At 40.6% G+C, this 139,545-nt stretch overlaps 4 protein-coding genes across 15 annotated transcripts; 2 read left to right on the forward strand and 2 right to left on the reverse strand.

Annotated features, from left to right (window-relative positions):
• Positions 1-852: 852 nt before the first annotated feature.
• On the forward strand, positions 853-72,042 carry LOC101157531 (voltage-dependent L-type calcium channel subunit alpha-1D). 7 transcript variants are annotated; one of them, XM_023954780.1, is made up of 49 exons: positions 853-972; positions 4,405-4,846; positions 5,803-5,908; positions 25,209-25,348; positions 28,729-28,904; positions 29,282-29,434; positions 30,691-30,887; positions 31,978-32,081; positions 33,320-33,486; positions 35,203-35,277; positions 36,653-36,740; positions 36,897-36,923; positions 38,447-38,607; positions 38,842-39,067; positions 40,696-40,903; positions 41,407-41,527; positions 42,474-42,561; positions 42,654-42,684; positions 42,763-42,917; positions 43,017-43,146; positions 46,199-46,258; positions 46,337-46,396; positions 47,659-47,765; positions 49,407-49,494; positions 49,583-49,690; positions 49,779-49,831; positions 49,911-50,057; positions 50,383-50,584; positions 50,929-51,087; positions 52,342-52,452; positions 53,926-54,009; positions 58,641-58,673; positions 59,544-59,672; positions 59,766-59,831; positions 59,913-60,004; positions 60,090-60,249; positions 61,647-61,774; positions 61,873-61,969; positions 62,056-62,158; positions 62,313-62,414; positions 63,620-63,753; positions 65,834-65,950; positions 66,298-66,686; positions 67,555-67,581; positions 69,322-69,450; positions 69,604-69,743; positions 70,181-70,287; positions 70,367-70,684; positions 70,777-72,042. In XM_023954780.1, exons 2-49 carry the CDS (start codon positions 4,551-4,553, stop codon positions 71,080-71,082), a joined length of 6,405 nt encoding a protein of 2,134 aa, XP_023810548.1. In that variant the 5' UTR covers positions 853-972; positions 4,405-4,550; the 3' UTR covers positions 71,083-72,042. The 7 variants fall into 7 exon arrangements, with proteins under 7 accessions (XP_023810548.1, XP_023810549.1, XP_023810553.1 ...); XM_023954781.1 differs by lacking the exon at positions 46,199-46,258; XM_023954785.1 differs by lacking the exon at positions 35,203-35,277.
• Positions 72,043-73,963: 1,921 nt separating this feature from the next.
• On the reverse strand, positions 73,964-79,776 carry LOC101157770 (parapinopsin-like). 2 transcript variants are annotated; one of them, XM_020703079.2, is made up of 5 exons: positions 79,333-79,776; positions 75,945-76,232; positions 75,396-75,724; positions 74,224-74,466; positions 73,964-74,123 (listed from the first exon to the last, which is right to left on the reverse strand). In XM_020703079.2, exons 2-5 carry the CDS (start codon positions 76,174-76,176, stop codon positions 74,010-74,012), a joined length of 918 nt encoding a protein of 305 aa, XP_020558738.1. In that variant the 5' UTR covers positions 76,177-76,232; positions 79,333-79,776; the 3' UTR covers positions 73,964-74,009. The 2 variants fall into 2 exon arrangements, with proteins under 2 accessions (XP_020558738.1, XP_004068632.3); XM_004068584.4 differs by lacking the exon at positions 79,333-79,776 and having other exon boundaries at positions 75,945-76,360.
• Positions 79,777-80,078: 302 nt separating this feature from the next.
• On the forward strand, positions 80,079-120,593 carry LOC101158014 (voltage-dependent calcium channel subunit alpha-2/delta-3). The gene is made up of 39 exons (XM_023954788.1): positions 80,079-80,323; positions 81,227-81,308; positions 83,608-83,835; positions 85,151-85,267; positions 87,816-87,875; positions 93,097-93,259; positions 93,693-93,824; positions 95,129-95,189; positions 95,289-95,439; positions 95,521-95,595; positions 95,674-95,763; positions 100,794-100,907; positions 101,720-101,798; positions 108,206-108,339; positions 108,684-108,701; positions 110,926-110,997; positions 111,794-111,874; positions 111,958-112,032; positions 112,744-112,827; positions 113,112-113,183; positions 113,279-113,340; positions 113,421-113,488; positions 113,744-113,789; positions 113,906-114,003; positions 114,100-114,193; positions 115,645-115,740; positions 115,855-115,976; positions 116,464-116,541; positions 116,624-116,685; positions 116,769-116,813; positions 116,899-116,961; positions 117,476-117,546; positions 117,637-117,712; positions 117,868-117,908; positions 118,006-118,061; positions 118,149-118,266; positions 118,352-118,464; positions 118,600-118,682; positions 119,901-120,593. The coding sequence occupies exons 1-39, from the start codon at positions 80,223-80,225 to the stop codon at positions 119,991-119,993; spliced, it is 3,474 nt and encodes a 1,157-aa protein (XP_023810556.1). The 5' UTR covers positions 80,079-80,222; the 3' UTR covers positions 119,994-120,593.
• Positions 120,594-121,450: 857 nt separating this feature from the next.
• Positions 121,451-128,484, reverse strand: LOC101158268. 5 transcript variants are annotated; one of them, XM_023954789.1, is made up of 14 exons: positions 128,287-128,481; positions 128,161-128,187; positions 127,742-128,029; positions 127,343-127,618; positions 126,901-127,188; positions 126,658-126,828; positions 126,355-126,429; positions 124,998-125,126; positions 124,860-124,878; positions 124,260-124,279; positions 124,102-124,154; positions 123,971-124,007; positions 122,495-122,535; positions 121,451-122,405 (listed from the first exon to the last, which is right to left on the reverse strand). In XM_023954789.1, the coding sequence occupies exons 1-14, from the start codon at positions 128,318-128,320 to the stop codon at positions 122,313-122,315; spliced, it is 1,551 nt and encodes a 516-aa protein (XP_023810557.1). In that variant the 5' UTR covers positions 128,321-128,481; the 3' UTR covers positions 121,451-122,312. The 5 variants fall into 5 exon arrangements, 4 of the variants coding, with proteins under 4 accessions (XP_023810557.1, XP_020558740.2, XP_023810558.1 ...); XM_020703081.2 differs by having other exon boundaries at positions 123,932-124,007; positions 126,658-126,819; positions 128,287-128,478; XM_023954790.1 differs by having other exon boundaries at positions 123,932-124,007; positions 126,703-126,828; positions 128,287-128,477.
• Between the last annotated feature and the right edge of the window lie 11,061 nt (positions 128,485-139,545).

The raw sequence follows: 139,545 nt of genomic DNA on the forward strand, positions 1-139,545 counted from the left end.
AATGAGATTTCAGTCTGACTTATACAAAAACAAAAAACATAAGTACATTATGTATTTTTAAATCAAAACAAAATCCTCAGCATATGTTTTCTGGTTTGATTATTCCCCATCTCTGCACAATACCACCTTTGGTTAAGTGGGTGAAGAGCAGACTAATCCCTCAAGTACCCCCCTCAGAACATGCTTTCTGATGCACCCCATGGATTGGTGTAAGCCTGCGGTGTCTCCTGATTGTTTCACATAAAGCTCAACATTGTGAGAAAAAAAATCTGCAGATTTCCTCTTCACCATTTTTCTGATTAGTGATCTTCTTCTGAAGCCATTCGTCCCGTTTGGCACATAGAGCCCGGGTCCTCCAACTGGGGACCTCCTTCACCTTCCATATTTTTCCAGAGTCGCTGTCAGTCCGTAGTTGTCTATTTCCCATGCTCTAATATTGCAATCAATTCTAAAACCTCATTTGTTTGCCCATCACCTCACTGTCCACCATCACCATCTTAGCCTGAAAGTCCAGCAGCATCCTGGATTTTTGCTTCTCCTCAGTTTGACCTTGGGACTTCTGGCGGACCTCGTTTCTAGATAAGGAGGTCAGATGGACTTTGGCCAACGCACCTATGTTTTGACCTTCGCTAGTAGTGGAGTGAGGACCAGGAGGAGGAGGAGGAGGAGGAGGAGGAGGAGGAGGGGAGCTTTCTGTCATTCTCCTCATCGTTCAGTGGCGCCGTGACGATAAGCAGGCGGCGGACGGGGATGCTCTGTTGTCTGGTGCGCACTCCTCTGTCTCTAGCTCTCCCCGGTCATCATGGAGGAGCGTAATTAACGCGCAGGCTTGTTCGCGTCTCTCCTGCTCCGGGAGCTGATGCCTTTTCAAGCCGCCGTTAGCGACCCCGGACCCGCGTTAGTGGCTCGCCGAAGCTCTGGACTCGTGATCGGAGAGGGGACCGCGGCTGATCTGTGAAGTCTTCAGACAAGGTACCGGTTCCGAACGTAGCCTCTTTTTAGCATGGCTGCGTTTCCCGTCGCGCAGACAACAGCGGCGCGTGTTCGGTCCCGTGACAGGACGGCAGGCAGGTACCAGCGGCCACTCTGTGTCCACGTTTGGACCTCTGAGGACCGGTCCCTGCATGCAGATCGGGACATGAGCAGACCGAACATGTCATGTGGACCGATCCCACCACCCCTGAGTGAGAGCATCACCGCTGAGCTGATGTTTCCAGCGGTGACTGCACAGCGAGCAGCATCTGGCAGCAGCGATGCTCAGTTTTCTTTAGGAGCGCCTGGAGTCAGGCGGTCATTTCACTGATTTCTTTGATTTGTATTCCCATTGTCGGGTTTTGGGGTGGGGTGGGGTTGTAATGTCCTACCTTGGTGTTGTCCAAAAAAAACACCCCTCTATCTTCATCATTGGACGTCAATGTCGATCCACCGATGGAAGAATTGCCTCAGAAAAGGCATCTGAGCGCGCGACTCACGCGCCGAGTCCTTGGGAGAAAACGAGGCACAAAAGAGATCCGAACGCTGCCACGGCGCGTCCAAAGCTCGGCACGCGGGCATATTAGATTGAGTTTGCAATAAGAAGATTATTTCTGTGCTGCAATGTGACCTTTTCTGCTTCTTCCTCTGCGGGGCCTGCTAGCAGTTCAAGGACTTACACCACTGATGTGGCCAAGTGATGCCTGACAGAGGCAGCTCTCAGCTTCACGGGCTTTGTTTGTTTGGATTGTTGCAGACTGCACAGAGAAGCAGCTTCAGACCTTCTCCTGCAGACCCTCAGCACTGTCGCCTTTCAGACAAATGAATCAGTGGAGCAGAGCAGCCTCACATTTCTGGGGTTTTTAAAGCTTCTTTTTATGTATTTAGATATGAAATGGAGGAATAGAATCCTCTTCTATTCTGAAGACTTTAGGCAGCCATTAACTCCTGTGTCGTTTCAGCACTTTAATTTACCTTGACTTTGCATCCAATTCAACCTAATTTGATTACGATTGGAAAAGTAGGACATTTTTCCAGCTACAAAATACCCAACCACCCTATTCTTCTATAGCCAAGAGCAGCTTTCATTAGACTTATATAGTTACAGATGTTTGTTGTTTAGGAATATCTATACATGTTGATGCTGATGTAAAGCATGATTGAAAGATGCACTCCAATGAAAATTGTGTTTTTAACATGTTCTTACATTAAGAAAATTAAGCTTAATTTTGCATTTCTAAAGAATTTTTTATTGTGAATCAGGAGCAGATGAAAAAAGGGCAGTTTGAAAAAAAGTGTAGTTGTACAAAAACCAACTGCTCTGCTCCATTCTGATGCATCCACTTACAGACAAATGGATCCAGGAACGTCTTTGTTTTCCTCGTCTGAGCTGGAATCTGCTCAGCAATTTTGTTGCAATGTTAGGCTGGGGGTGTGAGAGGCTTTAAACTAGCAGGGGAGCATGTAAACAGATGGATGATGGGAAGCGGTAGTGGACTTACTCTGTGTAAATTTTGACAATATCACATTTAAAGACCACTGAAAACGCTTTTAAAATGCTTTAAAATATTAAAAAAAATTGGACAGATAAACAGTTTTTGCTGCAGCTCTGTGCTTTAATATAGATTACTAAGAGGCAATATGGTATGAAAATTTGAACAAAGCATCTGACTTGACAATTTTGGCCGTTTTTCATGATGTGTGAAATATATTGTGTTGATAATTGAAGTTGAAGGGTCATGTCCAGATCCCTGCAATTTGCTTGATGACTGCTAGAATGTTCCCCAGCTGACCATCAAGACTCATTTTTAAACAAAAAAACGGTGCAAAAAATGGATTAATAACTGTTATTTTCTATATTAAAGCCAATAAAGGTTTAGCATACATATGTGAGGGGGTTGCAGTGGGTTGAGTTGTGGAAAATAATCGTAATGTTTGGATAAAATGCAACGTTGAAGTGAAAGGGCAAAGAAGAGACGACATCATAGCAAATGGAAATACCTCATGACATCTGAACAGACCCAGACATCAACGTCACATTCTCTGCAGGCAGGACAGGTTCCTTCAAGGTTCCTCTCACCCACATAATCCAATAAAGCATTTCAGTGGACTGGTTTCATTAGTTCTGATGTCGTCGTCTGAATTCTGTTACATGTAAAGCTGCTGTGTTGGTGGTGCTTTTGTATTTGAACACTGAAGTCGAGCTGATGTGAGAAAATCCAGTCGGTTTTCCTTTTGTGCACTTCTATAAATAATAGGTGATGATATAAAGAAAACGTACTTCTTAGGCTCTTCTGTTATCAGACACGGTTGTGTGTTTGTTGACATACCTGACATGTTTCGACGTCTGTCAAAACACACAACCGTGTCTGATAACAGAAGAACCTAAGAAGTCAGTTAACAATACAGACACCATGAACTTTATTGAACTAATAAAGACACTTTTTTTTTCCATTGGCTTTGAAGCCTGTACTTGCTTTGTAACTTGCTGTTTTCAACACAGCGAGCGAGGAATGAGTCCTTGGCTTTAGCACAATCAAAGTTAGATAACAGGAACATATGTGCATCTGTAACAGCGGTACACAATCACATGCCGCACATTCATTTTGAGGAGTTAACCAGGAAGGCTGAAAAACAAAAACAAAAAAAAACAGTCAATGCTAAAGCTGAGATCATTTATAAATTTATAAATTCATTCATCGTGTGCTGCCATTTAAAGCCCCTCGTGTGCCTTTGACACCCAGAACTGGTCTGTTTTCTGCACGTCCTCTGACTCCGCTGTGTTTTTATGCCGACACAAATTCGACTAGATCCTATGCAACACAAAGCATGATGGGAAAAGGATCTGCATAACTCTGGACTGAGTCAATGCCTAGGAGCTAGACTTCTAACTATATTTAGGTGGGTGGTGCAGGTCAGGATGACAGGAGTGTGCACCAGGAGCCAAGGCTCCTGTAAGGCGTCATAAAATAAAGACACTCTCTATGCCATCTCTTCAGCTGTCAGTGGTCCTGATGCTGCAAGGCTGTCGGAGTGACGCTGTCAGGACATTCCTTATTTCGAGACAAGGGTCTTAAAGTGGTTTTGCTGCCTAGATTTTTCCTCTTTTCGGCTTGGCTTTTTATTCAGTGACATGCAAGTTGTGTCTGTGTAGACCTGTGTAGGAGTTGGGGGTGATAAGGCTCCTGTTGTTTGTATTTGAGGCTCTCACCCCCTACCAAACCTGAGTTTAAGTAAGGATAGACAGATTGATTGTTTGATTGGCTGATGCACATTTCCAGTGAAATGTATGGCAGTTGTGTGAAGGCTCACACACTCATGCAAAGACACACATTACAGCTGATCCACCTACGCCTGCACATCTTTCTTTTCAAGTGTTTTGTTGGAAAATAGTGTGTAATGCACCCGATCCCCTCTCTTTTCACCTTTCAGAGGCAAACTATGCCAGCTGCATCAGAGTCCCTCACCCTGGTGACGTGCCAGCTCGTCGGTCAGACCACTCTGCCCTCCTCTAACCTCCTAGTCTACCCTGGCAGATCCATGCTGCTGGATGCTTCTCAAAGAGCTACGCCCACACCATGAGCTCAAACGGGCCTGCCCCAGACCCAGCCCCTGCAGCCCAAGAAGCCCCTCCATCCTCAACCCCTGCCCCAGCTCCAGCCCCAGCACCCAAGGCACCACCAGCTCCTCCGGTTCCCCATGCCCCAGCAACCTCTACCATCCCAGTAGGTGCGTTAGCACAAAAGAAGCGGCAGCAGTATGCCAAGAGCAAGAAACAGGGAAGCAATGCAAACAGCCGACCACAGAGGGCTCTGTTCTGCCTCAACCTCAACAACCCCATACGCAGGGCCTGCATCAGCCTCGTCGAGTGGAAGTATCCTTTTCTGAGTGGAAATATTTAAGAAATGCACAGCGCAGTATTATCCCTTGTGCTATCTTGTGGGGTCATCTAGACCCCACAAAACAGCGCGCTTAACCTTTTTTCTTTAATGGTTTGTGATCTTCACTGGTGTCCATGGATTACATGAATTATTTCAACCTTTATCCACCTTTGTCATGGTCGGGAGAACACGTCAATGTAAGGGTGGGGTCATCTGGACCCCACACGACACCACAAGGGCTAACAGCGTGTTTACACTCACTTTTACAATGAATCTTTTGTAGGTTTGGCACCAATTCTGAACACTTTTTTGTCTGGTTGTGCCCTGAAAAAAACTCGTAGATTTCTTACTGAGATATATACATGCTAAATTTATAGTTCCATTCACCAGCTATATTAAATGCAGAGTAGATGATTTGAAAAAAAAAGACATGACTTAGCTGCGTTAGGCTTGTAGCTTTAAGCCAGGCTATGTGTTTTCTGTAAAGTTAGTGAAGATGAAAGGCAAAGAAACACATGCCTCCCATAAGGACAGCGTGAAAGTCACCTCATTCAGCCAACACACACCTCCTTAAACAGATGGTGCCATAACAAAAACACAAGGAGATTGCATTATGTGAGAAGCATGAGTACATTTCTGTTCAAGCTAGATCTTTTTTTGTTAAAACAACAACAACAACAACAACAAAACACTATCTAGCACACAAACACAAAGACGTCCCTAGAAAATAAAGCCAGACCATGAAACTGGAGCTGCATTATGTTCCAGAAACATTCAGTGCAGACTTAGAAACACACTCTGCAGCACAGTCTGACTCTTATCCAATGAGGACTTAGGAAAAAAAGGGCATAACATACAGAAGCTGCTGTAGGTCTATCCATGTAAAAGGTGTATCCATAAATTTGTACATTTGATGTGATTTCTTATCTTCCTTAACTCCTTTTCTCAGGCCATTTGATATCTTTATATTAATAGCTATTTTTGCCAACTGTATGGCCTTAGCTGTGTATATCCCTTTTCCTGAAGATGATTCCAACTCTATAAACCACGACCTGGTGAGTGATCTGAATTTCTCCTAAAGTCTTTCTCATTTTGCCTGGGATGATTGTTATTACAAATTTACTACACAGATTTAACTCCTAATGCCTTTGATGCAAATATACATCAAAGCATTTCTGCTCCCTTTATATAGCATCTATAGAGTAAAAGCAAAAACAGAAATGATTTTTTTTTTATAGCTGGAAATAAATTCAGATGTCTGGGGTTAATGAGTCAATTATTTAATTTCTTTTTATCCCTTAATCTGTTGTCAAATGTTCCTCACAAAACATGATGTGAAAATCCTTGACCTGTGACAAGGTGGCACATTAAACAAATGCATCTAGTTTTTTTTTGTTGTTAGTTTATGGAATTTATGGAATTGATGTGAACAAATAATCCCAGGCTTCCTCGTGCAAACAGGTTGAACTGTGCAGATGTGGAGTTTGTGTCTCTGAGACGGTGTAATCGCTGCTTTATCATGTCACCATTTTCCTGTACAAAAGTGTTGTTCAGCTTTCTATTTTTAGAGTTTGTCGTCATTGCACCCTCCAGTGTACCTTCTTGAATTTGTGTCTGAATGATGAATTATGGGTGATGTAGTGCAGTAAGCATTGTTCTGGTAGAAATAATTTTACTCTCCAAAGACGGAAGCAGCCTGTGGTGCAGCGGTGAGCTGTAGAGTTCAACGATTAATAAGTAGTCCACGCAGCATTTCTGTAGACATTTTGACTTTTTTGGGCTTCATGAAACAGAAAATCCTTTGAGAATACCGCCTGCTGTAAATGACAGACAGGAACATCCTACAGTCTTTTTCATGAGGCCACAGCTTTGGTTAAAACCGTCTGAGGTTTTAACCTACGGTCTTCAACCGTAGGTTAAAGACCTACCCATCAAATCACACCAACAAATCTTTCAATGCAAAAACATATTAAAAACAACCACAATTAAAAAGGTTTTTCCGCTTTCAGCATTTCCTTTCAGAGGTCGCCAGAGAGAACCACCTTTCACTGATTCGCACAGGTGGTTTGGGAGAAAGTTTTCCACCGGATGCCCTTCCTGACACAACCCTGTATTTTATCTGGACTGGGGACCAGCACAGGGGGACCCAGACTTGGTCCCCCTTGTGGCTACATAGTCAGGCAGTGGCACAATGAATCTTGCCGAAAGACCCACTCTGGCACAACCACAATTAAAAATGGCAAACAAATAAAATAAAAAAGCAACATTACATTTTAGAAATGTAAACAAAATTCTAGAAACCAAACAAGAAAAATCAGTAAACAAAAGTAATTTCCAGAAATCATAATGAAACGTTAAAAAGCAAAACCCATTAAGAAAATTGAAAAAGTTTGACGTTCAAATGAGTCTTTAATTTCTGCATATTTATAAAAGCTTTATGATTAGTATCGAGCAAATCCAGTATTGCTTCATGCTAAATATTTTTCAGCTTAACTGATGGACAAAGGTTTTCATCCAATCAGCAATGATCCATTAACCTCCTTTATTGGTTTCCATAAAACTGAAAAATAAAAACATTTTGGAAAACAAAAGTAATTTCCAGAAATCAAAAGAAAATGTTAAAAATGAAACTCAATGAGAAACGGGCAAAGGTTGGTTCTGTGGGACAGCGTTGGTTGGATGACAAGATGGTCCATCATTTCAGCTGAAAGTTGTTAGGCATGACGTGATACTAGATACGTTCTGTATTAAGCATACAACTCTTAATAGTATGCAGACACTGAAGATACATTTGAACAATCCTGAATGTCAAAACTTAAATGTCATCATCCAATTAGCAATGTCCTTTAGTAGCTTCCTTTTGTATTATCTTATTGTGTTTCTTTTTTAACATTTCATTTTGATATCCGGAAGGTATTTTTGTTTTCTGAAACATTACTTTTATTCTTTTTTTTGTTTTTGAAACTGTGTTTTAGTTTCTGGAATTGTCTTGATTTATAAAATTTAATGTTTTATTTATTTATTATTAATTTTGCTTTTTGTAATCGTTATTGTGATCTTAAATAGGTTTTTCCAGTGAGTCATTTGCAGGTGTGATTTGCACTTCAGGGTCACCGTACCTGAGGAGCTGTCATCTGCACTCACATTCCCAACTGAGATCCATTTGGTGTTTTAACCCCATAATCCAACCAGCACCAATTTAACAATTAGCTTTGGATTTAAACCCATAAATCCCCATGTTTGAGTGGAGACACTCTTCCACCTGCCCATTTGTTCTGATACTGACTGGAATAACTGATCCAAGCTTTTTAGTTCAAATATTTTGATTCATGTTGCTTTTGTGACATTTTTATATTCAGCCATTATAGCAAGGATTTGTTGTTCTTGCTACTCAGTTTTAATATGGCAGGTATAACTTTATCATGGCTGTGAGTGCCAGGTTGGACTGATGGAAGCTCCTGTTACTGTCTGGTTGGGAAAGAACAGACTTGGCTTGCATTTAAACTAATGAGTCAAAATGCAAGATTGTTATTTGATTTGGTTTTGCTGTTTGTTTGTTTTTTCATACATTTTGATGCTTCAATGTGGTAGTGTTCATTTTATTAATATCCTTTTTTTCTCTCACTCAGACTTATTATTTTTAATTGCACCCTGTACAACGTTATATTGCGTGCGCAGGACTTTGCTTTAATTCAGCTGAGTCAAGGGTATATGAAATACCAAATGGTCCGCCTTTCAGCAGAGGCTGAACAATAGCCTTTTTTATGGGGCATGTGTGCCAGCCCGGCCCTGTTGTTAAAAGAGCTCATGCTGTAGTCACAAAAAGGAGCTGCAGAAAGAGAAGTGCTGAACTGGTTCTGTAATAGCAGCCAGCAAGATTACAGCTTCAGCCGCTCTGCTCTGCAGCTGCACAGGTGACTGATATGAAACTTGAGCTGGGGTGTCGAGTGACCTAATGTGTAAAACAAGGATCAGGTGATATCACAGACGAGTGCAGCTTTTAACGCAGACACTTTCAAACGAAACCTAGCTCTGCGTCATCTAGGTTAGGAGATTTGCGCTCTCTTTTTTGTACAGTGTAGGTTTATGTAGATGATCCCTAAATTGAGGAGTAAAATATTTTCTTTGTGCACAGTGTTGAGTGACTGCAGAGCTGCTGCAAAGTCACAGAGGCTTTAATAGCCCGAGTCTGTTCATCTTGTTAGTGAGGCTTGGTTAAATGCAGAAGCTCATTATAAATAGAAAGCTATTTCCTCCTCAGGCAGAACAGAGGGCAAAAGATTGGGTTCTTGCTACCACCAGGAGGCACAAGTGAGTAAGAGGATGTACCCAGCACAGAAACGCACAGATCCGTGTGCAAGGAGACGGCGAACCCTGTCAGAACATCCGTCATAAGGCCATCGTTTGCTTAGTTCACTCTGCTCCTTAGTTCTCTCCCTGTCAAAGTGAAAACGGTCAGTCCTGCACGTGACCTTGTCTCCTCTGCACCCACCTTGTCTAGGCAATAGATAAATAGTCTGCAACACTCATGCCTTTGTTTTAAGGTCATTTCTGACTTATCCATCTGATATTCAGCACCCTGGGCAGCTCCTGCTGAAAGTGGCTGAACAAAATAATGACCTTTTCATGGCGAATGTGATTCATACTTATCATCCTTTGTGAGGTGACATGCTGTATATCATGTCTGGTATTAAGTAAAGGGCACCGAAGCAGAAGTTAACAGTCCAAAGCGATGTTATTATATAACCCCTGAGACAATGAACTTTTTGGGGATACAGAAGGACCACGCAAAGAGACTGATGTCCAAAGAAGAACAGATGCTGGGCTTAAGAATAAACCATTTTCGCAAAATGTGTTTGAATAGTAAAAGCTGTAAAATCGTAAACTTTTCTAAAAAAAAAAGAAATGCATGAAGCCAAGCAGACCGATATTGTTCACAATGATTAGTGCTGATTATATCAGGTTGCAGAAAGAAAGAAACAGCTTATAAAGCTGATATTTCAATTTAGAGAATATCTTGAAAGCACTTTAAACAGAGATGGTAAATGATTACTCTGAACGATGTCTTCTTCCATTAAATTTAACAAGTACAACTGATTCTCAGTAATGATAGTTTCATGCTTGTCTTTTAGTTTCATTCCCCCTTTGTTTCTCTTTTGACACAAGGCAGCACACTCTGTTGTTAAATATAAGATAGGAATCTCATTTGTGTTAAATATTCTGTCAAAATAGTCATGATAAAAATACATTTGATCTTTAAGATGGGATTTTCACCAACAGCTTGTTAAAAATACTCACCTGTGTCATTTCTTATGAAGGGCTGAGGGGTTCAGCCGTGCAGAAGAAGCCTTTGAAAAGAATTGTAGTTAGCTAATTCAGATTATCTAAAGTCAGTTTTTACCAAAACGATGTGCTCTGTTTCAGCGCATTTCAGATGTTTTTCACACTCCTTTGCAATGTTTTAGTGCGACACTAAAACCGGAAAAAATTCTTATGTTATCATTCACTTACTATATATAAATATGATGAACAGTAAAATGCCTGAATGGAAATAAAAAGTGGAAGACAAAAGACCCATTGATAAAAATAGTGTTTTTGGTGTTTTTCACATGTTTTTGTAGCATTTTTCTGATGTTGGGGGACATATGTATATAAAATGAAGCTAATATATGTATTTCTTAGGTTTTCTTTATTCAAACTGTTGTGAATCAGTGGCAGAGAAAAAAACGTGGTTTGAAAAAAATCGGATTTGTGATGCAGGAGAAATGCTCGGTGGGCCACAGGCTGCCTGCTTCTCCCCATTCTGATCCACTTGTAGACAGTTCATTGCTCTGCACCAACAGTCCCGCCCACAGATCGGAGACAAATTTCTAAAGAAATACTCTTGATTTGCAGAAACTATGTCCTAGAAAACGACAGGTTTGGGGGATTTTGACTAAAAAGCAGCACAATCATTATTGAAAAAACTGGGAATTAAAAGACAACTTTACTGCTAATGCACTCTGGTTAGATCCAAACTGTACAATGTAATGACAATAAATTTAAATCTAATCTAATCTAATTCATCAGTCATCCTCACTGCAATATATATGTCCATTTAGATTAAAGGTCAGGAAGGTCAATGTCCAAAATACCTAATGGAAAAATTAAAGAAATCAAAGTGCTTGCAAACAAGTAAAAATTATGAGAAATGTATTAATTGTTTTTAAAACACACATAAGACTAATTTTGTTATTTTTGTCCAAGAAAACCCCTCAGGAGAAAATCAACTCAGATGGTTGGATGTGTGATGTGGAACTCATATGTTTACATTCTGTATGGATGTGCTTCATGCTGTATTTTAAGAGTGCAAAACTGGAAATGGAAGCAGTTGGCTCTGAACATGTGAGTGTAGTGGTTGGCGCACGAAGCAGTGTGTGGACTGGGGATTCCCGTGGAGATGATTGTAGAAGAATGTGTTTAGTCACTTAACGTAACTGCTCATTTGCGGCTCACACTTGCACTGTCCCTGCTTGTTATCTTGAATGTGTATTTCTGCACGTGCTTGCAAGTGTGAGTGTTAGCATGGAAATGTGTAATGGGGGAAGAGGCAGTGATAGTGACAGCAGAGTCAGAGCTGTTGTAGCTGTGCACGGATACCTTCTGAGTGTGCTGCTCAGCAGATGAGGGCGGGGAAAGAGGAGGGGGGAAAAATAACGTTTTTTGAATGGAAAAATGATATTAAAAAGAAAACATGGACACAAAATATATAAAGAAAAAATGCCCAGAAAATGCCCAACAAAAATTTTGTTGGGATCCCTGCCTGTGTTCCTGTGTGTTTCTCTTGCTCCACCCTCTTCCCAGCTGGAGCCACTTCACCCATCAGGACAACAGTGTAAAGCCCGGTTCCTCCAGCCATTCTGTGCCAGATTGTCCTTTTACTAACTCAAGCTCAGCCATCTGGATGTTTTGGCTCCACAAACCTCTGTTTGATTCTGCCTGCCAGTCTGTCTGTCTCCCCGGCTCCGAGATCTCAGCCCACCTCCGAGCTCTCAGAGCGCCTCCGAGATCTCAGCCTGGCTGAGATCAGGGCGTCCAGAACAAATTGTCCAAACATGGATCAAGCAGACTCTGGACCGACAACTCTGCATTGTCACATGCGGGCTCCTTTCAAAGAACTTTGGTTGAAAACCATGATCAGAGCATTCAGGCTCTGATCAACTGAACCCAAACCCTCTCTCAAGAAGCCTCACAGTTGACCAGCTAGGTCTCTGCCCTGCTCACCGTTCAGGCCTCTGCTTCTGCCCCTACCCAGTTGAACATGGCATCTCCCTCTCCAGCTCCACCACGCGAGTCTCTTTTGACTGATCCTAAACTATTTTCTGGTCAGCCCAATTTTTGCAGAGAATTTCTGTTCCCGTGCTCCTCTGTGTTCCAGCAACATCCTGCATGTTTTTCAACTGATTCTACAAAGATTCGCCTATATGTGTGGATCAATGATGGGGAGAGCACTGCAGTGGGCAGAAGCCAGATTCTCTTCCCTACCTGTCGACCACAAAGCTTATGATGAATTTGTGGATGAACGTAAAATGGTTTTTGACCATCTGGATTACGACACTAACTCATCCCACCGCTTGGAAAATCTTAAAACAGGGGGGGCGATCTGTATCAGATTATTCAGTTGAATTTTGAACCTTGGTAGCTGATGTTAAGTTGACTGAAGAAACACTAAAATCCATATTTTTCAAAGGATTAGATAAACATTTGAAGGATGAACTAAAATCTCAGGATGAACCTCCTGATCTGAGATCTTTAGTTCCTTGGCTAATTTAATAGGCAACCCCTTTCGATCCCACCACCTGGAGAGACACACCATTTCCTTGCCAGCTGTGTACCCCTTTTATCAGCGGCCTCAAGGGAGGTTGTCCCCTCTGCCTGTCCTTCCATCCTCACCAACTGAGGAACCTATGCAGGTAGGACGAGCACGGCTGACCCCAGAAGAGAACCAAAGACGTCGGCTGGCAGGCTAGCGTCTCTATTGTGGCCAAAAAATTAATTTCCTGGCTGATTGTTCTATTTGACCAAAAGGCAGGGCTCAGCAGTGAGACTGGCTGCACTGGTGAGCCAGAACGTATTCCCAGAGCAAACCAATAGATTGCAAATTCCTCCCACACTCTGTTTCTTTTATAAGTTTCATATTTAAGAAGTATTTGTGTGTGGGGTCATGGGATGCATGTATTAATAGAAGGATGGGTAGGGTAAAGGGTTGGCTGGGTTTTTCTTTTAGTTTCTGTTTTTGTTCTGTGTAATTGTAAAACGCTTTGAGATGAGACAAAGCATGAAATGTGCTGTATATAGATACATTTTGATTGATTGATTGATTGAAAACATAGTCTTTAAGGTCAAAGGTTACCCTGCAGGCCCTTCAACATCTATCAGACTAGACCTGTTGCCAGTTACTATGGCTCAGTCATTTTTGACTATTTAAATATTGTAGATAAATACTAACTGTAAAAATTAGTACAACAAGGACGGATTGGTTAGTGTTACACAACCTTGTTACAAAAGGCACAAGATGAAGACAGTCTGCATGCTGCAAACATACTGCACACTTGAACAACCATTCTAATGTTGACTGCAGTCAGGCACACTTATTTCCTGCACAAATGTGCAGAAGAAGACAGTGGGAAAACACAGGCTGCTTTTTCCTCTCCTGGTTAGTCCTGACCGATCTGTGAAGACAGGGGAAGGAAATCTCATTAACTGCATGTGGTTAAAAAAACAAAATCAGAGAGTTTGTAAGGTGTATTTCATTGATATAGTTCAGTTTCTACAAACTGTAAAGTATTGGGTTTGCATAAAATTATTACAGTTTAACGTTTTGTTCTGTAATTATTCAAACAAAGGTATCAAACATGAACAATGCTGCCGTGACTCATGGAAATGTAGACATGTGGAGACACACTCTGAGGTCCAGACATGCAAGCTCACAGTTACAGTTAGGTGGTCGGGAAATGAGTGTAACATCAAGTCCAGTTAAAAGCACGCATGCATAATTTGTTATACAATTCACGTAGCGTGCATATGGTTTGTGTCAGGGGATTAGTCGGACAGTTGTGTCTAACTGTAAACATTTTACTTCCAACGAGAGGACAAAGCTTTTCTTTTTACTGAGTGAATGTAAATGTAACCATTGAACCATAAGGCTACTAATTTGTTTACAGTTTTGTTTTTGTTGGATTTTTAAGATGCTGTTTGGGTCGACTAATCAGCTGGAAACCAACGGATAGTTTCTACATGGGGTTAGAAGGTCTCTGAAACTTGCATCAAAACAACTTTCAACACATATGTGCATCTTCATGTGAGAACAGCATATTCCTTTAGAAAAATCAGACAGCAATTTTTTGAGAATATTACAAATCAAAACCCAACTTGGGACATTTTAAACAAAAAAATCCGGTAGGTAGGTATAAATAAATGTGGTCACAGGGATTGGGAATTCATGCAACCAGAATCTAGTGAATCTAATTACATATTAGTTAACGATACACACTCAGAGGGACAGACGTTTTTTTCTTTAGTCAATCACTCAAGTAAACCACGAGAGTTTCAGCAATACTTTTGTTTGGATATTTAATAGGTAATGATAAAATTTGTCTCACAGCCACACTGCATTGTACTGTTAAACATTTCTACCCCTTTTGTACTTGATGTTTCTTGATCAACAGGACATTGGCAGATTTCAAAGCCTGCGATGCACCTTGGGGGTCTGAGCTGCTTGGCATAGGTGTACTTGGGCCCCTCTCCTTTTGATTTTAATTGCAACTTAGACATGTAGGATACTTGGTGGGGGGATGCTTGGACATCAGTGCCAGTAAGCAAGCAGGAGATGTCCTCTCAGTTCCCTACTATCCACCAATTTTAACTGCCCCCTTTATTACACACACCCCAAAACAATAAACTCCAACCCCCCCCCCCCCCCCCCCCCCCCCCCTCTGTCAGGTTGGGGGGCTGTGGTAGCGTGAAGGACCCAAAATGCAGAGACGGGAGCACACAGTTCCTGGCCAAGGGATTTATTAACTTAACATAAAGTGCTGCTAAGCAGGGAAACAAAAACAAAAACTCACTGTGGGCATAGCATGATAAACAGGGCAGAAGACGTACATGGAAGAGACATTAATGACGTTACGGACATTACATTACGACGTTAATGGACCAGCACAAGAGGAAGGCAGAGACAAGACTTATATACAGACAGGGCAGACAAGACACAGGTGAACATGATCAGGACAGATTGGGACAAAGGAAGTAAAACTCAAAAACATGACAAAACAGTAAACCTCTCAAAATAAAACAGGAAACAGAACTCAAACATGACAGTGACCAAAACGGAAAGCAAAAACCAATACAAAGAAACCCAAACCATGACAGTACCCCCCCCTCAAGGAACCGCACCGAGGTTCCAAAAGTCCACCAAGGAGGAGGGGGCCCGGAGGACGAACTTATAAGGGCAACAGAGTCCTAGGAGGCTGGGTTGGGTACACCAGCAAGGTTGAGACAATGAGTCTAGAGGACTCATTGACCGGCGAGGAAGGTCCGGAGGACGGCCGGGGGGCCGCGCTGTCGGGCGAGGCAGGTCCGGAGGACGGCCGGGAAGCCGCGCAGTCCGGCGTGGCAGACGAGGCGGGTCTGGCATAAAGTCTGGGGCGAGCGTGGCTAAGACTGAGTTCTGCCAGCAATTGGCTGGCGGGTCAGGCATGGAGTCGGCCGGCGGGTCAGGCATGGAGTCAGGGTCAGGCATGGAGTCGGAGTCAGGGTCAGGCATGGAGTCAGGGTCAGGCATGAAGTCGACTGAGGGGTCAGGCACGGAGTCGACTGAGGGGTCAGGCATGGAGTCGACTGAGGGGTCAGGCATGAAGTCGACTGAGGGGTCAGGCATGGCGTCGACTGAGGGGTCGGGACAGGCGTCGACTGAGGGGTCGGGACAGTCGTCGACTGAGGGGTCGGGACAGTCGTCGACTGAGGGGTCGGGACAGTCGTCGACTGAGGGGTCGGGACAGTCGTCGACTGAGGGGTCGGGACAGTCTTCGACTGAGGGGTCGGGACAGTCGTCGAGCTCGGGTGGGTCGGGCCAGTCGTCGAGCTCCGGCGGCTCGGGCCAGTCATCCGGCACCCCCTTGGAAGCAGGGACGAGTTGGGGTGCAGCCGGCACCCCCCTGGGAGCAGGGACGGGTCGGGGTGCAGCCGCCACCCTCCTGGGAGCAGGGACGGGTCGGGGTGCAGCCGCAACCCCCCTGGGAGCAGGAACGGGTCGGGGTGCAGCCGGCAGGTCAGGCATGAAGTCAGCCTGTGGGTCAGGCATGGAGTCCTCTGAGGGGTCAGGCCAGTCGTCGGAGTCGTCTGTGAAGAGGACAGGAGGGTCGGATCCCGGTGCGTTGGGGACCACCACCGGAAAAGGAAGGGGCTGGGGTGCATCCGGGACCACCACTGGAACAGGTTGTGGTGCGTCCGGGACCACCACCGGAACAGGAAGGGGCTGGAGTGCATCCGGGACCACCACTGGAAGAGGTTTTGGTGCATCCGGGACCACCACCGGAACAGGAAGGGGCTGGAGTGCATCCGGGACCACCACTGGAAGAGGTTTTGGTGCATCCGGGACCACCACCGGAACAGGAAGGGGCTGGAGTGCATCCGGGACCACCACTGGAAGAGGTTTTGGTGCATCCGGGACCACCACCGGAACAGGTCGGGGCTGGGGTGCATCCGGGACCACCACTGGAAGGGGTTGTGGTGCATCCGGGACCACCACCGGAACAGGACGGGGCTGGGGTGCATCCGGGACCACCACTGGAAGAGGTTGTGGTGTATCCAGGACCACCGCCGGAACAAAAACGGGACGTTGACGGGGACGGGGACGGCGGCGGCGACGACGACGACCCCCCCTCATGGCAAGACGACTCCCCACCATGGCAGGAGCGAAGAACTTGGCCTGGTCAAAGTCCCAGTAAGACCTGGTCCTCTGTGCTTCCAGGCAGTAGGCCTCTGGCAAACGCATGTCCCGCTCCGCTGGGTTCAGGAAAAAATATGGCTGGTCCATTCTGTCAGGTTGGGGGGCTGTGGTAGCGTGAAGGACCCAAAATGCAGAGACGGGAGCACACAGTTCCTGGCCAAGGGATTTATTAACTTAACAAAAAGCGCTGCTAAGCAGGGAAACAGAAACAAAAACTCACTGTGGGCATAGCATGATAAACAGGGCAGAAGACGTACATGGAAGAGACATTAATGACGTTACGGACATTACATGAGAGACATACGACGTTAATGGACCAGCACAAGAGGAAGGCAGAGACAAGACTTATATATAGACAGGGCAGACAAGACACAGGCGAACATGATCAGGACAGATTGGGACAAAGGAAGTAAAACTCAAAAACATGACAAAACAGTAAACCTCTCAAAATAAAACAGGAAACAGAACTCAAACATGACAGTGACCAAAACGGAAAGCAAAAACCAATACAAAGAAACCCAAACCATGACACCCCCCCCCCCCCCCACTCACAAACACATACATACATTACACAAGGAAGGTGGGATCTCTGATCTTCTGTCCCCTTCCCCATCCCTTGTGGGGAGAACAGGGCCCTCAGCAGTGTTGACAGTATACCTTGGGTGCTGGCTTCCTGGGCCTGGCGGCCTTCTCTCCACACGGGGAGAAAGATCCCTGAGTTCTCTGGGAAGACCATGAACCAAGGATCACATCTCATTTGAGTCTGGGGGTGTCTGTGTCCCTGTAGTGGTGGTTCTGGTCTTTGCCCTTGGGAACTGGGCCTCTCTACAATACTAAAAGTGGGAGCGTGGTCGGCCAACATCTCTTGGGCAGGGGTGAGTGTCCCCTGCCTTGTTCTTTCCTGGACCTCCTGCAGAGTCGTGGGTGGTTGCCTGGAGTGTGGAGCGGGTCTCCCTTTGGGGACCCTGGTTCGTGGCCGGGGTTGTTACAAGCCAGGGTGGTGGTGAGGTGATTGTATGTGTCTGGGGGGGCTCTCCGTGGTTGGGACCTAGGATGGGTGCGGTGGGAGGGCTATTCTTCTGCCTGGGCTGGAGCTTGCACTCTCCATGCTCCTGTTCTCCCCTGCTCTCTAGTATTGGGGGGTCCTGTGGTGGTCCGGCTGGTCCTGGTCTGGGTGGCTAACGTGATTGCCCAAAGGGCAGATCTCCTCTATCTGCAGAACCATGCAGTTGCCGGGGTCTTGGTGTGGGGGGTGACCGGACAATTTCCCTTTTTTTACATTCCATCATCCACCACAGTAGAACATAAACACTCACCTAAGCACAGGTGTCAGCTTACCTTTGGACAAGTAGTGTGCGTGACAGAATGAAATGCTTTACGTGTGTTTGTGTGCATAAGTGTGTGCGTGTGAGCTGTATTTGTATTGTGTACATGTTGACATGTTCAATCTTCAATCATGTTCAAACTTCAGATACAAATGTGAAGTTTTTTGGACTATAAGGACGACTCACAGACATGTTGTCACTATGTTTACTGGTTAATGGATACTCAACGAGAACAAGCACATTACAAGCCACTTTCAAATCCTTCCACATCATTAAATAGTGCCTGTTTTTATGACATCACAACTACAGTTCAGCTGTTGGAAATGATTTATTAATTAGTTTGAGACTTTAAAATAATTCTCTGTAAATCATGAAATCAATCAATACATTGTCTTGTTATAGGCACAATTTGAAATTATTTTAATATAAGAAGAAAAAATTTGTGTAACATACACTGCAGCCATATGTGACAATATACTAAAAAGTTTTTAGTTAAAGTGATACTGTAAGCGGGTTGATTTTCCTGTATTTAGCTAAACCTAATAATTTAGTTTAAATATTATCTTCTTTTTTACCTTTAAAAGAAAGTAAAACAGGAACTTAAGAGTAAAAGTAGGACTGCAATGTGATTAAGGTAAAGGATTTGACTTAACCTTTAAAATGTACTGAAATAAAAGAATGTGTGAGTTTAGTTTTTAGGCTTGAAGTACTTTAAAAATAGAAACAAGTTTAGTTTCTTTTTTAGCTGCAGTCTCTATGTTAAGAAAAGCCATTGTTCACCATCATTTATCATGCAGACAAGAGAGTGGGGCGGATTTTTTTTCTCACCTAACTCAGCAAAAAAGTTGTTCTTATCTTCAAAAATGCTGAATTATTCTTTTAAACTTTGTATTTTGTAACTGCGATGACTATTTTTGTGTAAGGCTCCTAGTTTTGTTTAGCATGTTCTGTTTTTGCAGGCTCATCGTTCTGACTTTAGAACTTTTTGGATCATTTTAAAACACAGTACTGCCGGTTCAAAAATAAGATTGTGTTTTGCATAGTGATGTGACATCTGCGAATGAATCGAATCTTTTGAATGGCTCAGTAACATGAATGATGGGAATCTACTCCCGGTCGGCTGGGAACCGTTCTTTATTTTGTCCTTTTTTTCTCCTTCTTCTGAGTTTTATACGTTTACATAAATGCCCAAACAAGCCTATCCTTCTAATGTTAGATACAAATATCACATGAGTTGTGAATACCTGATTCATCTAAACTTTTGCTGTTCTCATATGCAGTCAATGTTTCAGATGCAACGCACACAATCATTATTCTTTGTTCAGTTTTTTGTGACACTTAAGCACTAAAACAGAAAAATGTGTCCTTTAGTTCCCATTGATTTACATTCATGAAGCCAACACGGGGCAGGGGGCGAGGGACAGGTGGTTTGTTGCTTTATGATACTCACACCTCGTGTGTTTTATAAATCCTCCAAAATGCTCACATCAGATGACCAAATTAGGAACAAATCTATTGTCAGAACTGTTTATTATCAGATTCAGTTTGAAGCACATGTTCTTATCTTCTGCTGCACGGCAGAACTTATAGTTTATGTTCAGGAGCAAAAATTTTAAATGACAGAATTGCATTATGAGTGCAAGTAAATGTACTGCTTTAAGAGGATCTTTTTTGACGCTGAATTTTATTTTGAAAGGAACCTGAATTTCCTGATGTCAGAGCAAAAGAGATCTAAATTGGTATAAAGCCTATTTAAAAAAAATAACACTGTTATAGTTTAAATAACATTAAACTATAACATTTTAAAGCTACATGTTCTAAATAAATGCTGTGAAAAAGTGTATTTCTATAAAAAGAGTAGTGGGAATTTGCTGCTCTCACTTGGATTTTAAGTAAGAAACTGGACCAAATGGTTCTTTTAGAAGTTGCAGACCCCTGGTTGAGCTGTTACATTAATAACATAATTAAAAGTACACAGACTTTATACACATACACTGTAAATGCTGGCAGATGTATATTTACAATGAATCAAATCAGACTTTAACATCTTGTCCACACATGTCTAACGAAGCTAAAATAGATATTTCCAAAATAATTTGAACTCAGTTATTGGTGAAAATTTGAATTTCAATCATTCTGATCCAGATCAATCCTCCCTCCAGGCTGTCTTCTTAAAAATGAGTACTTATAAGAATAGCCAAATGAGCCGGTCTTTTGAACGGCTCTTGGTAATGAACTGAGCCATAAATCCAACACCAGCTTAAAATTTATTTCTATTTTTCAGTGTAATGCGGTGAGGGAAGCAGCTTTCTGCATGAGGTGAACTGCAGGCGGCCACTCTGGACTCTTGATGCGTTCACATCACTGCTGTCCGCCTGACTCCGTCATATGGATGGAGCAAAGAGTGTATGGTTCAGCGGGTCAGCAGCATCATGTGTCATACAATGAACTGATCAGCTGCGAGATGAACTGAGTTGTGCCCGTAGATGTGGTTTTGGATTTGGTGGCAGAAGAGGGCAGTTGGGGCCACGGGTGTGGGGGTTGGGAGGTTCACTGTTTTACTCTCTGGGATGCATTCTGGCCATGGACAATGTTGGAACACATTCTGGTGGAGGGCGCAGCGAGTGATGTGAACATATTTCCAGCTGACATAAAAAATCTGAGGGAAGCAAACATGCCACGTTGCACTGGATTTTCATAACGGCACACATAAAACTGACATGACATGAGTTACATGAGGCTACTTACAGTAATCCCAAAACTTTATTGATTCCAATCCTTTTTTCTTTTTTTGTCCTTCCTTATTTCTTATTGATGTCCACCAATGTAAAGGCTGTGTTATTTTTGGTGGGTTAGAATTACGCAGTCTATGCGTATTTTACCTAGTTTATATGCAATCCTCACATAAAATGTACGCAATTGTGCGTGATTTTTGTGAGATGCATACGCTAATATGTGGGTTTTCATGTATCTCCATATATTTCTAATGGACTTTCCATGCATGTTCCACCAATGTATACCTTTTAGATCACGTACACAACGCGCATATCACGTTAAAATTACGCAATTGACGCAAGAATTCCTAGTGAACTGCACATAAACAGATCAATAATCACGCATCGTTTATGTTCTACATTGACATACGTGTTCCTTGCGTGTTTTAATCGTATTTCTTCTGTGGTTTTAACATGGTTCATTTGTGGAAAATTTCATGTAAACACCACAACTTTTCTCACTTCTCTCATATATGCTCACGTATGACCAATTTTTATCTGTGCAATATGCGCAAAACGTACATAGTTTCTGTGTGACATTGCCTTAACATTGGTGGACATCAATAAGAAATAAGGAAGGACAAGAAAAGAAAAAAGATTAGTATCAATAAAGTTTATAGGATTACTATAAGCAGCCTCAATATCATGTCATCCCTTAGTAACTAACACGTGCGCACCCGTTAGTAACAGAAACTAATTTAAAAAAAAAAAAAAAAATCAATTGGCACCGGGCCGCAGAAGAAATAATGAATTTTGCCTGGTTCTTTTTTTTTTTTCTTTTAAGTTTTGACAAACTTTATTTTAAAAAATCTTTTCTTTTGAAAAATAACCGGATTCTGGGCGGAGGCCCCGGGGAAGACCCAGAACATGTCTGGGGGTCTGGGTTAGTCTAGAAGTCTGGACATCTTTTTTTAGAGAGCTGCCCCTAGATATGTGATCTAAGGAAGAAGATGGATGGATGGATGGATGGATGGATGGATGGATGGATGGATGGACGGATGGATGGATGGACGGACGGACGGACGGACGGACGGACGGACGGATGAATTCTCTCAGCTACACCTTTGATCACTTGAGCTGTAAAGTTTGGTCACAGGAGGAAAAACGACTACATTTAAACTATCTTTTATTCTGAAAAAAGTTGGTTTTAAAATCAAGAGGAATTTGAGAGCTAAAAATAGTTCATCGACGTGCTACACGAGTAAAGTAGTATGTGGAATGTTTTCCTTGCAAATGGATAAGGGATCAATGCAGAGACAGAAGAACAAATGGAAGAACGGGCTACGACTTCAAGACAATAAAACAACAAAGAGATATATGTTCCTCTGCTGTTATCTGTCGTTATTATTATTATTAAAAGATTTGTTTTTTGTGATGTTCAGAGTTTATTTTTATTTTTAAAATGAGACAAAAATTAAGCATCCCCGATAGCTCCCACCCCTGTCCACCCAGTGGTTGACCAGTCAGCAGCCACATAACGGTGGGGAACACCAGCAGTTTAGCGCCATTGTCATAGTAAAAAAAAAGGGAAAGAAATAGAGACTAGGTCAATATTTCTTTCTTGATTTTATATATTTGTTTTTTTTATTTACTGGAACACTTTGCCAAATGAACATATAATGGCATTTCTGAAGCTGCCAGATAACTATTTTTGTTTGTATCACTTGTTAACCACCATGCAGCAGTTAACCACCCACGCTTTGTTTGTTAATGCCTCAAAAACTCTTGGCTTGTCTCTCTGTCACTTTCCTTCCACTGTTTGCTTGACTCGCTCTGTTCTTTGTGCTGCCTGCAGCTCCAGGATGCTCTGTCACAACAGCAGCAGCCGTGAGCCTAACTCAACCTTTTACATCTGTAACAAAGAGGCACATGTGTCTTATTCAGAGCTAAGTGCCTCTCACAATCTGCAGCTAACTGATAGAAAAATGCATCAAAACCCAAAGCTGCCTGCAGGGCTGCAGCATTTATAGTGTCTGCAGAGATCACAGAGCAGAGCTCCCTCAGTGACAACAGTTTATCTGCTTAATGGTACGTGCTTTTTATGCTTCTTAACTAGCATAGTTTTATAATGTAGGTTTCAAATGTCAAATCCAAACTCAAGCTTGACTACATTATTAGTAATGACTTATTTTTAATTCTTAATTGTTAACCTTGAAGACCCCCTCGGATTTGTGTGCTTCTCACATGCTACTGAGGGATTTTTCTGTTGAATGAGGATATACACATTAATATACAAATAAACTTTGAAATTTGAAATACTCCGAAATAGCACTTTTGAGTATTGCTGTATTCAAATCATTGTGAATTAGGAGCGAACAAAAAGATTCAGTTGGAAAAAGATTGGTGGTGTGATGCAGAAGCTTCTGATGGCATGCCACAAGCTCCCTGCTCCGCTCCATTTTGATGCATGCACTTGTAGGCAAATAGATCTGTGGTTCTTTGGTTCCTTGGTTTTCCTCGTCTGAGCTGGCATCTGGCTCAGAACTGTACAAATGGATGACTCAGATGCTGCTCGTCATTTTTGTGGCGCCGGTAAGGTCAGCTTGGGGGTGTGAGGGGCACTAAGCCAGCGGGAGAGCATGTAAACAAATGGATGATGGGAAGTGAAAGAAGGCTTACTCTGCGCCAACAGTTCCATACACAACTCACAGGAAAGTGTCTAATAACTACTGCCGTTCTACAGAAACTATGTCCTAGAAACTGACACAGTCTTTCCACTTTGGATAAAAGCGTCATAATCATAATTTAGAGACCACAGGGAACACTTTTTAGTACAAAAAGCTATTTAAACCAAAAAAATAAATGACAATAAAGTTCTGAATACTCATTGAATACATATTTCTTTTGTAAGTCACCGTGGTATTGCAGGAGGCTTCCACGGCGTGCGTTTATTTTCGTCGGCCATTATCCTTTCCTTCATGTATCAAGAATAAATGATTCTTTTGTTATGAGAAAATTTGCTCTGTCAACATGCTTTTTTTTAAAAGTATTGATTAACACCTACTTTATGAGGGTGTGGAGGGAGGGACTGCTGCTTGTAATATGTCTAAATAAATTCAATTCAATTTTAAGTTACCAAAGAGATAAGCAAAGTAAGAGGTAAAGAGAAAAGGCGCGTAACTTTAAAAATAAGATAGAACGTCATCCCAACACAACAAACGGAAGTGATTATTTACAGCTCAGTAAAGGTCTAAACCACTTCAGCAAGAAACTTTTAAGTTATAGTATAATAGCCATTATTGCAATGATGTCTTCTAGTTGTTCCCTAAGTGTTTTGGACCTTGATTGTCCTTTGCGATTACTGCTAATGATTTATTTCTGAAATCCATAATATACAATGGAGGTACATAACTGTATAGTTAAGCTTAATTAACTGCCTGCCTGGTAGAGCACGTTTTGAAATCACATTTCTAAAACCATTGATTGTGTGTATTACTTACCCAAGGCAATAATCAAAACATTTTTGTATTGGTTGTGTTGTTAAAGTGTTAAAGTAAGTCAGAAGAAGTAAGTCTGTTTCTCTCTTAGCGGTCCAGGTCCGAGCAACTGACAAAGTCAAGAATCGAGTGTCCTCTCAAACGCTTTTGCTGCAACACAGATTTATATTCGAAACACAAACACTGATGTTTCTGCTGTGCTCTTCTTCATGTTGATTGCATTTCCAGATGTTCATGCGCACCTTGGGTTTCTGAGGTCATGCTTAAAGAAATGCAAAGAAAAGCATGTAAGGAACTAAGTCAGACCATGAGGGAGGAACACGAGGGATGTTCCCTTTGTCCCCCTCTGGAAAAAAAAATAGTTGCCTGACCGTGGCCCCATTGAGTTTACCATATTTTTCAGACTATAAGTCACTCTGGAGTATAAGTCGCAGCAGCCAAAAATGCATTTGAAAGAAGAAAAAAATCATATATAAGTTGTACTGGAGTATAAGTTGCCCTTTTGGAGAAATGTACTTAACAAGACAAGTAAGATTGATTGATGCTTCTTCTTCTGCATTGTTGTCAGTCAAAAAAACTGATACACACACCTACACACACCTACAGTGCTCTTTATTTTCTTTTTAAATCCCATATGCATCACACCTGGGTATAAGTCGCACCCCCGGCCAAACTATACAAAAAAAGCGACTTATGCTCAGAAAACAACTCAACATGGTTTGCTTGTTTCATCTAATTTTTTTTTGTTTTTCAAAAAATGCTGGTGTTTGGGGATTTTACTGTGTCCTTGTTGTTACTAATCCCATGTTTTGCCCTTTGTGTGTCTGCAGGAAACAGTTGAATATGCCTTCCTAATCATTTTCACTATTGAGACCTTTCTGAAGATTATTGCTTATGGCCTAGTGATGCACCAGAATGCATATGTGAGAAACGGCTGGAACATGCTGGACTTTGTTATTGTGGTGATAGGGTAAGTCCACAAATTCTCTATTTTTGTTGTTGTTGTTGTTGTGCTGCTGTAATGCATAAAAAACCCACCAGAGTCACCGTTGAGTGTGCTTTTGCAGCTCAGGTCTCAAGGTTTTGGTATTTTTAGTCTGCTGTTTGGATGTTTTTTCTTGATCTCAGTTTAGCAGTTTACAGTTCTGTGCAAGAAGTTAAAGTTGCTTAGGCCTCTGCTTCAAGTGGCAAGTGCTAATAGAGACCATCAGACACCCACAGTATTTGACCCAGAAAAGACACAGAGAATAAATCAGATTTTTAGCACCACTGGAGTGAGTCACCATCTCTCCATACTTTGTCTCTTAAACTCTCTCTGCCTTATCCTCTGCTTTTCTTGCATGTTCTGATTACTAACCCCCTTTCATTTTCACATCGCAGATAGTTCAGGCTGTACTCCTCCCCACCTCACGTACCCTCATTCCTATTTCCTGCACACTCTCCTCTTATTTTCTCGATCCATATCACTGCTGTTTTTTTTTCCTTCCCATCTTTTGCCTCCCTCTGTTCCTCCTCTAATCCACACAGTCCAGTGGGTAGCTGGGTCAGATCTCTGCCTGCGTGCCGCATGCAGGGTTAATCTGCCATCCAGTCAAATGCAAAGATGACTGCTCCTGCTATGAGGAGTGACTGCTTCTCCTAAATCAGAGAAATGACACTTTGATAGGCTTCTCTGTCGTTGTGTAGATCATCTCTGCAGACTGTTCTTTGGTATGAGAAAAGACTTCAAACACAAAACGTAAATCCAGGGCTATCCAGTAAGCACCTATGGCATTTATTAATTGATATAATAACATTTTAAAAGGAAATTTTCCATTTATTTACTATAAATAGTTATAGTTTTTTTCATTCCATCTTTTAAAATAATGTCCAGCTTTGCAATGAGTCCAAAGAAACTGATTGAGTTGTATTTTATTTAGCTGTAGTACCTGCAAATAAAAGGATAAAGACTCAGGGTTACTGCTTGGTTCCTAAATTGAATTTTTTTTTAAACAGCAACACACTTGCAGATATTAAATGGATGAGCGGTTAATTCGTTCATACGGTGGCAGGAGCCAGAAATGTTCTCACTTCCATTTGTCAAGTCTTAGTCAAGGCTGAAGTCTTTGCATTTAAATTTAAGCCAAGTCTCCATCTCAGGCTGAAGAATCCACTTTTCAGATAAGAATCAAACAACATTAAATGGTAGATTCATTAGATGGTAATTAGTCTTCACATGGATATTCCTGTTGGTTCTTATCTTATAGTATAAAAATTAACAAGTTTAATCCTATTATTAGGACTTAAAAGGGATGTTTTACCATAACAGCAGTGATTCAGAAAGTTTCTATCCTTTCATACTGCTGATTATCATTTTATGGCTTTGTTTCTTTATCTTCTTTTTGATTGATGGTTTCCTGGAAATTAAAGGTTGTGGGAAAGTTTTTTGTTCTAAAAACCAGTATACAATCCCAATAATAACCAAATCACTGTTGTTTCTCCAAAAATAGCTGAAAGAAGGTGTCTTGATTTGTACTAAGACAGCATGTGGTGTGGTTGTCAACACTGTCACCTCACAGCGAGACAGTTCCAGTTTCCCTGCCTCTCTGTGGAGGCTTGTTTCTTTTTGCCTCTCTGGGTTTCCGTCAGGCTGCCTGAAACTTTTGGTGATTGGTTGCTATAAACTGTCCACAAGTTAACTACCGAATTTTAGAGGGTAATTAGTCTGCATCCCTGTGTTTTAAACACTGACTGTATGTGATAACTGGACTGAGTGACCCCTCCCCCCTGGCTGTCCAAACAGGAAGTACAAAGCCAACATCCCATTGTCTTCTATGGAAAAAACAGCTATTAGTCAGTCTTTTGGTCAAAACAATAATTCTTGCTCCGCTACCTTTTTTTTCAAAAATGTTCTTACTTATCCTTTTTCGTTGTTGATGTACAAGTTATTCAAGTTATAAATGGACCAATCAGATGCCTAAATGCAAGTAGCGGGTGTCTGCTGGCCCCCACCTTGAACATTCGAAATGTTTGTTTAACAGATTTTCCAGAGCCCGCGTTCAAGTGGTAGTCCAGTGAGTGTGAACTTCCAACAAGCTCACTTCGGATTGCCGAATGTGGTTGCCATAGAAATGTTGATTTGCTGCTCACTGACAATTTCTGGTTTTGACCAACGTCTGTAAGGCGAAAAAAATGGCTTCTAAATTGACTTGATTTCATTACAACCGGAGTATGTCTTTTTCTATGGGTAATGTCACACTCACTCTGTCCAGTTCTCTCATACAGTAAATGGTAATAAAGCATGAACATATTTATGGGTTATTATAATGGCAAAAAAAATTGAAATCAACACTTAAAACGTTAGATTTTACACCGGAAACATCAATGGTCTGTTTAGCGTGTATCAACAATGTCATCCACTGCCTTTAAAAACAAAATTAAAACTCAATTTAGGTGATCCATATATCTGAGTGTAATGTAACGCTTTCTTCAGTGTGCTTTGATTGTGTATTCCACATTTTTGTCACTATTTCATGTGTTGCATCCATCTCCTGTTCAGGTTCTTTTTGTACATAAACAGAAGATTAAGCCTGAGGCCTTTAGATGCTGATATATGTTATCATTATTTCTGTTTTGTTAATAGTGTTTATGACTAGCTGGTGTTTTATTCGGCAAAAAATAAAAGTCAGTGTTTATTTTCAAGTGTATTGTGGGTCTTATTTATACTGACTGTGCTGTAGTGATTTCAGTTTAGTTTGTGGGTGGCTGTAAATAATCTAATGTTCTTAGAGAAACATGACACACAAAAGGGTGAGCAATAGTAGAGGGAAAAATAGATTTGCATGAAAGGGTTGACATTTACATTAAACCATTTATGTACAGTGGCATAGATTTCTTACAATATTAAGGCAATACAGGTTTAGTGTCCTGCCCAATGACACAATAATTGTAAAAGTTTAATATTGCAAATGGCGGGCTATTGCTCTACCAAGGCGAGCTACATTGTAGAAAATGTAAAACTAGTGGCCGAAAAAAGACTTCATAATCCATCAATGTCCAAGTTATTACCATGTAACATGTAACATTCATATATATATATATATATATATATATATATATATATATATATATATATATATATATACTGCTTAAAAATCAATCAATCATTCAATCAATTAATCAATCAATCAATCAATCAATCAATCAATCAATCAATGTGACAAACAATAGAAAGGAGCCTTGGTGTCAAGTGTAGCTGCATCCCAGTGTATGGAAGTCATGCCAGTTATTCCAGCTATGAAGTAAATGCCTATAAATAGGTTAAAGTGGTGTAACATTATCCAAGAAGATGATATTTCTGGTTGCCAACAGACTCTTCAGCGTTGTCTTGGAGCTTTTGACCAAAGAGGAACCGAAAGTAGAAGGCGATGGAGCTAATAACCATCCGTCGATGCATGGTCACGGGGGTAAGCCAGGTGGATTTGATGTTAAAGCCCTTCGAGCCTTCCGTGTGCTGCGACCCCTGCGGCTGGTCTCAGGAGTACCCAGTGAGTTAACATGCATTTATATGACACTACTTATACTGAGCATAACACATACCATTGTTCCTGAGCTCACTGAACTGTTTGGTCAAAACGTGGTGCAGAACTTTCATCTTAGGCGCCATGGATACAAGAATAAACACAATCACAGTAAATACATCTGAGATCTTTTTAAGAATCGATTTTGGCTTTTTACTCTACCGGTGCCAAATTTTGAAAATAAATGCTGACATGCTTCTGTTTTTTCTAAAAAGGCACATTTCTCATTCGCACTTTGACCTTTATGATTTATGACTTGCCAGTCAATGTTTTATTCCAGGTTATCCACATTTTACAGTGAAGCTTTTTTCTGTGTAGAGCTCATTTTCTTTCTTTGCCTATAGGTTTACAGGTGGTGTTGAACTCCATCATTAAAGCCATGGTCCCTCTGCTGCACATTGCCCTTCTGGTCTTGTTTGTCATCATCATCTATGCTATTATTGGCCTCGAGCTTTTCATTGGAAAAATGCATGCAACCTGCTATATGCCTGGCTCAGGTAAGTGCTTTTGACTTCTACATATAAAAGCATACCAGCCTTTCATAAATAGGCCACCTAATGTCTTCGTCATTTCAGTTTGTCTTGACTAAGAGAGTATTGGACATGTCTTTCTTTCTTTTCTCTTTCACGACTAGCTGCATTTTCAGTATCTTCATGTCAGCTTCACTCTGAATGTGGGAAAGTTGAAAGTTTGGCTGTGAATGCGTCTTGTAACACTGAGAAGACACTGCACTCCATGTTTCCAATTGTCCAACTGTTTAACGCACACTACACCCACACCGTCATATGGTCTTCCTCGATAATGTTGACGTTTTGGCAAGACTTCCCAGCAGTTGCACAAGCAGCAACTGACCAAGGAAATATATTTTTTTGCTGTATATCAACAAGAAAATCATTGTATGTGTTGGGTTTGGTGATAAAAAGTTCTAATAGAAAACTAATCCTCAGTTACCTACAGAAATTTATTGGAGTGGCTGTTTTTTTTTACAGTGTAATCGCTGACATCGATTACATAATCCAGCAGCATTGTATGCTTAACCAACACATCTGTATGATCCACATTTTGTTTGCAAACATGTTGGGGTTGCTCTGTGCAAAGGGTGGTGATTCTTTGCAAAGGGGGTTTTCTTCAACAGACATTCAACAGTACACAAAAACTACATTCATGTCTACAAAGTAAGATAAAGAACAAGATTAAAAAATAATTTTCCTGTGCCATTTTGGTCAATAGTCTCCTGTCTTATATTCTGTCACTTCCTGCTGCTTTCTTGCCCTGGTAAAATCATAAGCCCACCCCAGTGCATGCTGGCTCCTTACCAGAATTGGCTTCAATTAAAACAACTTTACTTCTTTAGAAGGTAGGTAGATAAGGAATGGCATGGGGGCTGTTTATAAACGGTTCTGTCATGATAATTTTGCATTATTGGATTAGCGCCCCCTGCTGTTGTATGAAAAACAAGCACTTTTTTGAATTAGTATAAAACGGTTGTGATTAACAAAGCAGACAGAAGGCTGTTGAATAAAACGACACGGTTTTGGAAATTAAGAAGCATCATCTGTGAACGTAGAATTTATCCTGTCAGCACTCACTTCTAAACATTAATCATTCTAATACAATAATTTTTAAAATCACCCCACAAACTCTGCTCCTTTTTTTTAATAATGTACTAAGAATGTGACAAAGACTTTTGCTTTGAAGATGGATTTGTAAGACAGTAAATTTCGCTCGGATGACTTGAAGTCTCTTGTCTCAGATTTGATAGCAGAGGAGGAACCAGCTCCATGTGCGATCTCAGGACATGGGCGCCAATGCCCCATCAACGGCACAGAGTGCAGGGAAGGCTGGCACGGTCCCAACAACGGCATCACTAATTTTGACAACTTCCTGTTCGCCATGCTGACAGTGTTTCAGTGCATCACCATGGAGGGCTGGACAGACGTGCTCTACTGGGTGAGTAGTACCAGGTTTAGAGACCCGTGACTGACACGTTCATTCAGCTTCAGCATGTCCCCCAGTTTGACACATAACAGTAATGTGAGTGACAACGTGATGATGAAGCTGCTGAGAACATCCTGCGGCAGCGGATGTCACTCAAATAAGATTGATTGTCTAAATGACTCCATGGGTTTTTTCAAGTTTTTGATCAAAAATATATTTTTTTATTTTGATGACAACTGTCCTGCAAAATATCTTCAAACCAACTCCAACAGACTAACAGCCAATGTAGTTTCTCAGTTCAACATAAGCTAACATCCTTCCACTTATAGTACACCAGTTTTACAATCAGATGACCCCACCCTTACATTGACGTGTTCTCCCTACCATGACAAAGGTGGATAAAGGTGGAAAGATTTCATGTAACCAGTGAAGATCAAAAATCATGGAAGAAAAAAGGTTCAGCGTACTGTCTAGTGGGGTCATCTGGACCCCACAAGATAGCACAAGGGTTAGGCAATATGGACGGCAGTGATGGCTTAAGCTGTTGCTTTGTTTTTGTTCCTCTACCAACAGTACAAGCACAGAAGTGCGTACACAACGAGCATCACTTTGTTGTTTTTTTCTTTTATCAATAGTTTCACCCTAACAGAGCCAGAACAAAGCTCCACAACTGACAGAAAATAGTATTCTGTTCACCTTTAGAGAATTTATGAAGACTCGCCATATTTCCTTTGTTGTTTTTTCAATGGAAAATGCTGCCGATAAACACACTATGTTGGAGAGGGTCTTTACTGCCTGTTGATGATTTTCATCGATTGTTACATTTTCAAAAGTGTCCAGAAGGTGCCAAAAACCCACAATGCATTGCACATGCTAACAAAATTGAGTTCTGTGGTTTAAAACACTCTAAACTGACGGCCTAAACAATAGGAAGGTCTCATTGGATTAGTTTTATGTTACTACAAACTACCTTAGGTTTTTGGGTGTTTTTTATTTCATGGCTTATTTTCATTCCTTGCCTGCTTTTTTCTGACTTCTGACATCTCATTTCCCACTTTGTCTTCTTCTCTTTCCTGTCTTCTTCTCTTCTGGTGTTCTGTAGATGAACGATGCAATGGGCTTTGAGCTTCCATGGGTGTACTTTGTCAGTCTTGTGATCTTCGGCTCTTTTTTCGTTCTCAATCTGGTTTTGGGTGTGTTGAGCGGGTAAGATCCCTCCTGTTTTTTAACCTGTTGCATTTTGCTCCCGTAGGTCAACGATGCTATCGGATTTGAAACCCCTTGGATTTATTTTGTCAGCCTGATTATTCTGGGCTCCTTTTTTGTGTTAAATCTTGTGTTAGGTGTGCTAAGTGGGTAAGAGGCAACTTGTGCAGTGGTTTTGATTTGCTGTGATCCATGGAGGAATGGCTGCTACCAGAGTGCCGTGTGCTGTGCCAGAAATGTTTTTTTTTTTTAATTTATGACACGTAGATGCAACGAATAAAATGACAAAACCTTTCCTTCAAAGAAATGAGCTGCAGTTAGCCCAAATTTCACCAAAAAAAACTTTTTTTTAAGCTTTTTTCAGTTTGTTTTACTTTTCTTAATAGGAAGTTATCACAGCTTTTCAACAGCAAGTGCAAAGTGTGCAAAATTATCCCCCAACCCTCCCTCAATCCAGCAAGCCTCCTGAGAGGGAAAATTAATCTCATTCTTCGCCTTTCACTCCTTCTGTAAGCTCTCAGAGAGCCCAGTTTGCTTCCCAGCCCTAGGAGTGTGTGTGTGTGTGTGTGTGTGTGTGTGTGTGTGTGTGTGTGTGTGTGTGTGTGTGTGTGTGTGTGTGTGTGTGTGTGTGTGTGTGTTTGTGTGCGTGGTGAGGGGGTAGCATGAAAACTAGGTGGCTGACCAGCAGGAAAGACATTTTATTTTGTCAAAGGAAATCCTCACAGTCATCAAGCTGTCGCCCTTAAGTCAATTTTAGCGTCCGACTCTTAAACACAGAAGTGCTATATCTTTTTATGAAATAGAAAATTCTCATTCTTATTTTTATGAATCAGTACATCACTGTGAAAACAACTATAAGTCAGTACACTACATACAAGAGAGGAGTTGAGATTGTCCATCTGCCTAAACTGCTTTGTCTGTATTGCAGTAGCATTTTACAGTTGGCCTCTAAAAGGATGACTTGTGTCTCTCATGAGGCGCACATCTCCCTCTAGTGGCTGCAGAAATTTACAAGGCTCACAAAATATAGACCCAAAACAAGAACATTTCATTTTGCCTGCTAATAATTAGAGGAAAATGACAGATTTCCTGTTGACTATTTTCTGAGCAAAATGTGCTTCTGCTAGCTTTGACTATTTCCTAGTGTTTGTCGTCTACTTTTGTGCATTTGTGCGTGTTTGTGTGCTTTTTTTGTGTTCTTTTTTATAAGCTTGGTTTTGCTTTTGTTTTAACCCCAGAGAGTTTTCCAAAGAGCGAGAGAAGGCGAAAGCTCGGGGAGACTTCCAGAAGCTGCGTGAGAAGCAGCAGCTGGAGGAGGACTTGAAGGGTTACCTGGACTGGATAACTCAGGCTGAAGACATCGACCCTGACAACGAGGATGAGGCTGACGAGGGCAAGCGCAACCGTAAGCACTCCCTCTCCTATGCGGCGAAGGCAGTGCTGCCGCCACACTGCAGAGCATAAAACTGATTAACACGCTTGCTGCAATGCCAAGAAAAGTATCCTACAGTGTTTGTTATCAGCTTGTTTTGACAGCTTTGTGATTGCGGGACGCTGAGTTGCTCAAGTGGCCTGGATGAAGGGCAGCCCAAGAAAACACGATCAAACTGCTGAAACACAGAAAAACATGTTACAAAGTCTCTCAATAACTCAACATGTTTTTCAATTCCTAATTACAAGAACTCCTACTTTACGGATTTGTTTTTAAAGCTGAGCTTCTCTTGTTTTAATTCTTTCAGCTTTTCACTGTGCTCTACTTTTCTCAATGCCCCAAATATTATTTTTACTCATCTAGCAGAGACAGAGAAGGAGTCTGCTTAAGAAGAACAGGTAAAGCTAGAGGAAAACTGTGGAATTAAAGCAGAATTTCAACCGAATCCAGCGTTAGAAAAGCAGTTTTCCTGCCTTAAATATGAAGGTTTCACCCTGTATTTACACAGGGATGTTCTGATGTAAAGGAAAAAAAGTTAAAGTTTTGCATAAAATGAAGCCAGAATTTAACCTTCTGCTGTGCAAATGTCAATGATGCAGGATAAAAAATCTTACAAATATTGTAATGCAAGTATTAAAAAAGCTCAAACCTAATTTGCGTTTTTTAAATAAGCCTTAAAACTCAAAAACAGATGCTGGTTAAATAATTTCCCATTTTTCTTATCATTTTTCATGTTTTTTACTTCTCAAACAAATAAAACAAATATTTTTCACTTTATTTTCTGGCAATATTTTTTATGCACTTTAAAACAGATTTTCTTTTGTGTTTTTTACATGTCCGTGTGGCTTTTCCTTACCAGTGGCATTTATAAAGAAAATTTAAGATTTAAAATTGCATTTCTGTGTATTTCTTTATTCAAATTGTTGTGAATTATCTGAAAGAATGTTGTTTTTAGAAGAGTTTATTTGTGACATAGAAAACATACAAACTATGACCTAGAAAACAACACAGGTTTTCTTTTAATTTTGGCTGAAAACGGCATAATCATGACTGAAAACCACTGGGAACGCATTCAGAATAGGTCAAAACAGGATCAGAGTGGGACTTGATTTTTTTGAATTCAAATGTATTTTCACAACGCTTTTCATTTCTTCAAAAACTTTTCCCCCCAAAACCAAAAAGAAAGCGAGAACCACCCTTTTCTCAACTCTCCGTAAATCTGCTCCCCTTTTGCTGTTGGGTCTGTTTAGTTCCTTATTCCCGTTGCTGCATATGTGTGCTTTGCTTCCTGCCGCTTTCCCCGCCTGTCTGTTCCTTCCCATCGGCAGCATTGCTCCACATGTTTGCCATAACGTGAGAACACCCCATCGAAAGCGTCTGTCTTCAAAGTTGTAGTGTCGACCTTTTTTTTCCAGCATCCCAGCTGCAGTGTGTCTAAAGGATATTTGAGCCCAGCTAACATGCTAACATGTTAGTGCAGATGCTTCGTGTGACTAACATCTCTCTGTGTTGTTCCTCCCTAGTGTCTGAAGCCCATGCAGCTCTTGACATTCTTGAATACTGTTCTTGTCCTGTGGTGCTTGTCTGCGCTGACCCATGCTGATTGCCGTCCATTTTTCGCCCCCTCCCATGTCCCTCCTCTGTGACGTTGTGTATTTCTGCATGGGCTGGCATACATTACACATGAAGGGGTGACTCTGGCTGACCTCACCGAGAAGAAGAAGGGAAGGTTTGGTTGGTTCAGCCAGTCGTCTGACACTCATGGTAAATCCTACGCTTCTCCCTCAACTGTTTTCTGGCTTTTTTGTGTGTCTGTGAGGAAATGTTTGTGTGTTGTTACTGAAATCAGAAGTGATCAAACCAGGATTTGTGTTTGTAATTTAAATGTTGCTAATGTCTAATGCAAGTGTTTTACTGGACACTTGCATTAGACATTAGCAACCAGGACAACCAGGATTTTAAAAGCCTGAATTCATTAACTTTTCATTTTCTCAAAAAAAAAAGCCCAAATCTTTTCATTTTGAATGTTGGTCATCAGGATTTTGATATTTACTTTTTATATGTTCAATTCGTTAACATGCCGTTTGTGTTTGTGGCACAAATACCCAATAATGGATGGTTGCAAATCTGCAAAGTAAATGTTGCTCTGATAAAAAATATTCAGAGGTATGATTTTAAAAATAGGTCATTTTACTTGTTATCCACGTGTAAGAATTGAAAACTGAACTTTTTCAGGCTCTTCAAACAATTTTTGCCTTTTTCCTTTTAAGAACAACGGACAATAGAGTTTGCACAGTTCCCTTTAACTTTGTCAGGCATTTTGGACTTTTTCGGTTGGAACAAACACTCTTCCTCTTCCTGACACGTTGCGGCACTTTCTTGAAATCAGATCTTTTTGTTTTCCCATCTTCATGCCTTTGACTGGAAATGATGCACATCTGCGCCTGATCAGCCGCAGTCAACTTCTCCTGCTCCGCTCCTGAAGCATCTGCTAAGTATGAATTCAGGAAACCGGGCTAAACCCAGATCAGCTCTCCAGCAGTCAGCACTATTTTCAGAGCTGAGAGCGGTCCGACAGCTCAGGAATCAAAGCCAACACATCCGCGTGAGCTAAGCAGGAGATCGCTGCCTCACATAAACTAAAGATGCCACGTTTTACAGCTAATCATCATCTGCCTGCAGACAGTCTTGCCAAATTGGTGTTTTTAGTGTCTTGTTTCCGAGACGGTTTTAGGAGATCCATTTTTTCTCTTTTGACTCTGTTTTCCTGGTCTGCCTCTCACTGTCTGCATCCGTCAGCTTTGGCAGAGCGGCTGTCCACTCTGCGCTTCTGTATCAGCTGTTTCAGCACTTGGTAACCCATAGTTAAGTTGACAGTGAGATTCCACACTTCCACCCATTCTGAAGGATTGGATTCAAGATATTGCTTACTCAGAACCTCAAAATGAATTGTTTATAATAAAAATAATAATAATAATTATCATTAAATATAATTATTTATAAATAATTATAATTAAAAAAAATTCCGATATGTTTATTGGAAGAATCTTATATTTCTTTCAAGCTTGGAAAGCTTTTCTTTGTTGCATTTTAGATTTGACAATATCCCTGTTAACACATGTTGTATTTGTTGCTTTAGCGAGTGTACCAGCCAGTGAAACCGAGTCTGTGAACACGGAGAACCAAAACGGGGAGGATGAAAAGACGCCTTGCTGCGGACCTCTGTGGTGAGGATGTCCACCTCTCCATAATGAAGAATAGTCTACTTTTATGACTGTTATCAACCAGATTTATATTTCATACAGTCATGGCATTTCTTTGTTTTAATCCTGCTACATTCAAACATCTACAGCAATTTCTTTTCTATTTTTTTCTTCTTATAGTCAAAAGATTTCCAAGTCAAAGTTCAGGTGAGTGTGCTTTTGTGTTAATCTCTTAATTGTAGAAACATCTAGTAGTGGAGTTTGTCTTTTTTTTGCACATAGTTTTATGTTACTTTTAAGTTTCTATAATGAGCTTGGGGTGATGAATTCACAGGTTTTATAAGATCAGCATGTAGCTTAACGCGTGAACATCCTTGCTCAGGGTTTCCAGCTCATTTACTCCCCAGCATGACTTGCAGAATTTGACCCCCCCTGAGGATCCATAGTCATACTTTACTGGATCCTTGTTGTTAATTGGGGCTGGGCTTGGACATACAGGGGCCCAAAGGGGTAAAATATGGACCCTACCTCCCATACCGATGTCTACATTTGCAATTCATTTATCTCTGATGGAGCCGTGTTTTTAAACTTATTTCTAAATATGAAGAAATATGTTGCACAAAAAGTTTTATGTTTGGGTTTTGTTTTGTCCGTCTATCTACTTATCTATCATCTATGTGTGAAGGACACCAGGACTGCAGGAACCTGATTGAAGGCAGGGTTTCCATCTGGACCCCCAACCTTTATAATAACATGGACAACATAGAAACATCTTTTGCCGTTCATTACCCAGCAAGACTTGGGGACCATAGATGAAATAAATAAATAATTGTCTACATTTTAGTTACTTGAATCAATTTCCTCACATTTCTTTTTAGATGAACAAAGCAGAGGTCACACCACGTTGAGGTTTTCCAACCACTTTCTGTTTATTTTATTTAAATGGAATTTTATCTTAAATAGCAAAGGAAAAGTATTTTTTTCAGCTCCATACTTAAATATTTTTGCACCGACACCACAGCATTTGTTGACTTGACTTTTATACCATGAATGTGGAGGTGAATGTTTAGTTTCAACAATCCAATTTTATATAATTCACTATCCTAAGGTTGATTCAGATCATCTTTATCCAAACTTCCAGCAGTGAGACTCACACTGAAATTCCTGCCACTGAACAGTGAAGTTTTCCAGATTCTTGGATTTCTTCCAGATCATCAAGTGTAAATGAAATATGTGTCCAAACAAACAAGTAAATAGAGAATGAATGTCAAATCAATTTACATTTTAGTTTCCTAAAGTTCAGCCCACTGTTGTTTTTCCACATTCAGAGAATTCAAAGAGAACATTCTTAGAACATTCTAGCACACTAGATGGTCACATGACTTTATTCCAAGTCTTTCCACAAATTGGACTGGAATGATCGACTGATCCGTGTTTGCCAATGTCATCACACGTGTGTGATTCACTTGGCCGTTTTTACATCATAGTAAAATAAACCTCAAGTAGTATTTTCCAATATTCCAAGAATCAATTTATTTCATTTTGGAACTCTTTTACAATGGTTTACATCGATTCAATTCTATTGACAACTTAGCTCACACAGATCAATCTGGTTGGATTTTTGGAATAGAAATCGATTCACCGATTAAGACGATTCATCGTTACAGCCCCACCTGTTGTGTTGAAACTGACATCAAGCTTCCTGCCAAATGTCCTCTCTCCCTCTGCAGTCGGCGCTGGCGCCGCTGGAACAGGTTTTGTCGCAGGAAGTGCCGTTTGGCTGTTAAGTCGGTGCCTTTCTACTGGCTGGTCATCATTCTTGTGTTCCTTAACACACTCACCATTTCCTCAGAACACTACAACCAGCCTTTGTGGCTGACCCAAGTGCAGGGTTTGTGGATGGCATGTTTTACTGCTTCATATCCTCTTTACCTCATCTGAAGATGATCGCTGCACTTAAGTCTAAATCTGCTTTGACGTGTCTTATGCAATACTTTAATAATTTTGCAGAAAAGCAGAAGCAAATACCACTACTGCCGTTTATAAAAGAAAAAAATACTGAAATGTAATTGCATTAAACGTTGGAAACCTCATCTAAAACCTTTTCTCTGTCTATGTTGTTCAGATGTGGCCAACAAGGTGCTGCTGGCCCTGTTCACTTGTGAAATGCTGGTGAAGATGTACAGTCTGGGGCTTCAGGCTTACTTTGTGTCCCTGTTCAACCGCTTTGACTGCTTTGTGGTGTGTGGAGGAATTACTGAAACCATCCTGGTTGAGCTGGAAATCATGTCTCCCCTCGGGATCTCTGTGTTCCGCTGTGTTCGTCTTTTAAGAATCTTCAAGGTCACACGGTAAGACGCCATCACCCTGAGTGTGAAAGCGTGTTCGCACTCTAACACTTTCGTCTTCTGGAAGAGTAGCCTTTACACTCCGAGGTTTTATGAAGCAGAATATAAAATCTAGTTTTTAAAGGGTCTTCAGATCAGATCAGATCAGCTAAGGACCTTCATACTGTAGATCGTGTTTTATACTAAAAAAAAAAAAAAAATTTAAGCACATAAGAGTAGAAAAAATGTTTTATTATTTTCCCTATTGTTTAGTCATTCAGGTTTAGGTTATGACAGACATTTGATGGTTTTCTTTTTCACATAATGAATTTTCAGCATCCTTCCACCGCCATGCTTAGATTACTCTGTTATTCTGCCAAAGGACACAATTAGTTTATATATAGGGCTTTAAATCTACATATTTACTTTAAAGTCAAGCGTTAAAGGTTGCAGTTAGTCTTCCCAGTGGTCTTTTCATTATGATGATGCCATTTTTAGACCAAATTCAAAAACCTGTGTCATTTTCTAAGACATAGTTTCTGCAGAGCGGCAGTAGTTCATCAGAAACTCACCTCTCAGTTGTGGGCGGGGCTGTTGGCACTGAAGTAAGCCTCTGCTGATATCCCACCATCCCTATGTTTACACTCTGTCCCACTAGCTTACAGCCCCTCACACCTCCAACCTAACGTTAGCGGTGCAACAATAATGGCGAGCAACATTAAAGCTGTCCAGCCGTACAGTTAGGTCAGAAGCCATCTAAGGAGAAGGACAATGAAGATACTGATGTGTAGGGCTGCACGATATGAGGAAAACTCGCGATATGCGATATTGGTAATTAATATTGCGATAACGATATAATTTGCGGTATATAAACAAATAGCAAAAACAAAAACAAAAACGTCATTTCCATTTCACTGCAACAGTTTAAAAATTATACTCCAAATGACCCTTGTCGACGTAGGAGGCAAACATCAAACATAAAAGGGCTCATCTGATTGATCAACAAGGTAAACGGGTCCTTCTGATTGGTTAAATGCATAAAGGGATTTATTTCATTTGTTCAATATTTCAAGCTGCCATGAGTTTGTTTTAGCACATTCAAGGTAATCATTTATTGCGATTTTTGCCGTCTTTTGCGGTATGCATATTGCACAGCTTGATTTCGCGATAATGATAAATTTGCAGTATATTGTGCAGGCCTACTGATGTGTGTGTTTGTCTACAAGTGGATGCATCGTAGTGGAATGGAGCAGGAAGACTTTGACCAGCCCCTTTCCGTCAACCACTGTGTGCTTCTTCAAACTGCGTTCTGCTCCTGAGCATCCCAATTTGAATAAAAAAACATTTTGAAACGCAGTTTTAATCATAAACACTGTAATATATGTCCTGCATGGTGAGAAAAATGCTCAAGTACATTTAAAAAAAAAAAAAACATTTTCATTGGAGTGGGTCTTTAATGCCCTCACCATAACAATCTCCTAAACTACATCATATTAACTCAGAAAGTGTTTGAACACTATAGTTTTCTTTTCATTCATTTAATTTAAATACAATTTTGTTGTAAAAGACATCCTGAAGTTATTATTCTTTGAGCAAAAATCCAAGTTGTTTGGCAATAATCTCTTGTCTCTCTTTGCTCTTGTTCTTTGCAGACACTGGCAGTCTCTCAGTAACTTGGTGGCATCGCTGCTCAACTCCATGAAGTCCATCGCTTCCTTATTGCTGCTTCTTTTCCTCTTCATTATTATATTTTCCCTGCTGGGGATGCAGGTGTTTGGTGGAAAGTTCAACTTTGATGAAACCCAGACAAAAAGGAGCACCTTTGACAACTTCCCACAGGCCCTCCTTACTGTGTTTCAGGTACATTTTCCTTTACCTCACTAGGATGGAGGAAAACCACAACACTCCAGACTTTGATTAAAAAAAACTTGAGAACACAAACAATCACCAACAAGAAACAAAGATTTTGTATCACACCTATTGAGGAATTATTGCACAAACTAGTTTTATGGAGATTTAGCGGTTCTACCAGGTAGATAAAAACTTTAAAAGGAGATTTCATTCTAAAGCTAAAGTTAAATATTTCATAAAGGCCACATTGGAAGCAGATAAAATCACAAAACCTATGAATATTAAAAACCTTTGGGTTTAAATCTTTTGCAAGGAAATAGTTCTGGCATCCAAGAAGTGCAGCAAAAAATAAATGTTACAATTTATCGACTGAAAATCAATAGCCAGCCGGAGTCCATTTAAGCGTAATACTAATAAAAAGCTGCAGAAAAACTCTTGTTATGTTATTTTTTGTTGTGATTTGCTTTTCTGCTTGATGCTGCTCTGTTGATGAGCTGATAAAATCCATCTAGATCCTGACTGGAGAAGATTGGAACGCTGTCATGTATGACGGGATCATGGCATACGGAGGGCCTTCCTCCACTGGCATGATCGTGTGCTTCTACTTCATCATCCTCTTCATCTGTGGAAACTGTATCCTCCCATCATAATGGCACACATGAAGACACATAGATGTCAAATGTTCTGTAGACTGCATATGGAGTTTTGGAGTGGATTGTTTTCCTGTCTCTTTCTTTATTCTAGTATCTTCCACCATTTTTTGCGGCTTAACTCCTTCTACAATTTTTTTTAGCTATTTTAACCATTCAACTATTCAAATGTTCAGCTCTTTCAGCGTTTTCCAGCTATGACTTTTGGTCCTTCAAATCCTTGAACGTTTAAAAGATATTCCAGGATTTTCCAGGAGTTTTGCCTCCATTGAAATACATGGGGAATCCTCAAAAAACCTTTGCTTCATTCAACCATTGTAACTTCCTACTTTTAGCTAGAGAACCATTCAAACTGCAAATTATTCCCAAGACTTTAAACTGATTCTTATCTTTCAGATTTTTAAAATATGTTTTAGTTTTTGTAATATAAACCTATAAGCTTTGTGGTAATTTCAGCTTTATGGTGGGTTTCAATGGGAGAGCTTTCGACATTTTCAGCAGAGTCGACCTTGTTACGGAGCTTCTTTTTTTGGCATTTTTTCAGCTAGAGACATCATTAAGACCATAAAATGCTCACAAGGCTTTGCACTACACCATATTTCAGTTTTGTGATTATGCAATTTACAGTTTTTTCACAAATTGACTTCAAACTTTAATTACTTTTCAACAAACTCCCCCGCTGTGGCATGACATCAGACGACGGAGGAAAGAAACTTTTTACAAACAAAGCTCCCTCACGTCTAGAATGTCAAATCAATCCCAATAAAAAATATATAAAAACAGAGACATTTTTGTTCGCTTTTCAAAAATGTATTTTGTGTCAAGATGTTAGTTTTACTTTTCTTTGAATCTTCCCGGATGCCAGAGAGTCTTCTGGAAATGCAGCTCCTTCTAGTTTAATTCATATTTTGACTTAACATCTCACTCAGATATCTTACTGAATGTCTTCTTGGCTATCGCCGTGGACAACTTGGCAGATGCAGAGTCTCTCAACACAGATGAAGGAGACAAAAAAGGGTGAAGGCACCACTGCATTTCTCTAACAAGCAAAATAACACAATTTTACCAAACGCTTGAAGACATTTTTATTTAAAAATGTTTTTTTCCAGTGACAAAAAGGATGATGAGAAAGATGAAAAGGTACAGCCTCATTTGGTGAATTTGATGGACAAAAGTAACCTGCCAGCAGAATCAGAATTTACATATTCCTGCTTATAGGAGGATGAGGAGGAATTTGAGGACAATGCAGTGGAAGAAGAAGATCCAGACGTCCCTTCTGGACCTCGGCCAGTCATCTCTGACCTGGTGAAGAAGGAGAAGATCACTCCTATCCCAGAAGGAAGCGCCTTTTTTATCTTCAGCAACACAAACCCGTGAGAAACGTCTACATTTACTAATAAAAGAACTGTGTTTTTTTGTGTTTGATTTTTTTTTTAATCCTACTGGTGTTCTTGATTTCCTGTATTCTCCAGGGTCCGCGTGTTCTGCCACAAACTCATCAACCACCACATATTCACCAACCTCATCCTGGTGTTCATCATGCTCAGCTCCGTTTCTCTCGCCGCAGAGGACCCCATCCGAAACCTCTCAGCCAGAAACATTGTAAGTTTACAAAGTGTCCACACAAATGTAACTCGGATCTGAACAATTTGAGGTTAAGACAAGCTAATGAATAAGTAGTCATGAGTATTTTTTCTAGTAGTACTGTTGTAGCCTGCAGAGGCTTTTAAATGACTAATATCATGCATTTGTTAACCGATTTCATACTACATATTGAATAGATCTATAATATTGTGTTTTGGTCATTAAGTCTAAATGTATTTTTAACGATGCAGCTTTTATTCTTTTAATCTTCATTCTTTCTTTCTTCATTTGCTTGTTTTTAGTCACCTTTGATTGTTAATTTATTAAGAGCAAAATAGTAACTGCCATTATTTTAGATTTGGAAACGGTTTAGTTCAAGCAATCACAAAAAAACGAGAAAAAAAACTAAGCAACCAGCAGAAATATAGATCTATGTATCAAACGTAGGATAATTGGTCATGACATTGATTGGAAAATACATAAACATCCACATACACTTGTCTATAATTCAATTGCTACTCCTAATCATAAACAGACACATTAACTCTTATGCATACAGAATATGACCCAACTATTAAACATTGAGTTCGTCAAAAGGAGTTCCCACCCCTGTTTTGCATTTTTCAGAATGACCGTCATTAAACTTATCAGAAAGTAGTGTGTAGCCATCATTAAGGCAATACAGATTTGTGTTAAAACATCCACAGTATTTTACATGTTGTGAATCCAATTGAAAGGTGATCATTTTTTGGTCAAGGCAGGTCCTAAAGGTCTTCATCGTTCTCTGAGGCATCTTCTCCACTGGCCTCAGAGTGGTGGTGGCTTTCTCTGTCTCTTGTCTTTCCATCTTCTTTTCTTTCCTAAACATGAATCTGCATTAATAAGTAAAGCTGTTGTTTCATTTGAATGACATTTTGGTTTGTCAAAGCAACAAGGAATCCTGGATAAGGCAAAAGTTAGATTTTTTTTTTTTACTTTTTATGAAAAGTCACCCTTTTTTTTTCATCCACTCCAACATTCATGATTTGAGAAACGATTCATTGAAAATTTCAATCTGCAAAACTGGCCTACACATTCAGTATTTTGTCACTATGTTTGCACACTGGGCAACTTTTTAAAGGGCTTTTATCATGAAAAATCAACTTTGGCTACGTTCACACTGCAGGCTGAAACGACCCAATTCCGATTTTTTTTGCCCCTACGCGACCTGTATCTGATCTTTTCATGACAGTCTGAACCACACAGATCCGATCTTTTCAAGTGCGACCCAGGCCACTTGGGTATGTGGTCCTGAATCCGAAACGTATCCGATCTTTTCAAATGACACCTCCGTCTGAACGGCCAGGCCACATGAATCCGACCCGTACGTCATTGATATGCCACAAAGGTCGTAATTCTGCGTTGAAGTAGGCGGGAACGAGAAGATAAACATCAACCATGGCGGACGATGCTGCTGAGACCAGTCAGTGGAAGGGAAGCGATTTGATTAATATTTGGGGTGACCGCTCTATTCAGGCCAAACTCCAGGGCTCTTATCGCAACCAGGAGGTTTTTGAAAATTTTTCCAGCGAAATGGTCGAGCTTGGTGTTGAACCTTCCCCGGGATGACTTTTTTCCCTTTCCGACGGTGATCATAAGCGCCGGGGAGACCTTCTCCAGGGCCGAAGGCAGATCCTCCTTAGGGGTTCACTTCCCCGTTCGGACCCTCAGATTCTCCAGACCGGGTTAACAAAGAGTCAATAGCAGTTCTTCGGGGGGGGAAGCCTTCTTTTATTACCGTTCTCCTTCCTCCGTAACACACAACATGAATGCGCGCCTCCAACACACTTCCTCTGCCCCCCTCTCACTCCCTCCTGCGCTGCACGCGCTCTCTCCTCTCTCTTACACACACGCAAGCAACCCCAGCACATACACATCTCCATTCCACAACAGTGGGTACAGACGATCTTGGCTCCAATGCCTTCATAAAATGAGAAGATTGTTATTGTGCTGGCTCCTTTGTGAAAATAAATGTAATAATGCAAAAGAGCTCCGCTGTTGACATCACTGTTGTTGACATCCGTTGTTAACGTTAGCTACTTCCGCAAACATCGCGTGACGTCGTTCACCGTTGAGTACTCTTCTGCGCATGCGGGTCACTTCTGGGTCATTTCACGGTCACATAGGAGATCACAAAAGTTCGCATTTAATTGGAAATGTTAAAGGCCTTGCAAAAAAATTCGATTTTTTTCAAAAAATCGGAATTGAACATTTAGCCCTGCAGTGTGAACGTAGTCCTATTGAGCCTACAAGTGCATGACAATGTTCATTGTTCACCAAAAAACTACTCAAAGCACTATTTTCATTGTTTTCCTGTAAAAAGCAGCACTCTGAGCACCCCTCAATCCATGAAAGCCAGCGGGTTCTCACATTGTGACGTAGACCGGTGAAGAACCGCCCCTTCCAGGAAGAGTCGGTGCTGCCAGGCTAACACACACCCACTTTCTCCACGAAGCAAGCAGTGATCGTCTAAACGCTCTTATTTTATATCCATAATTTGTCCATTCATCTTTGCAATAGTTTAGTTGTTTGTGGGTGAGACACAGACACGACTCTAGGATGACATCACAAAATAGGCGGGAGATCATCAAGGTACGAAATTCAGTCGTCTCACTTTCGATGTAGGAAAATGAGCTGCAAAAATATCTCATATTTCATTCAGATGGCTGTTTAATGTGCCAAAGATTTACTCTTAAAGGCTCAAAAAAAAGCGTGATATAGGCCCTTTAAAACTCATTTTTATGTATTCATTTGACATATTTAAAGAGGTGCCCAAGCATTCCATGTATTTCAACATTTTTAAAAACCCTTCCAGGCTTCTGGAAGGTCTGAAGAGATTTTGACTTTTTCTGCATTGGTAACCCCACATGCAATACAATCAGCGATTTTTGTATGGCTAAAATGAGTGCACTTTTTGCAGCACTCCAAAAAAATCCATCATTTTTTTATCTTTTTTTTTAACCTTGTTTACATATGATGTGCAAAGCTGTACTATGATCTGTCTGTTAAACATCTACATTGCTTTTTGCAGATTCTTGGTTACTTTGACTATGCTTTCACCGCTATCTTTACTGTTGAGATCGTTTTGAAGGTAAATGCTCTGTGTCCCCTGTCCGTGCTGTCACTAACCTTACCCCAGTAACGCTCCCAACGTCTCATTGCTTTCCAGGTCCTAGGCTATGCAGATTATGTCTTCACTAGTATGTTTACATTTGAGATCGTATTAAAGGTAACCCCTTAAAGTGACAGCGATAGCCTTGCTGCATTCTCTCCTTGTGTGTCACCTGCCACTCAGCACAACCTGGCTTGTTTGTTTCCTTTCTCTCATTGAATTCTTTTCTTTATGGCACCTCTTTTAAAAAGAGTACAATAAAAACTGCAGTTTTACCTCCCCCCCTAACACAGTAATTAAAAAAGGAAAAACAGACCTGTTCAAATGGTCATATTATTCTCTGCTGAGGGAAGGAAACATCACATCTACATTGCATTTTACTCACATGGGCGTCCCGTCATTCAGTCAGTCATGCTACAATTATTATGGTGATGCAAAATGACTAAAATACGATGCAACCCCTTCTGTGCGATGCTACCAATTTTAATGGGCTGTTCAGACATTACAGAGGCCTTGGCTGAAGTTGAGCTTAAGGTCAGGGTGGTGTCCAGATGGTGAAGTCAGCTCCAGTCAAAGCTTTACTTCATGGCTTCTCATACTGACTGTTCCTCAGATTACCCATAAAAGAGGGGGCAAAATCAACCATGTTCCCGCAGAGCATGGTTCAGTCTGCTTTCCCCGACTGACTGCATATTTATGTGGAGTAGCCTCTGCGGCTGCACGAGGACAAATCTGACCGCTGTTTCACTCTAAATTCTGTAGGGCTCTTGGTTAGCCGTCTCCTGTCTTCGCCTGTCTGCAGAGCTTCACATTTGCATGCACTCAGAGATATGAGCCTTTTACTTTTATTATTTGAAGAAGAGTTCTTCTGGCTGGTTTTGCTTCTGTGCCTGCTGAACTATGAAGTTTGAATTGGGAGCTGCCTCCCTTATATTCTGAACTGTTGAACATAGTGGAATGTGCCGTAGGGGGACGGTCCGCATGAATGTGAAAGTAAGGCCATTTCTGCTTTCCAATCGCTATAACTAGAGCTGCTGCAGGTGGGAAAACTCCCTTAGCATCGTGGCAACAAAATGCATGTTTTATTGCCTCATTCCATAGTAGATTGTGAAAGGAATGACTTACTACTACATTCATGTAGATAAAGGCCGTGGGGGTGGCAAAGGTAGAGTTAGCCTCCTGCTGTGAGAACGCCACCCCAAACAGAGTGACCTACTCGAGTGTGAGTGTGTGAGAGTGCTGAGAAGGTGTTTCTATGTTTGAAAAATGTTCATTTAAGATGTGTGTGCGTGTGTAAGAATGCAACGTTACACTGTAAATGTGTGTATGTAAGTCTGATGTTTGCCTTACTTCTTTAACACGCTCTGTCCTTCCCTCAGATGACGACATACGGAGCTTTTCTCCATAAAGGAGCGTTTTGCAGGAATTACTTTAACCTGCTGGACTTGCTGGTGGTTGGAGTTTCTCTCGTCTCTTTTGGAATTCAGTGAGTAAACACGTTCTCTTTGCGGTTGCAGTCAAAATGACAGTTTTGTTGAATTTACAGGAACCTTTTCCAAAAAAGAATAAAGAGGATGCAAAGGAATTTTCTATTATTAGGCTCAAAAACTGTTATCTATAGAAGCAGGTGGGAGAATTAGAATTCTAATGTTTTTATGCAATTAAAAAAACACCAAGAGTGTTTTTCGTTCAACTTTTTTACCAAACTCCAAACAGGCTGGGCTCTAGCCTCATCCGCTCATTAAAAACTATAAGATGATCTGCAATTAAAAGTTGAAAAGCCACAATCTGGCGTCCGTGTCACAAACATGATCCGTTTGGTCATCAGATACTACTTGACATGTAAAGTAGTATCTGAGGGAAAAAAAACGGACGAACCAGTTTGTGTTGTCTTTCCTAAATACTCTATCCTCAAATATTACAAATCAAAATGTTGTGGAAGTATTAAAAATTGACCAGTACAAACTGTTTCTTTTTTATTTGTGGTGATGCAGAAAATGAGTTATAGCCATTGACTGTAGATGTGAACTGGACTGAGTAACCCCCCCCCTCTCGTTTAAAACAGGAAGTACCCGCTGGTCCCACAAAGCCAAAATCTCATTGATTTTTTGTGGAGAAATAAACAGCTAATAACAGTCATTATTTTTGCTAGAAGCATTCTTGCCTATTTTTAACATGTTCTTGGTATTCCTAATTTTTTTCTCATGATATTTTTTCTTTACTCCAAGTTATAAACTGCCCAATTAAATGCCTTTGTAGGTATCATAACCATTCGGCCTGCAACGACCATTCAGGGTCCTTCGACTAATGCTGACGTCATATTATGATATTCGCTTTCCGTTGGTCCGATGACATATCAGATAGTGATTGGTCTGGACAAATTACGATACTCCCATTGAAGAAGATATTGTGCGGTGCTTTGCAAACAAGCAGAGCTCTGACATGGAGCGAGATTATCTTCTTAACATGCTTTAATTATTGTTATGATTATTATTAAATACATATGCATTTGCGTGACGTGCACACAAACTAAACACATCATGTCTGTGACACGAACACTTTGTGGCTTTTCAATGGTGATTTATTTGCAGGTCATCTTTTAGTTTCTAAGTCCAGCTTGTTTGGAGTTCTTAGTTTTTGTAGTTCTTAAAAATTTTAGAACTAAATACATGGAAAAAATTAGAACGAAAAACACCCGCCCTATGGTGCAGCGGTAGGGGTTAGTGGTTAGTACTCTCGCCCTGGTTCAAATCCCGACTGGCTCATTTCTGTGTGGAGTTTAAATATTCTCCTCGTGCAAAAAACATACTTCTTGGGTTAATTGGTGATTCTAAATAGCCCCTAGGTGTGCATGTGAGTGTGTGTAAGTGTGTTTGAGCGTGTGGTCCTGCAACTCACTGGTGACCTGTTCAGGGTAAACCCCGACTTCACCCAACTGTAGCTGGGTTGGCTCCAGCGACCTCGTCAACAGATAATGAAAACGGTTGGATGGATGTTAAATTAAAGTAGAACCAGCTTATTGGGACACAAAATGTACTTTCATACATGCAGTTTTATTTGAACAAAATATTTCAAATCCATGACTCTATTTTGTTAAAATCCTTTTTAAACTGTCTGAATTGCCCAGGTCCTCAGCTATCTCTGTGGTGAAGATTCTTCGTGTTCTTCGAGTTCTCCGTCCCTTGAGGGCCATCAACAGGGCCAAAGGCCTGAAGGTAGTCTTAACCCTTTAGTTTACATGTATGGAATAATTCTAGAAAGATAAAGCTGAATCTCAAAGCTTCCAATGTTTTTGTTTTACAGCACGTTGTCCAGTGTGTTTTTGTGGCAATCAGAACTATTGGTAACATCATGATCGTCACAACTCTGCTTCAGTTCATGTTCGCCTGTATAGGAGTGCAGCTCTTCAAGGTCAAAGATAAAAAAAACCCATCAAAGTATCCAAGTGAAATGACTTTGAGATTAATAACCAGAACAAAGGTATTTTTTTCTTCTACAGGGAAAATTTTATCGCTGCACAGATGAAGCAAAGTCCAGCCAAGAAGTGTGCAAGTTGGTGTTTCCTCTCCTACCTCTTCAGAGTGTGTGAGCGGATTTCACGCTGGTCCTCATTTCTGTTCTATTCTTACAGAGGCACCTACATCGTCTACAAGGATGGAGATGTAAATCAGCCAACTATGCAGCGGCGGGTGTGGCACAACAGTGACTTCAACTTTGACAACGTCCTCATGGCCATGATGGCCCTGTTCACGGTCTCCACCTTTGAAGGCTGGCCAGCGTAAGACTGAATCTGTTTACTGCTTTCGCTTTAAGGCTTTAACGAGAGGATGAGCGTCTTCGTAACCTTTTTGCTATCTTGTGGGGTCCAGATGACCCCAGCCTTACATTGACGTGTTATCCCAGCATGACAAAGGTGGATAAAGGTGGAGAGGATTTCATGTAATCCATGGACACCAGTGAAGATCACAAATCATTGAAGAAAAAAGGTTCCAGACACGTTAACACTGGGAGTGGGGTCATCTGGACCCCACAAGTTAGCACAAGGGATAAAGAAAGTCTTGCGGATAAAGTTTATTTCTCATTTTCATGTTGTTGTTCTTCAGATTACTCTACAAAGCCATCGACTCCAACAGAGAGAACTTTGGTCCCATTTACAACTACCGTGTGGAAATTTCCATCTTCTTCATCATCTACATTATCATCATCGCTTTCTTCATGATGAACATCTTCGTAGGTTTTGTGATCGTCACATTTCAGGAGCAAGGAGAAAAAGAGTACAAAAACTGTGAACTTGACAAGAACCAGGTTTGTGCCGTAAACAATGACGTTGGGTTTTAACCACTGGAATTTTGCATTTCAACTGATTCCATGACAAAGACAAGGACTTTCTGATTCTGCTTCTGAGGATCGGCTTGTTTTTCCACCATCTCTGCCTCTTTGATGCAGCGTGGTTGGATCAGAGGGTTCTCGCTTCCAACTGACTTAACTTAACAATTATGATAATCAGAAAATCAGTAAATATTGATAAACAATGTTAGATTTTGAGAACCGTAGTTGGACATTCCTGTTTTTCTATGATCTGTCATATGAGTTGGCGTCCTTGTATGGACACATTTTTGACTGGTATGGTATTGCTTTGTTTTTCACAGCGACAGTGTGTGGAGTACGCTCTTAAGGCTCGTCCTCTGAGGAGGTACATCCCTAAGAACCCATACCAGTACAAGTTCTGGTATGTGGTGAACTCCACAGGCTTTGAGTACATCATGTTTGTGCTCATCATGCTCAACACACTGTGTCTGGCAGTGCAGGTGAGACATCATCAGTCAGTAACCTGTCATGTGATGTGAGTAAAATAAAACCCTGTTTCGGTGAACACGATTAAGACAAGGACTCAGAAACTGATGGATAGTCACTACTATGCATTAATCACAAAGCCTCCTATGAAGTGTTATTCACAGTAATGTTCACACTTTTTTACCGTAACTGGTTAAATGTTTCACTGGTGTGACTTTTTAACCATGACCTTCAGGAGAGGAACGCCATAGTGCTCCTTCAAAACCAATGACAAGACTCAAACATGTCAGTTGGGATCCTTCAAAGAAATTTAGGCTTTGTATTGGAAAAAAACCTTTAAAAATTCAAAATGTTCACACTTGTTGCAAACTACCCGCTGTGTCCTTGTATTTCCTGGAGGTTGCAGTGACGTGAGGTTTGTGGCTGCTGAGACACTGACCCTTTCAGTCAGATTTACAAACATAACAACCCAATACATTTACCAACTACTGATTGTGGCTGTCAGAATTCCTTCACTACTCACTACATAGTGCACTATATAGTGTGTTCGCCATTTTGTGGTGCTGTCCGAATCTACGATTCCAGAAATCGAGTGCCCTGAATATTTCCCACAAGTCTCTGCGAAAAACCAGTGTGCATCGATGCTCACTAGGTTGGCAAATATAGACTACAATGCATTTAACGTTTGAACAATTTTTGTAAAAAAAAAAAAGTATTTAAATGTAAATTTTAAAACAAGCAATTTTTTTCATCGTCAGATCAAAAAATTGTTAAAAAATGTCTAAAAAATATCAATAAAGTATTACAGCATAAGATCAACCCTGTTTACATAGGATTGCGCAATCTATCAAGAGGCAGAGTCTGCCCCCCCCTTTGCTGGTCCCCAGCCTGCATAAAATACTGGGTTTTGTCAGGAAGGGCATCCAGCCTAAAAATCAAACATGTTTGAATCAGTCAAATGTTATTCGCTGTGGCAACCTCTGAAGGGATATGCCAAAAGGTGAACAACAACATGATCATAATTATAAATTACATTTACATAACAGATTAGACAACATTTATTTTATCATTAGTTTAGGTCTAATGACAGCAGGTGAAGCAGTGCCTCACCTGCTTCTACTAACCACACATCGCTGAGTGGTTGGAAGTCCTGATTAAGATTCAAACCTGTGCCTTCATGTCTTACTTAGGTCGCTGTCATAAATTTGTTAGTATTTTGTCTTGTTGATCTGTTTGTCTTGACTGATACTGTCCACCGTCTCTTGCAGCACTACGGCCAGTCAGCACTTTTTAATTACGTCATGGATATTCTCAACATGGTCTTCACTACTGTATTTACTGTGGAAATGTTTTTGAAACTCATCGCTTTCAAACCCAGGGTGAGTATGTCCTTAGGCTCAAACAAACAATAAAGCCCATGTTTCCATTGAATGTTTTAGTTGAGTTTGGGTCAGAACAGCAGGTTTGGGATGATTCAGAGTGGAAATGAAGCCACATCTGCATGTTTATACCTCCATTCCCACCAATGATTGTTAAAATTATGTGGATGGTCATTTGACTTGTCCTTGCCTTTGCTGTGATGGACCTGGTTGCAGTTAGCTTTAGCTGTTTAGAGTGCAACATCCTCTCATTTGGCTACATTGCATTTCCAAATAGTTCAGCCTCATATGCTTAGCAGTTGTTAAAAGTGTCATTTCTAAGAATAAATGTTGATTTTCCTTCCTTCAATTTGCCGACAGCTTTGTGTTCCGAAGAAGGACAGGATGCTAGTAAGATAGAAGTGTGGAGTGGAGTGTCGGCCTGACCCTTTTGTTGCTTTACAGTTATTTCTCTGTATTACTTTATTGTGCAAAAATAAAACTGGACATAGTTTGTTTGTTTGTTTAGCTGCAAATAGATTCGCTGTAATTACGGTCCCTTCAGGTGAAATCAAAATGTGTTTTCTGAAAAGTTCTTGATTTAAACTTCATATTTGCAGTGAAAGCTTGTTTTTTTTTTTGTTTGTTTTTTTTTGCTGATGATATTACATTTCACCCTCCACCCATTCACTGAAACTTGTTCAGGGATATTTTGGGGATGCCTGGAATGTGTTCGACGCCCTGGTAGTGATTGGCAGCATAGTAGACATTGTTCTCAGTGAGATTGATGTAAGTAAGTGTGGCTGCTGTTCTCATGTCACTGCAGGATGTGAGTCTCTGAGGTGTGTGCAAACGCTGTGCAGCGGCCTTAAACGACAAAGTCTTGATTACTGTCACACTTTGGTTAAAACAGTTATCACAAAATTGTGTTAACAGTGACAAAACTGTAAACATGGTTGTGTTACGTCTGCTTTGCAGATGAGAAATTAAGGAAAGCTAGGTAAAATTTTCTGATTACAAACGTGAAATATGGCTGATTGGAGGCTGCATTTGTTTGGAGTTAGAGATAAATTCCAAATACTTATGATTAAAAGGTCTCAGCTCAGGTTGTTCTATTTGACCAATAATGAGTAAATAAATCCTTCCAGCAGCTGTAATATTATTCAATAAATAAGCATTACTTTGTGGTTAACCGATGAGAATTAAAGTTTCGTGTGCAGCTAAAGCATCATTGATAGATTTCAGAGTGAGGGATTTCATTGGAGCTCGCCCGAGAGAGAAACTCACTCCCTGTGGTGACCAGTATGATGGCTCTTACTTTTCCTGGTTTGGTCACTTGCACACCTTGTTTAAATGGCAGGACCTTTACGCTAAGCTTTCTTGATACTTTATCTCCCCTTCTCTTTTTCCTCCCATCTCCCTGCCATTTAATTGTTTGGTTTGTCTCCTCTTTTCCATCCCTGCCATCTTTCCTTCACATGTTTTCTTCAACAGCACTATTTTGCTGATGCTTGGAACACATTTGATGCCTTAATTGTTGTTGGTAGCGTGGTGGATATTGCTATCACTGAAGTTAATGTAAGTACCGCTTTCTTCTGTCTTAAAAGTCAAACTGAAGGCTGACAGGAAAACCCATTTAGACTTTTTATGGCAAGTCAAGAGTTCTTTTTTTTCTGTTTATAAATTAACTTGAATTTGACACAAACCAGGAGGATGAATCCTTTAGTTTCAGTCAGCTTTTTTACATTTACCTTTAAGGTTATTAAAAAAAAAAAACTAATAATAGGCAGTTAAATTCTTCTTTTTTTCTGTTAAGCTTCAGTTTGACTTTCGGTCGATTTGAGCTAAACTACTGTCTTTACACGTGTGATTCTTGTGTGTTTAAAAATCTTGCCTATGTTACAAACTAGTTTCATTCACGTTTTTCTGGGATGTTTGATTCGGTGGAGGATGCTTCAGGTCATGCTGGTCTAACTCTTAACTTGTGTTTATTTTGTTTCCATAGAAACTTGTAGAGGCAAGTATGGCAATGATAAACTAATGTTGCTTGTGTGTAATCTGTTGTTGATCTCAACTTTATCTTTAGAACTCCTCCATAACTGACTCTAACAAAATGTTCACTGAATTCTGTAGGATGGCTTCATGACCTAAAGAAATAAACATTTCTGTTATCTTTCCATATAAAGAACAAATTATTGACAGTTGTTTCCTAAAAAAAAGTTGGTAACCTTAATCATTTATGTTTGGATCGTAAAAACTAAACAATTGTGTCTTTATTTCTACTAACTTGTTAAGTTTGCAAACCATGTCAAAGGTGTATGGAGGCCTCCAGGTGCCAGTGGATAAAAAACAAATCTGATAAACCGTGCACACCGATTGATTAATCCGTGGGTACGGTTTAGCAATCTGTGCGCAGGGATTAATCAATTGTGCTCGTACTGCGCGCGCACACATTGCACGTGCGTGTCTCTGAGCAGTAGCTTCGTGTTCGCAGGCAGGGAAGGGTTCTTTGTTACGGTGTGCGGTAAGGAGGAGGCTTCGGACCGCAGTCCGCTCGCCTTTTCTGCATGAGGGAGCTGCTGGACTCAGGAGAACCGGGTCTCTCCGGAGATTTGTATCTACAAGGAGAGGTGCGGCTTTGAGATGGGGGGAGGCGGCTTTTGAATGAACAGTTCTGAGAAACCATCCAAACAATCATGTGAATTTGTGTTTCCAGTCGGGTCCAGACAAAATAAACGCTGACGTTATTCCAGTTTAAATTTATCCACGGCTAAAGGTTGTTAGCACGTATTAGCCTAATCTTAACCCTTCTTCTGGACCAGTTCGGCCAAAAAAAAGCACTGGGCGCATGGATTTGAAAAAACTGTAAGTGAACAGGCATTTAATAATAATCACAACAATAATAAAAGCCAGTTCAGAAGATCTTCTCGCTCTATGTGGGAGCTTTGTTTCCAACAGAACTCGATATTTCTTCTTCTACAGTCTTACTGTAATTTATCCAGACCAATCACAATCTTACACGTCATTGGACAACATACAGTCAATCAAATAGCGTGACGTCATCATTAGTCGCAGGCCGTGTTTATTGATCCGTGTGCCCGGTTATCAGATTTTTTTTTGTGAACCACTGGCACCTGGAGGGCTCTGTGCAAAGGTTTTAGATTTCAGCAGAGACCAAAATTCTGCAGAATGGATGTAGTCGTAAAGGCTCACGCTAGAGACTGAGTGCTGTCATGTCTGAGCTGCAGTGCTGTCTTTCAGGAGTTACATTTCACATCTTCAGTGTTGTGTTAGAAAATGTGTGTCTGCATGAGTTTTATAGAATTGAATTTTTTTAAAATAGTAACAAAAATGTTTGTTTTTTTGGTTGTTTTTGTTTAGGCTGATCATTGTTATGCATGTGTGTGTTTTACATGGGTGTAGTTTGTGTTTTAGGTATGAGTGAATTGTGTTTTTTTTTCATTTCGGGAGACATTATTGGGCCGTTTCATTAAGGTTTGATCTGCATCGCATGTACGTCGTACAGAAACTGTTTCATTGCATCAGGACTGTCCTCATGCTACAGATTTGCATGATATATGTTTGAGGTTTGGGTCCCGGCATGAGTCAAATGGTCATTTCCTTTCCCCATGTATGGTGCAACGTTTCCCACAGTCATATCCTTCCCTAAAATCATTTCCATTCCTCCCTCTCACAGATGACTCTTGGTCACTCGCTCCCTACCCCTCCGGTCAGTGTTTGTCACAGAGTTTTGTGATGCATGTCTTTCATCTTTTACCACTTGTTCCTTCTTTTAATTTGGTTCTTTTGATGTTGTTTGCCTGCTGTTCTTCTCAATCTTTAGCTCCAGACAGAATGGCCCTGAAGCTCAGAGCTTGGAAAACCCTACACAACAATAGGGATCATTTGGAGGGAAATCTATGAAACTTGACTTCATTTTAAATTTTTAAAAACCCACTTCAATGAAAATGGTGGTTCAAACACGTTCTTGTAGCATTGTTTTCATGGCGGAGGACATATTTAAGGTAAACTAAGATTAAAATAGGCTATCTGAGAATTTCTTTTTACAAATCACAGTGAATCAGGAACACAGAATACATTTTGAAAAAGCCTGTAGCCGTGACACAGTTGCTACAGTTGGCAGGCCACAAGTTCCTTTCTCCGCTTCTATTCGGCGTATACACTAGTAGACGACTAGATCTATGTACGTCTTCGTTTTCCTCGTCTGAGCTGGCGTCTGGCTCAAAAAACCTGTACGGCTGGATAGCTCTGATATTGCTCGCCGTTTTTGTTTTACCGGTAACGTTAGGTTCTGGGTGTGGGGGACTGTAAACAGAGTGAAAACAAAGCGATGAGGGGAAATGACGAAATGCTTACTCTGCGACAACAGTCCCACCCACAACTCAGAGGTGAGTTTCTAATGAACTCCTGCTGCTCTGCAGAAACTATGTCCTAGAAAACGACCGTTTTTTTTTTTTGACTAAAAACGTCAGAATCCTAATTAAAAAGACATTGGGATAGATTTTTAAATGGATCAAAGGATGATTGGAGTGGCACCTTAAGGAGGTTGAGATGCTTCAAAGTGTCATCATTTGCATTCCTTAAGGTTGTGTAGGCCATCTCATTTTTGAATACAGCTGAAATCAAGTCATGCAGTGGCCTGGAGGAAACTTTTAACACTTGAAAACAGATAAAAAGTCCAACTTTATGTTTGTTTCATAAGCAGTATTAATGTAGGACTGTTTGATTCAAACCAAATAAATCCTAATAATAAAAAAGCAGAGTAACCGAAGCACACCACATGTGCAGCTGAGTCTGAGGTTCTTTGATGATCTTGTGTTTCTGTCCCTGTGAGTGATTGTCTGTGTTCTGTTCTGTCCTGTCTTCCTGTAGTGAGCTCTTAAAGCTCAAAGTGGAGCTCAGGTGTAGCGCAGGTGTGTAGACTCCAGTCAGGTGCATGGCCTCTCCTGCAGTGACCCTTCTCTTTCCGCTATTTCTATTTCAGTATCTGTTTTATTCTCTCTTCCAGCATTAGCAGCTGGTCTCTTTCTTCCTCTTTCTCTTTTCCTTCTTTCCTGCCATCCATCCACATCTGTGCACCACCACACTCTGAGAGCGCCCTCCTGTGGCGGTTTTCTGCAGCGCACTGCTGGCATGCTTGATTTGCTGCATTGCTATGAAGTCTGGACTGGCTCCACATCATTCAGTTGTCTTGCTCGAGCGTTCCCCGACAATGTGGCAATGCAGAAGGCATGCTCCATCAGCACTGTGGCCAGGATTACCAAAAGAACCTCCTCTAGCTGATTCTACTTTTGTTTCTGCACATTCTGCACCTCATGCTGACAGTTTGCTGAGAGACTGAAATGAAGCCATTTCTGTCTGGAGTTGAATTTTTCTCTTTTCTTTGAAAATCTGAGTTTTTTAATTTGTGTTTCATATTTTGCACCTGGATTTTGTCTCTACTCAAATGCTTGCTGTCATGACTTAATTTTATTGCATATGACAAACATTGAGAGTGAATGTGTGAACTTGTGTGAATGAAAGTGTGTTTAACGTGTTTGGGATGATTGATTTCCTGTAGGTCACAGAATGTTTTACTTCCTAAAATAATCTTAAAGGTTTTTACAAACCCAATTAGATTACGAAGCATTTTACAATTTATTTGTCCAGCCAAACCAAATGTTTTTACATTTTTGTTGTCACATGAACACTACAAGAGTGTAAGTGCAAGAATGGAGGATCTCTACAAGCAGTGAATCATGTTTTTCAGTATTTCTTCTGCCAGTCATTGTATTTCTCATTACTATCGTTTAAAACAGCCAGACATTTCACCATCTAAACCCAATGGATCATCTAAGTAATCACCAGGACACAGGGGGAGTGATAAAGTTGTGTCTTACATGTGGATTTAGCCTTTTTATGTTGTATTCTGATCATGTGTCTCACATAGAAAGATGTGAACTTGTGTGGTGGCAGTTATCTTGAATAGTGTAACATAATTGTCTGTCAGTATTATTATGTGCATAGGAGTATGGTAAAGGAATGTCTGTCTTTGTTGCGTTGAAACTGTAGGACGTTTCTGTCTCGTCGGTTGCAGCATCTTGTGTCTGCGTCTCGACTGGCCTGTGCTGGTGTTGTGTGTTAAATATGTTTAGCCCAGTTTATTAAAACCCTATGCAAGTCATTAATACAGGTCTTTGATTTTAAAGCCAACAGAAACACCTCAGGTGGATGAGATGGGGGTAAGATCCTTAGCCCCCCTCCCCCTCCCCCTGCCCCACATATCAGGGCCATGCCATGTTTGAATTTGCATTTCCTTCTTTCTTACTCTTCTTCATCTTTTAAGATCTATGGCTCATTTCTTTTTTATTTCTTTTTTTTTACTTTGTCATATTAAAGTTTCTATTTGCTGTTTTGTTTTTTTTAAAGATTTTTCTCACACGTTTGGTTTCTTTATTCGCATATCTCTGTAGAGCTTTTCATTTTCCTCAAGTGTTTGGAGTTTTTATGAAGAAGAGAGTGTCACTCAAACGTGACGCTTGCGTCCTGTGAGGTGGGAGCGGTCGTAAGCCGCTCTTCACGTTTGCTCTGCTGACACTGCTACGTGGTCTCTGGTGGAGACCCCCCACTGGGATTGGCTCACCCAGCTATGACCTGCCAACCTCCTGGTCGACCCATTTGGGTCGGTCCCACTGTGACTCCGCATGCAGTGACTCTGGAATGAGGGTGCCATGCTTGTGCAGATGTGTCCTAACAAGTATGGCAAGGTTTTTTTTTCCCAGCATGCTCGCCTCCTTGCTTCCTCCCCTGTAGGTCTGTAAGGAGGCAGGAAGCCTGACACTGCTTTGGATGCAGACTGACAGAAACATATCCGCTGCAACTGCACTGTGTTTAGTTCACGTCAAAAATGAACGGTCCTTTTCTGGGAAAATGCAGACTCTATTGACCCCCTGCAGTGGTACAGCTGTGATGGAGAAGCAGTGCTGGTTCTTTCAGCTCATATGTTTCTGGTCTGGAATCGATTCATCCTGCAAAGCACAGTCAGGTCCTCTGCACTGACTGGGAATGCTGTGGCTCCCGGACTCCTCTGAGGAAGTCCTCTTTCTCTGCAGAACACCGAGGACAGTGCTCGCATCTCCATCACTTTCTTCCGTCTCTTTCGGGTGATGCGGTTGGTCAAACTCCTGAGCAGAGGGGAGGGCATTCGTACCCTACTGTGGACTTTCATCAAGTCCTTTCAGGTGAGATGAACTTCTTTTCAAGTCTTTGCTGCTAAAAGAAACATTGAAGTGGCAACATTTATTTCCGTAACGTTCCCCTTTCCTTTTTGACAGGCTCTGCCGTACGTTGCGCTCCTGATAGCCATGCTGTTCTTCATCTACGCTGTCATCGGCATGCAGGTTGGTGACCCAACCCAGAACATGTTTTTCAACTTTTGACTGTTCAGGCTGAACTGAAATTGGAAATTTGCCTTGGTTCAGGTGTTTGGAAAGATCGCCATGGTGGATGGGACACAGATTAACAGAAATAACAACTTCCAAACATTTCCCCAAGCTGTACTCCTGCTATTCAGGTCTGTGGTTGAACCTAAAATTATGAACAGAATTCCTTTGAACGTTATAGATCCTGATTTGTGTTGATCTCTGTCTGATGTTCAGGTGTGCCACTGGGGAGGCGTGGCAGGACATCATGCTGGCCTGCATGCCTGGAAAGCTCTGTGACCCAGAGTCTGACTACAACATTGGAGAGGAGATGACCTGTGGCAGTGGATTTGCAATAGTCTACTTCATTACCTTCTACATGCTCTGTGCATTCTTAGTATGCAAAAACAAGACATTTTCATAGTTTTCTTAAACCTGCATTGTCTTCTGCAGCTGTTATTACCAAATGCAACTTTACAGTTGACGTCCAGGAGTAACTCAACTATAAACCAAGCACGGAATGAATGCCATTATTTGAAAACCAATCTTTACAATTGATAAAAAGACAACAAGAGGGAAAGAACTATTTCTTAGAGTTTGGATGACTACTGCAGCCAAAAGTGAAGACTGGAGAGTGTGTGTTGTCTAGGAAACAGATTTTTTTATTAAGAATCTAAAAACTGTATCTAGTCAGTGTATTGTTATTCAGAAAAGTAAAGATTACTGTAGTCATCCAGCATCAAACAGCAGCTCCTCCAATACTTGTGCATTCAGAGTTTGATGTTCATCTGGGTCAGGACTCTGCAACCTGAGGGGCCACATTCCTCTTTGAACCTACAATTGTGGCTACTTGGTTTTAATAAAAATAAACAAAATAAACTATCAATTTGAATGAATAATAGTTTTGTAAATTTGATTAGATTAGTTTTTCATTTATTTTTGAATTGAAGTTTGATAATTTAGCAGAATGGTGCTAAAAGGTTTAATCTCCTGTCAGACTGGTTTATTAATTAGAATGAGTTTAAAGCACATTTTCTCATCTTCTGCTGCAAAACATTGTCTAGTTGCTGTTTAGAGGCAACATTATCAGAGTATGTCATTAGATTTACACATTTACATTTCTTCTCATTGATTCAACACCAACCCTGCCATGATTACGTTCAATAGTGAAAGGAGAAAAAGGATGTCGACGTTCAACGTTCTAATGAGAGAAAATGTTACGTTTGACTTTTTTCATGTAATTCAAGTGAATCTGCTGCAGCAGGAAGATCCTATGCGGATTTTATTTTGAAAGGACTTGTCTTTAATGCTGTCAAAAGTGAAAGAAATCAAAGCTAATAGACATAGATACATATAGACACTGTTAATATTCAATTATTGGAAACATATAAATGCTACATCAAAAAATAAATGACTTATTGGCCGCAAAAAAATAAAGTGTTTATTTCTAGTAAGAAATTGGAGCAAATGGCTCTTTTCGTCTTGAAGGTTGCAGATTCCTGAGCTAGCTAAACAAGCGTCCTTAAAACTGCCCCGCAGGGCTGCCATGAAGCTATTTCATTTGTAATGGTGTCTTTAAATGACTGGAAATGACACCGAACATTATAAGCTGGTTTTGAAATTTGTGAAAAAACAAACATACTGCTTTGTTGTCAGAGCAGCCATTAAAAAAAGGAAGTCAAAGGAAATATTTTGATCTAAAAAAATATAAAAGTATAAATATATTATTTCTGAAAAGGATTGTCACTAAAGGTACAAATGTACATCAAAAGTACATTTCTTGTGATTATGCAGATCATCAACTTGTTTGTAGCCGTCATTATGGACAACTTTGACTATCTGACACGTGATTGGTCCATCCTCGGTCCTCACCACCTTGATGAATTCAAAAGAATTTGGTCAGAATACGATCCGGAGGCAAAGTGAGCTTTTTATAATTTTAAGTTACTGATTTTATGAGTTGATGTGCAGCACTTGTGCCAGTCCATTTCCTAAATCCGATTTTATTTTTCCTGTACAGAGGCAGAATCAAACATCTGGATGTTGTGACCCTTCTCCGTCGCATCCAGCCTCCTCTTGGTTTTGGCAAACTGTGTCCTCACAGAGTGGCCTGCAAGGTCTCCTCTCCTTTGTCACTCACACGTTTCTCAAGAACAGATTGTCAGCGTGTCATGTTAAACGTCTGCCCGCTTTTCTCATTTAGAGGCTTGTAGCCATGAACATGCCTCTGAACAGCGATGGCACCGTCATGTTTAACGCCACTTTGTTTGCCCTGGTGCGCACTGCCCTGAAAATCAAAACAGAAGGTACAAGTTGAATTCAAATGACATCCTATTGCTTTTTTAAAAGAAAAAGAAAACTGGAAATATCTCTATAATTCTGTGACAGCAATGATCACGAGCTGGGATGGATTACAGCTGGCTGTGAGCTGGAGTTCTCACTTTGTTCCCTGTGGTGCAGGTAATCTAGAGCAGGCCAATGAAGAGCTGCGGGCCGTCATCAAGAAGATCTGGAAAAGAACCAGCATGAAGCTGCTGGATCAAGTGGTGCCCCCTGCTGGTGGTTAGTGGAACCGACTGCATGTTGACTGAATTCATCTTCATCATCATGTATTCAACCCCTAAACCAAACTGAAGCCACACTAAATCGCTTTTTTAACAACTGTTATGGGATGAAACGGTATCCTTTTCTGTTTTTGCTCTGCCCATGTTGTCCTGGTTGCCCCCCCCCCCCCCCCCCCCCACTTTATCTGCATTTGGTCTCCACTTCTCTGAAAACTGTCCTGAACACTGGGCTTGAATGGCCATGTAGACCACAGTGCATGTCCTGTTTCTCAAACTACTTTCTTCGTTCCGTCTTCTCTCGGCTTCTCTTCCTCGCTGACTCTTTCTGCTTTCTCTGTGTTTTTTTCTCATCTCTTCTAACTGCTTCAGCTGTTTTTATCTTCCTCTCCTCTCATTTTAATATCTCTGTATCCCAAACAAAGAAGCACATCAGAATATTCTGAAGCAGTTCTGTTTTAGGGTGGTGGCATGGAACTAGTGTTGCCTCCCAGTGCAATCTCTGTCCCCAGCGTGCTTGTTCAAAGTGATTCAGACCCCCGCCTCAGAGTCATTGTCACACACTCTTTCAAATTAAAAAATAGGCTTTCATGCATCCCTTTAGATGAAGTATTCACGATAGGGCGTACATCGAGCATGGGCAGAATTTAGAAAGTGTAAATAAAATTAAGGTTAAATGCACGATGCAGGTGCATGTGTGAATGTGCAAAAAGTTTCTGAAAGATTTGGAGCATTTACTGTCCTACTAGTTGAAAAGGAAAAGACAACGTTCAATAAAACCATAAACAGAAACATTCTTAAGGATAAATCCCATTTTGAAGAGATTCAATGTAGATTGGAGTTTTCTTTCACCACCCAGTCCTCTTTATAATTGTTCCTGTAGAAGAGAAAAACAAATCAACTATAAAGGTGAAAAATTATTCTTTCTTTTATTAGATGAAAACTTCAGTATTGAGGCAAATTTTAGAGCATTTTGAAAAACGGCTTTGAATTTAAACAATGCTCTTCATACGCTGTAAGCACGCCTGAAAATGTGAGCCTGGGGTGCTTGGTCGGTTACGATGAGCTCAGCTGTTTCCCACATCAGCGATCATTCTCAGATAAAAAGGAACTGGAGGAGAAGAGCCTCCTCTTCTGACTCCCAGGCTGTTGTTTGTGTAGCGACCGGCTGTCACAGGAAGCCATGTGTGTGGTCTGTTCACTCAGATGATGAGGTAACCGTGGGGAAGTTCTATGCCACCTTCCTGATACAGGACTACTTTAGGAAATTCAAGAAACGTAAAGAGGAAGGCCTGGTGGGTGCTCACCCCTCCCAGAACAACACGGCCATTGCCTTGCAGGTGAGTGCTCAGGTGCGTCTGCACGGGTGTGAGAGGAGAGCGCTGAGACTGTGGAGAACATTTCAATAGTGGATTTCACCGCAGTCCTCCGTTTGGTCTTTTCCATGTCTGTGTGCATCTCATTAAACTACCATGAGGTGTGCTAATGTTCTGGTTCATGATCCAGTAGGACCTTCATGATCTGGGTGGACAGTATGAATTTGTGATTTCCAGTCTTTAGTGCTTCTGTCTTTAAATGTGGATGTGAAGCGTGCCTTTGTTCTCTCCACTAACACCTCATGTGTTTTCTGTGCATTTAAAGTCGCAGCTCATGACACTCATGAAGCTAGCAGCCTTTTTTTAATCCTACAAATGTATGATATATGGTTTAGGTCAGGGGTCTGCAACCTGAGGGTCTTTTACCTCTCCATGATGGCTCTTTGGCTTTGAACAAAAATGTCAATGATTTGAATCAATAATGCCTCTGCAGCTTTAGTTATTTGTTTTGGTTAATTCAGTTTGGTGTTTACATTTTTAAAATGATGGAAAATGATGGTAAGAGGTATAATCTAGTGTCAGAGTGGTTTATCATTAAAATACCCTTAAAGCACATTTTCTGAGCTTTTGCTGCATGACAAGTCTTGTTGCTGTTTAGAAGCAAAGGTCTTAAAGTTCCACTCCAATCATTTATGGGCGATTGGAAAAGTGTTCCCAGTGGTCTTTATTAATTACCATTATACCCGCTTTAGCTAAAGTAAAAGAAAAAACTGTGAGCGGCAGGACTTCAATAGAAATGTACCTCTGAGTCGTGGCACACAGGAAGTCTGCCCCTTCCCATCATGCATTTGTTTACATGCTTTCCCAAAAGCTTACAGCCCCTCACAACCTCAACCTAACATTACCAGTGCAACAAGAAGGCTGAGCAACGTTGGAGCTATCCATCTGTCCAGTTTAGATCCAGATTCCAGCTCAGATGAGGAAAACAAAGACGTTCGTGGATCTGATTGTCTGCATCAGAATGGAGCGGAGCCGCGAGACTGTGGGTTGCCGTAGTAACTTCAACGTCACCCCTACAATCTTTTCCAATAAAATTTTTATGCATCTGCTCCTGATTCGCAATGACCTGAATATAGAAATACCCAGATATTCAAGTTTTAAGACACATTTTTATTATATATTTCCTCCATCATCTGAAAAATGCCACAAGAAGACGTAACAACACCGAAATCACAAGTTTCCCCAAAGAAGGTCTCTAAAGGATTTGCATTTAAAGATTAAAGATGAATTTTTTTAAATTGGAGACAATACCATTGTGTTCGGGTTTATATTTGACAGTAAAGGTAAAAAAAGGATGAAGTCCTAGTGATAGAAGAGGCCGGCTGTATTTGACTTCTTGCATTTCTAATTCAAGTAAATCTGTTGCACCTGAAGGATTTTCTTTGACGCAATGTGTCAAGACTTACTAGTACTGCTGCCAAAAGCAAAAGAAGTTAAAATCGTTATCTATATAATGATGTAACACTGGCACATATCAGTTGTTGTAAATATTACAAACTACATTATGTAAATAAATACCGGTAGGTTATTGGCCTAGAAAATACAACGTTTTAAAGATGATGAAGTGGGACTTTGCGGCTCACGGTGGGTTTTGTTCCGTGACCCAACCGGCTTTTTTATCATTAAAGGTTGCAGACCCCTGATTTAGATGTACTTCCATATATCTGTTAGGCAATTAACATCTTTTATTTATTTATTTGTATTATTTTGACAGTACAATCTGTTTTTAGAAACTAATTTGGCCTCGCACACTGACACAGGACTGAAGAAAAAAGGTTGAAGAAGCAAAAGCAGGGAACTAAAAGTGACAAAGCATGGCCGCTAATGGGAACACTTCTGCTGACCTGAGGAGAGCACATCTGTCGTCTCTGTCTCTGCTCTGCCATGTTCTCTCCGTCTGTCAGCCGTGTGAATGTCAGCTGCTGCGCAGAACATGGATGTGCTCGTTCGGTGTGCGTGCTGTCTGTCCTGGCTGTGTGCTGTCAAAGTTGTGAGATGAAGGTCCCAGCCGTAGCTCTTAGCCCTCTTGTTGTCATGGTTACAGGCCGGCCTTCGCACGCTTCATGATATTGGGCCTGAAATTCGTCGAGCGATATCATGTGATCTGCAAGATGACGATCTAGTAGACTTTATTCCAGAGGAAGACGAGGAAATTTATAGGGTAACTCATCTGAATTTACACAAAGGGAAATGTTTTTGTTGCAACACTTAGTTTTGTGATGTCAAATTTCCTACAGGGTAAAACACAGAAACAACACGGCTGATCTAAATTTAACAGCCTGAACAATACATTCATTTTTATTCATTTTTTATTGAAATTCAGATGTTTTTTTTTGTTGTTGTTGCTAATTTTGCCTCTAAAACTCTAATACTTTATTTTGCTCACATGCTTCACATCATGAATCAGCTTCTAAACATATTTTTGCTCATATAATTTCCTAAACAAAACCAGGAATGTAACTGGAGAGTTCCAGCTGCAGCGCTTTTACTTTAAGCGTTCCTTCACAGCGCAATGGGGGACTCTTCGGAAACCACCTCATGAACGGAGGTCACCGCCGATCCAACGGCCATCAGACCAACGCCACTCAGCGCCCCCTGCAGGTGCAGCCTCCCCCCCACTATGCTCACATGGAGCAGCCGGTGGGGCGCCTGTCCCGGGCCAACGCAATGTCCCATCCCAACCACCGCCATCACCACCACCACCATCACCACCGACACCACAACTCCTACGGCAAATCCCCCAAATCCACCAACATCAACCTGAACAATGCTAACATGTCCAGCCTTCCTAACGGAGGACACCATCGCTACTACGATCACGCACCCCCCAACGGATACCTAGGTCTGCACAGGTCCTACTACGACTACATCAAGCCAAGGACGCCCCAGGGTCAAAGGTATCTACTGTCCGATCCTACTGAGCAGATACTTCATGAATGAATCATGTCTTGGTCATGTCTCATGCATCCTTTCCAAATGTTGAGCTTACATGTAAACACATGGAAAGCACCATCAAATAAAGTTTTCAAGGAAAATGGATCATAAAAAATGGACATTTTCTTTTGCAATAAATCCCTCGGCATCATAAAATATTTGTTATTTTTGAAGATGGCAGGTTTGTCCTTTTTGAGAAAAATGAAAAGTCTTTTCCCGGCAGCTTAGAACTCATTTTTGTTAAGGGTTAGTGAATATTTTCGCCCGTTCTATCTGCCCTCTGCCACGACTCACATCATCCATGGCGCACGTCTGAAATTTCAAAATAAGAGATTCTTCACTAGTCTTCTCTGCAGGCAGATAACCTGAGGTTATCTGCTGCATAAACTGTTTTGTTTTTTTTTAAACCTTGAGTTCAAACCATTCTTTCCAAAATGAATCCCAGAGGTTGCATTCCTTCTGACAGTTTTATTTAAGAATTGATCAACAACCTCTCTGCTCCCTAAGATTCCCTGGCATGTTCAGTCAGCTGCCCCAGTGCTGAGCCTCCTCCTTGGAGGTTCACTTCACGGCTGCCTCTGTACGCATGAAGGACGATTCCTATCTCAAACTTACCCAATGGAATTGTCATCCAGAACTGGAGCTGTTTTCTGCCATTCCACACCTTCCTCCTCACACACATATATGACAATGCTGTATATGTTTCATATACTGTATGGTATATATATGTCCCTCTCTCTCTCCACGCTGTTCTCTGTGGCCTCTCCCTCCTTCACTCTCCCTCCTGACTAAAATGCTTTCTCTCAACCATCCCTCTGCTTTCTTCGACAGAAGGCGCTACTATGAGACCTATGTTAGGTATGTTGCTTTTTTAGGTTTGGCTCAAGCGATGTGAGCAGCAGAAAGCCCCTTTTTGTTTTCCGTTTTGACGTGGAATGGACTGGTGAATGGCTGCATCCCTGCAAGGTCCACTTTATGTGCTACATGTTGACGAGTCCTGTGTCTGCATTTATCAGGGCACACTTGTGTCCAGTATTTCAATCAAGGACCGATGTAAGCAGTCGGCATACGGGTCGTTCCAGGTCAGAACTGTAGTGGATGATGTTCTGGTTTTTGTCCAAAAATAAAACTACAATCCTTTTCACACTCTTTAACGTTCGGTATATAAATACCATTTAAAGATTCACTCTGATGAAAGTTGTTTTTTTGGAGTTTTTTACATGTTCTTGTGGCATTTTTCTCATAGTGGAGGACATTTATAAATGAAATGACGCTTAAATTTGTACTTCCGAGTTTTTCTACATTTAAGTTGTTGTGAATCAGGAGCAGACAAAAAAATGTTGTTGGAAAAAGCTTGTAGCTGTGACGAAGAAGTTAATACAGCAAGCCACAGTCTCCCTGCTCCGCTCCATTCTGATGCGTCCACTGTCAGACACACAGATCCATGAACGTCTTTGTTTTCCTCGTCTGAGCTGAAATCTGGATCTAAACTGGACGGCTGGATAGCTCTGATATTGCTCGCCGTTTTTGTGCACAGGTAATGTTAGTTTGGGGGTGTGAGGGGCTGTAAGCTAGCGGGAGGGAGTGTGAACACATCAATGCTGGAATGTGGGAGCAGGCTTACTGTGTGCCAATGGTCCCGTCCTCAACTCATAGGTGAATTTGTGCCGCTTTGCAGAAACTATGTCCCAGAAAACGCCACAAGTTTTTTTTTTTTTTTTTTTTTTTTTGGCTAAAAACGCCAAAATTGTAATTCAAAGACCACTGGAAAAACTTTGAAAATAAATCAGAGTGGAACTTTAAATACTTTTTAAAGATTTTCAGTCTCAGTATTAATTTCCTCTTGTGAAAATCCACAAAACTCTACAAATGATTTACTGTTTAGGCTAACATATTTATGGTAAACATTACGTTTTCTGAAACGTAATGTTTACCTTTGCTAATATCTCTAACTTTACATATCGGCAAAGGGACTTTTTTTTTTTAAATAAAAAACCCTGTAAAGAATGTGCTCAAAATCTACATAGCTGAATTAAAAATACATGAAGAGCAAAATAAAAGATTACACTTACTGAATATGCTTGATGTGAAAATAATGAAATTCAATACAGAAGTAAAGCTGATCTACAAGCTAAATGTTAACAAATAAGAAGGGGAAGTAAGCTGGCATGGAAGGACCCGTACTGCTGGGAACCAGCTCTGCTTTATGCATGTGCCAAAGTTAAGATTATATATTGTGTTAGATTGAATTAATTTAAAACTGAAACACCTCTGTATTATTGAGAAAATAACTTAAAGGGCCAATATCATGCTATTCTTAAGCCTTTTATAGTAAGCAGTATCCATGTATATGATGAGATAATACCCTTGGCACACACATGTCCTTATTTCTTCTCAAGAAACATTAGTAATTGATGAAAAGAAAATGTAAAGGTTGTACCGTTTTGTCTGACTGTACCTAATATTAACAAGGGTAGTCCCTTGTATTGCTGCCCCCTGGAGGCTTGTCTCTGCATGGCAGTGCATGGCCCTTCTCCATAAACCTGTCTGACTACCAGCGTGCAGAAAAATAACTTTTGTCCCCTGACTGTCCCTCAGGTCCCACAGAGGGGACGGCCGGCACCCCACCATCTGCAGGGAGGAAGAGTTTGATGAAGACCGCTTTTCTGGCGAATATTACAGCGGGGAGGAGTTTTATGAGCATGATAGTATGCTGTCAGGGGACAGGTAGTTGTCTGTCTTTTGTCCTCGATTCTGTCAGAAAATGCACCAGATGTTCTATTTTTTTACATCATAAAACAGCAGACTTGTAATCTAAAAAAATGTTTTTTCCATGCTTTGCACTGAGTCAGCAAGCCCTGCGTTTATTTGGATTCTCAGGTATCAGAACAGCGACACAGAGTACGAGACTCCCAAAGGCTACCATCACCCGGACAGTTACTATGACGACGATGAGCAGCCTCTGTACCACGACTCACGGCGGTCACCCAAGAGAAGGCTGCTTCCTGCCACACCTCAGGGTACCTTCATGCCGGTTTCTTTGAGCTGCACAGCATTCAGTGTGAAAACAAAAAGACATCAAAGCATCAAACTGTCCACTAGGGGGCATCAGCTTTCAGCCATGATTAGGGTAGAGTCCTGAGATGACTCTTAAAATGACTCAAAGCAAACTCATTTAGGAAAAAACTCAATCAAAACTAAAAAACATAAACAAATCAAAAGTTAAGCTTTTGAATATATCTACATTCATAACAAGCTTATTCCACAATTATACCTGAAAAGGTTTGATGACAATGTTCTGAACATTCTTAGGTGTTCAGACCTTTTCAAAGCTGATGTTTCCATTTGGTTAGTGGAAGGAAAAGGCTTACCTCTTTTGCCTCCTAATAGGTACATGTTTTCTAATCTCTACATACCATCTTGGTCTCATGTGTTTAATGGTTTGTTTCCTTTCCAGGTCACAGAAGGCCGTCCTTCAACTTTGAGTGTCTGCGCAGACAAAGTAGCAAGGATGAGCTTCCACATCAGCGTACAGCTTTACCACTGCACCTTATGCAGCATCAGGTACTCCGGCACGCTCTCTTTTGGATGGAACTCATTTCATCATTTTTACAAATGTCCGATTTGTTTTTCCTGACCCCAGGTCATGGCTGTAGCAGGCCTTGACTCCAGCAGAGCCCACCGCCTCTCCCCGACCCGCTCCACCCGCTCGTGGGCCACACCCCCGGCCACTCCAGCCAGTAAAGACCAGTCACCATATTACACGCCCCTCATCCGTGTGGACCGCCCTCAGAGGGACAGTGTTTCAGGCAGCCAAGTGTCTGTGCGCAAGAGTTCTTGGTACACGGATGACCCAGAGTTTTCCCAGAGGGCGTATTCACCTGTTCACCTGCAGGTGCCGCCTGAGTACCACAACCAGTACCACCAGAAGAGAGGCAGTGCAACCAGCCTGGTGGAGGCCGTGGGTTTCAGCTTATTTCTGTTTCATTCTGCACTCACGTTGTTCTTTAAAAGTATGCATCAACACACTTTCCTTCACATTTTGTTGTGCAGGTTTTGATATCGGAGGGCCTTGGGAGATACGCTAGAGATCCCAATTTTGTCGCCGCCACCAAGCATGAGATCGCTGATGCGTGTGAGATGACGATAGACGAGATGGAGAGTGCAGCCAGCCACCTACTGAACGGAGGGATGGCCCCCGGCATGAACGGGGTCAACGTGTTCCCCTTCCTAACTCAGAGAGACTACGAAGTGCAGGACGCCGGAGCCAACTACAGTGACGAGGATCCGGAAACAGAACCTAGAGCTCCTTACGAGGAGGACCTGGCAGATGAGATGATCTGCATCACAACTTTATAGCACTGGCTTGATAAATCTCCTGATAAGATTAGAATCTTGATAGAATAGGTATTGATTTGAAAAAATCATTGTGAAAACTACAAAAAAAAAAAATGAAATGCATCTGTCTGACCAAAAGAAGTGCCTTTACTGTGAAAGGAAAAGGCATACTGATGAGAGACAAAAGCAGCTGTAGTCCTGTTCTTCTAATCGCTCAACACCTGCCAGGAAAGAAGGTCAAAGCAAAGCGACTGAGCACACACGGACTGAGTGGACCCTCCCTCCAACGTCTTGACCTGGAGGTGACACTCAGGTTCGGCTTGCAGCCAGTTGGAAGCGAGGACATTTGGACTGACTGGACCAACGGGCGGGCGGGCGGGCGAGCGGCGGTGTGAGAGACTCTGAAGGGCGGGTGTCTTAGGGTGATGACAATCAGATTAGTGATGTCATTACCTCCGTCACTTTATTAGGATTTGGCATATCATGCAAGTTTTCAATGCAAGCATATAGAGGCATATCTTTTCACGTAGTTGTTAGAGACATGTAACGGCTTCGAAGTTAGAGCAAGGAGGCTAAAGCTAAGAGAAAATGTGTGGAGTACCAGTAGAGCTGGACCAGATTATGCAGGAACTAACTGTCCCACTAACTGTATAGAGTCGCAACAAAAGCATTTGTCAGAAATGCACTAGCAGACAGGTTATCCTGACATTTTAAAATAGCCTGATTAATATTTCTTAGCTGATAGACTTTAAATTGTATTATATAAGAAGAAAAAACTTTGTAAAGAGATATTTTATATTTTGCAATTGCGTATTATTTAAAAGGTCAGCAATATGAACCCTTGTGACTCCTGAGGTAGAGTTCAGAGATATTTATTTGCCTTTATTTTTTGTTGATATGCACACTTTCCTTTGCCTGCACAGGTTTGGCTTTTGTGACACATTTGCACACACACAAAAAAAAACCCACACACACAAACAATGAGATAGCTTAGAAATGCATGCCAGAGAGCAGACGCATGAGCAGACGCGGACATGGTTTAAACTCAAGCTTCCAGCACCGAACCTTTACTCCGGTTTTTTTTGCATACTTTGTTCAGGGCATGCACCAAAATCCAGAATCCAAAACTCATCGAGCTTCACCAGGGCTGCTTTTTTGTTGCTGTTGTTTTCTTTGTGTTTTTTTGTTTGGTTTTATTTGTGACATTTTAAACATTTTCTGAGGTCCCTTTTGAAATGCTGTTTTTTTTTTTTTTTTTTTTTTTTTTGCTGCTGAAGCTAAAATGAGGGATTGATGTAGGCAGAGATACGGCTGTTTATTTCCCAATGTTTCTTCATGACACTGACACACTCTTTTTTTGGGGGGGAGTCCATCTTTTAACAGCTTCTATTTACTGTGTCAGAGCTTGATGACAAACTTCCAAAAGTCAGAAAAAGTCCCACTAGTTGAAGGACAGAGGATGTCCTCTAGTCAGGATGCTGGAGAGGCAAAGCAATATTTAACCCCCCCCCCCCCCCACCCCCCCCAACAATCCCCTGCATCTCCTTTTCTCTCAGCCTGCCTGGTTCTTGCATACAGAATACCTCGCTAAGTGATCGTAAAAACATATCATTCCTCAGATTATCAGATTGCACTTTGTAGTCTTTAAAAGGCAGGATTGAGTTTTCTTTTGGGTTTTTTTAGCGTGAAGGCAAAAAAAACAAAACAAGAAAGGAGCAACTAAATAATTCTTTATCAGTATTTATCATTCATTAGCCCACTTCATAAAGAATGAAGTGGTTAAAATGAGCATTTCCATAGAAAGTTAAATTTCCACACAGGATATTTCAGTCTTTCATGGTGTTTGATTTGTTTTGTTTTTTTAGGCAAGTGCGTCCTGCACTCTATTTCAACCGAATACTGTCATGAAAATGTAGGTTTTCCACTTTGTGTGCACATTGAAAGGGCTCTTTGAATCGTTTGTGAGTAAAAAAAAAAAAAAAAGCATTCTCCTCCTTTTTGATAACTGTCATAAAAGGACTGATGCACATAAAAGGCACATTGTACTACACGTAGCAATTACAGTACAAAGATATGCATTATTTTGTAAAACACTTGTGTTGAACTAAAGATAAGAAGAACTTACTTTTACCTCATGTCAGGGATTCCTGAGAAAATAAAACAACAATTAGGTTCAGTCTATACCCATGGTATCTAAATATTAGCACATAGCTGTTTGTCTTTGCACAAGTACATGTCTAGTGCTTTTGTTTCTCCTTTTTCTAAACAAATTTGTGTATTAAGGTGAGACGATTTTGTACTTTTTGTGAACGTGCATATAGTTCAGTGGAATCTGTATCTGTCAATAACACCTCATCCTCCAATGCTGGGAATGATGGGTAAAAAAAATATTTTCAAGGTGCACTTTTCTTTGTTACACAGGTGGGAAAACAGTGAACTGGAAAAAGATGCGTTTACAAAGAAACACACTCATTTAAATGTTTCTATCAGTTCTCACCTCCTTATGATTATAAATGCTATGTTAACTATTAGTGTGCAGAAAGATGTTTTAAAAAGAAAATATTGTAAAATATGTACAAACATATAGAAAGAACCTTGATAATGTTCTCTACTTGAACGTTCTCCCTAAGTCATATTGTCTCTCAGTAGCAAATGCTTTAATATATAATCAACCATCAAACTTTTGTATCTATACATTTTTTTTGTATTTTTTATTTTATTTCATTTGGCCTTGACTTTCTTTAAATCAACACTTATATTTGTTTTTTATTAATCATCATCAAATAAATTTAATTAATAACTTTGAATGAATAACTTTTCTTCTTTGTCTTCTACCAGATCAAATAATTTATAGATTTTAACCTGCCTGCATTTTGTTTCTTTTTTTAAATGAAGAACACACTGAAGGCAAAACCCAAATCACTTTATTTCCATATGTTGAGCAGCTTTCAGCTGGGAGACACTTTGTTAGTGATCTCAATGGTGGTGGTGGTCTCTGACGCCTCGTCCTCATCCCGGGGCTCCCTCCCACAGAGCAGGAAGGGAACGGCATACCTGCGAAACTAAAGTTCAAAAAAGAGACGACAGATTCTCAGCAGCTGTCCGAGAAATCAACAAACAGCTGTCAGGACAGGCGTCGTGTTCATGCAAAGGTTACAGCACCTGATTGTTGAGATAGATATAGATAACAGGATTGTACACGGTGCTGCTTTTGGCCATGTACACGGGCACCGTGCCCACCAGAGGATGGATCTTTATGTCCGGGCTGTACACCACCAGCAGGGCCAGGATGGTGTAAGGGAGCCACGCCACCAGGAATGTCAGGACCATCAGAACCACCATGGAGGCCACCTTCATCTCCCCTTTGGCCACTGCGCCCCCCTCCACACAAGTCATCCTGGAAACCTGGGAAAAAGTGTCACGGCTAAAAGTGCATAAAGGAGACCTGTGATTGAGGCCAACACAATAATATAAAAATCTATAGTCATCGTGATATCAGCCTGTACGACACGCGTATCACAAAAGACAGCATGGACTGCAGTAAGTGGTTACCCTAAATGTTTACTAACACATGGCAACTCAAAGCATTTAAATAATTAAATGGACCCCTTAATGCATTTGACCAATCAAATGGAGCCCCGTCATGTTAGATGCCTGCCTCCTCTGTAGACGCGGGTCAATTGAAGTATATTTGGTTGAACGCTATAAAGCATTTTTCACAAACATATCTTTTTCGTTATTGTGCTGTTTTCACTTTTTTTTATGGTCAACTTTGATCATTTCTTTCTTTCTTTATTTTTTGCCAATTATTCATTCACAATTCTTTTTCCTTCAGCAATATATCCTCTGGAAATGCAGCTCCTTCTAGTTTGAGTTACTGTTATTAATGACAGTTATTCGAATGAAGCTGTCGCAGTGAAATGAAGGGTTTTGTTGTTTTTGTTTTTTGTTCATGTGTCGCATGTCATATCGTCAGGGCAATTTTGATCACTAATATCACTTAGCGCAACTTGTCATTTTGTGCAGCCCTACTGTCATTAAAATCATTTAAAAGTAGATTTTTTTCTGGTTTTTTTTTAGCATCGGTGAAAAGTAAAAACCTACCGGTATTTCAACTTTAGATTATTGTTAAAATATTAGAAGCATATAGCGGATGAATTTTGTGATCTAACACCTCTGTTACATTCAGTAAATATGTAATAATATCTTATTTAGTTTTGTTTTCTGATGGCATTTGTTGATTTTTTTATAACACATGTTTTCCAAATGATAATTTTGTAGTAAGATGGACAGTCTCAAATGGATTTAAATGTCCTCACTGTTCATCGTCTTACCTGGTGTAAAGTCCACATCAGTTTTGTGTAGGAGCCCACAATCAAGGCAAACGGAACCGCAAAGCACACCGCAAAGTAAGCCAGGATGTAGGACACATTGCTGGGATCTTTGCTGTGCCAGTCTGGCGCGCAAGATGTCCCAACCCCCTCCAGCTCATACCTTCCCCATCCCAACAACGGAGGAACGTTCCAGGTAAGGGACCACAGCCAGGACAGCACGATGCCTCCAACGGCATGCTTCTTTTGGAAAGTCATCTGTCCCAAAGGCTTGCACACCACAAACATCCTCTCGACTGCTATCAAAGCAACTGTGCACAGGGATGTGATGCCTGCAGAAAGGAAAAGCATTCATTGAGGCTCATGGAAAATTCTGTCACTCTGCTTTTTTTATCCAGCATTCTAATATTTCAGTTTCATCAAAGTAAAAATACTTAACTGACTTCCTAAAACCCTAAACATTGATTCCACAGAAAAACTATCCCGAGCATTTGCTAGAAGTATTTAGCCAGAATGAACTGTTACAGAAATATTAGTTCTCTTTTCACTCACCACACAAGGACACCGCAAAGCCCTCCATCACACAGCCTGTTCTGCCCAGGGAGAAGTACCCCAGGGCATTGTTGACCACGGACAGCACTCCTCCAGTCATGGCTGTCCCCAGATCAGCCACAGCCATGTTCACTAAAGCGTAGTTGAGCGGCTGCCTCAGCTGCTTGTGCATGAGGGACACAATGATCACTGTAGCGTTGAGTACGATGGCAGGAATGGTAAAAATGGCCATGATGATGGCCAGAATGATAAATCCAGTGCGTGAAAGAGGGGGCTCCTTCTCTGGACCTACATAGAAAGAAGCGTTGGGTAAAAGCTGGAAGGGCTGCATTGGCGCAAAGCCGAACAAAAAGCTGAAAGAACTGCAGTGTCCTCTCGGGCCGAGCTGCTGGATGCAAGACTACTCCCTTCTTGAGGCAGAGCACTCAGACTAAATGCCCGGAATAAATCCTTTTGATCTGGACTTAGCATGGAGTAATTCCTCCAAATGATCATCCCTGATCTTTCACCTTTTGATTGATTACAAAAGGACTCATCAGGTATCAAAGTGGGGAAGTTGTTTGCAAAACTCTGCAGAAAAAGGTGAATTCTCAGAATATAATAAATGTTAAAAGAAGCACAAATTACATTTAAACTAGATTTTTTTGTCCTTATTTTTCTTCTCTCACAACCACTTTGCTTCCCTTTCCTCCTGCTGTTGCACAAGGCGGGGTCAGAGGAGGTGAACTATGGACCGAGTCAAGCCAGGTCACGTCATTCAAGGTGCAAATCCTCAAAACCCCTTGATCTTTTGTATTGTTTCATTAGGAAGAATAATTTGTAAAGCAGCATAGATAGTTAGAGAGAGAGATTTTTGGATGGTTTTTTTTGTTTGTTTCAGTCAAAACTCAAGAATGAAACATAAACACAATAACTGGTAGTTAAAGCAAAGTTACTCAACCTTCTTCTAACGGTTTTATTTTTGCTCAAAATAAGCAAATATTGTTGTGAATAACTCTACGCAGCTCCCTGCCTGTAACCCCACCTCTCTCTGTCATGTGAGTCAACCAACCACAGTGTTTTTACAACTGCTTATGCAATCATGGGAACCCAAATTCCACATCAAAGCCAAACGTTCACATATTTGAATCTATTTAAACGTTTTTTAACACAATGATAAACAATTAGAAGTGTAGCATCTGCATAAAAAGTTATAAAAAAAACTAGTTGTCATATTTTAATTCACATGATGAAAATATATTTGAAAAAAATGTTAGAAAGCGATGTATTTTAGATCCCATCTCTTCCGAGTTTCAGAGGAAGTGATTCCTGTTTTTAATGTTCCGTACATTATCTATTGAGAGAACCTTTAAATCTGTGTCTCAGGTTTGAATTGAGTAATCCGTATGTTGCAGAAGTAAGGCGAGGTTAAGCCTGCAGACTTAACAGCAGAGAATGAAAAGAGGTGTCCGATGTTTCACCTTCTAAGAGGTTTACATCCAATCAAGTCAAGACACAGATAAATGTTGGATAAAGGTTTGACAGGGTCGGGATTTAACACCGTCTGCTCCTGATTACACAAGTACAGCAAAACAAAACGTTTGAAGAAATTTCCACACATCATCCAAAGGATGAAAGTGACCAATGATGCAGGATGTTAAGTTTCTGCGTCTTCACTGCTGTCTGCAACACAAAGTAAATGAAAGCTTTGTTCTGGGACTCTGCAATCCAGCGTAAAGGGGAGATTGCTGTGCAACCCTTGTGCTGTCCTAGGCTCTTTAACGAAACACAACGCAAAAACAACGTAAAATGAAGGAAAATATTTTTGGAAAACGTGCAAAAAGTGCAATCTTTTAGCAAGAAGACCTGTCAGCTAACGCTAAATCACTCCAATCAACTTTTGGTCTGTTTCTGAGCTATCTTACTGCAATCTGTGAACTGAGCTATCTGTTTCCAGGCTCTCTCACAGCCCCTCCCGCCTAACATTAGCAGTGCAGCAAAAATGGCAGCAATATCAGATCTATCCATCCGTCCAGTTCGGATCCAGATTCCAGCTTAGACCAAAACAAAGACGTTCATGGACCTATTTGTCTGCAGGTGGATGATCAGAAAGGGGCGGAGCAGGGAGCTTGTGGCCCCACCCAGCGTATCTACATCACAAAAACAATCTTTTTCAAGGAGGATTTTTTTCTTCTGCTGCTGATTCACAACAAATTCAATGGAGAAATATTTGGAAATGCAATTTTGGGCCTAATTTTCGTTAAGTCCTCATCAGAAAACCATGAAAAACACCAAAAACGCAATTTTCATCAGAGTGGGTCTGCAGAAACTACAACTTGTTTCCACAATTACAAAGAGGATGTCTGACATCTCTTACTCAAGAACTGCCCAAAGTATTTCATTCATTAAAAGTAAAACAGCAAAATAATGTGATCTGTGTTTAATTTCAAAGAGGTTGAAACAGCAGCAGGAACATTTAAAGTATGGGAATAAAAATACAATAAACCTTTCATTTGTACTGTTACTTTACTATTTCAGGGTGTGCCATCAATTTGTGAAAAACATCCAAATGTGTTAGTCTGCCATGACTGAGTAACACATAAACAAATCTGACATGCAGGTTGTTGGACTTTTGTTCTATTAGTTTAGGCTAAACCAGGGTCTTCTTTCCAAGTGAGATGATAAATCTTAAATACGGTCAGTTTTTATGGTTCTCTGACCTGAGAGGAATTATGATAAAACTCCTCATCAGGAATCTCAAAGCTGCTGTTTTCCTTTTTGCTTATTTTAGAAAGATGTTACCAAAAACACATAATATCCAGGATTGGAACAAAAAAAATCAGATCTCACCGTTCGTGTCCCTGTGAGTCTGGATGAGCTCCTCAGATGAAACTCATTCTTTTCCCTCATTTGAGCAGCAATTCAATGAAAAGGGGTCTTTGCACCCAGCTACTCAAAAGAAGATTCATATTTCATAAAGTTGCAACAAATTGCTGTAATTGTGGGGTTTATTTTAAATGAAAATAAAGAACCAACAGCAGCAGCAACTTTGTTGAGGCTTGGTTTGCTCAAGGACACTTCGGCAGCCCAACAGATGCAGTTTGTTATCAGCAACAGCCGCGATAAAAGCAAAGAATGTATGGACAGAGAGCTGCTTTTATTTAGTGTTTTTGAGTTAATTAAAGCTTCCTGGCTGCGCGCAGGCCGCCGGTCAGGAGGACAGGGCTGGATGATATTGTCCGTCATCCGGCGCAGGCGCCTTATCGGCCTGTCCCAGGCTCTCCAGGACGCTCAACTTTGATATACGACGCAATTACTAAACTAATAAAAGCCTCAAGTCGAAACACGGTTCCTGTTGAGGTGATGGTGTCACGGAAGGAGGTGGTAGAGGCGAGCCGCTTCAACCCACCTTGACATCATCATCGACCCCTGTGATGCGTTCACAGCGCAGGGCGACGGGGACATCTTCCGGTGTGACTGAACAGAGGGACGCTGTCCCTACATGATGCGTTCGGCTCCTCTTCCAGGCTCTGCAGCACAACAATCCCGGGAAAAAAAGCCCCTCTCACTATGACGTCATCGAGCCAAATGATTAATTAGGCTATTAGAGTTCAGCCAATCGCGGATTAATGCGCAAACTTAATGAAAGTTTCTTCTCTCTGCCGCTGAAGTGTTTCCGTCTTTGTTGGAGCGATTTGTCAACATCCTCTCTGCCTCTGTGTGTGTCATTACAGCTGCGGAAGCCTTCATCACATATCTGCAGCCTCATTATCTCCCACAGAGCCATCTTCTGTCGGTGATCTGGAGGCTATGGAATTTCAAACAAAACGTGCTTGACTGTGGCCATGAAGCATTCTTTATTTCTATTCATCTGCACTTTTATACAGGTTGGAATTGTTTCTAAAATAGCACATAATAAACCTTAAACAGTGTCAGTTTACAATCATGCAGCAGGGTAAAATTGTCACTCTCATGCGTTGTGAATACATTTGCGCATTGTGCAAAATAAGTCGCAGGAGCCCTGCAATCTCCAAAATAATGTTTTTTGTAAAAAAAAAAAAAAAAAGGGGGGGGGGGGGGGGGGCTCCCTGATTCCTGCAGCCGAACATGTGGTGTTCAGGGGTGGCGGTGGAAAGGAAAGGATGGAGGGCTGTGCTCCCTCATCCTCTCCCTCCTCTCTCTGTTACGCGCAGGCAGATACAGTGGGAGACGTGCTGGCAGCCGCAGCAGCTGGAGAAGTTCCACCAGGGTTTGAGCGCTCCTCGGGATTTTACTGTGCAGACATTTTCTGAGCTGAAGATGCGGGGGGACAGGAGCAGCATCAGCATCCTTCTGCTCTCCGTCGGATTCTTGAATCTGGCCAACGTGGCGGGGTCCCAGCAAGGGATTCCTCTCTCAGTGTAAGTCCGAATGAAGTCAAACTTCATTTCTTCATTGTTCTGCTGCAAATGTAGAAGCAGGGAAATCGGACGATGGGAAATATCCCTTTTAGGCACCATCAGGCATGTTTCAGAGACTTGATGATATGAATAATAGCACATGTTACTCAGTGTAACTTTAATAGTTTTGAAATGCAGCAGAAACGGAGGGAACAGCTAAGCACTTTTTTGTTGTTTACTGCTGCATCTGTGTCTGTTTTACCTCACTGAGCATATTTTCAACCAAAAACATGTTTCTGTTTCTCTTTATTAGCAACAGATTTGACCCAATTGGGAATATGCAACTTTTAATTTTAACCAAATTGTTTTATTCCCTGTTTACTGCAATAAATGATAATCATAATAATGATAATAAAACATAAAGTGAGAACAATTACATGAACACCTTTATTTTCTCAAACTTTTCTGAAAAGCCACCAATCTACCAGTAAAAAGACACCATGCGGTCCAGAACAGGCTCATGTGTAAGTCTGATGATTCAAAAACGAAATTTATTTCCTTTCAAACATTTTTGTTTCTTTTAAAACATTGCATAATTTACACAAGCCGTGAAACAAAAGAGTTCTGAATAAGATGTGAACTTTTATTTGACAGCAAAAATCTTTTGATTGTGTTCGTATGTCTTCCAGTATTTCTGTGCATAAATGAATGTTTTTCATCATTCAGTCAAACACAAATTGGATAAAACGATAGAGTTTCACTGACAGTTTTACATGTTGTGCCACACAGAGATTTCATTCATAGAAGCTTTTGCTGGTGAAAACAAAACATAAATGTTTTTTTTTTTTCTTATTATTGCTTAGTTTGAATGCATCTTTGTTTTCAACTAATAGTGCTTTTGCTCTGTTACCTCCTCTTTGTCAGTGTGAAGCTTTGGGCCTCTGCATTTGGTGGGGAAATTAAATCCATCTCTGCAAAATTTTCTGGATCCCAGCTCCTGCAAAAGGTACAGGTCTCACGTTTAGACTTCCCTGGTCACAAATGTTAGTTCCCTTTGTCTGATGCTTCCTGCTCGCGTGTGCTGTAACGCTGAATTCCTTCTCTAATGGTTGAAGAGACATTTGTGCACCTCAGCGGAATGCTGAGGCATTATTTTAGAGGCTCAGGTGTGTTTGGCACAGACAAGTGTGTGTGTGTGTGTGTGTGTGTGTGTGTAGGTGTGTGGGTGTGTGTGTGTGTGTGTATGTGTAGGTGTGTGTTTGCACTTGATGCGGCCCATTAACCACAGAGCTGATACCTCTCTCATTGCATCTCTCCAGCAAACTCTCTGGAGTCAAGAGCTCCAACCTCTGAATATGAATGCAACAAAGGGACAAATTGAATAAATGCGGTCAGGTTAGATAACTCACGTGTGTGTGAGGGGTGAGATAGGATGAACAGGGAAGTCAGAGAAGGAGAGATAATCCAGACCTATCCATACGTGATGGCAGAGGTGGGCTCTCCGGTTTAAGAGGATGCTGGCAGTGAACTCAGGGGGGTGAAATGTCTGTTCCCCTTAAAGTGGAGGAGCAAGAGGCTGTAAAGTGAACAGCTGGAGCCGCTTGAACCGTAGAACTGTGAAGCACAGATAGCACACACCGAAATCTACGTGCAAGCATCCGTCTTTTTTTTTACCAGTTCTCAAATCTCTTTATGTTGTACCTATAAGCTTTCAAGAAAAGCTTTCATTGGGAACTTTATTTACTCAAAATGTTTGGCTTCCTCACTGCAATTTTACAACATCCATGTTGATCTGAATATTCTTGTTTGTCTTATTTCGTCACAAATGATGTAGTCTAATAGCATACAAAACGCAAAAAAAACACATAGACTTGAATAAAAGCAGCACAGAAGCTAATGAAATGTGTTTGGTAATTATTTTTTCATTGTTCTATGTTCCTTTTAAATGGTGGCCCGTTTTTGAAGAACATGCTGCTTTGAGGTGTTTAGCGCACCCATTTCTGATTTACAAAAAAAACAACCATTTCCTTCCTTTTTAGCCATGTTTAAAACTATTTAAATTGCATTAATGTTTCTTTATTTTGCAAGCTTCTTATGCTTTACATTTAGCAGTGTGCTCATCATTCTTGCAGAGATTTACACTCAGACACAAGTTGGAGTGGGACCTTTACTAAATACATAGTTTTATTTGGTTAAAGATGAGAGGGAATTATTAAAAACAAAAATGGCAGACAATATTCCCATGATTTAGAAGAATATATCACACCTTACAGCTAACACGAATTCCTTAAGTCCGTTAGAAGACAGAACTGTTTGGTTTCACTGCAGAACAAGAAGGGATTATAGCTTTTTTCTGATCCAAAAATAGTCTTTTTTCAAAGAAAAAATGTCAAATTAGCCTCAAGCTTTCGTTGCCATTTTTATTGATCATTGAAAATGTTATTTGAAAGGATTTTTGGATGATTTGAAACCAGATTGTGCTGTCTGGTAAAGCGGATCGAGATGTTTCAATAAACACAGAGACACACCAAACAATGATGTGACACTTCAGACTTCAGCTACGGACAGGCGCTTTCAAGAACGTACGTTTAGCCCCCAATGTTCACACTGGACAAGCAGGGAGGGCCTATTTCTTTTCTCTTTTTTGCTACTGTTTACTAGCACATTTCTGCCACCTACAGTTGGAAGAGGCGTGGTGCGAAATGTCAAAGCGGTGTAAATCTTGTGAATCTTGCGCCAGTCTTTTCATTTCAAAGCAATATTCTGATACATGAAAGACTCTGTGTCGTATGCTGGAACTCCAACCGGGCATAAAATGCAATTATTCATTCCTGGAGGACAGGAAAAAACAGTCGTGCCCTGAACACTGTGGTGAACCTACGGATCAAAAGAACAATGCAATGACAACTTTCAGAGCATAGAGATGCACATTACAGCTAAAAGAGTGCAGATTCCACCATACAGACGTCCTGAAAGGCCTTTCAATGATGAAGGATTGCTTCTGCCATCTTGCACACAAAAACTGTCTGAGCAAAATTCATTTTGACAGGTAAAGCACCAAATCTACCACTTCAAGAAGTATCACAACCTCATTTGAGTAAATAACCGCGCCAGCATTTGGTCTGACCCCCTGAGAATTGGGGCACTGCATTGTAGTTCCCTCCATGAAAGTGTCTCTGCTTGCAGGAAGCTTGTGGATGTTCCAGTTCTCTGGATAATTGTGAAGATTCCTCAGTGACAACAGATACTTTCATCCTGAGATAATCAGCGACTTTCATGAATCCTTTTGGTTTGGTTTGTTTTAGGAGCTGTGGTCCATCACAGCACCCCGTCCGGGGACCAACTCCAGCTCTGAGAGCAGCCCGTCCATCAAAGGCAACACCAGGATTAATTCCAGAATTTTGGCTGCTTGTCCTGGATTGTGGGAGGAAGGTGCATCTGTCAGAGGAGGTCCTCGCAAATATGGAGAAAGTGTTCAAACTGCATTCAGAAAGAGGCTCAAGGCGCAGAGTCCAGGTCTATCCTGCCCTGAGGTAACAACCACCTTTATATGAGACTAAACTGCAGGTAGAGCAAATATGTCACCATATAATGGGTTTTGTCCTTTTTACAATCCGACCCACAAACGTGTCCATTATTTCATGTAAGCACTTTGCTCATGCTCCTGTGTGCGGACTAGCTATGCTGAGCCAGCCAGCACAGAGCAGTGAGCCGTGAGGAAACTGACGGGTCGTTAGGGCTTCGTCATTAAGGATGATCATTAGTTGCTTTCATGGTGATTTTTCTTGATTTCACTCTGATTTCTGTAAAATGTGGAAAGACTGAGGCTCCTCAGGCCCACAGCCCCCTGCACTGGTCATTACTCTGATCAATAATCATGATCAGAGCGTTTGATGGATGGAGCTTAACCCCTGCTTGATGGTTTCGGGGCTGGGGAGGCGGGGCGGTGGGGGTCTGGGCCGGGACATTGGGACTCGGGGTGCTGGGGCAAGGAGGACAGGCGTGAAATGAACTGTTCTGCTCCACTGCAACTCCACACACTTTCTTTCAGTAGGTAATTTGTCGCCTCATGTAGTAGTGTGTGTGTTTCTTTGTGCGCATCCTGTCCAGAAAACGAGGACGGGATTTGAATGAGTGCCACAAACCTTTTGTGGCCAGAGCTTGGTTTATCGTCGGCGTGGATGACCGGGGAGAGGATCGAGGGGTATTATTTTGTGTGCGTGCGTGTTGGTGCCCGGGAGGTGTGGAATTATGTAACGTCATATTCCTCTGAGCGCTGGGGGGCTTTGTTCTGTCTCTGGAGGTCCAGAGTATCCAGCAGAATCAGCATTATGTGAGGTTTACTTCATTACCCAGAGCTGCCCAAGCTTGTCACGTTATTATCTTTCTCCTGTGCTTTGACTCCTTTTCAATTACCCTCTTTCCATGCACAGCCTCCCCATCCAGCCCCGCCCCCACCGCGGCCACCCAACATGACCGTCTCCAGCCAATCCAGCACAGAGAAGCACAGCATGTGCAGCCAATAACTGAGACCAGATCAGGACTATCAGTCATTCTGTGCTGCAGCAAAGATTTTATCAGCCGCTCATCTGAGGCTGGCTGCCTGTATCTCGTCAGCCAACATGTGAAGCCTTATAAGCCTTGTTTAACAATTCCCTGTCGCTCAGGGAGGTGTGTGGGGGTGGGGGGGTTGCAGAGGTGATGATCCAGTGTGCACAAAGAAGAGATGATTGTCTCATTGATCGCCTGTCTTGTCTTATTCAGTGAACAATTAAAGCGCAGGTGATCTCTGTAAGTTCCAGTTGTGGCGTGAGTTAATGTGAAAGCTTTCTCTTTGGACATTTTCAGAAACGTAAAGAACTTGTAAAGTCAGTCAAAGTGGAGGAGATCGATGGTGTGAAACTGGTGAAAAATCTGGCCGTGAAGATGGAGGAAATGTTCCGGAAAAAGGCGGAGGCCACGAGGGTATGTTCAGAGGAAGATCCCATGTTTTATTGGCTTATTTTGGTGTGTGTAGAGTGTGCACATGTTGGGCTTAATGGTTACTTTATGTTTGCTTGATCAGAGCCAATTAACCAAATTAGATTTTTTACTGGAAAAAGCAAAATGATACATAAAAGTGCTGTATAATTTCAAAGTTCGGCAGTAATGGAAAAAAAATCCAATCAGTGAATTAAAGAATTGAAACATAATGACGATTCCTTTTAACAATGCTTTTGAACAATCCAATTTTATCCAATCCTCTGAACTAAAATAGATCCAGATCATCTTTATCCAAACTTCCAGCAGTGAGTCTCAGAAAGAAATTCCTGCTACTGAACAGATCCATTCACATTTTAGTTTCCTAAAGTTTAGTCCACTGTTGTTTTCCCACATCCAAAGAATCCAAAGAGAACATTCTTAGAACATTCTAGACACTGGATGGTCACATGACTTCATTCAAAGTCTATCCACACATTGGACTGGAATGATGGAATGATCCGTGTTGTGATGTCATCACGTGTTGTCTGCTATGATGCACTTGATCGTTTCTACATTACAGTAAAATAAACCTACCGTGTCTCAATCCAAATGGTATTTTCCAATACTGATAATCGATTTCTTTCATTTTGAAACTAATGGTATAGGTCTATTTGATTGACAACTTGCCTCAGACAGATCAATATGGTTGGATTAAGTTAGTTAATCTTTAGTTGACACACTAGAATGTTAGTTGTTATTGTGTGAAGATGGATGAAATCAAAATGATTTGTTTTATTTGTAGATTTTTTGAAGAAAAGTATAAAATAAAGTTATTTTAATTATTTATTGTTGTCTTAAACAGTTTAGCTCGTGCTGGTTTGCGGCGCCTTCCGTCCGTGAAACCCGGGTTCGACTCCAGGCTGCTCCCTGTTCCCTTCTCTACCTCTGCCGGTTCCAAGCCCGGTTAGAGAAGGTTGCGTCAGGAAGGGCATCCGGCGTAAAACATTGCCAAATTTACCATGCGACTTGTTCGCTGTGGCGACCCCTGATGGGAGAAGCCGAAAGTGGAAGAAGATTGTTGTCTTAAACATGAACAAAGTTGGATTGTGCGAAGGATTTGTGAGGGAAAAAACACGAGTAGTGAATAAAAAGCATTGTTTAGTAAACTAAATTGTTGCTGCTTTTTATAAAACAAACCTTTTTTTTATGCGTCAACATCATATTAAAATACTGTGATGGAGTAAAAAAAGTATTTTTAGAAGTAACTACAAGTGGGAACCACGCATCTTTTGTGTGAAGAGGTAATCCCTGAAACGACACGATCAAAACAACTCAAACGCGCGCTTTAACGCATCTCCGTGACTGTGCGCGCGCACTGAGCCCGCTCACCTGTCAGCGGGAAATCAAGTCTGACACGCCGCTGACTGATACCCAGAGACCCAAACACCACTGACTCCATTCACTTCCTTTTAATTAGAAACGGTTGAGATGAAAACAATTCTCGTTCACTCTCTGTTCCACTGGAGCATGAGAGACTTCTGTTTTTGATCAGACCATCCTGGAAGATGTTTTATGAAACATGAAGTCGTGACATTGAGCGTCCATCAATCCCCGCTACAGTTCCGTCATTAGCTCTAATTAATGTGTCATTTGAAGGAGTCAGTCATCCCACGGAGCCTCGGCGCGCTGCAGGGTCTGATCCTGACAGCCGCCGCCTCTCTGCGCCCTCCGCGCTCGTAATCATTGTTAAAGAACACCTCTGCGGGGACTGCTGGGGGACGATAACGTTTATCTTCCTGCAGATAATCCCACGTGAGCGATAAATCATAACAAGGAAGAGTTCCAAATACATTTAAAGAAAAGATAACATGGTTATTTTTAGTACAAAGTACGTTTGAGAGTGTTTAGTAATGATAGATTTCAAAAGGCGCAGTGGCTCCAGGAGTTGAGACGGACTGAGTCCTCTGGAAACAGGCCTCCACTGCAGCATCCTTTCCACATCGGAAAAGTGTTCCATCCAGCGCAGGAAGCTCTCTGCTGACGACACAACATCTCGAAATGAGCTCAATTGAATTTGGCCACCACGGCCCAGCGGTTGTGTTTACGCAGCACTTATTTTTGACACATTTGACAGATGTTAATTACTTCCTCGGCTCCAAAGGCGAAAGTGATTTCAGCTCCGTTTAACTGAAAAAAAGCATTTTTTTCTCTCTCCATGAGGGTGGTAAAAATCCTGCGCCAACCTCCACCCAAACATTTAACACCATTTTTGTGGCATATACGCCACATAACCTCTGCAGGAATAATTGGTTTTCAAGACATCCTTTGCATTACTAAATTTAATTAACTTGAATAAAAATAAAAATAAATAACCGTTTTAAACGTCGCCTGCAATGCGCAAAATAAAATGTAAAAAAAAAGCAAATATCTTCTGTGAAACGCATCCCAGTTCAGGAAACATGTGGTGCATTGCTTCAAAGTGGATTTTACAGAGTATTTGTCTTTGACGGACTATACAAAATATTGTTAACCAGCGTTTTCCTTCCTCCAGCGGCTGGTGGAGGCAGCAGAAGAAGCTCACCGACAACACGAGGAAAATCCCGACCTGCAGGTGAGCCATGGAAGAAAGGGGGGGGGGGGGTGCAGAGGCTACAAGGTGAACGCGGGTAAAAGGCACTTGAAGTTTTTAATTGTGCTGTCAGCGCGTTGATACATGCGTTTTGCTGATATTGAACGTCCCACACGATGAAGGCTGCGCTACTAGAGGATCATAAGTCACCTTAACTGGAGAAAGTGCATTTAAATAACGCAGTTGGTGCTGAATTGTGTGCAGCTTGCAGGTGGATGACACTTTTTTTTTAAGCTGAGATTTTTTGCATCCTTTCTCATATTTTTCTGCAACTGAAAGTAAAATAAAGACGAAATTGAAAAGTCTTTAGTTGCTTTTTTTGCTTTCCTTCATGGAATGTGCTTCAGTCACTGCGGATTTCCAGCCCCCTGCGTGTCTCTACCGGCGGAATGCAGGATTCCAGCTCTGCGTCTTTCTGCGCGCTGGACAAAGATAAATGGACGGGTTTTGTGAGGAGCGTTGACTCACTTACATGGCTCTTGATTGGAAACCCACTGGAGCAACATAAAACAGAAAGCACTTTGCGCTTAATAGAAGCATTTACATCATGCGAATCCTTTTGGTTTCCTTGTTTTGTGTCCATTTCTTTGTTGCGCAAACAGACGCGCGTGAAACAATAACGTGTATATCTTATTTATTTGAAGAGAAAAGGGCTTTTTCTTTGTCTGTTTTAGAGCAAACCAGACACTTGGAGAGTTTCCAATTTGTGACAATAACATTGCAAGAAAGCGTTCAAATCAGGTGAATCACAGGCCTGCAGTATCCAGGATTTTATTGTTTTTTAAGAGCCTGTCTCAATGCAAAATTCTTCAATTAAACGTTATTTGAACATTTAAAAGGTAAATTTCATTTAAGTCGAACATAAGTAAAATTGCATACAAAGTTCTTTCATAATTTGAATTATTATACATTTATTAAGTCTATATTAATTAGATTTCACAAAACATTTGGTCAAAATATTGATTAAAACATTTATTTTTTTTAGAGTTTAATTAGTATACAATTAATGCATGACAACAAGATTTTTTTCATTTCAATTTACATGTCGTATTCCATTTTATTAGGGCAAGTTCAACATCAACCTGTGATAATGGGCAGTCATTGCTCCTTGTGGCGTCATTTAGTGAATCTGGGCTCCTCTGCTGCACATTTTTCACATTTCAGTAACCACAGCCGGCGAAGCCAGCTGCTCTTATCTCTGCTGCTTCCTGCAGGACAGTCTGAAGCTTTGCTCCGACCTGAGTCCACTCAGCACTTTCAGGGTCTGAGAGTTCACTTATCAAACTGTGTCCTAAAGCTTAACTTCAATGAAACCACAACACAAAAACTCATTTAAAATATTATAGTACTTCCTATTTTCTACTCCTTTTTTTGGGAATGAAGGAAACTGCAGAGTAAGAACTTTTCATAAACATTTCGTTTTTACCTGTTAAGATCGTTTTTATTGCTCATTTTTACCTATATTATTGTATTCCTTTGCCATGTTTATATACACTATAATTCTCATCTATGTTTATGTTGCATTTCAGTTTTTAGGGAGAAAAATTAAACACCTTTCCAGGGACTAGATGAAAAATAGCCTTTAGGTTAACTTTGGTACATTTACAGAAATGCTTTTTATGTGCAACGTCCCTGTCGAATAAACCAATAAATAAATAAGTAAAGCATCTTTTCTAACAATAATTTACACAAAAATATCTTTGTATTTTTACAAAAAGTTTAGTCTTTTATATGAGTTAAAGATGTTTGCATGTTTTAGAGAAAAAAAAACTAATATTTTGGATTGATCCTATTACTTACTCCCCAAAAAATTTGAATGAAAGTGTATTTTGTTATGTTTGTATATGTTTTTGCTGACGCCACAATCAGATAAAGTTATAAGTAAACTCTTGTAAAAATTTAGAAAATTTGCTAATGAAATAAAAGATGAGCAGGGATATTTGATCTAAATGAGAACAAACCAAAGCGTTAAGCATAAAAGCCCAATCAGCTGACTGAATCCATCTGCAGCACAGCAGGGGGGGGAGAAGGGTTGAATGTGAATAACCACAGGACGCGGGGGCCCAGGTTTCAGGCCCCGGCAGCCTGTGATGGAGGACAGAGCTCTGCAGCACGGCCTCCTGCCACTGCAGCACTGAGAGTCAGTCAGCTGTCTCGGGAGCCGCAGTGTCCCGCGGCCTGCTCTACGGCTAAAACGCCGGTGGTTAACGCACATCTCTACAGCACTCAGGTTCTGCTGAGTCTGCAACTTTCTCTCCCCCTCCACAGCTCCCGCCCCACCCGCCCTCCTTGCCGCAGCTCGTCACAGAGCTGCTCAGGCGTGGGATGAGCTGTCAGGGGCTGCTTGATGGTGATGCCCGCTCAGTCCCCCCTGAGAGTGATGCTGGGGAGTCCATCAGCCGTCTCTTCCTCCCCCTCTCCCCCCCTCCATCTCCCTCTCTCTCTCAGTAAAAATATTAAGGACTGGAGGCCACGGAGAGGCCGCTAAGACAGGATGAGTTAGTCCTTCTTCTTCAGCAGCAGACAGTGAAGGACAGGGCAGGCAAACTATTAGGAGCTCAAAGTGTTTTACTTGAGTTAAACTTCCTCAAATGAATCCCAAGTCTTAACATTTATCCTAAAAATGGATTAAAAAAACAACAACAAATGAGCCATTTTGTCTGAAATTGAAACACTTTACCAGCATTTGCAGTCATGTTCTGTAAATGTGTGTCTGCAAATACTTGGAATCTGTTTTGGTGTATTTACATTTTTACTCTTGTTTGTCCCTTAAATATTTTCGTAGCTTTACTTTGTTTTAGGTCTTTCATTAGAATAAAGCTGAGCAGAAAAAGAAAATGTACACCAAATTCCTGTCAAAGCTCATGTGTCCAGAAGAAACACAAAGCAAACCAGTCTCATAAAACCACAGACAATGACGTCATGTTATATTTTAGGAAGAAAAAAAAAGTTTCATTGCAAATGAAAGATCTAATTCTTTTCAAAGTTTGGCTCCTTTCAGGAGGTTCTTAGTTTTTTTAGAAGCTCATTTTAAAATGGATTTCATCCTGATGTTGTTAGGAACCAGATTTTGTCCACCTTCATTGAACAGATGTGAAAGCTTTAGAAACGTTACGTGGACCAAATAGTGAACTGTTGTCTGCCCGAAAACACTGTGTTCACTTGCAAGTGAACCCTGGGACAGTTCACTATACTCTGAATGCTAATGGCCTATAAAGCAATAAGACAGAACCTTGGCCTTACAGATAAAATAAAAGGGGCACCACGATAGTCTGTAGATGAAAAGAGTGTTTCAAAATGAACGCTATTAAGAAACCAAATTTAATTGGAGCAATGGAACGATGTATTAGATTTGGATGTGTAATTGTTATATTTTAATCTGTCAAACAAAAGAAATTAAGACAAACAAAAGACAAAAGAGAGATACATCTATACATAGAAATATCAAACTTAAGATGGTAAGTCCTGATTTGGTTGGAAAATAAAAATATTAAAAATAAAAGAAGACATGCAAATACACAGACAAATGTCAAAGATGTTATTATAATTACTCTTAAGCATCAATAGACATTAATTGCTTGTAAAGGAGTGGGAGGAAGCACATTTAAATAAAAACACATCCCTACACTTTACTTAACTATTTTCCTTTTTTTTTCTTTACATGTTTATTGTATTTCTCTTCGTACTTTTAATTAAAGACATAACATTATTCCAGAAATCCTTAACATAACCCATGACAAGAGTCAGAATGGAGTGCTTTATATTGGCATCAGAAAAAATATTACAACATTCGAGAGATTATTATGACTTATCACAGAACCAGTATCAAAATGAAGGGCTTGTAACAAAGCGGAGTGCTTAATGATTATGATCAGTAAAGAATATTGCATTATTATTATCATTGATACATTTTTAGCTATAATTTTACAATAGTTTTGAACATAGTCTTGCGCTAATGTACGAATGACACTTTTATTCCAGAAAAACATTTTGAACAATTGCTATTATCACTTCTATTCTTCATGTCATTCAGTTCTGTTCACACATTTATAATGGATTTTATGGAACAACCAGCAATTCTATCTGCAGCAGTGTCAAGCACTTCTAATACAAAAAGCAGAGTTGATAGAATTTGGCATAGCCCACCAGTTTGAACTAAGTCTGTAAATTCCCTTTTTCCCTAGTGCTATCTTGTGGGGTCATCTAGACCAGTGGTCCCCAACCCCCGGGCCGTGGACCGGTACCGGTCCGTGGGTCATTTGGTACCGGGCCGCACAGAAATAATAAATAACATACTTCACTTCCGGTTTATTTATATCTGAATCTGAAAGATGTTTTATTTTGAAAAATTGCCCGATTCTCTGTCACATCCGTCTATGTCACCATTAACGCGGGCAAAGACGCTCTTCTCGGTCACGTGATAGGTTACCGGTAAAATAAACCCCAGGAACTAGCAAAATGAGGAAAACCAAACGTTTTTGGAAAGTTTCTTTGCCAAGAGGAAAAGGCCCAGCCAGGAGATAGAAGAGAAGCCATCCACTTCCAAAAAAAGAAAGCTACATTCAATAGACAGTACTTCTTTTTTGCACCATGAGTGTGGGAAGGGGAGAGGAGGATGACTCCTGTGCGATGTTGTATCCATGCGTGTCAAAATAAAACCTTTGGGTTTGTGTAGTCACGTATCTGTTCCTCCTTCTGTGTGGCATTGCTACAGTAATCCTCCGCCAACATCTTAAAGACCGGTCCGTTAAATTAAAAAATGTGCACAAAGTTTATTGAAAAAAAAAAAAAAAGACCGGTAAGTGAAAACTTTGTGTGACGTCATACCGGGCCGTGGCGCTAAAAAGGTTGGGGACCACTGATCTACACCCCGCTAGACAGTGCGCTGAAAATTTTTTGTTCAATGATTTTTGATCTTTACTGGTGTCCATGGATTACATGAAATCCTCTCCACCTTTATCCACCTTTGTCATGGTAGGGAGAACACGTCAATGGAAGGGTGGGGTCAACTGGACCCCATAAGATAGCACAAGGGTTAATAGACTAGGTCCTAAAATGTTGCTTATGAGCTATTTTTTTTTAGCATTAGCTAGTTTAGTTTCCAGTGTGATGAGTCCATGAAATCATTGAATGTAAAAAACAAAACAAAAGTACGAGCTTTCTGCATATAGGTGAACCTTTTCCAATTTCTGTTCCTTTTCAGTACGAGTACTTCAACGCCGTGCTGATCAACGAAGTGGATGAGGAAGGCAACAACGTGGAGCTGGGGGGAGAGTTCATTCTGGAGCCCAATGATCACTTCAACAACCTGTCAGTTAACCTGAGCCACAGTGTGGTGCAGGTGCCCACCAACATGTACAACAAAGGTGAGATTCTGCAAAAATAATGAAGCTACAAAACAGGAAGCTGATAGAAGAAGAAGCTGAAGCTGTTTCCGTGTCACCGAGTAGAGCTGAGGGATCAATAAAAGCCAAACGCAGGCCTCTCTTCTGGAGTGCAGTTCAAACCCGGCTGTTCCGTCTCTGTGGGCCGTCACTCTCCCCCCCGAGCGTCATCCATTGGCTTTTGTGCAGCTGTAATGAACTCACTATAACTCCGCTCACAACACAAAGCCAGGCCCCTCCTGGAGCAGGCAGGGAGGGGGCAGTTTAGTCACAGCCTTTGTAGCTCCATCAGAGGGAGTCAATAAGGAACAGAGGTCAATCTTGCAGACAGTAATGGTGACCAAAATGGTTTCCCTTATCACCATTTAATTAACTTGTGTCTTTCTTCCCCCCCCCCATCTCTGTTCATCTTCAGATCCAGACATAGTGAATGGGGTTTACTGGTCCGAGGCCTTGAACAAAGTGTTTGTGGATAATTTTGAAACAGATCCGACTCTTATTTGGCAGTACTTTGGGAGTGCCAAAGGCTTCTTCAGGCAGTATCCAGGTGGGCTTTCTCTGTTTTTTTTACAGGTGTCTTGTTTGCACATCTGTTCATTTCAATGATAGGGAAATACAAAGAATTTTTTTCTTAATTTAGTTGCATATGGCAGTACTTTTTGTTAAACTCTTAAGCATCCTGTTTCAACTTTAGACACATCTGTCAGGAATGGTGGTTTGGAGGACACCAATTCTGGAGGAAAGGCTCTGACAAAGAAAAAAAAAAAAGAAAAACTTAAAAGAAAAAGAAGGGGATAAACCAGAGAACAGGGACAGAAAAAACAGAAACCAAGTCGGACGACTGAACTTGAACCATGGACTGACTGGACAGACACCTGGAAACAGAAACATAACACAAAACATAACCTGAAAAAACCTGAACATAAAACAGAACCTGATCTGAAAAACACAAATCAATAACAAACTATCCGTACACCACCATAGGATCATGAAGAGGGTTATTTAGCTGAAGTTGATATTTGTGAAAATGCAGAAATATTCTTTAAAAAGAAAATAAATCATTTGAGCTTTAATTTTTTGTTATCTTAAGCGTGTATTTCATGTTAACAAATAGGTAATCAATCAAAATATATTTTGTGGACAAACAAAAATATTCCACAATTACCGATCTCAAATATGTCAACTTAAACCACAAAAATGTTATGTTTGATATGTGAACTGTTGACTCCACAGTAGTACTGTATTGCAGGTTTGAATCAAGAACCAAACTGAGGATTAGTCAGATTTCTATGCATTAGTGACTTCAGCAGTTTGATGACAAATCTGTGTCTAACTCAAAATAACATTGAAAATCTGCTTTTTATGAGGCACAAATGTGTTTCCCAGGATATCAAAATTCAAACTTAAAAGCCTCTTTGGAACTTTTTGCTATGGAAAACATATTTTTTTTAATTTTACACATAAACATCTTAATGTTTTGCCTTTCAATCATTTTTCAAAAATGAAGTCATGTACATTTGAATGTAGTGGAACTTTTGCAGCCGCATGCATCCATAGGAGTAAATGTGGCACCAAAGATTCATTGATGAAGTCCTGATTTTAAAGTCTTAAACAAATCTGGTTAACTGTTATGATTTTAAACATATGCAGCAAAAATAGCATCATATGGACTAATAAAAATGCTTTAAAAATGTTAAAAGTGATGCTCTTTGATCAGCCTAACCTACCCTAAGTTTTTTTTTAATCAAATGTCCTGTCTCAGTTTGCCTCCAGCTACAACATACTTATGTACAATAAACTACATGTCCCCTTTTTCGTACAGTAATTAAATGTCTAATATCTATCTTCTAGGAGTAAAATGGCATCCAGATGAGCATGGTGTCATCGGCTTTGACTGCAGGAATCGAAAATGGTTTATATCCATGCAAATCCATACAAAATAGTGGAAGAAAAATGAGAATGTCTCTTATTTCCCTAACAGTAGAGTGTAAAATTGAATTTCTTGTTACAGGTACATCCAGGCAGCTACATCTCCCAAGGATGTGGTGATCCTGGTGGATGTCAGTGGAAGCATGAAAGGACTGAGGTTGACCATCGCCAGGCAGACTGTTTCCTCCATACTGGACACTCTGGGAGACGATGACTTCTTTAATATAATAGCAGTACGTTCACACAAAGAAGTCACAGTTTTTAATAAAAGCCACTGTCTGGCTTTTCACTGTATGCCCTTTCTTTTTCCACAGTACAATCAGGAGATCCACTATGTGGAGCCTTGTTTGAATGGAACTCTGGTTCGGGCTGACAGAACCAACAAAGACGTGAGTCCCTCATAATTATGGATCGCGTCGTGATCCTGCTTTTCAATAGGAGTTGAAGCGCTTTCTTTCGTCTGTCAGCACTTCCGGGAACATCTGGACAAGCTGTTTGCCAAAGGGATCGGGCTGCTGGGTGAAGCTCTGTCTGAAGCCTTCACAATCCTCAATGACGTAAGTGTCACTGCGTAAAGCTTGACAAAAGTTAAACAAAGATGTCGTTCATTCATCTTTCCTGCAGAAATCCCACTTAAACGCATTAAAAGGCAGATCTGCTCTTGTTCAGTGCTTTCTGGCAGGAATACATTCTTCATGGAATGATTCATTTATTGATCACTTTGTTTGACATAAAAGGAATAAATGAGTGTGAGTTCCCCAGCTTTGACGAATGCATTATCTTCCCATTTAATTCAAGAGCTCCAGCTGACTAGAACAGAGGGAAAAAATTTCATTTTTACAAGCCACATTTGTTTTGGCTGACAGAAAGTGTTCATGTACAACAGCCTGGATGTTCCAGCTAATCACAGAAAGCAGTCGAATATGTGCGAGCATTCGGGAGGTTTGTCGGCTGTCGAAACGCGCCGGTGCAATCTCCGTTCCACCCTCCAAATACAGACACATCCATTCTGAAGAGTGATTAATGGCTCTCATTAATGTCAGTGATTAATAATGCCACTGATTAGAACACAGAGGAGATAAGGCTAGGAGCCAGGCTGCACTTCTTTTATCTCCCTGTTTTCAGGCGAGCTGTGGCTTCATTGCTGAAGCCGAGGGAGCGCAGCTTTCACCTCTGCTTTTGTCAGATTAATTAAAGCTCCACAGTGAATATGGAAATCAGGTTTCCCCACTGCTCAAATTCACAGCTACATTAATGTCCAGTGGGCTGAGTCTTTAAAAGTCAGCAGTATATCTAAGAATCAAAGAGATGCTGTCTTTACATAAGCAGTGACTACCCTAGAAATACCAGAAAGAAGAATAACAGAGGCGCAGAAATATATATTGCTATTAATCAGCATTTTAAGGATACAACAGAGTTTTAGGGTCAGTTTACAAACATTTTTTTTTTAATTACGACTTTTAAGTTGTACATTTACGACAAAGAAGTCACAGATTAACAAGGAAAAAGCACCAATGTTGTCTGTTTATCAGAGCCTAGCTTGAAGAGGACAGATGTGGAGCATTTTGTGAAGCTTTATTTCCGGATAGGTTTCAAAAAACAAAGAAATTATGAACTTTTTGGCGACACAAAATCAGATTCTTGTCAGTGTAGCCGTCTTTCCGGGGTTCAGTGTCGGTAAAGCAGAGTTTCATAAGTGAAATAAGGAGCTCAGAGACACATTTGGGTGAGGAGGACCAATACTTTATTTTCCTTTTCATTCAGATACCCTGAAGTCCATTTGATTCTCATTACGTCATGAACCTGGCATGCACAGGACACCAATGTGTAACCAGTGTTACATACGCCCCCTCCTCCAGATGAAACTCCCCGTTTGAACATAAAACAACAAAGATGAATGAAAATAGTCTGTACTAGTAGCATCACAACGTTGAAAATGCCAAAAAGTGTTCCTCCTCAGACGGAAGCATCGCACAGACTTAGAGATCTTGGTTTCATGGGGGAAGAAAGGATTGAAGTGGACAGCTGCAGGGACACCGACGTCTTCATCAACGGCTGCAGAGATCCTGCAAACCACCCATCAATAAATAAATATGAATAAATCATAAATCAATCAAATGAAACTCCAAACATTTGGAACGTTATCAATAAACATTCAGCTCACCTGTTCAACTAAGTTAAGTCAGTCTGCTCTGCTGCTAAAAAAAGCTTGTGAATTTACATTTTTAAATCTCGTAATTTTACTTTTTTTTTGTTTTGGTGGCCCTAAAACTCTGTCGTGTAAGGAAACACAGCAAGCTCTTAAAGACCCAATTCACTGAAAATTGTGTTTTTGGTGTTTATATTAGGTTCTTGTGGCCTTTTTTGATGATGGAGGGCATATATAAATAAAATTAGGATTAAGATTGCATTTCTGAGTTTTTCTTTATTCAAATTGTTGAGAGTCAGGAGCAGAGGAGAAAATGCTGTTCATTTGTGATGTAGAATGAACGCCAGGCTGCCCACAAGCTCCCGGGTATGCTTCGCTTCTAACAGAGAGGGGAAGGGGGGCGGGGCTGCTCTTCCCAAACAGTCCCGCCCACAACTTAGAGGTACATTTCTGATGAACTCCTGCCGCTCTACAGGAACTATGCCATAGAAAACACCACCGTTTTTATTTTAATTTTGGCTAAAAACGGCACAATCATAACTAAAAGACCACTGGGAAAACTTTGAAAATAGATTAAAATTGTACTTCCTCTATTGTTATTCATTTTTTTAAATGAAATACTTGCTGTTTCAAAAGAATTCCAATTTGTTGATACATAATTCTTTTTAATACAGCTACAATATATTGAAAATGTGTGGATCAAATTTAAGACAGTGGGTAAATAAGAAACTTTTTTTCCTGAACGCTCAAGTCAATGTTTTTATGTCTTAGGGTGTATTCAGAGTGGACACATTTGGTTAGCTTCAAGTGAACCAGAGTTTGTTTCCCCTGACAATCCAGAACAACAATTTTTAGTCTGGATAACCCCAAGAGGATCCTGATCCGAGACCATTTCAACATTTTAAAACGTAATTTGATTGCCATAGGTTTTATAAGTTAATGCTACCTCAAACAAACTAAAAGTTTTCTAACATACAATATTAAAATTAGTAAACCAAAGGCACAAAGAAGTATAAAAAAAACCCTTTTCTGCTATAGTCATGTGAAGTTTTAATGGGACTTAGTTGAAATAAGTTGAACTCAGTAAAAGAAAAATATAAAACAGGAGAAAAGAAAGTCTAAACTAAAAAACGAGTAACAAAGACCAAAAACCAAGGTGCCGTAAGGCAGCAGGAGAACGCAGCAGAGAAAAAAAGAAAACTCTGGACCTAAACACAGCTAAGTAGAAACCAAACACTGGCGTGTTGTGACTGGAGGAAAATAGAGCTTTCCTAAACCCAAGATTTTACTAAATATAAGATAAGTCACACTAACTAATTTCATGTAATCCATGGACACCAGTGAAGATCACAAATCATTGAAGAAAAAAGGTTCAGAGCACTGTTTAGTGGGTCTAAATGACCCAACTCCCAATGGTAAAGTGCCTAGGATAGCACAAGGGTTAAAGCAACAGAGTTCCAAACTCTGTTTTGAACTGCACAGATACTTAGCATTACCCACATCTATTCTTCATGAATCCTTCATGTTTATGTTTGCATTTGTCTGAGAACATCAGAACACATTTTCGGTTCAATTCTTTCAGAGCAGCAAATGTTGACTCAACCATTTTGCTGGAAGGGTTTTGGATTGATTAGATTTTATCGGCATCAATTCACTATGGATCCCGCTCATTGATTGTGTCTGGTGTAATTAGCATTCATTTATACAACAGGGTATTTACGAATAACACCAGTAACATACCACTTCAACAATGCAGACTCAGGCACAGAGAGTGGATTACACGGAGCTCAAACACGCTCAGGCACCATCTGATGACAGCAGGTTCCTCATTTTTCTAGAGTCTCAACATTTACAAAGAGTGACAGTCGGTCTTTTTCAATGATTCAACATTTTCAATCACAATTCTTTTTGAAAAATGCCATGTATTGAAGCAAAAGTGTGTCATGTTTTGTGCCTACTTGTTGTATTTAAGTTTTTTTTTAAATGTCATATAATACATTAAGCTAACTTTGCATTATACAGTTTGGCCTTTCTATGCCTCCAATGTGATGTTTTTGTTTTTTAAATTTTCCACTAATACAATTTGACATTGAATTGGATAGGGATCGTACACGTTTGCTTCATTCCACTACTTTTCAAGAAATGAATTACACTCCTTTTGAGTGTAATTCATTTAAAGTTGCAACAGGCTGGCAACTTATGCAGGGTTTGCCCCACCTGGCAGCCACCATGACCCCAAAGGAGATACAGCAGGTTAATGGATGGATGGATGGATGGATGGATGGATGGATGGATGGATGGATGGATGGATGGATGGATGGATGGATGGATGGATGGATGGATTTTTGTGCAGCAGATTTATAAATTAAACAATCAAGTGTAAATGTTATAACAAGAACTGAAATACTTCCACTTATGAAACTCGTTTTTGTGAATCTCTCAATGCTGTGCTTCTATGTGCTGTTCACACACAAAGGATTATTTCCTGTCATGTATGAAAAATACTGTTGCTGCTATGGAGCACCTCTCGATTCTTAAAGACCCACTACAGCAAAAGATTTCCACTTTGGGTTTTTTTTAAATGTTCTGGTGCTATTTTTGTCATGATGGAGGACATATATATAAAGAAAATCAAGATTGAAACCGAATTTTTGAGTATTTCTTTATTCAAATGGTGGTAGCGGAGAAGACAAAAAAAGCCTGTAGCTGTGACGCTGCTGTCGGAGAGACACTAGCGCTCTTCTGCTCCGCTCCATTCCGATGCATTCACTGGTGGACGAATAGATCCATGAACGTCTTTGCTTTGCTCGTCTGAGCTGACATCTAGCTCTGATGTTGCTCGGCATTTTTATCGCACCCTTAGGTTACGTTGAGGGTGCGAAGGGCTGTAAGCTAGCGGGAGAGTGTAAACAGAAAGCTCTCAGCAGCAGGAAGCGGGTGGAGTTGCTCCGCACCCACAGTTCCAGTTACAACTCAGAGGTAAATTTTCTAATGAACTACTGCGTCTCTGCAGAAACCAAAGGTGACCCGGGTGGTTTGGTTTTGGCTAAAAATGACAAATTCATAATAAAAAAACAGCTGGGAACGCTTTTGCAATAGATCAACAGATGATTGGAGTGGGACTTCAACTCAAGTTTGATGTCAGCAATCCAGGATTGTGTTTTATAACCTGTTGTAGCTGCTGAACATTTACTCACTCTTGCCCTGTGCGGTGCAAGAGCAGATGAGCTCAGAAGGACTCATCCTGCAACTGTGTCAGCGAGCGCCTTCCTTTACCTCCACGTTCACAGCATCACAGGTCAATAAACCACTTAATTACCGCACTGCGTCTTCTGGCATCTGCATAAAGCACACATTACAGAAACCCGTGAGCCTTAGCGCTCATGAGCAGACCTAGGCTGTGTGGGTAATTCAGGTTTTCCTTGCTTCTCCCTGCAGTTCAATCAGACCGGACGCGGCAGTGTCTGCAGCCAGGCCATCATGCTGGTGACTGACGGCGCAACTGAAATGTACGATGACGTTTTTGAGAAGTTCAACTGGCCAGAAAGAAAAGTGAGTCTTGACCTAACTTTCCGTGTTGCTCTCTTGTTCTGCACAGTTCTGACTGCGACACAGTTTCCTAAACTTTTTGCTTTCTCTGCACTTTTTCTTCAGGAGTAAATGCACATTCTAATGCTTCATGCCATTTCAAACTCCTGTCTGATGTTGTGAGGAATTGGTTTTTTACTTCATTAGTACCCTGTAATGTAAAATCCATGTCAGCGTGAGACATTTTTTTGAACATGATGCATTAAGGCTCAATATTTTCCCCATAAGGAGTAAAGCATGGGACATTAACTGCTTTCAAGGGCAGTGCATGTGTTAGAGCTCAGTCTGAAAGGCTCCCCACAGCTCCTCCTGGCCTCACTGTTAGCTTTGGAATCCTGTCTTTGTGAGATTTAAATGCGATTGAAATGAAATCAACTGCTGCGGGGTTTGCAGAGCATTAAAAGCATCAGCTGCAGGGGGTTTTCTAGTCCTATCAAGCATGTGTGTTGGCAGTGTGTGGTACCCCACCCCTTCTAGCCCGTGTACCCTCAGGGTTACGACATAGCAGCTATTCCGTGTTTTCTATGTGCTTTATGCTTAGCAAGGCATCTGGAGCCAATGAGCCGTGCAGGTCTGGCAAAGTGTCAAACAGCATTCTTTAAAAAGACACTTGCACAGCCTCATTGTCCAAAGCAGACAAAGAAAAGGAATAATAACATTGGATCCATGAATTACAATTATTTGAAGCACAAAAAGAGTTGGATTGCAGCACTGATGTGTGTGGCTGCATTTATTCAGTTTTCTGAAGCTGCCTCATTCTTGTGTCCTTTGCTCAGGTGCGCATATTCCCCTACCTGATTGGACGAGAGTCTGCATTTGCTGATAACCTTAAATGGATGGCTTGTGCAAACAAAGGTTGGAAACGTTTTTTATGAAGCACTTTACAGCTCGGTTTTACTTTAGAACTATGAGGAGATGTGTGTGGGTGTCTGCCACCTTTGTGTGTCATATGCATTTCTGTGTGCATGCTTGCGGTGGCTCAAACTCTGTCTTCCAAGAAGCAATGGAGTGTCACTCTAGGGGGGGTCAGAGGTCAATCCGCTCTAATCCCTCTTCTTGTCATTGCCTACCTCTCAGCTGCTCTCTGCTGATGGCTTCTGCATGTCAACTCTCTGGATGAGTGCCCTCTGACAGGGAAAGTCACAGCCAGGAAAACAGATCGCAGAGGGGTTGCAGAATGACAAGGCCCAACCCCCCCTCCCCCCCCCAAAATCCCCCACTGTTAAACAGTCTCACACATTCAGTGCAAAGCACAATTTAGCATTAGCAGGAGCTGGACCGAAATGATTTCTTCAGCTCCAAGCCCCGAAACCGGAAATTTACCAGGTCATTACGAAGTTTGTGCCACTGCTCAGAGAGTTTATGATGAGAGAAATATAAATAATGACAAATATTTAAAGTCCCACATCACAATTTTTTAAAATAAAAACATTCTCAGTGGTGTTTTAATTATGATTAAGACGTTTTTAGCCAAAACCTAACAACCTAAATGTCTTAAAAGGCCATTTTTCGTGTTTCCTCTATGTGGGCGTGGCCATTGTTGCTGAGCGGAGTAGCCCCGCCCTTGATCCCCCTTTCTGCTGTGGAGCCCCAAATTGTTCATAATAAAAAAAATTATGACCTTGTGCACTCACACAGTAAACCAATAAATCTCTCATAAATAAACAAAAACATCATGAAATTGTGAAAAACCATTTTAAATTACCTAAAATATTGATCCTGCGCGCTCACTTCACTCCTGCGAGCTCCCTGGGTTTGGGCGCAGTGTTAAGACGGCGTTTTTGTCACTTGGTGGGTGGTAACCTTTCTAGTTGATCTGATTGGCCGAAATTTGCGTGTCAAATCCGGCGAGGCGGCGGGGTGGGACTTTCATTTTTCAGAGCAGGGGGTGGCTAAAAGGCAGCTCTTGAGCGGCTCTCTGCCTCTCATCATATTTTCTATGTACAGTACTTTCACAACCATAAGGCGCACTTGAAAGTCTTACATTTTCTCCAAAATGTACGGAGCGGCCCTACTGTGTTGTTGTGTGACTTCGGTAAAGATTTTAGGAGAGAACAGCTTGAGAACGGAACGGAGAGAGGTGAGGACGTGAAAAAAAGCCCCCCCCCCATAGTACAAAGGTGCAGATATGAGCATAATGCAGAACAACTTTGTCTTGGAAACCCTGGAAAAGCAAAGAGACACGATTATGGAGGGGAAGCTGCCGTATTTGATAGAAATTTATCCCAGCTGTTCATTTCTGATACAGAAGATGAGGACTTTGATGGATTTTTGGATGCTGATAAATGACTGGAAAAAGAAATCCCAACCAACTCAGTTTTGCGCTCGTTTCCTTTTTAAAACACACACTAGCATGCATGTTTTACTGGTATGTTTCAACGTTAAATACAGAAAAAAAACATCCATAACTGAAACGGCGCAGTTCAATCCAGTGCTGTTATATTGTAAGGAGAGGAGTGTGTTATTGGAAATAATATGGCTTTAATTGCGTGTTTGCGTGTGTATGTCCGGTAGGTCAATGCCTGCGTGGCTTTTTAACTATCACAGTTAGAAATTTCGGCTCTTTGTGTCAAACCTGTGACATACGGCGGATGTAACGTGGATTAATACCTTAACCAACAACCCAAAACCAAGGTAAGAAAGTGCAGCGGGTTTTTCTGTGCTTGAAGTTTTTCTCATGTGAAAATCACTGCATTCTTTAACATTTTACTTTATTTATCCCACAATGGGGAAATTCTTCTCCGCATTTCACCCATCCAGCGGTGAGCTACAGTCGAAGCGCGCGGGAGGCAGTAGCGTTAACCCTTGTGCTATCCTAGGCACTTTACCATTTGGAGTTGGGTCATCTAGACCCACTAGACAGTGCTCTGAACCTTTTTTCTTCAATGATTTGTGATCTTCACTGGTGTCCATGGATTACATGAAATCTTTCCACCTTTATTCACCTTTGTCATGGTAGGGAGAACACATCAATGTAAGGGGGGGGTCATAGGATAGCACAAGGGTTAAGAGTCTTACGCAAAGACCCTCATCGGGTGATGTTAATTGCTCTCCATTGATATGGCAATTGCCCCCAGTGCCATTGTTCATTCCACTCCGGGAATCGAATCCTGCATGGTAGCCTTTTCCTTACCAACCGAGCTACCCAGCCGCTCAACCCACGTTACAGCCGCTGCTTTTTTCCTATTAAAGCCTCTAAAAGAAAGTCCCGACACCGCTGCCTCGGCGGATTTGACATGCAAATTTCAGCCAATCAGATCAACCAGAAAGGTTACCGCCCCCAAGTGACAAAAACGCCCCCTTAACACTGCGCCCAAACCCTGGGAGCGCACAGGAGGGAAGTGAGCGCACAGGATCACGGCTCAGTTAGGATTGCGCCTGTGCGATTGTAAGGTCCCTCACTCAGTTCCTGAATGCGCCCACTCAGTTGTCTTTGCGCCCTTTCACTTTATGGCAGCGATGAAACGCCATAAAAATGCTGCTTTAAAATTATAAACAGGTTTTTTTAAAGCAAACTGAAATATATTTAATAAAATAATGGGTAATTTAAAACCTGTGTGCAGGTTTTTAACAATTTCATAATCTTTTTGTGTATTAATGAGAGATTTATTGGTTGATTGTGTGATTGCAAAAGGTCATTATTATTTTTAGACTCCATATTCTACAATCTGTGTCTTGCATGAGAGAAGAGCTTAACACGAGGGGGGGGGGGGGGGGCATAAACAACACTGACTGACAGTCTCTACTCCCTTTAGCAATAAAGAAAACGTGAAAAGTGACTTCGTTTCGTTTCCAAACTGACACAATGTTTGGAACGACAATACAAATGTGTACATGACCTGCTGTTTAATAAAATTACACCAAAAAAAACTTTGATAAGACCATGAACAATGTTTTGAATGACAAATATAATTTAGGCTGCATTGCAGCAGGAAGCAGAACTGGCTGTGGCTCAGAACTGATGTGATGAATTGTTAAATTAACTTGCACACCACATAAAATGAAAACATTTTTGAAGCACAAGCCTTGCCACACCCTGGACAGTCTGTCACAGGGCCGATAGAACTGGAGCGGTCCTGATCGCTATGGCGGCTCCCGGGAGGCAAGCTGGGGGCCAGAGAGAAACGCGTTGCGGGTTGGGGAGCCAGCCTGCCAGGGCCTCCTGAACCTTAAGATATTTTTCTTAATTTAATCGAAGCAATAATATAAAAGGTCCCCTCATTTGATTCTTGTTTTTGGTTTTACCCTCTCTGGTAAATGGGGGAGACTGCCAGCCTTTAAACTCGGTCAGAGAGAGACACAAATGCGGAGAACACATTTAGGACTTTGACTTTCATTTTAACTATGTGCAGCCAACAATGCTCTTAAAATGTGTGCGGGGAATGCAGCAATGCGCCATCTCTTCCTCTCCCGCACCTGAGCTTTTGCACGCTGGACGGGGCCGATCAGGGAGCGTGCGCACTGCGCCACTGGGCCGTTGTGACATCACAAAAGCTCATTAAATCCAACCGAGCGACCTTATTCAAATCTCAAAAAACATGATTTTCATCAAAGGGGGACTTCAAAGATTTTGCAGGAGGCTTGAGTCGACAGAAATGAGGGCCAACAGAAAAAAAACTCATTCAGAAGGGTTTGCTTTTATTTCATTATCTAAGTATCCTCAGAAGAAATTCATTTACTTTAACAATAAATTCAGAAGTTAAGGATAAACATTAGAAGCTGTGCATCAAACCCAAAAATAAAAAAAGGAAACTATTTTAACCAAGAACATTTTTTTGCTCTTAAATTGTAGCAATTAAAAGTGGCCAAAAAAGTTCAAACTAAAAGGATAAAAACAAAATTGCCATGAATAAATACAATTTTAAAAATTAAATTAAAGTAAAAACAAATTTGACCCCATGGGTTTTCCAGGGTTAAAATATGGATTTTAGGTATAAGACTATAGTCATTTTAGATATTTTGAGAAACTTAAGGATGTTTTTGCCACATGGCGCAATATCATGCTTTACCGCCTGTGTGACGGAAGAACTTTGGGTAACACTTTATATTAAGATTCCTTAACAAGCTTTGTTAACACATTAGCAAGCATTATAAATGAATTTATAGGGTGTTAGTAAGACATTTATTAGTACAATAAGTCTAATAAGGTTTATTAAATTACTTAGTTAACACATTTACAAGCATTATTATTAGGATGTTTTCAAGATGCTAATGATGCATTTACTGATATTATAGGTGCCTAACAAATTTGTCAGTGTTAATAAGCTTAATTAACAACCTTTGTTAACAAATTAAGAAGTATTATTATTGTTTGGGGTTCTAGTAAGATATTTATTAGCATTATAGATGTCTCACACAAGCCTTAGTGTTCATAAGCTTAATAAGTTTTATTAACTAACTTAACGAATTAATAGGCTTTATTAATATGTCAGATGCTGGTAAGATATTTATTAGCATTATAGATGTCTTGCAAATACCTGTAAGTGTTAATAAGATTTATTAACAACTAAAGGCAGACCATTATTTTCTAAATCCATATTACTAAACTGCTTATCAGCTTTACAAATGTATTAATTAACTTTGTTAATAGTTTATTAATTGTTTTGCAGCACCTCATCTAAAGTGTGGACGTTTTTAATTTTTAGCACAAACAACCACAAAGCATAAAGATTGTAAAAAGAACTTTATGACATTAAAACAGACTAAACATACACAAATCGTTCTGTAAAAGATATATAATAATTTAATTCAGACAAATAAAAAATATTAAAAAACATATATAGACTGGTGTTGGATGACTCTAGCATCATAGCTAATAGGATAAAGTATTAGCATCTATCCTGAGTGAAACATTCATTGCAAATCCCATCACCAGGAGACAGTTCTCTGCATTCAATGCCAACAGCATTCAACCACATTTGCCTTGCTTCAAAGTCCACAAGAAAGTTACACAAGCCAGTCATTTTTGAAGACCGAAGACAATAAACCTACAGGAGCCGTGCTAACGCTAACACGCTAACCTGCCCACCTTTGATAATGAAAAGAATCAAAGATGAGCAGGTTAACTAATGTCCCCATTGGCTAATGAATCTGTCAATCAAACTCATCAGCAAAACAGGCGTGCTCACTTTCAGCCAATTGAATGGCCTCTCAGACTTTGCTTTCACACAGGTGACGAAAAAAGCCCCGCCCATGTTTTATTCTTTACCGGTCGGTCGTTAGCGTGTTAGCTTTAGCATGGCTCCTGTAGGTTTATTGTCTTCGTTCTTCAAAAATTACTGGCTTTTGCAACTTTCTTGTGGACTTTGAAGCAAGGCAAATGTGGTTGAATGCTGTTGGCATTGAATGCAGAGAACTGTCTCCTGGTGATGGGATTTGCAATGAATGTTTCACTCAGGATAGAGGCTAATACTTTATCCTATTAGCTATGATGCTAGTCATCCAACACCAATATATATGTTTTTAACAAAAAAAATCATTTGTCTGAATTAAATTATTATATCTTTTACAGAACGATTTGTGTATGTTTAGTCTGTTTTAATGTCATAAAGTTCTTTTTACAATCTTTATGCTTTGTGGTTGTTTGTGGTAAAAAACGTCCACACTTTTTAGATGAGGTGCTGCAAAACAATTAATAAACTATTAACAAAGTTAATTAATACATTTGTAAAGCTTATAAGCAGTTTAGTAATATGGATTCAGAAGACAATGGTCTGACTTTAGATGTTAATGAATCTTATTAACACTTTCAGGTATTTGCAAGACATCTATAATGCTAATAAATATCTTACCAGCATCTGACATATTAATAAAGCCTATTAATTTGTTAAGTTAGTTAATAAAACTTATTAAGCTTATGAACACTAAGGCTTGTGTGAGACATCTATAATGCTAATAAATATCTTACTAGAACCCCAAACAATAATAATACTTCTTAATTTGTTAACAAAGGTTGTTAATAAATCTTATTAAGCTTATTAACACTGACACATTTGTTAGGCACCTACAGTATCAGTAAATACATCATTAGCATCTTGAAAACATCCTAATAATAATGCTTGTAAATGTGTTAACTAAGTAATTTAATAAACCTTATTAGACTTATTGTACTAATAAATGTCTTACTAACACCCTATAAATTCATTTATAATGCTTGTTAATGTGTTAACAAAGCTTGTTAATGAATCTTAATATAAAGTGTTACCCAACTTTGCTCATTTGAATCCATGTTTCTCAGTCTGGTTTCCCATGTTTCCTTGTAGGATATTTTAGTCAGATTTCCACCCTGGCTGACGTTCAGGAAAATGTGATGCGGTATCTTCATGTCATGAGTCGACCGAAAGTCATCGATCACGAGCACGACACTGTGTGGACCGAAGCTTATGTGGACAGTGCTGTAAGTATGTGATGCTTCCTTGTCCATTTACTTGAGCACCCATCATGCCTCTCTTTCCTAATGTCGGCATCCACCGTTACGACGTCCCCACATCCTTCAGGCTGCATTGCAGGCTACAGTAAGATGCCTACTCTGTACTGTGAAAGTGGCCATTAGTGGGCTGGCCTTCTCATCATCATTCTTCTTGCTGCTGGAATGATTCTTCATTATGAGCTTCATTAATTTGCATAGACCCCCCCCCCCCCCCCCCCCCCCATGTGCATCTGTGTCCACAAAGTCAAAGCAGACTGTTCATTTATGAAATTCCTGACTGTTCTTTCTTTGTGCTTCTTCTTCCCGATCAGCTTTCTCAGGCTCATAAGGTGAATATCACATTTCTGTCATTTCGGTCTTGTCATGGATAAGAACCAGCCAGTGGCTGAGAGAACAGCTGGGAGCCTTACACAGGCAGATAACAGAGGTTTTCTACACACACACTCAGCAAATCCGTGCTGTGTTGTGTAAAGTGAAAGTGACTTGAGAGGTTAAATAGTAAAGTATCATCCTCATGCTTCATTATTCCCCAAAGAGCTGCAAGTGCGAGGAGGCTTTTCCCTCTGAGGGACACGAGCAGCATAGGTGCATTTACTGCACTTCCTTCCAGTTTGGAGAGAACGTACACGGCAAAACACACGTGCACAGAAGAGCTGGCAGATAATCCGCTGGGGTGTGTGCTCTTGTATCTCACCCTCAGACACACCATTCATCATTCTGTGGATCATTGCACTTTATCTCCTAAAGCCCATAATAAAACTGACATTGGAGAGCGGACCAAGCAAGAGGCAGAGGAGAGGTAGAGAAGGATGGGGGTGGGAGAGGCGTCGCTGGGTTTACCTGTGTGCATGTTGGCGTGCACACATGTTCGTGGAGAGGAAAGCAACCGAGAAACCTGCTCCTTTGTGAGAAATGATGAATACTGCAGCCCCTCCATTCTTCATTTTGTCAAGCTGGCCTGAACACGCGGAGCTTCACGTGTTGCGGCCTACGTGAGCACGAGCGTGCGGAAATGGAAACCCATCTAACGTCATGCCAGCCTGCACGCTGCAAGACCTAAGTGGATGCTGCATCCTTCCATGAGTAAAGCAAATTCTAGATCCGCAGTCAGTAAATCTGGCTTATTTTTAAACCATTAAGCTTCGCGTTTGCTCAAAAAAATAAAGGTTCAAACTGGAGAAGGCAGTGATTTTTGGTTTAGTCTTCATCCAATAATGGAATAATGAAATCCAATGTTTTTCTAATCAAATCAAACTTTATTTTACAAAAGAAGTGCTTGTCATGCCTTGCTCAACTCGAAACACTTTACATTTAAAACATAAAGCACACAGTATTATAATAATAAAAAAACACCCTCCCCCCTCAGTTATCAGTTATCAACAGTGATTGATTTGATTTGATTTGATTTATTGATTTATTTCAAGAATTGTAGTCAAAGCAATAAAGAATGTAAACAGATTTGTCAAACTCATTACAGCAATGATAAAATGCATAGATTAAAAAAAACTGAAAACAGAACTAAAAAGACACTTAAATCACATATGCTTAATTTAAAACAGTGATCATTGACTAAAGTCAAGTAGAGCTTGATTTATTGCGTTAAAAAAGTGACCACTATAAACAAAGTTGCCTTACCTAATCATTGAAAAGCATTTGTTTCTCATTAGTTCAAAGAGGGACAACAATGTTTCATTCATGTATACATACCCATGGATGGCGTAGGAACCATCACTTTGATGTACGAATAACCCTTGTCCTATCTTAGATGACCCCACACCCTTACACTGACGTGTTCTCCCTACCATGACAAAGGTGGATAAAGGTGGAAAGATTTCATGTAATCCATGGACACCAGTGAAGATCACAAATCATTGAAGAAAAAGGGATAGAGGGTGGGGTTGCTCTATGCCACATCTCAGAGGTGAATTTCTGATGAATTCTTGCCACTTTGCAGAAACCATGTCCTAGAAAAACAACACAATATTTTTCGTTTTGGCTAAAAACGGCATAATCATCATAATTAAAAGACCTCTGGGAACTTCAGTAATACATTAGAAGATGATCAGGGTGGGACTTTCAAGAAAAAGATGCTTGATTTTGAAATACAAACAGCTGCTTCCTTATGATTTCTAAATCTAAACCAGATTTAGTCAGAGCTAGATTTCATTATGATACATTTATGAACACTTTTTTCTACTATTCTAAATGTATACTAAATACATTACACAAGATATTATTCCTGCTTTGGTTATGAAAAACTGCAGGCCTTGGCTCCTTAATCCTTGTGCTATCTTAGATGACCCCCCCCCCCCCTTACATTGATGTGTTCTCCCTACCATGACAAAAGTGGATAAAGGTGGAAAGATTTCATGTAATCCATGGACACCAGTGAAGATCACAAATAATTGAAGAAAAAAGGTTCAGAGCACTGTCTAGTGGGTCTAGATGACCCAACTCCCTATGTTGAAGTGCCTAGGATAGCACAAGGGATAAAAGAACTGGAAACATTTAAAGCTTGTGAGCTTCAGAAGAAACTTTTGATTTCTTTTTCAGCTGAAAGTCAAATCCGGTCCATCTCTGACAACAACTGTGGCCATGCCAGTCTTCAGTACAAAGAACGAAACGGTAAGGACATTCCTCATTTGGAATATTTTGGTAAGATTCTTCCAAAAAAAGGCTCATTGTCTTTTTTTTACAAACTGTTTTCATCATTTTAGACTAATATATTATTTAGTCATGAGTGAACATTTTTTGGGTTTAAGTTAAAGCAGCGGTCCTTAAGTTGAGACTCTGCGTTAGCAATTTTCCCACACAAACCTCCAACTACAGTGTCAAAGGCAGACACTCGACATGCTTCCTGTCCCGGGTTTGAGCCTCCAAACGGAGGAGCAGTGATGTCAGCTCAGTGGGGGTCTTCAAACTGCATCGTGGAGTCAGATCAAAGCGGTGACAACAGCTGCCCGCTCAGAGCATCCAATCTATGCCTTCAGTCCGGGTCTTTGACTCAGAGCAGGGAGGAAAAGCGCATCTGTGCTGCAGCTGAGCCGTGGACACGCTGTGTTTTTACACAAAAAAGGGATTTTCCTACCAAATGAATTCAAGCCCATGTTACAAAAATGAGTACACCCCAGTCATAGTCTTAGGAGAAAAGCCAAACTTAAGACTGCACAATTCTAATTAACAGGCATTCAACCACAGGTGAGTCTAAAGATTTATTTCTGTCTTTTTCTTGACATCATCAAGACAAATTTTACTCGTGAATCAGTGAATTGACATTCTGCCTTCATGGTAGCTGACACACATGCACATTTGTTCATTTGTCTTTTCAACTTTTTATTTTTATTACTTTTCCTTAAAGTGACTAAGGATGAATGCTGAGTCGAACTAAAGTTGTTCATTTGCTTTGTGGCTTTTCATGCAGAAGAACCAGGGTATTCTGCTGGGGGTTGTAGGAACAGACATTCCTCTGCAGGAGCTGATGAAGCTCATCCCAAAACATATGGTACAAACAGCAGTCTTATACCAGATTAATGCTTCCATGCGTTCCTTCTGTGTGCCTCACTCATGTCTTTTTTCTGTCTCCAGTTGGGGATCCATGGTTATGTGTTTGCCATCACAAATAATGGCTATATCCTGATCCACCCCGACCTCCGCCCTTTGGTAACTCAGCTTTCTCACAGCATACCCTGACTTTACCCAGTTTTTTTGTGTTTTTTTTTCCAATGTAACGGAAAATATGAGGGCACACAGAGCCTGATGTGTTATCTGGTTAGAGAGCTACATGGGCTCGTATGGTCTGTAATCCCCACCTTTTCCTTTGATGTATGCATGCAGGGATAAAGGCCGCTCATAGGGCAGGCTGGCCTGAGATTTCCCAGAGGTAACTTAACACTTGCTGGCAGACCACAGCCCCCTCGCTCTAGGACCAGTGGTTCCTCTGGGGCCTTGGCTGTGCTAGTGGATCTGTGTGTGCCAGTGTTAGTGCGACTCCTCTCTGTGCACCTGTGTGTGTTGGTCTGTGTTGGGTCTTTGTAAATGTCTCTTCGTGGCTGTGGTTGTAGTCTTCTGTCGTCTCATGCAGATCGGGGCAACATGCAGCAGCAGACATGTTCACTTTATGCTGAGATGCAGACTTCTTTCAATCATGTTAATTGTTCATAATTCACCTGACAGCATTAATTTCACAGATAATTTATTAAATTGTCACAAGCTTCTCACCATGCTATGTCAACAAGAGTGTATGGCAAGTTTTCATGCAGTAAAAAAAATAAAGTAAACCATCTGTAGGTTAACTAAGACCGTTCATGTATAAAGTAGAGTCCATCTTTCTAACGCAGTGTTAAACTGCAAACATTGTGATACTCTGTGCAGTACCAGGGGAGTCAGAAAAGGAGGAAGCCCCACTACAGCAGCGTGGATCTGTCAGAGGTGGAGTGGGAAGACAAAGATGACATTGTAAGAGCAAAAAAAAAAAAGCCTGTTTGACTGTCTTTATTTCTAACGCATACATTTCCCACAACATGACAGGGTAAATGCGTTTCGATCTGCAACATTACTTTTTCATAACATTATCCAATCGTACAAAGACTTTAGATTAGATGAAATGAGCTGGAGAATGATCCTGATAGTGTAATAGTTTTCAGTGTCACATGGAGATAACGTTGAAATCCAACCGGCTGGATCCTTCACCCAACTTGGATCTCTCTGCTTCTTCCTTTTTTATGCACTTTATCTCTCAGCTGCGGAACGCCATGGTGAACAGGAGGACAGGGACCTTCTCAATGGAGACCAAGAAGACTGTGGACAGAGGGGTGAGGAGGCAGATAAGGAAGTTTCCCGTCTGCATAAAAAACGACGGCTGTTCTTTGTCCTCTCAAAGCAGATAATCCTTTCCTGTCTTGTTTAGAGGCGAGTGCTCAAGATGCACTACGACTATTACTACACTGACATCAAAGGAACTCCATTCAGGTGGAAAGAAGCTTATATTCTGCATATTAATGTCCTGATCTTAGATTAGATTAAATCTGTTTTATTTTTTTTGCCTGCAGTGTTGGTGTAGCTCTCTCAAGAGGTCATGGGAAGTATTTTTTCAGAGGAAATGTATCCGTTGATGCAGGTAATTCTGTCTTTGTCTGTTCTACAGTGTGCTTGTGCAGGGAATGATCAGCCTCCTGGAAAAGGTCTTGTCATGATTTGTGCTGACACAGCCTGAAAATAGATTACGGAATCTGCATGAGACAACACATTTGTGGGCCTAATTCAGACTGTCAGAACACGCTGCTGTCGCTACTTTAGCTCATGTAAAACAAACGGGGTGCGTTAGCCAGCACTTACTGACGTTGCTGAAGCGTAACTGACTTGTGTTTTTCAGGGCTTCGTGATCTGGAGCAGCCAGATGTTGCCCTTGCAGATGAATGGTGAGGAAGGGGCTGTGCGGAAACGACTGTTCATGCGTGACAGAAATTCTTTGCTCTGTTCGCCAGGCATCCTGAGGCCTAACAGTGTGGCTCTGTTTTTTTGACCACACGTATAGGACGTACTGCAACACAGAAGAGGAGCATGAGCACCGCCACCTGACCCAGATTCAAGCCATCAAACTCTTCATGACAGGCCGCCGACTCAACCTCAAGTGTAAGAGACATCTGGATCACCATTGAGGCATTGAGAACCTTGTTTTTTTTGGAAATATTGAAGTCTACAGGGAAAAACAGGTGTTGATCCCCACAGGTGACAGAGAGCTGATCCAGGAGGTTTTATTTGATGCCGTGGTCACTGCTCCTCTGGAGGCGTACTGGACCGGACTGGCGCTCAACAAGTCAGAGTGAGAATTTTTTGCTATCAAATCCTCTTTGTACCAGCTTCAACCAAGTAGATGTCTGAGTCTTTATAGCTATTGCAATGCCACTAATAAACTGAAGGAGATTTTTCTCCTTTTAGTCATTTATTACTTTATAAATCTACAAAGCATTATTGCATAGACTTCTCTTTTCGTCTGGTCCAACAAGGAATACATACAAATATAATTAATACAAATAAAGTTTAGCCTCAAATACAAAAGGGGTTTATACAAATATACACCTCCTGTGCCTGAGGATCCATAAACCCTTATTCTAACAGTAAAATCTGTCCAATACAAGAGGCATTCAGCTCTTATCTGTTTGCCCAGCTGCTGGACAGGACAAGTTAAAAGATTTTAAAAAATAGACTTGTGGGAAATAAATACAAATTTTGAATGAAACACTATTGTTTTTGCTGCTATTTGTCATATATGAACTCAAAGATTTGAAACATTTTCTAAATGCACAAAATAACCAATTATTTCAAATATTTTTTTTTACAAATCTGTCTAAGTCTGTGATTTTTCTCCTTTACTGAGATAATCTCACATATCGAGATGCTGATTAGAAAGCATTATTATTGCACACATCTGTCTAAAAGACCCAAAATGTTTGAAGCTCTTCTGTCAAAAAACTTTTGGTTTTTGTTTCTTGAAATAAATAATTGTCTGTAAAAAACAGAAAGCAATGATATAAGTAATTTGTATTCATTGTTTTAATTGCCACTTGAAGAATAGATATCAAGGCTGCATCCATTTAGGTAAAAGAATTGGACTGCATCGTCACAAAGTTAGTTGAATCTTTTCTGTACCGTGCGTGTATCAAGATGCGTATCAAACCAACTGAGCGCAAAACATACAGAGCCCTAGCACACTGAACAGTGCTATAGTGTCTAGCACTCTCAACTCACATTGAGAAGGACGTGGTTCAAATCCCAGCTGAATACTTTCTGTGTGGAGTTTGCGTGTTCTCTTTATGGATGCCTGTAGTTTCCTCCCCAGTCCAAAAACACACTTCATAGGTCAATTAGTGACTCTAAGGTTGTCCCTTAGGTGTCTATGTGAGTGTGGGTTTGGTCATTTGGCATTGCAATGGACGGGAGTCCAGTGCGTTCCCTGCCTTGATCAGACAGCAGTGGGTAGGCTCCAGCAACCAAGAATGAATGGGAATATAAAATGAATGTATAACTGGACAAACATTTTTTTCCTCAGTTAATGAAATAATCCTAAACAGAACAACTTTCCTCATATTTTTCATTCAGTTTATTGAGCCCTCTGACCTGCATCAAATCCCTTCCTTCTCTGTATCAGCAGCAGTTAGAAATCATTTTTCAGAGCCACAGTCATGAAAGATCTACCAAATACCCTTCACAGAAATGCAGGGAAGCTCATATACGGATGTTGTATGCCTTCCCTGTTCTCCACCACACCATCAGGAACTCAGACAAAGGAGTGGAGATTACTTTCCTGGGAACCCGCAGTGGTCTGTCGAGAATCAACCTGTTTATACCCAGCGATCAGCTCTCCAATCAGTGAGTTCTGCTGCTCAACGCTTCTCTAATCATTACTTACAGCACATGGTGATTGTGCCTGATGAATGGAATCATTCATTCCTCACCTCAGCTATATTCTCTTTGTCTCTGCAGAGATTTCCTGACAGCAGAGGACAAGGAGGGAGTGTTTAATGCTGATCACTTCCCTCTCTGGTACAAGCGAGCGGCGGAGCAGGTCCCGGGCACATTTGTCTACTCCATTCCTTTCAGCACAGGTACGCTCAGCAGAGCCTTTGTTCAGAGCGTTTGATGAGTGGATTGTAAAATTTAAACAGCTCCCTGTGCCTGTAAAGAATAATGCCTGACATTGCTATTACTTTGGCATCGTGCTATTCCATCATAAAGATGTTATTCTCCAGCGCAGCACACTTCATAACAGTTTCTTCAAGTGCAGTACATCTTACTTGTTGACAACCTTTCAGTGGATGAATGGCACATGGAGGAACTGACTGTAAACTGTGTAGGATACTAAACACAGACTTCATCCAGACTGACTTTGGAATCACAATTTCCAATTTTTAGGTTAAGCTGTCATTTTTGAACTATGGGAGCCATCCCATTTTAACTCGACACCATCAGTGTACATTCACGAGCTGATACTTTTACCTCATTAGCATCATCACGTGCAATCAGGTGAGTGCACGCTGCTATCTAGTGACCAGATTAGGTAGTTTCATCAAACTCTTTCCTGTTTCCTTGCAGCTTTAGAAAACAAGAGCGTGGTTTTGGCCAGCACTGCAATTCAGCTCCAAGACGATAGAAAATCCCCAATATTTGCTGGTAATAACCTCAAAATCTATTTCTGCCACCAGCAGACTCCCAGTGACACAGAAAACTGACTGTTCTTTGGTCTTGTGTTCAGCTGTGGGGATCCAGATGAAGCTGGAGTACTTTCAGAGGAAGTTCTGGACTGCCTGCAGACAGGTTACCACATTCTGACTCATTTTAAACAAATAACTCATTTTTTGACTATCTTGGAAGCTAAACTGGCTTTGTTTTAATTTTAGTGTACAGCCCTGGATGGAAAGTGCAGTATCAGCTGTGATAATGATGTGAGTACAGTCAGGGACCTGAAGTTCAATAAACTTTACATTGTCATGTTTTTTTTAATAATCTTTTTATTCCTAATCAATTTAGGACGTCAATTGTTACCTAATTGACAACAACGGCTTCATTCTTGTTACTGAAGAACAATCTCAGGTAATTTTTCTTACATTTCTATTCACTTTCAATGACATGTTCTGATCAATCAGAACCCAGAAGTTTGCAGTTTAAAAGTCCGGTAAGAATTTTTTTGGATAATTAAAAGAAAATGATTTCACATGTTGTTTTTGATGATTTATTGTTAGGACAATACAACTAATCAAAATACGACAAATGATTCTAAACTAAAAAAAAATTACTATAAAATAATTTTTATTTTTCAATGTTTTACGATGGGTTCCTTATGAGAGTTTCTCTTTCCTGTTTTCAACATTACGTCATGAAACAACAGGTTTGGTGTTTTCTTCTGTACAGGCCAACCTGATAAAAACCTAAAGTGAAACTTCTTAACTTGTGTAGGATGAAAGTGTGGCAACAACCTGTGCTTACTGATCTGATCAGAGTAAAAGCATGAACAGATTTTTTTCATGACTAAAACCACATATTGCATCTCTTAGAAACAGACGTTCATTATATTTGTATTCAAATCAGGAGCAGTTATTTGTTTCAGACAGGGCTGTTCTTTGGAGAGGTGGAGGGGGCCGTCATGAACAAGCTTCTTCAAATGGGATCCTTCAAACGGTCAGTAAATAAATGGATGAGAGTCTAAAGCTTTTCTTCATCAAGCTCTTGCATTTGATTTGTATTTCTCATGAGCTGAAAATGTTGTAGGATCACTCTGTACGACTACCAGGCCCTTTGCAGAGACTATTCTGGCAGCAGCGACAGTGCACGCACCTTATCGGATGTGAGTATGAGGAGTGCATGTCTGTGGTTTTGTGCATTTCTACTCTAAATGATCTCACCTACCTAGCTGTGGAGACATTTTTAGAGCCGGTTGATGCAGACTGTTGATTGAGTTCAGTGGTTTAGTTGCGCTCTAATGCTTCACTTCTCCTCTAGCCTTTTTCCGTGGTAAGGTGGCTTCTGACAGAACTAGTTATGTAAGTGTTTCAATTAAAGTGAATACATGAATTAGAACTTAGATTGAAAAAAAAAAAAAGAAAGAAACAGTTACCCCTGGTGTTTGTGTCTTCTTAGTTTCTTGCTGGAGTTCAACTTGTACAGTTGGTGGAACGTTGATCTCACCGTAAAAGGTATTTGTCACTTCTGTAATTTGAAACTTCTGTATGACTTTTTCAACATGACATTGAACTTCCAGTTTGATCGCTTCTCGCATTTAGCTCAAAGATCTCGGGGTAAAACCATGATGGTACCGTGTGACACAGAGTACCCTGCTTTCGTCTCTGAACGCACCATCAAAGAAACGACGGGCAACATTCAGTGCGACAACTGTGTCAGGTATTGATTCAGGCCATGGACCTCGTGTCTTAGTGGACCTTTGAGGTTCTGACTGTAACATCGGAACTCTGCGTTTGGGCTGCAGATCATTTGTCATACAGCAGATTCCCAGCAGTAACCTCTTTATGGTTGTTGTGGACAACAAGTGTGACTGCAGCAGCATTCCTCCTGTGACCATGGACCCTATCGAGATCATGTATATCCTTTCTGGATTTAAAACAGAATGATTCAAACTATTACTTAGGAATTTCTTGTGAGAGGTAGTAAAATGTGTTTATTTTGCACGTTTAAGCTTGTCCTGTTTGTGAATGTCCCTCCTTGACTGCTTTGAACACAATGAGTCACTAAAATGTGACAGACTGAAGTTCCAGAAAGACAGAAAAAAGCCTGAATCCTGTCACCCTTTCCATCCTGAGGTATGAAAAGCGCACAGTCTGAATGTTCCAGTTCCAGTTCCCAGTCTGTGTGATGCTTCTGCTTTAGCCCGTTTACATGGAGGTTCTCGGTAAAAGACATTAAAAAGTGTGACACATTATTTAGTTTGTTAGTCTTGTGCTGAACAGTCTGCAGTTATAGGATTTATATGGTGTGTTTTCATAGATTCCATTTATAAAGTTTGAAAAAAACAAAAAAACAAGACAAAAAGAATTTAACACTATAACAAAAAAATGAGGGGAAAAAAAGAAAAAATAGCTAAATGTTGTTTAAAATTGTTCCAAAATTTGACTCATGAGACCTTTTAGTGTTAAGGCTTTTAAAACTTGTGCAATTAAACATTTCCTGAAATTTAGGTGAACCTTAAATTCCTACAGTTTTTAAAACAACTTGTCGCTCAACCACGGGACCCTGTGACAGACATTGTCTGGTGACTTTCAGTTCAGATTTAAAGGACTTTATGGAACTGAAACAGCCCTGAGGGTTCCCACGGATCCTCTCATGGCCTTAAACAGCCAACTTGTGTCCTTTTAGAGATCCGTGCTGCACATTTTATCACTAAGAAAATTTACACAGAGACTAGAACCTGTAATTAGAGAAATTTAAAATAATAATATGTTATATGTTGGTTACTAAACTTTTTAAATATCTATGATATATTATTTATTAGAAATACATTTAGATATACATTTTGAGAATATCATAATTTTAAACTATTGTTTTTTATTTTATCTATTTTTGATGATTTTCTTGCCTTTTTTACATGTGGCCACCACACAACTGTAGCTTTAAATTGCTATTATAAAACAATTTTTATTTTAAATGGTTTATTTAAAGCAATCAAAGCAAGAATAATGCACAAAACAATACAGTCAGCAGTTATACCAAGAAGAATAGAATTTAGGATAGTTAGACATTAAATCAAAGAATGCTTGAAAGAGAGTGGAAGGAAGTGGATTTACATAATCCGACCACTGTTCTACCGTAACCCTTATATTACATGATTTATCAGATATCTATCCATTACCAAAACAGTTTCAGGTCATCAAAATGTGATTTATTTGGTGTGAATGTGTTAGAAGAACAAATACTTTTATTTTTTACGCATTTTTCTTAACCATGTTTCAGTAAGTGCCCAAAGATTTCTGCTGTTCTAGTTTTTATGCATACATTTAGACAAAACTGTATGTTTCTTTCAGGAGAATGCCATGGAGTGCGGTTCAGCCTCGCGTCTCTCCAGCCCGCTGACGGCAGGCCTGCTGCCTCTGGTCGCAGCGACCATCAGCAGGTGACCATGAGTCAAGGCGCTTGGATTCACATGATCAGTCAGACATCAAACTGCTCACACACCTTTCAGTAAGCTTTGCTTCCACAAAAGCAGAAACCACCAGATAATGGAAGCGCTTGGTGACCTTATTGGGTCCAATGAAACTACAGTGCTGACAGTTTCTCACCTTGTTCTGAAACTGTGCTGAATCATTATAGTTAAATACATAGAGAGCTTTATCGTCTGTCTGAAAAACGTCATTGTGCAGAGGAGGATAGTAACATCTTAAATGTTTTTACAGTGCAGTTTCTTTTTCTGAGAAGAAAAAAAGGATGTTGTTTAGTGGGAAACCTTTCAAACGGGCCGTAAATTACTAAAAACAAATGTCATGATGCTCTCATATCCTTAGGCATAAAATTTACAAGAGTTGTTTTTATCTAAATGAAGAATTGTTTAAATAATGTGAGATATCCAGCGACACAGAGAGCTGAGAGGAACTAAAGATGCATGTTGCAGACTGTTTTTGAAGGTTGCTATATTGATGTATTTAACTATGAGTTTTCATGATGTCCTCATATGTCCAGAAACGATCATGAACAAATAAAAATAATGTGTATTTTCCTTTTGCTTGTTTCTGGTGCTTTTTTCCTTCATGCATGTTTGAAAGCTTTTTCATTCTTTTGGTAGAATGAGCTAAGATTTTTATAAATATTAAACCAATAAAAATGGGTTTTATTAAAAAAAATGACATTCAGAACCTCACAGAGAAAAATGCATTTGGATTTCACAAACCTTCATAATTTTGGGTATATGCATTTTTGGACAATCTTATGAAAAAACCACAGAAATGGTTTTTTAGATTTAGTTGCAAATTTCACAATCCTTCATGAGCATAATCATCATTCGTTTTAAAATCGGAAGGAATTTTAGCTCCAATTATTGGAGAATCCTTGGAGACCGTGCGATATTTGAGAATTTATTAAAAAGCTATGCACTATTTATAATTGAAGATATGATCTAAACTAAAGGGTTCCACAGTGGTAAAGTGGTTAGCCTCACGTTTGCCTCACAGTAAGAAAGCTCTGGTTCAAATCCTGAACGGGTGTTCTTTGTGGAGTTTGTTTGTGCGTGTTTGTGGGTTTTCTCGGGACACTCTGACCTCCTCCCATAGTCCGAAAACTTCTTAGGTTAATTGGCGACTCTAAATTGTCTCTTGGGGGTTAATGTGAATGCGTGTGGTTGTGTGGCTCTGCAAAGGACAGGCAAAGCATTTCGGTTGTACCTTGCCTTTACTCAACAGTAGCTGGGTGGTCCCCAGCACCCCGGTGACTATGAGCAGGAATAGGCAGCTTTAGAAAGTGGATGATGTCCAAAAAAAAGAGGCTAAAATGGTAAATAATATTAAATTACTATGTAATCAAATTTGAAGAGACTGATTTCTTTGGTGGTTGAGAGGTTTGACAGAGGAAGAAGAAGATGAGCTTCAGTATTTAAGGTTATTTATTTTTGAAGTGTGGTTTTTACCTTTTTGTTTTAATCATCACCAAATACCTGGATGCACAATTCCACCTTTACAGTACACAAAACAATGACAGTCATTTGGGTGATAAAATCTACATGTGGCTTTTTAGTCAAGATGTTCAGACAGATTTGTAAATAAATTCAGCATCGTGAAAAGGCACAAAGATTTACTATTATTTACGCCTAAACCAGTATTTCCCTCAACAAACTGCAGCGAAGGTTTAACAGGCAGAAAAGACAAATTAACACAAAGGTGAGTAAACAAAATGCTTTAAGGAGAGAAAAGTCACATGTCATGATAATCACAGTTCGTCTTTTGATCTATTATTGTAAAAGTGTTCCCAGGGGCCTTTTTATCATTATTTTGTTTTTTTGCCAAAATCCAAAAAAACCTGTGTTTGTTTTCCAGAAAATAGTTTCTACAGAGCTGCAGTATTTCATCAGAAATTCATCTCTGAGCTGTGGGTGGGACCGTTAGAGCAGAGTAAACCAGAGTAAGCCAGAGTAAGCCTGCTCAACTTCCTGTCATCCATAGGCTAACTCTGCTGTAACTCTCCAGCTAGCTTTCAGCCCCCTCACACCCCCAACCTGACATTACCGGTGCAACAAAAGTGGTGAGCAATGTTGGAACGGTTTTGAGCTGGATTTCAGCCCAGGCAAAGAAAATGAAGATGTAAATGGGGAAACAAGGATAAACATTGCTGTCAATCGTGAGATTCAAGCATTGCAAACTCTTCCTTTACTCTTCCAAACTGTGGATTCTTTTTTTACATTAACACACACTCCTCTGCTGTTTGGACGGTAGACGTAGAGTAGAAGTTTGTCAGTGGGACTGCAGCTTGTGGTACATAACATCTCTGAGTGCCGGTGCAGAATCCTCTTCAGCGATGCTGGCATAAACGTGGTAGACGTCTGACTGATGACAGAGAAGCATCAACAGCTTCTTAAACTTGTAGCTTGTTTTGTTCACAGCAAATAGACTAAACAGGTTTGCGTGTTGCTTACACTTTCATTTTGGGACTGCTGGTCCGTTTTCCACTCAAACTCTGTGTAAAATAGATTAGCAATCAATACAATTTAAAAAACATGAAAAGTAGGGATGGGTACCGACCCCCGGTATTAAACGAGCCCCGGGGCAACATTCTTCAAGACCGCAGTATCGGTAAGATCTGACCTAAACGGTTCTGCTATCGGTACTGGAGAAGCCGCTTTTTTTTTTGTGGCCCACAAGATATAAACTAAAGCTGTGACGGTGTGGGATTTTTGATCACCACGCTGATAAAGCAGCAGGAGTCGCAGTGTCGCGGTTTGTATTTACATCATGACAGCAATATGTAAAACATTGCTGTTTATTTTTCTTTAAATAACTTCTTTTTTCATGTGTTTTACTTTTCAAGTTTGAAAAATTTATAAAGTAAAATGTTTTGTCAAAAAACAATGTTGGTGGCTGGGCGCTCCTCCTCCTTCTTTTCACATTTCACCATCCATTTTAGAAGAACATAAACACTCACCTGAACACAGGTGTTAGCTCACCTTTGCACTAATAGTTTGCATGATTGAATGAATGAAAGATTTCACACTAGTTGGTTTAAAGGCATAGGTATGCGTTCGTGAACACTATCTGTCTTGTGTGCATGTTGACATGTGGACATTTTTTGCGGCTAGCAGGTGTGTTGATAATATTTGAGTGTGTGTGAACAGGCCCCGCCCTTTTTGTACTACATTTGAACCGTACCGTAACGATAAACAACCAGTAAACCTGTCTGCTCTATGCTGCTTCATGGTCTTACCCCCCTTCCCCTCCTATTATCACCCTCCTACCCCCCCCTCTCTCTAACGTCCCTCTCTCTTCTTCCCCTCTTTCCTTTTCCGTCCGGTCCAACACCAAAGATTTTCAAACATGATTGAAATTAATAAAGTTTGGCCTCAATTACAAAAGGGGTTTATTCAGACATACCTTTGGTTTGTCTGAAGATGAATAACCCCTCTTGTTAAAATAAAATATGTCCAACACAAGAGGCCCTCAGCTCTCATCTGTTTGCCTAGCTGTTGGACAGGACAAGTTAAAAAAAAAAACAAAAAAAAAAAAAAAACAATGTTGGTGCATGATGAGGAAATAGAACACGATATGTTCTTAATTTATTTATTTATTTTTCGTCCCCAACAAGTATCGATAAGAGTATCGTTAAAATACCGGATCGATAAGCAGTATCAATAAGAGTAGTAGTACCATTAAAACCCTAACGATACCCATCCCTAATTTAAAGTGAGGAATGCTATTTCAAAGTGTGTGAAAAATAAAAGTGGTTGTTGATGAAAGCCAACAAAGAAAGCAATGATAAATGTAGTACTCATTAGAGCGTTGAGTGATTAGTGATTTCAAAACAAAACCATGTGCCGTTAGAGGAAGAGCGAGAACTTTCACTTCACATGTGAACTCACCAGCTGGACAGTTGACTGCAGGAAAAATGTTGTTCATACCTAAGGTTGTGATTTCATGATAAGGACCTGCAGTGAACTAGGTTTTGAAGACAAGAGAGGATTGATAAAGTGTAAAGTTACTGATTTGTCCACTTTCACATTCAAAATAAATAAATAAATAAAATACTAACTTTAGCCGTTTCCTGGTCTTCGCTGTGACTATTCCTCGTGTCCATGATGTCAGCTGAAATCAGATCAGACAAAATCTCTGTTAATAGAATCAAATCAAGTTAAAGATGATCAGTGGTAAAGCTTTAATCTTTCTTGGGTCAATGAATGTGTGCATTACCAGTAGAGTAAACTTTAGATCTGTGTGAAGAGAGAAATCAAAGAAATCTTTAATGCAACCCCAAAGTAAGTACAGGTCTTGACAAATAAATAAATAAAGTTAAAAAAAAATAGCTTAAATTGTTTTTTTTTTTTATGTAAATGCTTTTAAACACACATAGAATATGATTTTTCATATTCTACCAAATAAACAACATTCTTAATAAAGTAATTAAAATGAAAAAAACTAAAAAATTCTAACTGATTTAAGAAAAAGAAAAACAATGATTTGTTGCTCTATTTCTTTTCTGGGAGTGTTGTTTTTATGTTCCTGCATCCCCATGTTTCATTTTGTTTGCCTTGTTACACGTGTATGCGTGCGTGCATGCCTGCGTACGTGTGTTTCAAATTCTAGATGACCCTGTAACTAAATAAATAGATTTAGACAACAACTTAATTAAAGGTCCCAAATGTAGTTTTTTTTTTTTTAAGAAGAATTAATTCTGTTTTTGTTTTATTTAGTTTGTCATACATAAGTCTAGCAAGATGATGCCAAATTACCTAGCAGGTAGGGTTTACCTTGAACCTGTGGTTGAGCCGAGCACAGTAACTAATGCCTTACCTCTTTGTGGCATATTTTTCTGAAAATTATTGAAAAAAGAAAACAGCCATCAGTGACCAATGACATCATCAAGATATAAAACCCTTGTGGTCTTAGGAACAGAAATCTGTTAGAGTCGTGAGAAAGTACAGGTCTTACTTCTTCTTCTTTTGGAACAGAGAAGTGTCACTCCCAGTAAGACGACTCCCACTGTAACTCCAAAACCCGGTCCGATCACAAACGTGTACAACATGCGTTTCCAGTTTGATTCAGATTCCTGTTGTGTTTCTGGAAGGAAACCATGCCCACAAAGATTCAGTTTCACTTTACTTTCAGAGGGTCCAAACCAACTGAAAAAGGTGTACTTACAGGAAGTATAATTCTAATGAATTCAATGGAAACATTTACACACAAAAAACCACAAAGGAATTGTGTGTGTTTGGGCTCTAGGCACAAAAGACGCAGCCATTGAACACATGTTGAAAATTAAACCAGTTGAAAGTTGACCAAGTAAGGACTTGGATTTGGTAGTGACTAATGGATGGCGTCCTCTTTAAGTCACGGAACTGTCAACCATTTGAAAATTGATCGCGGAGGACAAATTGATGATTGCGGTTTGTACCCAGATGGAATTATTTATTTCATATATCGAATAAGACCTGTGAAAGAAAAGTATAGGGTTGCAACATGGCGAACACCATATGCTAAAAGCGCACTCAAGAACTGCTTTTTAACCCTTGTGCTATCCCATGACCCCACCCTTACATTGTCGTGTTATTCCTACCATGACAAAGGTGGATAAAGGTGGAAAGATTTCATGTAATCCATGGACACCAGTGAAGATCACAAATCATTGAAGAAAATAGGTTCAGAGCACTGTCTAGTGGGTCTAGATGACCCAACTCCCAATGTTAAAGAGCTTAGGATAGTACAAGGGTTAACGTGTTCTTGTACAGGCATCACATAGCCAGTGTGTACATAGCACGATGTGTGTGTATTTTCATGTAAATGCTATGTACACACTGGGCATGTAATCCCCATTCAAAAACACATTAAACGCGGCAGTTGAAGGTACTTCTAGCATATGGTGTTCACACTGTGGCTACCCTATACCAGTGCAAGTACCTACGGTTGAAAGAGGCTTAGTGTGAAATGTTGAAGCGGAGAAAAACTTGTGAATCTTGCTTCAGGCCATTTCCTTAACAGCTCTATCCCAATTTATAACATTTATAATTCCATATATAATTCCTTGTATATAATTCCATGCGGGTATTCACACTGGACTGTTGCTTACTCATACATCACTACCAAATCCAAGTCCCTGATTCGTCAAAGTTCAACTGGTAAACCTTCAGTGTGTTCAATAGGCTCGTGTTTCGTACATCGATCCAGAAAATTGACACACACGAATGTGAAGGTTCTGACCGCGGAAACCCAAAACACGCATTTATGCTAAAAGACAGTGAATGCAAATGCTGAAGCTTGTTTCATTTTATGAGATGTTTACAAAACTCACTTTTGATTTGAGTCGCAGAAATCACATTAGACGTCCAAAGTAAGGTCGTTGTGGCATGAGTCTCTTCAGTGACAGCTGTTTCCAGAAGACAAATGAAAGCAAAAAGTCTTAAGACATCAAATTGGCAGAACAGCACGCTCTCTTTAACACTAGAGGTATTTTTCAGTATTACTAATATGATAGAAGTAAAAAATATTTAACCATGACCTAGGAACATGAAACTGGAATAGTTTAACAGTAACTAGTATATAGCAAATAAATAGTGTACATGTTCATGTTTTCATATTTAATGCTAAATGTTACCTGGTTGATGATTCACAGATGTCAGAGAAGTAAGAATTGATCTACCTGTGGGTCTTGCTGAGCTGACAGGTGCTGATGTTAAAATGATTTCCTTGATTGTTGTTGAGATAACCGAGCTTGTTCTGTGAGTTGACGTCCTCTGTGTTGTTGTCAAGGTCTTTTCTAAAGGACCTACAACATTATCAGCACTGTACAAGTGATCACATTCATACACTGTTGTTAAAAACCTGATTGATCACTCACTTATGTGGATGGAGCTGACATTGCTGTGTGGAGACAGAGAGTTTGTGTCTCTTTCCACAGGGTAAAAACACATCAGCTGAACCTCAGCAGGTGAACTTTGTCCTGACAGGAACAGAAGTTCAGCTGCTGTCAGCGTCTGCATGCAGGAGCTGCTTCTGGTAGTTTTTGATCTCACATAGTAGAAATGACATTCAGTGACAGAAAGAGATGATGGAGTCACACAGGCCAACGTGGCCGAGTCTCTCTCTGTGATCACAGCCGGATTCACTCTTAGTTCAGGAGGAGGAACTGAAAAAAAAAAACAATTTTCATGGGTGAAACCTCTGACTGAAAATAAAAAAGCAGATTTTTCTTACAATGTTCCTCCTTAAGAAGATCAAATCTGACTTTAACTCATTCTCTCCACTTTCACTGCTAAACCACAGCAGTTGTGTTTACTCACACTGGACAGTGATGGTCATCCGCTGACTTTTTGGAGATTGATGACCATTAAGGTAAGTACACCAAACTTGAACTTTAGCAGGAACACTTTGACTCGCCATTCTTAACAGCTCAGCTCCAGTCAGTGTCTTAGAACAGGAGAATTGTTCGGCACGCTTTTTTCCCTTAAAGTGCCAATTACATTTTGTCACAGACACCGGAGGCTGACAGTTTAATGTGACTGAATCTGTTTCTGTGATCGCCTGTGAATTCACACTCAGATCGGGAGGAAGAAGGTCTGATAATGACAAAGGAAATTAAAGATCACATTAAAACGTTTTAGCTGGTTTCAGCAAAAAACCTACAACATAACATCTCTATTAAATATATTTTAAGCAACTTTAAAAACACAACAATTTACTGTTTATCTCGATGATGGATGGATCACTGTCCACAGATGTCAAATTGAAAGCTCCTCTCTTCTCTGTGTAAAAACATCTAACTTCAATGGTAGCAGGAGATCTTCTTTTAGTCAGATTCAGAAGTTCAGCTCCTGTCAGCCTCAGCAGACAGCTGCCCACAAAGAACGTTTCACTTGGAGTGAAGAAAGTGCATCCAGAAGCTGAAGATGGAATCTGACACTTTAATGTCACCGAATCGGTTTCTGTGATCACGGCTACATCCACCGTCAGTTTGGCCGGAGAAAGATCTGAAATTTCAAAGGACGACGTGACACTTAATGGCTCACATTCATCTGTAAATGACATCCTCAAAGCATTTTACTGTTAACAAATCACAGAAAATGTAAAGATCGCAGCTACACTGAACTCAGAGACTGACCGTTTGCTTCCAACACCAGAAAGAAATCTGTGGAAACAAGAAAACACGAATGCATCAATGTTTGCTCCTGTGGTTTAAGGTAACTCTAGATTATAGTTCATACTAAAACTCAAAGGAGAGACTTACACATCAGTGTGAAGAGCAGTTGAGGTTTCATCATGAAGCTGAATGTTCTCAACTTTGTACAGCTCTCTGTCTTCTAGGCTTTTTGCCTTTTGTCACATCTCTAAACTTACTTTCAGCAGTGAAGCACAGAAGCTGACCACAGAAACACTTCCTCTCGCATGTTGTGCAGCCCACACGGCCGGAGTATAAGACACAGCCCTGATAATGTGGTTTCGAACTCTTTGTCTTTCAGAGAACTGTGAATTGGTTTGTTAAGTTTGCTCTTTTTTAAAAGTCAGTACATTTGTTCATTATTTATTCCTCTAACAACTGAATTCAGAAAGTTCATTCATTCATCTTCTGAACCTGTTTTGTCCCTTTTGGGGTCACAGGGCTACCAGGTGTCCTATCCCACTCGTAGGAAGGACACTTTGTATTTAGGCAATAAGATGCAGACAAAAACCATAAGACCTAAAAGCATTAGAAAAACAAACGCAGATTATGCAGGTTCTTTCTTTTTTAGTTTAACCCTTGTGCTGTCTTAGATGACCCCACTCTTACACTGACGTGTTCTCCCTACCATGACAAAGGTGGATAAAGGTGGAAAGATTTCATGTAATCCATGGACACCAGTGAAGATCACAAATCATTGAAGAAAAAAGGTTCAGAGCACTGTCTAGTGGGTCTAGATGACCCAACTCCCAATGTTAAAGTGCCTAGGATAACACTAGGGTTAACTTACCATCCGATTGGCTGATTAGAAATAACGAGCAGTTGGACAGGTGACCAGTGAATGTGTAAATGAAGTTTCATTTATAAGTGTAAGAAAAACAAATGTGGATTCTACCTAGAAAATTTTCCGATTAATTTGTGGCCGTGGAAGGCCTCTCCAAGTTCAGATTGCTCAGGACACCAAAAGCCTAGTGTGCAGTGGGAAAAGAATAAATCACATAAGAGTCTGCATAAAGTTTAAAGGGAGAGCCAGGTGGTGGAGTGCTTTCTTAAGATGTGATCCCACTCTGAGCTTACAAGCCCACAGCAGGCAGTTTTATTATCCACATTCAGAAATCAAACTACCGGTACCAAACTCTATTGGCATCAATTTATTTAAGTTGACAGATGAGGTGCATAGTCAGTTTTAGCTGAAATTAAATGCAGTTTTCTCCTCCAGGCTGTCAGGAAGCTGAACTCTCTCCCAGCCACCCCCCCCCCCCCCCCCCCCCCCCGTTGCCCCCTGTCCTGGTGAACTCTGACACACACACATCATCTACCTCATCAGCACTGAAATGAAAAAAAATGAAAAAAATGAATAATTATACTACAGTAATTTTATTTTTTCTAATTTTTACAGTCACTTCTTTTTTTTCTCTTTTTAAAGTCTCCTTATTGGTTCGTCTTATTCTATTTATTCAGTAACTTTAAGTTAGATTCCCTGTTTTACACCGGATTTTGAAGAGAAACGGAATTTCAATTTCTATGCATGTGAAAACATTGTAGAGATTGACAATAAAGTTTTCTTTGACTTGACTTTGATGATACAACATACGTCAATGACGCATCCACTTAGCTGGACATGGACTGATCTGTGGTAGGCATTTGGCTGGGACAGCTTCTTCCCCTGGTAGAGGCATGTGTAAGCAGGTTGGGATGGGTGGAAGAAGGTTTCAGGTGTGATGTGTAAGCAATGATTGTCATCAAGAATCAAAGGAAAAGTGTTAAAGACTGTGGTGAGAGCAGCCATGTAGTTGGACCAAAGATCTGTCTAAGGACACCAGAAAGGGAGGGGAATGCAAGCTGGCTGAGTTAAATAAGTGTCTGGCTGAGTCTCACAGGTGCTCACTATTGAGCTGATAGTGAGTGTGGCCATACTGGTAGTGCAGAATGACAACCAGTATTTTTAACGCCCCCCCATACATCAGTGACCGGATTGCGGTCACCCTAAAGCCTTAGTCACCACTGCTATTGCAGCTTGATATGGGCTGTCTGCGTAAGTCTTTACAAGGTTTTCACAAACTGTTGCTGGTATTTTGGCCCATTCCTCCATGCAGATCTACTCTAGAGCAGTGATGTTTGGGACTGTCGCTGGACAACACGGACTTTCAACTCCCTCCAAAGATTTTCTATGGGGTTGAGATCTGGAGACTGGCTAGGCCACTCCAGGACCTTGAAATGCTCCTCCGTTACCTATTGCAGATTCTTCCCAGCCGGGTGCAGGTCAACAATTTGGTTTCTGGTGTCCTTAGACAGATCTTTGGTCCAACTACATGGCTGCTCTCACCACAGTCTTTAACACTTTTCCTTTCATTCTTGATGACAATCATTGCTTACACATCACACCTGAAACCTTCTTCCACCCATCCCAACCTGCTTACACATGCCTCTCCACCTCTCTCCCACACTCCCTGTTGATCTCTCTAGAGTAGTTAAAGACATCTGCTCTGGAAGCTCACCTGTAAGATACATTGTTGTCACCAATGATAAAGGTAAGAAGAAGTGAGAAGTGGGGAAAATAAAGTTACCCTGCTGTTTCAGCTTTCAACAAATGGAACCATGATTTATTCTAAGGTTCACTATAACTTTTATTATTTAGTATTCATTTTTATGTACATATTCATTTGACATTGTTTGGAAAAAGGAGACATTAGAAAACCTGACAATGTTTAATAGGGGTGTAATATTAATAGATTAATCGACTTCTATTAAAATAATTAAAACCACATTGGTCTGAGCCAGCATCGAATTAAATCAACCTAATGCATTATCTTTTTTTTTTTTTACTTTGTTCATTCTAAACTCTACCTCTCCCCCTATTCCACCATCCACACAGACACACGACCCCAAATACTGAAAACACTCTACCTCTTCCAACAACTCCCCATTTAATGCCACATTCAATCTACGTTCACCCTTTAACCTCGTACACCTCATCGCCTTACTCTTTTCCACATTCACTCTCAACTTCCTTCTGTCGCACACCGACGAAGTACTGCATTGAGCAGAGCACAATGTGAAGTATTGTTTGTGCTACTTTGTCTTCATAACCGAGTGTTGTATCTAGACCTTGTCTTCTGACCCTTGCTCTGTTTGCTTGCCGTCTGCCCAGACTCTATCAAGGTAAATATGCTCCAAAAAGAACGCACTTGTAGATTTGATCTGAGAACTTGTAAAATAGAATGTGAAAACTTGTGCACCAAAAATCTGCATTGTTTAGTAAAAATCTTCTGCTGTGAACTGAGAAATTTCCCATTTTCATGTGTTCATTTAGAGTTACAACTTCAAAACTGTGATTACAACTGCTCAAATGTGATTCTGCGTGTGACTGAATCTGCTGGCGCAAATCGCAAGTGCGCTACAACTGCGCTTTGAACTCTGACACATTCTTTGTGAGAAACTTGTGTCAAAACTGATATGTGTCCAAAAAATGAAACTATGGGGGAGGGAGGGTTAGAGGAGGCGGAGTCAACCAATCAGAGTGAAGCACTCAGATGATTTGGTAAAGTTAGAAAGAGGATCCCGCTGAGCGACTGTGCCGTCGCAGCGCCTGGGTCCGCGACAGCTGCAGGGAACACGTTGATCTAATCAAATATATTTTTTCAAATGTTAATCCATACGATTTATAATAAAGGTGCTCAATAGCCCTGGCCCTATTGTCCTGCTACAACAAAGATGATCTTCCTGCTGACGGGCCAATGACAGCCGTCTAGCTACATGTCTGCATTTAAAGCACGAAGAGATCATTTCTCATTAAAATAGAGGGAAAAAAATGAATTTTTTATTTAGAAATGCATTTGTAGTTCACTTTCTGTGTCGATACAGAATGATTAAGATACTTGCTGTCACATTTGAACGTTTATTAGAAGAGTTATTGAAGCAGGAAATCTGAAGCTGTGAAGCTCTTTCTAACTTTACCGAATCCTGCTCTCTGATTGGTTGACTCCGCCTCCTCAACCCCTCCGCAGGGTCTGCCTTCCCCCTGTCCAGGACCCTCCTAGGAGCAGGAACGGGTCGTGGTGGGTCCGGCACCCCCCTCGGAGCGGGACCGGGTCGTGGTGGGTCCGGAACCCTCCTCGGAGCCGGAACGGGTTGGGGTGCCTCCAGGTCCACGACGGGACACCGAGAAGGGCGGCGGCAGCGACGACGGCGGCCCCCTCTTACAGCCACTAGACTCTCGTTGAAGACAGAGGCAGGGAGCTGAAAACACTCAGAGGTCCACTGGGTCGCGGCCCCCTCCTCCTCCTCCAGGATTAAGTCCTCCCAGAGCCATAGGTCCTGGTCCAGGGGGTCCAGGAAGGACCTATGCCGGAGAACGTCCTGCTGCATCCAGGAAACAGGGGAGGACTCAGAATGGGGGCGGCGGTGATGACGACGACCCCCCTCTTAGGCGACTCCGAACAGGGGACTCCCCTTGAAGTCCTTGTAGATCTGGGAAGAGCCAGGGGTCCACCAGAGACAGGTCCCCTCTGCTGGGTACTGGTATGGCTGGTCCATAATGTTACGGGGACAGGATGAGGGAGTACCCAGGCGCAGAGAGGAGAGGAGGCAGGAGGTTGCAGGGGAAACGGGGCTTTAATAAACAAAACTACAAAAAACAAAACCACTGCATACGGCAGGCTAGAGACTCGAAACATACAAACCACTAAACAAGGGCAAAGAAACAGAAACCGTAACAGCTAGATTTGGAACCAACCGTCTGCCTGTTCTTGTGACAGTAGTTGTCATAAGAGAACCAGAGTAACTTTTTATTTACCATATTTATTTTAATGTTAATAAACTGGAAATGAAAATACGTAAAAGAGACATAAAACAAGGTACAGTACAATTACTGTCGCAACATTTACAATAACTACTGGCAGTTGGATGCCAGTAACTAGTTTTTCATTCTAGGGTAGTAAAACTGTAAAAAAAAAATACAATAAAGTACTTATGCACTGTATTGTATTTTATTTTAAAGCTTTATTACTGTAAAATAAAATAGAGTACACAGAAATTGTAGTGTATTTCATTTTACCGTAATAAAGTTGTGAAATGCTTTACAAGTATTTATACCTCAGTCACACTGGTTTTTGGTTCAAGATGTCCGGGATCGATCTTAGGTCAGTACATCTGATTGAATTATATCCTTTAAAATGAACCAAAATCGAATTGAATCTAATCGGCAAACACAAATATTGACTCGAATAGAAGTTCAAATGAGACGTTGCAATTTTATATGTTTAAAACTTAGCATCAATGGTAAAAAGTACAATAGCTTTTTTTTTCATTTAAAGTACAAACTCCTTTTACAATTTTTAAAAATGCATTTTGTATCAGACATGGATATGGACTCTTCAGATTTGTTCAATCTTCTTTGCAGCAAACTCATTGGAAACGTAAAGGCGGATTCACTCTGATTGGACTGGCACAAACTCTGAAAGAAAAAAAACAGATAATTCGTTTTTGAAAAAATACCAGAAAAAAAATCATTTTAGTTTAACTGGAGTTAAATCTGAAGCTTCCTCCAGAAACGGGGTCATGGCCTCTGCGACAGACTGTCTAGAACAGGGGACATGTATGTATGTATGTATATATGTATATATCTATATTGCAATTGACCGGTTGATCTTCAAGGACATGAAGGTAGATCACAGGCCAGCAAAGATGAATAATCAAAAATATCAGAATATATTTCTAAAAAATGCGTCTGCAAATCACAATCCTCACTGAGAAGTACATGATTTGATTGACGTTGGCAGAACGGCCAATCAAACATCTTCTGATACATACGTCACTGCACATGCGTTTTTAAATACACTGAGTGCAAATTCTGTCTGTCATCACAAAGTCGCTACTTGCCCCACAGAACGTCAAGTCCCCGGCAGAAGACCACTCCGGCCCACTGGAGTGTTTACTGAGGGCTGGATCGCCCCACGTGCCTCTTCGATCTGGAGTCGGCCCTCTGACACAGCTGTCCAGGCAGCAGTGTTTTCCAGTAGCACGCGTTTCTCGAGCACCAAAAAAATTGAGTCCCTGATTTGTTGACACCACAACCACGCCAAAGTTGAAATATTTGAACTCTGGCCACGCCTTCTCCAATCGCGCTGCTGCCAGACCTCTGCGCTGCACCCGTCATCTAGTGTAGGATTGTTGTTTGAATGTAGCGCAGGCTTTGGTCATTTGCCAGCCAGCTAGTTACAAGCAAGAGACAGTGGTAGTCTAGCGCAAAAATGCCAAAGTGAGCACAATATGGAAAAGTTAGAGAAAGGAGTGGAAAAGCAACAGTGACCTTCAGTTACCATCAATTAGCGATGAGAGTAAGGTTCATTGCAAACTTTGCATCACAGACATCTGGGCCCACCTAAAAGACCTCGAGGACCACGCCGAAATTAAGAGACGTTTTTTATGTGGCGGGTAGGGTCCGTTCACCACTCCCTATGGTCCACAGCCATAAAAGGGTTTTTTGCTGGGTCCGGGGGTTTTCAGATGACTTTTGGGCTGTAAAACACTGTCTGGCAGCACTGAACAGAATTTACTATATACATTCTCTAACAATTTTAGTCTGTTTTTCCTTAAACTTTGTACTCATGTTATCCCCTTTAAGGTAAAGAGCGGCAGTCTTGAAAAGAATAAATTGTGTTTTGCTTGTTTTCTTAGGTTTAACATCAGCAGCTCACCTGTAGAATGAACATTTACGGGTAGGTAGGTGACCAAGCTGAAGGTTTCATTGTTTCCTGGGTTGAAGTTCTTTGGCATGTAAAGAAAAAACAATTCCTTATGTTGTTTGTTTGTTTTCTTACTTTTTTGTTTTAGACACTTGAAAACTTAGATAAACTGGAGAAATATCTGACAAAAAAGTGAAAAGTTACCAGTCCTCCATCAGGATTTTGTGAATTCTCCATGTAGCAGAAGGAGAAAAAGGAAATATTAATGTCATTTAAACAAGACTTAGGGAGACATCAGCTAAATCGGGCCATCTGGTAAAATGGTTCACATGCGGTTAGACCAGGGATCTGCAACCTTTACCACTCAAAGAGCCATTTGGATCAGTTTCCCACAGAAATGAAAGCACAGGGAGCCGCAACACTAGGGGGTTAGAAAATAAGGGTTTTACCGATACATTGAGATAGATCATTTGGCGATACTTGTATCAATTCAAAATGTTGTCAGGATATTTATTTATTTATTTATTTTAATTATTTACTAGCGTGATGTTTCCTTTGATCTTTTCTCCATTTTCCACAACCTCGAATAAACTTTTCTGTCTGTCAAACACCCAGAGTGAAGATGAGGGAGACGATGGAAACAAATTCACCGTGATGCAGACTCCTTTCTATTCTTTTTTTTGAATCCATTAAACCCGATAAACTAAATGAATTTTATGCGTGACAACTATTTTTTATTAGGAAGCAGCTGTTAGTTTGTTGCGGGTCTGGACTCATAAGCAGTGAGTCTAAGCCCCGCCCCCGCCTCTCTACCTGTACTCATCCTCTGCAGCTCCAAGTTATCTTCTCCCCTCGTGCAATCTTATTTGAGCCACGGCACACTTAAACCTTGACAAAAATCCCGCTGCACACCAGCATCAAAAAATGTAAAAAAAAAAGGAGAAACTCATAGTCGTAATCATAGTCGTAGTAGTCATAGACTGTCAAAACAGTCGAGCAGACCCACCTAGGCTGGAAATTGAACAGTACTGGAAAAACATATGGGAGAAAGAGGCAGCACATAACAGCAATGCCCAATGGCTGGTCTCTCTGAGAAAAGAACATAGCAACCTCCCTGAACAGAATCCAGTATCCATCACAGTGGCAGACATCCAAGAAAGAGTCTCAGGTATGAAGAACTGGACAGCACCGGCAGCTGTGGAAAACCACCCTTGAAGCCAATGGGAAGCCACTTGCACAAGTGTCCATTAAATGTGGGATATACCAAGGTGATGCTCTGTCCCCACTGCTGTTCTGCATAGGTCTGAACCCCCTCAGCCAAATAATCAACAAGACTGGCTATAGATACCGACTCAGAAATGGGGCCAACATCAGGCACCTCCTCTACATGGATGACATCAAGCTATATGCTAAGAGCGAGTGTTAGCAACAGCTAAATACCTCCAACGAGTAATGTATCTCCACACCAGGCGTTTACAGACGCAAATGGTTCTCATAACGGTTTATTTGGTCTCTCCAAATCCACCGTGAAAACTGCACATACAAACATAATAGAAACTTCTTTGACAACGAACATACATTGTAAACAGACAGTTAAACAAATAAATAAATCACCTCGTTGGCTGCATGCCGAGATGCGAGTTACTCTTAGTGTCCTCTCATCCACATCTGGTATTCTTTGCATACAAACGTGGTGCTTCTGCTTCCAGCGTCTCTCTTCTCTGTCCATACAATTTGCGCTAAGCAAGGTAAGCACTTCTGGTATTTTCAAAATAAAATTACCTTCAAAATAAACTTTTTTAAATCAACATTTATCAAACAAAACACAACAGACTAACAAATGATCGTTACAAGTAAGGCAAGTCCTGAGAAGCCAGCTCAACTGCAAAAATAAGACCTGGGCAATAAACAGCTACGTATTGCCAGTTATCAGAAACCCTGCAGGAATAATAAGATGGCCAAAGGAAGACATACAGACCACGGATGTTAAAACACGAAAGCTCCTCACCATGCATGGAGGGTTCCATCCCAAATCCAGCACCCTGAGACTGTATGCTAGCCGCAAGGAAGAAGGTCCGAAACTAGTGAGCATAGAAGCCACTATCCAGGATGAGGTGTGTATATATACTGTATACATATTTATTAGGGGTGTAATATAATTTTATTATAAAGCTTAACATGTCCGTTTAACTCTGCACTTTGAGTGGTACATTATACCTAATCACATTTTACCTTGCTGATGCTCTGGCTGCTCACCTCCACTTTAATCTTGTAAAATTACAAAAGTTTTTCTTGTAAATTTATGTCTTCAAATCTCGTAATTTTACTTTTTTTGGTGGCCCTACAACTCCATCGAACCGAGTAGTTTGTAACTGAATTGTTTTTTTCCACCGGTAGGAAACAAAAAATCCTCATTTAAGTTGTGCTGAGGTTAATGCTGTTGCTGAGGTTATGTCATTGTGTTGCGGGTAATTTCGTTGTGCTTAGGGTAACTTTGTTGTGCTTCGGGTAATGCCGTTGCGTTGTTTCCTTTGTATGTAGTGTGAGCCCTGTTGGCCACCGTACTGTAGCGTTTTAACAATAAAATTCTATTCTTCTGAATGCAACTCAAAAGCATTAAAAACAAGTATTATTAATATTAAGAACAAAATCAAATGCTATACATTGTTTTTTCTCAGTTTCCCAAGCCGATTAACCAAAAAGTGGCCCAATTTAGCTGATGTCATTATAGATAAATAAATGCTTAATTAGCAAATGTGTGCATTACCAGAACATTCCTCTGGAAATCTGAGGAAGAAGAGAAAAGAAATGGTGTGTATTTTCTATCAACAGAACATAGTATACGTACATAAAATGACACATCTACAGTGAAAACATTAATACCTCACCTTCTTGAAAACTTAGCAAACCACTTATCTAACTGATTTAAAAATGCATTTTCTGAAGTTCTAAACAAAGTAACACTCCTACCCAGCCAACTGAACCATCCCAGCTGGTATTCATGTGCAACGCAAAATGATCAAAGTCTGCCTTGTTCATTGGTTTAAAAGAGATGACATGTTATAAAAACTATAGAAACTCTCTCCAGAAACTTGGTGGAATACTTTTTATATTTTTTGCAGTCATGTGGACTTGAGCTCAAATTTACCAAGCTGGCAGACTAATGAGAAGTCAGGGGCTTTGGTAGACCATGACACAAAGCAGCAGATGCAGGAGCAGCAACTTTTTCTCCTTAAAGGTTAGAGGAGTTATCATTGTTCTTACCACTTTCTCTGTTGGACCAGAAGAGTGTCAATCCCAGTATAATAACGCCCACAGTTACCACAGCACCTGGCAAGGCTAAAAGCTTTTTCCACTCTTCTCTGTTGGAAAGATGTATCTGTTGGTTTTCTGAGAAGAAAAACATGTAAAAGAAAAAAATAAAATTAAACACCTGAGCTTGAGTCCGTCAATAATCTGCTGCCGAGTGTCTATCCTTCTTAACTGCAATTGGTTATTATCTCTGTGTTTGTTCAAAGCTCTTTAAAATGCTCATTTGTTTTTTTCTTTACTCTAGCACTTAGTCTCACAATGATCTGAGTGAATCTGGCAACTGAGGACAGTCTTTGTCACCATCTCTTGCCAAAAAGGCACTTTGACCAAAAAAATCTAAAGAAGTTAAACCTGCATTTCAATAAACTAGATTGACTATTACCAGGACCAAGCTGAAGACTGAAAAGGGAAAAGGGTTTGTTGTTTCAAAAAGAAACATGAGCAAAAAACAACAATGTTATTAATGTCAATCCTTTGTTTTAGTGAAAAGACTAGTTTTAGTTACAGTTGACTGAAGTCAGTCAGAAACACAAGTGTCTCAGCTCGTACAGCAGTTTATAAGCCTCAAACACAACTGTTTCTTTGAAAACTAAACACATATTTAATCAAACCATTTGTTCTTAGAAAAAGTACTACACTATTTACATAATTGTTGTAAATTAAGAAACATTTTACCGCCTGTAAAGGTTGACTGTATTAGAGTTAGCGTTGTGTTGAAACGGGATTCCCTGATGTCAGAGAGGTAGAAAGTGAACTACGAGAGCTCTTTGGTGAGTCGGTTATTATATTTATTGATTATAGAAAAATGTTGCATTCAGCTGCTTGTATCAAATATTTTACACAACTGTTTATATGTGTGTCTCACCTCTGGATCGACAGTCTGCTGGAGTCACAGTTGAAATTTTGAAAGAAATTTTATCATACAAATATTAAAGTGTAACTGAACCTCTCAATTTCCATATTTAAATAAGGCAGATAAAAAAACACATTAGCTAATCACTCACCTATGTGGATGGAGCTGACATTGCTGTGTGGAGACAGAGAGTTTGCGTCTCTTTCCACAGGGTAAAAACACATCAGCTGAACCTCAGCAGTGAACTTTGTCCTGACAGAAGCAGAAGTTCAGCTGCTGTCAGCGTCTGCATGCAGGAGCTGCTTCTGGTAGTTTTTGTTCTCACAAAGTAGAAATGACATTCAGTGACAGAAAGAGATGATGGAGTCACACAGGCCAACGTGGCCAGTCTCTCTCGTGATCACAGCCGGATTCACTCTTAGTTCAGGAGGAGGAACTGAAAAAAAACACATTTCATGGGTTAAAACACAAACTAGC

The sequence above is a fragment of the Oryzias latipes genome, chromosome 5 (assembly GCF_002234675.1).
Source record: "Oryzias latipes chromosome 5, ASM223467v1".
Taxonomy (NCBI): Eukaryota; Metazoa; Chordata; class Actinopteri; order Beloniformes; family Adrianichthyidae; genus Oryzias; species Oryzias latipes.

Excerpts from the sequence above, each read along its gene's own strand:
- LOC101158268 (XM_011474724.3), bottom strand. The coding sequence starts at position 128,320 with ATGATGAAACCTCAACTGCTCTTCACACTGATGT. Across the intron at positions 127,189-127,342 it reads GATGACCATCACTGTCCAGT|TTCCTCCTCCTGAACTAAGA; the intron begins GTGAGTAAACAC and ends TTTTTTTTTCAG. Across the intron at positions 126,829-126,900 it reads TGTCAGCTCCATCCACATAA|GTCCTTTAGAAAAGACCTTG; the intron begins GTGAGTGATCAA and ends ATAATGTTGTAG.
- LOC101157531 (XM_023954780.1), top strand. The coding sequence starts at position 4,551 with ATGAGCTCAAACGGGCCTGCCCCAGACCCAGCCCCTGCAGCCCAAGAA. Across the intron at positions 49,691-49,778 it reads TAGGAGTGCAGCTCTTCAAG|GGAAAATTTTATCGCTGCAC; the intron begins GTCAAAGATAAA and ends TTTCTTCTACAG. Across the intron at positions 61,775-61,872 it reads GAATACGATCCGGAGGCAAA|AGGCAGAATCAAACATCTGG; the intron begins GTGAGCTTTTTA and ends TTTCCTGTACAG.
- LOC101157770 (XM_004068584.4), bottom strand. The coding sequence starts at position 76,275 with ATGCAGCCCTTCCAGCTTTTACCCAACGCTTCTTTCTATGTAGGTCCA. Across the intron at positions 75,725-75,944 it reads CTTTGCGGTGTCCTTGTGTG|GCATCACATCCCTGTGCACA; the intron begins GTGAGTGAAAAG and ends TCCTTTCTGCAG. Across the intron at positions 74,124-74,223 it reads ATATCTATCTCAACAATCAG|TTTCGCAGGTATGCCGTTCC; the intron begins GTGCTGTAACCT and ends TTTGAACTTTAG.
- LOC101158014 (XM_023954788.1), top strand. The coding sequence starts at position 80,223 with ATGCGGGGGGACAGGAGCAGCATCAGCATCCTTCTGCTCTCCGTCGGA. Across the intron at positions 93,825-95,128 it reads CTTCTTCAGGCAGTATCCAG|GAGTAAAATGGCATCCAGAT; the intron begins GTGGGCTTTCTC and ends TCTATCTTCTAG. Across the intron at positions 95,596-95,673 it reads CTGACAGAACCAACAAAGAC|CACTTCCGGGAACATCTGGA; the intron begins GTGAGTCCCTCA and ends TTCGTCTGTCAG.